This window comes from Aquila chrysaetos, chromosome 2 (genome assembly GCF_900496995.4).
Source record: "Aquila chrysaetos chrysaetos chromosome 2, bAquChr1.4, whole genome shotgun sequence".
Lineage (NCBI taxonomy): Eukaryota > Metazoa > Chordata > Aves > Accipitriformes > Accipitridae > Aquila > Aquila chrysaetos.
The window spans coordinates 22161576-22305754 of record NC_044005.1 but is presented as its reverse complement, the minus strand read 5'-3'; the positions used below and the strand labels follow the sequence as shown (position 1 = coordinate 22305754).

The window sequence follows — 144179 nt, the reverse complement described above, 5'->3', positions numbered from 1 at the left end:
TATTGTAAGGGATTGCCTGATGTGACGCCAAATAACACAAAGCCAGAAATTCTTCAGCAAGAACCAGAATACCTGTAAAATGTAACACAGCTTTTCTAGCCTGTGATGGAAAAATAGTATTTAACAATTCACAGCGTGTTATTAGTTGTTCCATAGTGCCATGGAGAAGCTGATGGGACAGACATTTCTTGATGGTGCTAAGTGGTCTACCAAAAATTATGAAACAGTATAAAAGCTTGATAACTAATGCTATGCAGGGGAAAACAAAACAAAACAAAACAAAATAAAATTTCTGAGCTGCACTCTGAATCATGTCCTTTTAAAAGCATAAAATAATTACCAAGGAAAGCAATAGGAAGTACAAAATTGGCAAGAAATGGTTGCAAAAAGCTATTTCTAATAGCACTAAAAGCTGATTACAGCAAATTGTTCATTTTATATCACATAGTCTTTGAAACTTCGTCTTTATTCCCAAACACAGCAGTCGTGTATTATTTTTCAAAATGCCAGTTGTTTCTCTTATAACTACTTCAAATTCCACTTATTGCAGTCAATATCAAAGAATTAATAGTTGTTCTTACCTGTTTTTCTAATAGCTATAACTGTACTGTAACTCATCAGCTGGTTTTTTTTTGTTTTTACCAGAAAAATCAGAAAATTGCAAATTTGTACACAAAAATTTAAATTTTAATTGAAAGTATCTATTTGAGGAAATGGAAAAAAAAAAAAAAATTGATCCTGCCATCTTGTCATTCTCAAGAGATATTATATCAGTGGGTCCACAGGGAAACTCTGACTTAACGGAAGCAGAGAACTGGGATGATCTTACAAACTTCACAAAAATATGTAATATTTAAAATAAGAAATCTGATGTTTAAGTATTTCAGAAAGGATAGGATTTTTGTTCAAATTTTTCCAGTACATTATTGCACAGGCCCACTGGCAAATATTAAAAAATATACTCTTTACTTCATAATTTTAAATGAAAATATCAGAAAAATCTCCTGGGACAGAAATCCCAGATTTCAAGTAGCTCTGTGAAATATTATGCTGAAATGCTTCCTAATATTTCCTTTCTTGCATAAAGCATTTTTGAGGGCATTCTGCTTTGTTATAGGTTACTCATGAACTCCTCAACTCTGCATACTCAGCTTCATGTTCTGAAAGATGCTCATGGCTACTGTAATATAGTCTATAGAGACTATAACAGACTGGTTACTGTGCCACTGTGTTCATAAACAGTCAGCTGTCTACAGCAGCGTGTTATTGCAGAGTCCCTCATCACTCATGAGTTATAGTTTGTATGCATACTGGCTTGCTTTTGGGGATACTTACAAGTGTGCTAGTTAGAAGCTTGGTTTGCTCCTTAGGTGATGTATCTCATAATCAATGGATTATAAGAGCTTGCATAATCATAAACAAAGAGTAAACTGCTGACTCTTTGCAGCTGCTTGATTAAAAAAAGATGTATTGAAATCTATATATTACAATTTATATATATAATCTGAAGGTGTAAATCGATTTTACAAACAGGTGAGGAGAGAAAATTGAGAAACAAACACTCCGAAACATGTTTACTGAGGTGTGTACATTTGTAATAATTAGTGATTCTTATCCAAATTCCTACACGGTCAGATGTAAAATTAAAACCATTCTGGAAACTTTTACTACAGATATCAATTGACAAGCTTTGTCACATTTCTAATTTTATCACTATCACGTACCTGAGTACACTTAGTGTTGCATCTCTGCATCAAATATGTTGACATCATAAATAAGATCCCTAACAAATTACCTTCCCAGGCACTTTTTACTTCAGGAAAAGCCTGGTATAAATCTAACTGCCTGCTATCACTTAATTTCTTTGTTCACGTTATGTCTTAACCCTTACAGTAACGTTTGCCAGCATTCAGTTGTACAGTAGTAATGCTCGGTAGCATTGAAGGTTTGTATCAAAAGATGCTGATATCAGGAGGTGGATTTCACTATGTACATTCAACATTACATGGAACAGGTAGACTACAGGCTTGGTACAAGCTTCTTCATTCAAGTGCTGGTGCAACTAATATTTTTTATTTAAGTTCAAATAATGTAGTAGTGGAAGTTACTGTTCAGAGAAAAAAAGATTGTTTTCCCAGTTGGTTAAACTACCATGGAATATGCGTGCTTTATGATTGCACTTAACAACAATAAAATAATTTCATTCACTTGTATGGAATGAATGAGGACAGCTCTTTTCCTGGACAATCCTGGTATTTTTTGGTACCTTAGTAGAAGCATTATTTTTCCATTGATGTTCAATAAGTTACACATTATTATTATGCAGAAATTTAGACTAGCAAACAAACTCACCAAGAAAGAAGCATGCTTGGAAGATTTTCTTGGCTAAAGTTCATAGAGAAGACAGATAGCTCAATGAAGAATGGGTTCTGAAAATGAGTTTGAGTTATCAGAAAATATATGAGAATTAATAAAGTAGGACATTTTCTGATAACTCAAACTCATTTTCAGAATCTATTCTTCAGTGAATTGTTTTTTCTATATATAGCTTATATTACTAAATTACTTTTCTGTTGTAAGCCACTAAACCTTCCAGGACCTTAATGTGGGATATGGCACAACATGAGGAATGTGTATCCCGGAAAAGAACAGGGAATTAAAAAAATGTATTTTTTTATGAAAAAGCTTGTTAAGACTTAAAATTAACAAAATCACAGTGTCACTGTGTAGGTCTTGAAGTTCTGCACATCTATCGTCAGATAAATCTCAGTGATAGCACCTAATAAAATACATTTTGTTAACATAAATCCTGGTAGTTTAAGGAGATGTATCTCCTCTTACTTGCACATTAGTTTGATCTGTTAAAATTTTTTGAATGTTTCCAATAGTATTTGCACATATAAAAAGATACTATGGTTTATATCTGGCAACAGTAACATATTACATTAGTTGTTTTAAAATACTTAATTTTGCTTTTAAATTTAGATTTTTCAAAGCACAGTAGCAAAATAACACTGGCTTTTTTGGCCAAAAGACCTACTACAATTTACCTCCTTGCCATACTTCCTTGAAAATTGCTCTCCTCACTCTGCTCCATTAGGTGGACCATCTAACATTTGAATATTTAGCATAAGATCTTGTCCTATTTTTGACCTCCTTCACATTTTTAGCTAACTAATGAAATTCATTGGAAGTATTCTTCCTTTATGTCATTGTATACTGGATATCCTCTTCCGTATTATCTGAAGTGTGAGCACTGAGGTCATTCCTGGTGTAAGATAGTGGAATAATGGAATTGTTTTAGCTTGGAGAATTGTTATGGAGGTCCCAAAGAACAGATCATGTTCCTTAAAAGGTATGCCACACATTACGTCTCTGCCTTGTTAGGATAGGAGTACTTTGGAATAACCTCATTAAATATAAGTAAGTGGGCTATTTAATTCCTACTAGGTCCAGTGATTATTTGAAATCCAGAAAAAGATGGAGTGACAGTCTAGTTTAACAATTAAATGAAAATCCAGTGCTTGATTTCAGGTCTTGGAATTGGTTCAAGCTTGGTTTTATGTGTATGGGCCTGTTTGAATATATTAAATCCATGCCAGAAGAAGACAGTGGGAGAGACACATAGCATTGTTTACTTTCCTGTCCACTTTTTGCCCAGTTCTAAGATCATGAATTCCTACTTATTGTCTGGTATTCTTTTCATTATTAACCTCAGAGGCAGGAATAAACATCCATTTGTTAACAACAGAGCAAAGATAGAATTTCCTCTTCCTACCTTCTTTTAAGGTAGATTTTACAAAAAAATCAAATCCTATTTAAAACCATGGGAAGATAATATCTTCTTAGCAAATATAAAAGTTAAAAGAAAAGCAACTAAAAAATGTAGGAAAAGAACAATACCGTTAGATTTAGGGGTTTCACTATGCAGTAAATTGCTGCTCTGTGAACACTTCTTGTGTGGTTGATATTCAGCTGCCAAGGTCAAGAATACTCTTTTTCCCAAAGAGCTTTAAATTTATCTCAGCAGACTGTCCAAGCAATTCAATTTTGCTAAGAACTGTTGAAAATCTATCATTTGGCAATGATGGATGGATATGGTACTTCTTTCAGCCCAATTTAAGTGCTGAGTACAGGCAGCTATGGTAATCCTTTTAGAAGTAAGGCACAGCAGTAAGATGTCTCTTTCTATTAAAGTTAATGTTGAACCACCAACTTGCAGAATGGCACATCCATCAAATAAGAAATCTTAATACATTAGCAACCTGTCCATCACTGTTTCGATATGAACAAAGGTGTTATCATCTACATCAAGTGTTATATTTATCTAGTACCTTTTATTCCTGGGATTCTAACATTATCGATATCTTGGCTTCTATTCATGATCTACATGAGCTGGTGGAGGTATAAGGAGTATGTGCATAGTGATACACTTAATTTTCAGACTCCATCTGGTAGGACAACCTAAGACTGTTTGGGGTTTTCTTCTCAAATGTATGGAAGTGTCTAAACACAACATAGGGAGAGATATTAAGGGATGTCCTAATGACAAACTTCCTTGATAGTGTTCGGATAAGAAAAAGCAACATGAAAAGCTTGTATCTTCTCCTTCTGATATTGACACTCTATCAGGAGGTACAAATATGTCTTGTCTCCACGGTGCTCAGTCATGGTTTTAGGGAGAAATGCATAACCAATGTAAAGAGTTAGCCAGCACCCCCTCTCACACCATTTGTGTTTAAGAAAGCTATGTGGTAAGAAAATCTGGAGAATATATCCACTCTTTGGTCCTGTGAAGTCTACTTGATGTATAATGTGTTGAAGAAGGTGGTAATTACCTACATTGTAGTCTTTATCACTACAACACATACTGGCTGCATTGTTAATGATCTCAGTAAAGAGGATTGACTCAATGACCTTTAGAAAACTAACTTCTTTTCATGCTCTTGGTACCTTATAGTGGTCTCAAAGTTAAAGTAGGTTTATAATGTTGGGACAACTGAGGAACGGTACAGAGGAGCATAGAAAACACTAAACACTGCTATCACCCTTATACCTAAATTTTTACCTGATCTAGATGGACAGGGGACAATTAATCTTTTTGAACTGTCAGTCTTACTACTAATGTTGGGGTTTGTTTTACTTTTAAATACATATAAAACATGCATAACTTCTCATAATAATCCAGTACCTATTAATGTTGGATTATTTCAGTGCTAGGAAGATTTTTTTAATCTGTCTACCACATTATCTCATGGAAAACATAAGATTGTGTTTAGATTTCACAGAATAATACTTGAATAGCGTCAGAGTAATTATACCACACTCATTTGACATTTCTTGGCATATGGAGAAGGCATATTTGCAATCAAGTGCTAAATTAACCAATTTCCTTAAAATGGATAAAAAGAACCCTACTGTTTTATAATTTATTTCATCTTTTTTTTTTTTAATCTAATTTAGCTGTAATTTTTCTTATCCCCTTAAAATTTTACAATGGCTATCTGGCTGGTGTGACACTGCTACATAACAGTTCTCTTTCAGCAAAATATTTGAAGTGTGTCTGTATGCTGCAAAACTAACCATATGCTCACTTGCAAGTAGTTGCTTAGGTCCCATTGCATTTGTGTTTTGAAGGATAGGGTGGGTTTATACACTTTGATGGACAGGGTTGGACAGCTGAATGGAGTTGTAAAAGAAAGGCAATCTTTCATTTTCTTACTCAGATACAATGACACTTGGTTGTTTGTCACAGTTGGATTTATCTAATAGATGTGATGCCAAAAGTGATGATAAACCATGGGAAAGCTCATCTCAATCTGTTAATCACATTAATTTGTTGCACTTCCATCAGGAAATTATTAAAACAGCCTCAGACTTTCTACATATTCTGTTGTCTTACCTTGCTTTTCCTGTGCAGGGTAGACCAGGGACACTGGGTTACTCTTCATAGGCTGTAAGTATGTCTGGGGTTAAAAGATCTCTGTATCAGCTGTGAAACTTTTTCCATTTCTCTATGACTTTTCATCAGACTATGAAATAAAAATGTGGAGATGAAACTTGTGTGATTTCAGAAACTCTTCATTTGACATTTGAACACTAAATGTTCAGTGGGCCCTTTATTTCAAAGCCAAGAAAAGGTATTGCTATTATCCCAGAAATTTGTACAATACAATATTTTCCTTTTGAATGATGTGACACTACAGTCTTGCCCTCATTCCAATTCTGTATTTTTAAACTCTCTTAGAAAGCATGTTGTAGATGACTTTGAGATTTAGGGCACAATTCATAAAGCTTTAAAGAGCAAAAAATAGGTCACCAGCATTCATTATATGCTCCTCAGATGCTGGAGTTAAAGTTAAACCTTCTTAGAAGATCTTCAGCTGAGATTTTTTTTCACATAGATTAATATTGTGCCTTCTGATTTCTGAGCAGTAGAGCGTTCTTTTTTGTAGTAGGAGGAGGAGGAGCAGGTTGAAAGTGGAAACACAATCCTTGGGTTAAAAAAAAATCCTCCTGCCAGTTTCCCCTACTGAACCACAGATTTGTCTGAACAATAACATATTGGATTAAAAGAAGCAAATAATTCTGTGTAAACCATCACTTAAATGCATAACTGGAACTAACAAGATATGCATCATGTAGCTTATCTTGGCATTATTTAAGGTATGCTAATAGTTTTTGATAGTATTGCTGTCAACTTCTGTCTCCTAGACCTTTTTCTTAAAATATAATTAATTATAAGTATGTATTGGGTCTGGCCAAGATGAAGTTAATACTCCCCATAGCAGCCCTCATAGCGCCGTGCTCTGCATCAGTAGCTAGAGAGGTGTTGATAACACACCAGTGTTTTGGCTACTGCTGAGCAGTGCTGGCACAGCATCAAGGCTGTCTCCCCAACATTTTTGCGCCCCTCAATGGCAGGCTGGGGCAGGGCAAGATCTAGGGAGGGGACATAACCAGGACAGCTGACCTAAACTAACCAAACAGATATTCCATACCATATGACTTCAGCTCAGATATAAAAGCTAAGTAAAGGGAGATGGAAGGGAAGGCATTTTTGTCTTCTGGAGCAACCACTACACATACTGAAGCCCTGCTTCCCAGGAAGTGGCTAGACATTGCCTGCTGATGGGAAGTAGAGAATAATATCATTTGTTTTTCTTTGCTTTCATGCACGACCTTTGCTTTCACTTTATTAAACTGTCCTCATCTTGACCCAGAGCCTTTTGTTATATTTTCTCCCCCCCTGTCCAGCTGAGAACAGGGAGTGATAGAGCGGCTTTAGTGGGCACCTGGCATCCAGCCAGGGTCAACCCACCACAAAGTAACAGAGTATAAAAAAGAAATATAGTCAGTTCTTGATTTCTCAGGTTTTTTTCTGCATGCTAAAACTAATCCAGGAAAGTATAAATATCATCATCAAACTTATTTATCAATAAATATAAACTATGCTATTTCACAGAAAGATTAATGGACCAGTCAACCCAATCTAAACGATCATCACCTGTACCACACACAGATACTATCACACTAAGGAAGCATAGGCCAATATTCAAAACTAAATTTTTAGTCAAAGTACAAGTCATTTGCATGGCACAGAATGTAAAGTGGGCAGAATATCATTGGTAAGAAGAATCTAGTTTTAGCCACTGAGTGACGGATAAAATCAAAAGAAACTACTATGCTCTAAAAAACTAAATTTAACTTCATAGGCAGCAATGCTAAAAAGTTCTACAGCATTTCACACTTGTCTCTCTGTGTTAGTTTTCAATTTTTCTTGTCCTTGAACAAGAATCATGGATGACAGTAAAGACTTTCATGAACAATGTATGAACAGTGCATTGCATATTGGCAAGGAGTAGAGGACAACAGCTATGAAATAATTAGAATTCTGCTATAAAAGAAAAAAAAACTTGCAGAAAAAAGAATTGAATAAATGAAACAAATCAAAATCACACACGTTTTAATAAAGTATAGAAAAAATCTTTTGTATTTTATTTTATAAGATTTGAATTATTTTTTATTTATGTAAAACTAGTAAGAGGAAAAAAAATGAAATGCTTAAATTCTGCAAGTACAATTCTACAGAAACACCAACAAAATAAAGAATTTTATTGTTACTTTCACAAGTTTGAAAAATGGAAGAGATTTCATTTATTTTAAAAAGTTAATGTAAATTTGTATCATTTGTGTGGGAATCTTTATTTTTCACACTTTGACTTTCACTCTTTTCTACTTTCCTTTCTTTCAGAGTCTCTTCTGAAAGGTTACAGCAAAAGCATAAAGAAGAAAAGGTATACCTTCCTAAACCAATATAAGGAAAAGAGGGGTGGGGGGAAAATCACGCTCTGGTGTCAACAGTTATGGATTTTATTTAATTTTTTTAGTGAAAGGTCTTGAGGAAAAACAATTTATGTATTAAAAGTTGTGACAGTTCTTGCTACAATCATATTTGCTCCTCAAAAATAGCAATGTGTACCTGTGATTTTGAAATAGTGAAGCTGTCTTATGATTGAACTAATAAGTAGAGGGCAATTCCCTCAACTTCAGTAAGAATTAGACTTTCAACACAGTTCATCTGGGATACTTAAAACTCTACCTGAGGAATATAGTTTTGACTGAGCCAGCAGGAGCCATGTTCAACTTATCTCAGCTGCCAAGTGTGCAATTTATGTCCAGAGAGGATTTTTCCTTACTGGAACCTATTGAAAGTCCATGCAGTTTAGTATCTCCTAGAGAAAAGCACAAATTACTATAATGGACCCAATCAGTTCTGCTCTACTGCACTTAGGAAGAAGGTTTACTTCATAAAGATCAGGTGACACCCTAAAATGTGATTACCTTGCATCTCACATAGTGTGTGTATCCATAAATGCTATTACTGCTCTCTTTGCAAAAAAATAAATCAGGCCCTTTTAAAAACTTAGTACTGTACATACCTGTGTCATATTTTTTAGTGATACTTCAAAAACTGACAAGGGATTAAAAAAGTGCACTATTCTTTTATTGGCTGTAATTCTATGTAGAATCATCTAGCTTCACAAAAGGATTTGAACATACAAAGTTTCAAATAGCCAGCTCCTTCAAAGACATGTTCCTATGCTGGACCCTGAACACCAGTGATTTAAAAAAAAAGTTATTCACATCTTTTAAAAATGCTGCTAACAACATATCTGTATACATGGTAACCCAGGTACATTTGTAAATCTGGTGTCATGTCCTCACCCCTTCTTTTTAAAAATATTGCCTGTTATTTTGTTCCTTACTAGAATTTCACACCAGCAAACAGGCAACAATGTAAAAGAAGAATGAAGCAGCAAGACAGGAAGTATTTTATACCCTGAGCCATATCAAAACATACAATACCTTGATGGTGTGGTATGAACAATTTACCAAATGTTCATATTCAAATCATGTGTTAATTCTATTTAGATTTAGCTTTAATTTATTTAGGGATCAAATCTATCCCTGCCTAGAGATTTTCAATGAGGGTTACATTAATCTCTTAAGAAGGGATTAACAGCTGTAGACAGAAGTACTCATCAAAGTTAATTTTAAAATACTGGCCATTATATTAGTCAACCTTAGCAAATAGAATTACTGTCATTCATATCCACCAGAAATCCTTCTCAAAGGATTCCTCTTTGTTACAAGGGTTGTTGAAAAAACAAAGTACAGAAGAAAAGTATGGGGAGGAAAGAAGAGATTGCAATCTTCATTTTAATTATTCTATATAATTATATATTGCTGTAATTGTTTACAAAGTCTGGATTTTATCAGAAGCAGGGCCTTTTTTTAAGTCCAACTCTAGTCTGGTGATAACCATCATTATTTACAATCTGAAACATGTGGAACTTGGAGTCAGCTTGATAGCTTTAGATATATACAAACTCTAGTCTCTGATAGAGAAAGAATTAAATTTCCACCTATAGTGATGCAAGGTCATGATGCTCACTCCAGTGAATTGGTGATGGGGATACTAAATGAAGCTTCTCCTGGCACTTCCAGTCTTATCAATTCCTACATCTTTGTCTCCTCTCTCCTGATGTTCTCTCTGAGTGCCTAACTTCAGACAGGCCACCTGGAAGCATGATAACAGTCTAACTTGGTAAGATCTAGACTAAGAAACAGACACTATGTGCATTCTGCAGGACATATGTGTTCTGGGATATACCAGCAATGCAAGCTCATATGGTGTGGGTAGAAACTTAGATACACATCATTCCTTCACCTGCCTTTTTAGAAAGAAAAGCGAGTTTGGGGAGATGCAAGGAGCCGTGGGACGCTCTAGAATGTCCCAAGTCGGGAAACTGGGAGGTCTTCAATATAAAGTGTGTCTGACTATAATAGAAACACAACCAGAAAAGTCCTTGTCCAGTCCTTCTGTAGCTTCTGAAGTGGATACTGAGAATCTCAGGAGTGCTATTTCACAGGGATCTGGCCATGTCATCCTATTGTTTGCCCGCAGCTGGCCCCTGAACAAGAAGAGCAAAAGACTTGGCATAGTAATAGTTTTCCTGTCAAGAGGAATAAGGCCTATGCAACTTATTTTACATATCTTGATACTCTGATAGTCACTTAGCTTCAGTTCCTACATTTCCAACTCCTGTTATACATTCACAGGTTTGTACAGACAACCTCTGCTCCTCAAATTAGATGCTCTCGTACATCCCTTCCTTGTTTGTTTATACTATGTCCTTGGATGCTATTTGGCTTTCTTGTTCTTCAGGATGGTCAGCAGAATAGTGTGTAGTGCTCAGCACTCAAATATAAAATTCAGGCTCCTAGCCTCAAGATCTCAAGACATTTTAAAATTGACATTAAATTAAAAAAATAAAAATAAAAATTAAAATTAAAATTTGACAACCTTGGAAACTTACCCACTTACTGTGGAGGATGTATATACAAAATTCCTTTTTAACAGATGGAGCTTATATGAGCAAAATTTAGTTACCTACACACAGAGTTGATTGAGTTTTCCTTATGTTAGTAAAATTGTTTGCATGCAGAACTGGAACATACACATGGCAAAGATGGTCTTTAGAACTCACAAAAAAGCCACTGTGATTCCATGGGGTTGCTGTGTTTAACCCCTTTACCACAGGCTTAATCCTCTGCCTCTCCTGTCCATGCTTCTGAAACAGTTCTTTATGATCATTCACGCTACTGTTCTTTTTCAAATTCTGCCTGCAAGAAGTGTCACTTATTCTATTTGTTTCATTACTTCAATTCCAGTTAATTACCCAGTGTACTCAATATATGCCTTAGTCTATTACCTCTAGAATGAGATTAAGGCCTTGTAAAGCACTGGCAGAGGGATTGCAAAGTAATCGCCCAATTTCACTATTACAGGAGAAAAAGAGAACAAGTTTCAGTCATGATTGTTACATACAAAAGTACCATTTCAGGAAAATCTTTTAGGAAATGTGATGCAGTAAGGACCACAATTAAAGTAATAGTGATTTTATTTTCATTTGACTGTTCTTAGTAGTGTGTATGTATCATTTTGTCACAGTTCTGCTAGCTAATATCTAAACTATTCCTCTTTATGATGGAATCTTTTTTTGTAGTATCAACTCAAAGTCACAACCACACAATTTCCAGTGCTTCTCTTTGCTCTTGAAGATTTACATCCATCCTCCCTAGCCATGACCACATGCAGGTTTTTTTATGAGAAGTGTATACCACCATTCTACATGTTTCACCTAATCCCAGCCAGTGATCAAATGTATAGAATGAAGAGAAATGTACATCTGAAATGAATTTGGCCAGATGATTCATATGCTATTGGTTAACACTGAATAGAATCAGCATTTGAAGGAAATTGCTCTGGTGGCACCAGGCCATTCAGACCACGGCTGTTGTATTTCCTAGGTCTCACCCTCTAAGGATTACTCATACCTTACAGAGCAAAACAACAGCTGCGTAACACATTTACGCTCCACTGTATCCACATATCATTGCTGTTTTCCTCTTTACTGCCTACCCACAAACCCTTTGTGCCAACAGTCCCCAAACCCAGTAACACCAGGAGAGTCAGAATGCATCTCAGATTGCAGAGAGAAAGGGAGAATGGTAAATTTAGACTGACATGGCTACACTCAGGTAGGACAGACTGTGAGCAATAATTTTAAGCCCTTCTTTCTCGAGTCTTCTACTCTTCTAGCTGGGTTTGGGTTACATTTTAGGATGGACTATCACTATATCTTAACTATGCAGTGATATAAAAAATAAACTCTAGCATAAGACTATAATTCACACAGTCTGGGGACTGATTTTTCTGTAGCTTCCACCCTTTTACTGCAGTGCAAACAAGCTCAGAATGAAATGTCAGATCAGTAGCTTTTCAGTATTACGAAACAAATTGACTTCAATGAAAATGGGTGGTCAAAGAAGTCCAAAAACTGTGCCTACTCTAACACTCACCTAAGAAAAAACAGATACCACCTTTGAAATCTGCTGTCCGGAACTGCCATGTTTATTCCAACCAAATAGTTAGAGAAAACATTATCTCTTTACTGTCACAAGTAGCTTAAAATGAACCAAAAGCATAATACAAGTCTGGGGAGGGAGAAGAAGGTGTGGGGGAAAACAGCAATGAAGAAAGACATGTTTATATGACATTTCCTAGAAGAAACTTCTTGAGCCTGAAGAAAAATGAGTACATCTCACATGTCCTGTAAGAGAATGCTCTGAGAACCATTCAGGAGATGCTCAGCTCAATCCAGCCTTTCTTGCCCTTGACTACTGTGTCAAGCTGCTTTCTGCTGCTAAAAAGTTGTCAGGCTCCACACAGGTATGGCTGTACTTCTTGGATGAAAAAACATGTTTAAGGATCCTACCCTGTTGAGCGCATGATATTCAAATAATGCAAGCCAATATCATGAATAGTAAATGTATTTTAGGGATGCGAACAGTGAGGGAAAAGAGAGAAAACAAAATATTTTGTAAAATTGAAACAAAATAATCACACTAAAAATACTTTTTCCCATTCACAAGTTATCCATTTTTGGTTTAGCAGGTGAAATTGAATAATACTAGACAAAGACAATCACAAGGTATTTTGGTTTGGGTTTTTGTTTTGGTTTTTTTTTCAAATTCTCACAGATTTCATAAAAAGTTCACTTTCTTCACAAATTTTTTATTTGTTCTCTCCTCTCCAGAAATACAACTATTAGACCGTATTGGTTCAGGTGTCCTTAATTCTCACATCCTTTTTTGTAATCAACAATTGGCCCTTTCAGTCAGCAGAAAACCCCTTTGCTATACTCATACACTAGTTCTTTTAAATAACTTCCCCCTTTTCTTCCCTTGAGATCATGTTAAACTTGTTCAGCAATCAGCCTCCTAGGTATGCACCCGTAGAGCCACAAGTCACAGGAAAATGACTGAGATGGGTACGTTCTGAGTCTGGCATCCAAACAGAAACTCATAAAAACTATCTGTATTGTAATGCCACATGAAAAGGAACCTCCCTTCTGACTAGACAACATGTTTCTGCATCTCTGCAGACAGCCAAGATTAATAAAAGTTTAACCACTAAATTTTCAACAATAAGTCTATTCATTAGAAGGAGGAGGGCAGGCATAACTTCACCACAAAAGACTGTGTTGCACTAAGGCTAATGAAACAGAGGTATCAATTTACAAGGAGCAGGCAGAGATTGGTTGAAGACAGGTACATTTTCATGCATGCCACAGGGCTGGAAACACTTTTCAAAGAAGAAAATTTGACAGTGACTGACATGTAGCATAGGTATAATTAATAAGAACAAGGAAACTTGAGCTCTATTGTTTCTTCTTAAGTATTGTCCAAAAAACCCAGATTTTATGTTTCCAATCAAATCATTAACAAAAAATTATTGTGTCCTTTCTTTGTAAGCAGTGATAGGTGTGTTTGGATTTATAGTTGAGAGGATACTAGTTTCAGGTTTGGTGAATATGGTGACTTTTTTTTTCCTCCAGTACAGAAGATGATTCTAAAATAATAAAAAAACCCCACCAGAACAACTAGAATTCACAGGTGGAGGTACAAGTTAAAATCTGAGGGTGGATTCTTTATTAAAAAAAAAAAAAAAAAAAGCCTGCTACCTGAAGTTTATATCCATCTTTTGACTTTTAGCTGTGCAAATACATTTCTGAGTTGCTGGTTCAATCTGGTTGGATGAGACCTTTTTTAGTTTCCTCTAGATAGGCTTTCTATTGTGCTTCTGATGGGATAATGTGGAGAAATTACTAACCAGTTGTCTCTTAGAGATATCATATAACCTAAGCAATTTCACAAACGCAAACTGCAGATGCTAATGGAAAACTGCACAAGCAAATCCTGGAATGAAACCCCCCCAGCACAGTTTCCATTTTCTTGAAACAATTGCTGTGTTACTCTGCCACTGCTGCAACTTCTGTGGGCAACACAAATCTGTATATGAGTCTGAAACAAAGCTACAAGGGAAAAATACATTGTCTTGGGTGCTTCAACAAGTTAAAGATTTTTAATTGAGTGTTGAAATTTTACAAGTCTGTTTTGAATGTGCAGATTTGAAAGTATATTTTGACAGAAAAAGGCAATAGTCTCTTTGCACTAGTATACTACTCCATTTTAGGAGTTGTTGTTTCCTCCCCCCCCCTATTCCTTTTTACATAGAAATATGACATGACTTGTCACTATACCTGTAATATTGCAAATATAAGCAAGAATTGTGGCATTCGCAAAAATGGGGATATACCGTATGTTTATATGGGCATATATGCATATGCTTCTGTAAGCTAGTGAGATATTTTCACATCCACTGTGCTGCCTTCTGAAAAGATCAGGAAATTAAAGAAAAAAAGGTTTAAGAAAGAAATCTGTACCTTTCTCACTACTGTTTGAAAGAGAAACCAGCAGATTTTGAACTGTGTGTTATATATCATTTTTGTACTGATCATGCTGTGCAAATCATCCTGTTTGCAATCTTGCTTAGGTTACCAGCTGCATTGGAAAAGGCATCATTCTTACTGATACTTTTTTCTATAATGGCATCTTATGGAGAAGGAATGTCCATCCTCATTCTTGAAAGTTTGTGTCAGTCTCTCTTGTGGAGAGTCCCAGCAGTCCAACTGACTACACATACGTGTAACACTCTTTCAAACACATTTGTGCACACTCCACAATATCACGAAGATGTTTGCCAACAAAGGTTTAATGTCTTGCTGTTTGTAAATACAGAGATTCTTTCCCCTCCAAAAGACAAAACGATGTTGTCACACATTTTTTATGATCTCTTTTTGTGCCCATCTCTGCCTGTCAGTTCTGAGGATAAGAACGACATCAGGAATATTGTATCCAGTTTTAAGTCCCTCATTATGAGAAAGATGTCAGTAAACTAACACAAGTTCAGCAGAGGCTGCCAAGATGATTGGAGGGGCTGGAGCACTTGCCATGTGAAAAGAGATCGAGGGTCTAGGGCATGTTCAGTCTGGAGAAGAGGCGGCTTCAGGGGGGACTTAACACTTACATGGAGGATATAGAGAAGATGGAGACTCTTCACCATGGTGTGTAATAGGAGGATGAAAGATAAGCCTAAACTGAAACAAGAAGGATAATTTTTTTCACCATGAGGACAATCAAGTATTGGAAGAGGTAGTGCAGAGAGGTTAAGTGGTCTTCATTCTTGGAAGTCCTCAAGACCAGACTAGACACAAGTGCTGATTTCATATTTACTGCTTTGAGCAGGGGCTTGGACTAGAGGAACTCTCCTGAGTTCCCTTCCAATCTGAATTACCCTAAAATCTTATGATCTCCACTCAATGTGATTTAGTTGTCAATATTTCAAATTTATATTAATAAAGAAGACAAAAGGGGTTTGATCTCTTAGTTTTACATGAACCTCTATTATTTTCAGTGCTTGAACAAACAGGATATTATGTAAAACTAAAAAAACTGAGCAGCTGAATAGTTGAGGTTTCTTGTCATAATCACTGTTAACTGTCATGAAAACAAATACATCTAGTCAAATCCTAGCATGCTTCCTTTTGCCCTTCAGCCTTTTGGGATAATATACAGCCATGCTTTTTATTCTGTGAGAGTTTTTTGGATGTAATCTTGAGAATGGCTGATTGAGGTAATGTTTATTTCAACTCTAATGTTGTTTTCTCATTTAATTAAAATGAAGTATTCAATTAAGTATTAACCCTTTTATTTAATGTCTACAGAAGTTTGTCACTCCCCACTAAATTTTCTTTTGTGTTTCCTGTAGCTCTTATTCTTTTTTTCCCAGCAGTGATAAATTTTAGATTTCAAGAGTAAAGGAACATTATTAATATAGTGTGGCTAACACCTGATCTTCAGTTTGAAAGGAAATGCTGAAATTTTAATAATGCATTTACTGTTCTGAAACAGAACAAAAGGAAGATAAAAATAATTGATAAAGTCCCCTAAAATCAAACTGTGAAGAAAAAAAAAAAAACAGATTAAAATTTCTCTTTTTGAATTTACATTTGCACCTCTTGCATTCTATGTAGAAAGATCACATGGAATAAAAAATGGAAAGACTATTTGGGGTTTAAAGACCTTTGAAAAAATGTTTGATCATTTCTAGCATGTTCATCTTGCCACAAATTCATCAAGATTAGTGATACATCTTTTGTGAGATGCCAACATTTTGAACCCTAAGCAACTTAATAAGTCAAACAAATACTTTATTTTACCTTGTACCACTCAGACTACACATACCTGGAAAAGAGGCTCTGAAATTCAGTTCTTGAACAAATGAGGGCAAGAAAATCCACAATCTCTTGTCTATTGGCAAGAAATTATCTGATGTTTACCATAGCAAAAGATTTATTGCCCTGTCTTATTCAAGTTTTTCCACTTGTTCTGAGTCCTTAGTTAACTATAATATTCCCCAAAGTGATGACACAGTGCTACACAAATTCAGACTAGGATCATGCTACACATATTTAATGAAGAATGTATTGAAACTTTGGGACATCTTTCTTAGGGATGCAGTAAATCTTTTATGCTATGAAATGAGGTGGTTTCAACACTTCAAATGAAGTTTGGGTATGTTTGGTTGCCTCTTTAAAACATTACGAACTTATGGTTTTCACTTTGGATCACTTGGTGAAATTCATTGTCCTATAGTCTGTTAGTCATTAGGTTAAGATGTAAATGCCCTTTTTGGGCCTTAAAATCTACTCACCTGAAAAGCGATATGTGCAATTTGGATACTAGAGGTGCAGATCTGTTCAGAATGACCATCTAAACTGCTCCGTTTCCTGCAATAGGCTGTTATTCAGGTCTTTTATTCAAACTACATTTGCCAATATATACCAATTATTTCCTGTCTTGCAAATAATTTGATGTTCATACTACTTCTCAAACCATTTCCAGTTCTCTATGCTGTTCTCTTCTGAATAAGGAAAGCACTATTCATAAAATATAACCTAACAAACAGTTAATAATACCAATCTGAAAAGTGACTCTTTAATAGGTCCTATTAAGGAAGCAAAAACAAAGTGATATAATCCTGCTATTCATGACCTGTTCATGAATAGCCAATGAGGGTGATTGTAAGAGAAACTGTAAGCTGATGGCTCGTGGCTGGGGCTCATCATAAGTAAATAAATATACAGTGTATGTGACTCTCACACACTTTCCCCTTCATGACTTTGGACTGTAGCACATTTTTCTCTCTTTCTTAATCCTCAGTGACTTAAAAACAACAACCATGTATGCAATGAACAGCAACTCGTTGTAATTGCAGGTGATGGGTGTGAGCCACGTTTGTATAATGTCATTGATTCTGTTATTAGGATAGCAGTAATATAAAACTTAAGAGCTTACACTACACCATCCATTTGTAAGCAGACCTGCACGCTAATGTTTCTGTCGAGTCAACAGGAATGGGAGGGAGCTTCTTAAAAATGACTGGTGCAAAATATCTTCATAGAAGAATAAACCATTTTGGAACCGATTTTGCATAGTTGTTTGAGAGTTTTACCTTTTCCTATTTCTACTTTTAAGTATTTATAATTCCCTTTATGTGACCCTCATTATAAACAAAGACTTTGCCATGACAGTTTACTAGATTTAATGCATAAAGAACACTTAAATATTTTAAGTCACATTACAAGCTGTAAAATTCATCCTTCTTTCATTATTTCCCCACTCACTGGGTCTTCATTTAATTGAGGATATGAAAATATACAGATTCTTTACTTACAGCGAAATGGTTCAGACAAATGTTTAATGCCCAAACAGCCACCAGGCATTGGAATGCATACCATCTGTTTTCTTCCATCCCCTGTGTTTGTATAGCCAGCTTTCCCAATGTAATCGACTTATTCACTAGGAAAATAAACTGTGATACCTATCTGCCAATTCTATTTGTCCATCTGTCTACCTGTCTGTCAGACTGTATTTGCAAGAAGGGCTTAAAAGGGTAAGATTTTTCTGAATAATTTTGAATACACAGAAATTTAATAGAAATATGTTTTCATGATTACAGTATTTTTTAATTTAAAAAAATAAAGTATATGTAACTTAAAATAACTGTGCTGAATTTAAAAATACTGAAGTATTCAGCAACTATTTATACACATTTTCATCAACACTTGTTGCTAATTAACATGAATAGAGAAATCTGGATTCGGTCTATTACATTCTAAAATGAATATAGCCAAGCTAAGAATTAGGATCTGAACCACATGAGTAGTTCTTTTGATTTCTTTGGAATGCTTCTTGTGTAAAATTAGGCATTTAATTTACTGCAAAGACAAAAATTAAATGCCTAGCTTTAAGTAAATTAGTTTAATCCAGAATCTATTATGGACTTTCTTATCTCTTGTCAGCAAATCTAATTGCAAAAGAATTTCAGCAAAAATTCTAAACCATGCATAGAATAATGCAAGACACTAGACTGGATGATTCACATGTAACTAGTTACTAGTGCTACCCACAAACATGCATGGATGCTGACTGTATAGTTTTGGTTTTGCTATCATTTTAATGGTAAGGAAAGATTCATAATTTTGTAAAAAAATCATGCAGTTTACTATGTAATTAATTAAAAAAAAAGAAATAAACAACAATTTACAGGAGACCCAGAAATGCTCTTTTCTTATTATTATTTGAAAATAGTAGTGGCTCCTTTCTGAACAATATTAAATCTTAAAGCACAAGACCAAAAGTGTAAAGTTATTTCAAAACTAGGTACTTGATTTTGAAACCTGTGGATCCATCCACATCATACTAATTCATATTATAGTTTATTGGGAATAGACCCTAAGCCATAGTATCAGCTTTTGCTTTTCTCTGCAATCAGCCTTGTGCAACACTTCTGAGTGTTGCTGTGGCAGTTTCCACGTGCACAAAAAATACTTTTGCCTTGATTCAGCACAGTTTCCTAATTTTAACAAACTGCAGCTCAGACCCTCTAGATTAAAATCTAAAGCAAAAATAGATTGTACGCATGATTTTAATTCATTCTTATACATTTCTTTGTATTTAGTAATTGCCTAGTAGCTAGATTTCAGTTCTTTTATGTTTATGTTAAGGTTCATTTGTTAAGTACCTGGTGGATATGAGTGCATTCCATCTGTGGGGAGTGACAATCCTCAAACAAGGATACTCTTGCAGAACCTAATGTATTATTACAGTTACTACAGCCATGTGAGATACAGAGGACATATTGCCACTAGCTTTGTGGCTTTGTGGACCCATTTGGGAAATGATGAAACATCTCCCAGTGACTAGCATTATCCAGTGCCTTACTTCAGCAAGACAGTAAGGACTGGAATCCCTGAACCTCATGGATCCCAAGTAAGACTGTAAAGCCTGGGTTTAAATCCATATGTTTAAAATAATGTGAATGATTATTTTCTCTGATATCTGATTTTCAGTCTGAGTTTTGCTACTCTCAGTGTTTCTGAAGCAGCTAGGGCTGGGTTAAAATAACAATATCTTCTAAATGAAAATTGAAATGGTTTGGTCTGTTAGGACTAGATAACTCATACGAAGGTGTGCATAGATACCACCTGCCTTCAGGACCCATCAGAGCTTATCAACACTTCATAACTAAGGTGAGATTTTCTTGAAGTTTCCTTTTTTGGGTAATTGGGCCTTTCAAAAAGCTGCTCTCAAATGTCAATAATGTGAGCTTGGAATTACCCTAGTAGCCTTCAAAAACCATCTCCTTTCTGTAGAGCCAGCAAATTCACGTCTGTAACGGCAAACGTCACTTTCTATCTGAATATGTTAATGTATATCATAAATTCTATTCCTTGTTAATAATAGCTCCAAAGGAAGTCCCTTTCCTTATTAACATATTGCTGCTCTCAGATGACACCAAAAGAAACATGAACCTAAACCCCAAAAGAAAATAAACAAGAAGTTAAGGCCAGATTGTGTGACATATGGCATGATTACATGGTAGTCACTGTAGATAGCAATATAACCTCAGTAGCACAGATACCAGCATTGGCTAAATATCTTAATATTTATTCATTTTCCCAGACAGACTTCACAACCTGACTGTGCTCTGTGCTGCCACAACTACTATCCAACCTGCTAGTTCACATGTGCCTGAAGTAGTGTTGGTGCCTTTGGGAAAGACAACCGGTAACGTACCCACAATATAAAACTAGTTTGTCACTTGGAGGTTACAGAGTTTTTGATCCAATTGTCAGCATCTGTGAAATTAGAACATTATTTGGAGGAGCCCAATGCAGGCAGTCAGGCTTATAAATGTTGGTTGTACAGATAAAGAAAAGAAAAGAAAAAAAAGCCCCAGAGAAGAGCTTCAGAAAGTTACATCATCCATTATTTCATCTCTGACATTTATAACAATGAGAAGATTCAAAGATGTAATCATCTATCTAGTACTCATGATAAACTACAGAAAGTCACACTCTGAAATTAATGCTGATTAAACAAATGATCCCTCAGATACTCAAAATGCCTTTAAGTATGTCCCACATAATTTTTTCCTTCAGATCATTTTAATGATAAAGTAAACATCATAAAAACATATATCAGATGATTAGATTAAAAAGCCTTCTCAACAATCAAGACTCATATGCTTAATGCAGTGATAGTAATGAACCTACTGAGTAATCCTAAATAATATATTACCTGACTATCAGATAACACCCTTGGTTATGTCATAGCTAATAAAAATTTGGGGCAAAACAACTGTTTGGAGTACCTTGTGCCTGGCATGGGTTAAATCTAAAACTCTTCCCCTAGCAAAACTGACTAGTTCAAATGGGACTGTTGAATAATATAAGACTCTGCAAGGGTTTTAGGAGTTAGCTCCTGTGATATGGAAAATGGAACTGAAAATAGAAACCTATACCCACCACTCTCAAATTGACTTGTAGGTCATATTAACTCAGTCTTAATTAATTTCTTCCTGTCAGACAGAAAAAAAAAAAAAAAAAAAAAAAAAAAAAAAACCAAGAGAGAAGAAAAAGAAAAAAAAGGGGCAATAGAGGTAATGGAATAAACTTTTTTTTTTCCCCAGGGAGACAAAGGAAAGGTTTTTTACTGTTTGTGTTCATCACATAAAAGCTTACTGAGTAAAAAATATTTCTAGCTAGCCTGTCAGCAGCTATTTTAATGGAAGATTATTAAAAGGCAAGGTCTAATTAGCGATGCTGATAAGCTAAGGTTATGAAATTCAAAATTTACCCTTTCCTCTCCAAGAAAAATTAATTTCAATGATTTATTCAATTTTGCACAAGTTCTCTACTTATTGCAATTATATGATTATCTAAGTAAGTCATTAGATATCAAGGTAGTTATCATGGCAGAATTACATCCTGGGAATACATGCTGTCTAATACTTAAACATTCTACTACAAAGATGCCTTTGTTGTGTGGCAGGGAGGAGGTAAATGGTCTTCTAATGAAAAAAAAAAAAAAAGAAAAAAGTCTAGAAAGTTGCAACTGAGAAAATGAAAGCTTAAAAGTGAGTTATGTGGTTAAAATCTCTCTGAATCAAACTCCGGAAAAGTACACTGAACCCTCACAAAACTCCCCTTCACTGCAAAAACTGCCAGCACTGATGACTATATATGTCTAAAATGTATCTATCAAACAGAAAGGAAAGCAGCTATGTTGAAGTCCCAGTATTACTAGTATTTATTATATTCTAATTCAAGTAACATTTTTTCATGAATTGTTCCTATTTACTTTCATTGAACTTTGATTGAAGATTAGATAGATAAAGTATTACAATTTGACATACAGGACTTTATAAAAGTGAAAGAATGAGGAAATATTTTTAAAAATGAGAAAAGCCCACTATTATTTTTTAAAATGGGCAACAATTTTTTGTCCAAATTCAGATACACTGTGAGTATGTGGGGATGTTAATCTCATGTAACTCACTGTTTTAGATGTAGGTGGTTTCATTTGAACTCTCTCCACTGAGTAGAAGCAATACTAGACAGCTGACTAACATCTACAGACATTGGTATTCTGTCAGTTGAACATACCTCCTGGGTCTACATTTCAGAAGCAGTGAGACTCCATAACTCTAGAGGAAGGCAGTACAGGGCATGTCTTACTGGAAACAGTGCAAAAGGTGTGGAAGGGAAGCTCTGTCTACATATAGACGTACATTGTCAAGTAATTTTTATGTGATATCTCTAAGTACCATTCAAATAAAATATAAAATCCAAACATGGTGCCTGACCCATAGTTTACAATCAAAAATGCCTGAAGTCTATATAATTTATTGTGTGAGATAATGCTATCTGCATGAGCAAGGGTAGAAACCCAGTCTAAGGGGTTTTATTCCATTTTTTTTCCTTTGACAAAGGTTCAATATTGAGATGAGCAAATAAGAACTGTAAGTAATAAATGCTTTTGATGGAAACCGACATTCATTTTTCAAAGCTCTGTTGCAACTTGGCAAGAAAAATTTAATGAAGAGGATTGTGGGTTTTTTAAGAAAAGAATAACACAGCAGTATGAAGGTTAGCACTATAAGGACCCTAAGAAATTTGAGAGCTATGGTCTTTCCAAAAGTTCTGTCCAAATTTGCTTAACTTGGCTAAAAAGAGTAGAAGATTAAAAGTGAGAAAACAAACTGAACTAAAGGATATCAGTATTTTCCAGTGATAAAACAGTGCAAATAACTTCCTAATGACCCAAAGAAAAGGATACAAACTCCATAGCTTATGCATTGTAGAACTGGACAGATAAAAGCATTAATCAATATATTGAGGGAAATAAGTCTATACTAATTCCAAAGAGACAGACCTCTGTTGTATAACGCAAGATAAATTTTTTCATTCTGATTACCATTAGTCCTTGTTATTGAAGAAGAACCTTTTCAGCACAAGTCAATTTTCTCCAAAACGTCATCTATCTATCTACCTATCTCTCTATCTCTCTCTATATCTCAAGTCATTACAGCAATTTAACCCTAATTCTCTTGCATATTTTTTTACGGTCACAGAAGTTGATCAGATATTTTACTCCCATCGAGACAGATTAAATAAATAGAAAACAAAACCAAACAGAAGTCCCTGACAGAATCTTAAATAAACAATTTTTATTTCCTATGACTGTTGTTGACTGTGTGCCCCTCTTCTGGTCTAGACTATGTGTCAAGGCCAGAAAGAGATCACAGACTGAGTTGGAAGGAAAGTTGATATTCATCTGAAACAAAAAGTTCTCCCCTGTGCACATATTCCATTGCCCTGCTGCCCAATTCATGCAGTACAGTTTATCCTAATTTTTGTCCTGCTCTGTGCTTATCTTCTGCATAGAAATATTACACTGAATTATAAGTCAGTGTGCCCAAAATCTTATTCAACAGCACAGGGGATGCCTTTGAATAATAATTACTGATTTATAAAATATTCCAAACTGCAAAGACCAGATGAAATCACAGTCCTTTTGCAGATATTCTGCTAGCAGAAAAACAATCCAATCAGTTCTTTTGGTGACACTTGCCCAGCTTTGTCCACTTATCTTACAGACAGTATTCATCTCATTCTTGAATAGCGTGAAAATCAGTTACAAACCAAACAGAACTCTATTCCTCACTTGTATTTAGGGAAGTGTTAGATGTGTTCAAATGCAGAAAAAGAAAAGGCACATGCAACTCTTTTTGTCAAAGTAAATGCCATTCAACAATCTAGTGTGTCAAACAAGGGTGTGCGGGGCCAGGATCAACATGCTGTGGCTATTATCACTAATACCTACCATATGCCTTCAAGGATGGAAAAACGTGATATGTGACAGATCACTGGAGATGAACAGGGAAGGATAATGGGTGTTGGAAGATGTTCTCCCCAGCTCCCTCCTGCTTTTCCTTACAGAGCAGGAGTAAGGTGGCAGATGGAGAAATAGGGTGACATAAGTAGCTACTTTTGTAGGCTGCATTTTCCTTATTGATAGTGCTGTATTTTCATTAATATTAATTGAATTAGTTGTGATCTACAGCAGAACAAATGAGTGAGTGTTAGGACCAACATCCAGCATTTCATCCTAAGCATATCTTGTAAATAAAATGGGAGAAACATTTATTTAAGAAAAACAGTATTTAAGAAAAAAATTGTCTCTTTTTAATCTTGTTTTTTAAAACGCTTTTCACAGAAGAAAAAGTTTATTCCAGGGGCCCAGGAGATAACATACAGAACAAAGATGAATGTATGATAATGGTTCACATGCTTGCAGTTTCTAAAATGCTGCGGGACTGTAGTGCTTCACAAACACAATAGGATTCCTACACACTCCACAGACAGGCAGATCTACCAAATTTTAGACAGGAAAAAAGCAGCCCTCCCCTCCCTGCCCACACCCAAAGCCACACATCTATATAATTTGGATTTTAAAATTACATTCCTCGAAGGAAGATCAGAGTCTTACCTTCAAAGATACTTCAAAGTCTTAGATTTTCAGAGCCCTCAAGCCCTGGCACGAGGTTTCATTCATTTTGAACACTGCTGCAGAAGAATTAATTCATAAGAGCTTATATATTGATAGAATCTTCCTCTTATTGTATTGATAAGATTTCCCTGTGCTTCTTCTGGACTCATTTTTTCTGTCCCAGTGCTCCTTCTCGGAAATGTAGAAATTAACCTTTACCAATCCTGTGTGGTCTCTACATACCATGGTTTCATGATTTCTCGAGAGAAGTTTGACAGTCACTGTGAGCTTACGCGTATGAAAAGGACTACATCTTCTGTCTTGAAAGCATATTCTCCCTAGGTGTCATAGGACCCCTTGCCACTATGACCTCCTTTACAACCTCTCTACCTTTTCATGACAATTAACCAATCAGCACTGTTTAAATTACTTGCAAAATGGTACCCTGAGATCTATAACAGCCCTACTTAACACTGCCATGCAGAATTTGTTTTAAAGACTAGAACAAAAGACAACATTCAACATGCAAAGAGATGATGAATGCAACCTTCCTAAGCATTAATTTTTCCTCCAGTCTCTGTATAAATATGCATTGCTTCTGAGGTTAACAATTTGCAGCAATAAACAGCATAAATATTGGAAATGTGTCAAACAAACAAACAAAAATCTGTGTTTACAGTGAATGTATTGCTTTTAAAAGAAGCACTTGCTTGTGAGGTACTCAGTGACATATTCTATTTTGCCAAATTAGTGAACATGTTGTTTCTCATTTGCAATAGAGGTTAAAAGGGTGACTGAAGGTAAGGGCTTCAGGTTATGTGACCTGTAGCAATGTAAATACCTCTGTGTAGAGGGGTCAAAAAGAACATCCCAGTCTGAAAGGAAATGCAGGTAAAAAGAAAATTGTATGTATTATTCTTAGAATCATGGATTGGTTTGGGTTGGAAGGGATCTTTAAAGATCATCTAGTTCCAACCCCACCTGCCATGGACAGGGAAAATGCAGCAGGTAACACTGAGTGATGGGAGCAAAGTGCTGTTGTTAACAAGGCAATTGATCCAAACAGGACTAGCTAAAAAATAAAGGCCATATCATCAGTGGCTCAGCAGAGCTTTCTTTCAGTATTATACATTTCTAAATTAGTAATGCAACTTCTATCAGCATTTTTCACAAACCTATTAAAAATACCAATGCATTAAATAATAACAGTAGAGATAACCCACCTAGAGAGAAAAAAACAAAACAAAACTAAAAAACCCAAAACATTAAGGGTTTGCCCAGAAAGAATTAGAGGTTGGATATAATTTGCTAAACAAAGATAAGGACAGTTACTCATGTCATAGCTATCCTATTCTTCTGAGTATTTATCTTCTCTACCACATTCTTAAAGTAACCATCACTTGCCTTGATAGTGAAGAACAGATATACCACTAGCACCACTGTCTACAGTAGTGTCATCCCAACATGAAATCAATATTCAAGGATTATATAAATAATGAGCATGAAACTTAGTCTTGTATGAATCTTCTTATTTTTATGTGCCCACAGAGTTAGATAAAGCCAGAACAAACCTAATCTTCCTATATTAAATGGGAAACCACTAATCAATAACCCTCTCTTCCAGTAGGATAAACTGAGACACAGAAAGTTCAGGTGAGCACAAGGAATGCCAAGTACTGACACACTGCATCATCCAGAAGGCTATGCTTCCTGGAAGCTACTGGACATCTTCCAGGAAAGTCTAATCTAGTAACCTCAGGAGATCCAGGTATATATCAATCTCAGGCAGTTTATCAGAGCCCAGCTGGAAAACCTGGTGGGGCAGTTCTTCAATCTTGATCCTTGTGAAATCTTACCCACCTACACACACAGAAGAGTTTTAGAGTTTTATGTGTGTTGTGCCTAGACACGAATGTCTGCCCAAGGTTCAGGGAAGTGCACCATCTTCTGAATTGTTTTAGGTTTGCTCATCACTGATTGGTACCATGCCCATGTATATTCTGCAAGATGCTCATTGGAAGTTTTTTGCATGGGTACCTTGTGTGAAAAGACTGTAGTGAAATAAGCTACTCAGCTGTCAATCAGGAAGGTCATCATTACTCTTATTTTTAATGAGAAAAACTAAAAGGTCCTATCATGGACAGAAAATCTCCCCTCTGTATTGGGTTGTACAGTTCATCCAGAGAGCTAAGAGGCAGTCTTTTCTCCAAAACTTAAAGCATTTAAGTAAAGGAAAAAGAAGACATCCATTTCTCCTCCCCAAAAGCTTGGAACATTTTAAGGATGGTGTCAAAAGAAATCCATGACTTAGAGACATCCATGAACAGAAATAAACAGAAAGAGAGGTTACCTAGAAAACATTTTTTAATTTTGTATGCTATTGACCTTTAGAAATAGGAAGACATCCTATTTCCCTAGTAATTAAACAATATTAATATCCACTATATTACGCAGATGAAGAGCTCATGAGCATAAAAACCATCTTAGTTGGTTGCCTTCAATAGCTGAATCAACAGCACTGACTCAAGAACTTACTCACAGTCATTCCTTTTCAGAAAGAAATTTTGGAACTTAAGACCCCCCATATCCGATCCAGTTTCAGAAGCAATCCTTTTGGACTGATGCTAAGATGTTTAAATTATATGTTAAATATAGGGAGAACAGTACTTCCACACTTGCAGTTATTTTCATCATCTTTTCAAACCACATAACAAGAAGATGGATCAGCGTATGCAAAACAATGCCTGAACAGTTTTATGAGGGGAGACAGGTGCAGGGCTGTGTATAAAGAAAAGTTATCAGCAGAAGAGATGAAGTCCAGTTTCAAGTTACTGAAAGCTCTCTTTTGCTGTAACATTATTATACCTTCACGCTGACAGGACTCAAAAGAGAGAATATCAGAAAACCCTTCATTAGCACTTCCTTTATGTACACTGCCACACCACGCACAGTTTGGAACAGAGTCCCAGGCAAACATACTTTTCCACTAGTTGCAAAACTGGTCACAATTTAATGACATCAAGCTGCGTAAGATTTTTCTAATCAACATTACAGAAGTTTATGCCTTCAGTCTACCACCAACCTCATAACACTTCTTATGAAGGAAGGTTTAACCATACCTTCTGAACATAGCCAAGGACCTCTCAATGAGTTCCAATCATTATGAGTTTTCTCAGTGTAGGAATTTTCTTGAATATTTAGGAAGTTCCCAAAGCATTGAGGCAGCTGCTAAATAAATTGCAGCAATAATAACAGTAGGCTCCCACTAAGTACCATTACTCAAACTATGAAATTTTTGCTTTCGTCCTATATCTGTCAGAGGAGTGTGACTATCACACAGAAAACAACTGATCTGTATCTTACCTATCTCCCATTAAAAGCCTGAGGAATTACTTGCACTTGCTTCACATCAAGTTATGGTCATCTGGACAAATCCCATAAAATCAAGACCCTTGAACTTAAATAGACAGATGTCTCAAAGGCCAAAATACTGCTCTTCTGAGAAAGTGATGAATGCCAGAAGCTGACAGAACATTGCTTACTGGCTTTTTCAATGACAGTCTTGTTGCCAGACATTAGTTTCTAAAGCAGAAGCTCCCTCTTTGTATGAGGGACCAGATCAGTCTCATGTTCCTTCTAAAATAACTTGTCTGTGATCAATGAAAATGAATTCTATGACATCTGCCTTGTATTGCAGGGGGTTGGGGGGGATATCAACAAACAATATAAATTCAGAAAGAAAATTCTACATCCAGATTTGTAGAATAAAAAAGGCTTACAGTGTTCTAGTTTAGTATCTGTTTGTTTTCTCGAGCTTATTTATTTTATTGCTTGCTTTTTAGATTTGATCGTATATCCAGATCTCCCTTCCAGCATATCAAATGCAGAACTCACAAATGAGAAATGATCTTTTATATCATGTCTGAAGAGTACATTTGCTTTGGATTCGCAAGCTCCTTTGGCTTTGGGGAGTGAATTTTAACACATGGAGAACAGTTATTCTTTGAGCAGCCCTGGAAACCCACAAATATTTCTAGACATAATTCTGCCTTCAGCTACATTCATACAGCAGTAAATCTAGAGCTACTCCAGATTTACAGGGATATAAGGAAAAATAGGATTCAAATTTTTTTTCTCATTACAGATTCTGTTGATTTGGCAGTAGAATGGGCCAGAGTATGCTAACAAATCCACAGATGAAGGAAAGAAAAAGTTCACTCTTTTCATGCATATTGTATAGAAAATATCATTCAATAGTCACATTCACAGGGGAAAGGAGAACAGAGGTAGAATAGACATGTTATATCTTTGTTGCTCTGAAAGCTATGGTGATAACAGTGCCACTTAGACATATATTTATCCCCAATGCTTATAACTGTGATTCACTCTAACTTTCCAACTGTTCAGGCATGTGGGTATTTGTTACAGTAATGCAAGCCCGTTGCCACTTAGATTTAAACCACACATTTCTTTTTTATTTCTTTTCTGGCTAACAGCCCAAATCCACGCAGCAGGTGCTGTCTTTGGAATGTCACCATCTAATAAAAGTACCATAACATAACACAGAGCCAATAAAAATTTCTTTGCATAGACTTTGTTTTTCCTGACAGAATGGATTCCTAATAAGACAATGTCTACAAAATCTAAGGAAGATGAAAATATAAGCTTTATTGTCAAGTGGATTTTTTTTTCTCCCTTGTTTAGGCAATGAACTCAGATATCAGGTGACAGAAGCTATACAAGATTTGTACAAACCTTTCTCTGTCAGCAAAAGAGCCAGGGAGATGGGGAGCCCTGCCATTGTGTGTTGTTTTCATTATTTCTTGGCCAGAACTATGATTCCATTCAAGGCTGGATAAAGGATTTAATCAAAGGAAATACAATTAAAACAAGAGGACTGGGGAAATCAACAATTGTTGGGTAAAAGATTTACAGATTAATTTTATCCAGAAGATCTGCATGGATGTAAGTCACAAACCTTGTATTTGTTAGGATGCTGGTTTTATTTGTCTATTTTGTAATGTAGAGCACTTCCAGGCAGATCTAATCTGAGATATGATTTAAACACCCAGTACTTTATAAATCCCATATACACAAAACTAATTAGCAGTTCAAGCAAAGGAAAGATTTCAGCTTTCAGCAATATTTTAGAGGCCCTGAAACTGGGGAAAAAAGTCATTAGACATCACACTGAAATGCTGAAGTGCAGACACAACAGTATTTTCAAGTTGGATGCACAGACAGTGGCAGTACATGCCTAATGACTGTTTACTTCAGCTGTAGCTGCTATTCTAATTAACTTTTTTATTTTTTTAAAGAAAGACAGACACTCAAAACAAGGTTCAGAGGTGGAATATGTTTAAGAAGTTATATACAACAGAATAGGATGCATAAGACATAAATACATCTGTTGGTTCTCTTTTCAAAACTCTATCTGTCTCGCTCAGAAGGTCTTTCAGCACTCAATCTGTTCCAGCTGTGCAAGATATCTAAAAAATGTCACAAGGTCAAAAATGTTGATTTTTGGTCCACTGAGGTAGGTATTTAGCTAACCATTTAACATGAAGTATAAGTTTCAATGTAGTAGAACAGGTCATGTTCAAGTACCTGATGTTAAATTTGGGGAATTTATAACAGAATGTGTATCCCCAAAGCAATACAAATGCTTATGCAAATCAGAAAATTCACTTTTGCAACATAAAAATAGACTAGTCAGGTTCTTTTCCCTGTAAAATTATTTAGCTTTTGAATTGTATTAAAATTGTATTTTAAACTTTGCCCCAAGATGTCAAACCACCTTAGAAACAGTAATTATATTTCAGAATGTGGTCATAGAATAAAAATAAACATAACCACTATAAAGATGGAAATACTATAATAAAGTGATTTGCTATAAGGAAGTACCCTTGTTCGAGACAGCAATCTAAACATGAATATATAACTCCTAGAAATCAGCAGGTCTTAAGCACAATTTAAACACTAAAAACATACTTAAATTTTTCCCTGAATCAGGGCCAAAACAATTAAGTAGTTTCCCAAATGTCCACAGTGACCCAAACACCCTATTAGTAGCCTTTTTTTCTAACTGTTGGGTGGTACTGCCTCTTATGACAATGATCTGGTGATCTTACGTACACTGGGCTCTGCAGGGGAAGAAAAATAATTATTGCAGGGCAAGATAACACAGACTGGTGGTCTTAAATTAAAATATTAACTGCCTTTGAAAGTTATTTACCTGCCAAAGCCTCAAGTACTAATCTTAAATATGTCAGAAAATGTTACATTGAAGATCACATCAAATATAAAGCTGCATCAGCACTTAGCAGCTGTGGTTTTTAGTTGGAAATGAAGAGCTGTTATTTTTAGTCCACAATTGCTGATCAATTCTGCTTTTCTTTGAAGTGTGTGTTTTCACTGGCATATAGCTCTGAAATTTACAGTATACTCTGACACACAGGATGCTTGATGGGGCACCCCTTTATTCATTTCGTTTCTTCTTGGCAGAAGCGAGCTGTATAAAAAGGAAACATAAGTAACTTTCCAAAGAAGAAGTGGAAATTGCTAAGACACTTCCGTTTTTCCGTCTCTTTCTTACTCACTCTTTTTTTTTTTTTTTTTCATCTTTACTTAGACAACACAGAGCTTTTTCTGTGCTACCTTTAATTAATGGCAACAGTTCAGTGAGGGAGAAAATGCCTGAAGGCAGGGGTTTACTTTCCGGTAAGGACTTTGCATTGCAAGTAGCTGACAAAGGATTTTGGTTTCCAGTGGTACCAGCAAATGAAATAAGCTTCAGTTCTAGAATCTATCTGATGAAAAGTTTTCTGTGTATGTGAAAAACAGAATCAATTGTTGTCCTAGCTTTGCATATAAGCTAAATTTCTATTATTGTAATGTTATTACTCATAGTATGATGGTGTCTAGAGACTTAAATGAGATATCAAGATCTCATTGTGTTAGTTCTGTATATTCATATAATGAAATCTAAACCTGGTAATTAATTAAAAAAAAAATCTTCTCTTTATTAAAGAATTGTTAGAAAGAATTAGATACAAGAATCAGATAACAATAGCAGAACTCTCCCCTACATAACGAAGCTTCATGATACGTAATATAATCTCCATCCATTATAATAAAACACCTTGTGCAAAGCTGGGCTTATGTAGTATTGCAGATAAATAAGTCCGCCTTATTAGTTTAATTCTGTCCTATGATTTTACAAGTATACTGACTTCAGCTCCAAAACCATGTGATCTTGTTGAGTGAAGCAGATGGGCAGAGCAATGTTCATTACTTCATAGACATGTGTGAACTTAAAGGTGAACGTAACTCTTTTAGTGAAATATTAAGGCACAAATATATTTATATGCTACTCAATATCAAACTGAGCACTTCATAATGCACACTGTGTAGCTGCATCTCTCCTGTGAGACAGGGAATTGTCATTTAACCCTTTCACAAATAAAATTAAAATGAAAAGAAGCTGGGCAATTGCTGACTGAATTAAATTCCTGTCGGACTGAACCATCTTTCCCATCTACAGTTATCGTATAGTTAGAGACATAGACAGAATTAATGAGTTAATATTCCCATGAGTTTTAGCTAATAAAGTTTTTGCTATTGATAAATGGACATGCATAGCTTTCTGAGAGTTTTCATATTCATTTTATAAGTAAACAGGAGTCAAAAAGAACCTGGAACGAATGGAAGGAAATCAGACTGGAAGAAACACAGATTGTTGATAAGTATACATATGTGCTTGTATTGGGTTTCCGTGGCAAGGTTTTGGTAGCAAAGGAGCTACAGGGGTGGCTTCTGTGAGAAGCTGCTAGAAGCTTCCCCCATGTCCGACAGAGCCAATGCCAGCTAGCTCCAAGATGGACCCGCCGCTGGCCAAGGCCGAGCCCATCAGTGATGGTGGTAGCGCCTCTGGGATAACATTTAAGAAGGGGGGAAAAAAACCCTCCACAATGGAAACTGCAGCCGGAGAGAGGAGTGAGAACATGTGAGAGAAACAACCCTGCAGACCCCAAGGTTAGTGAAGAAGGAGGGGGAGGAGGTGCTCCAGGCGCTGGAGCAGAGATTCCCCTGCAGCCCATGGTGAAGACCACGGTGAGGCAGGCTGTCCCCCTGCAGCCCAGGGAGGTCCACGGTGGAGCAGATATCCACCTGCAGCCTGGGGAGGACCCCACACCAGAGCAGGTGGGTGCCTGAAGGAGGCTGTGACCCTGTGGGAAGCCCACGCTGGAGCAGGCTCCTGGCAGGACCTGTGGACCCATGGAGAGAGGACCCCACGCTGGAGCAGGTTTTCTGGTAGGACTTGTGACCCCATGGAAGGGCCCTCCGCTGGAGCAGTACGTGAAGGACTGCAGCCCGTGGGAAGGACCCGCATTAGAGAAGTTCTTGGAGGACTGTCTCTCATAGGAAGGACCCCACACTAGAGCAAGGGAAGAGTGTGAGGAGTCCTGCCCCTGAGGAGGAAGGAGCAACAGAAACAACGTGTGATGAACTGATGGCAACCCCCAATCCCTGTCACCCTGTGTCTCTGAGGGGGGAGAAGGTAGAGAAAATCAGGAGTAAAGTTAGGCACGAGAAGAAGGGAGGGGTGGGGGGGAAGTTTTTTTAAGATTCGGGTTTATTTCTCATTATCCTAATCTGATTTGATTAGTAATAAATTGAATTAATTTGCCCAAGTCAAGTCTGTTTTGCCCGTGACGGTAATTGGCAAGTGATGTCTCCCTGTCGTTATTTCAATCCATGAGCCTTTCATAATATTTTCTCTCCCCTGTCCAGCTGACGAGGGGAGTGACAGACTGGCTTTGGTGGGCACCTGGCATCCAGCCAGGGTCAACCCACTACAGTGGTCATGCCACATTTATGAAAGAAATCACTTCCTTGTTTATCACCCACAGAACAGGCAGGTATTCAATGGAAATTCAGTAGCTAGTGTGCTAGGAATGATAGTGTTTTTAAATAAACCACTGTTTGGATATGCAAAAGGACAACACTTTTTTTTTTAAATCTGAACCATCAGAATCAAGACTGTTTGTTCTAAAGTAGTTAATTTGCTTAGATTTTTTCCCCTTAAGTGAATTTTTGTTCATTATTTTTAATATGTAATTTTTAAACATTGTATCTGTTATACATCTGTAATCCTTGGCATCTTTTAAAACATGAAAGAGCTCTTTAAAACCTTGGATGAGGAAGATTTTGCAAATGTTTATCAACCTGCTTATTAAAGAAAAGAAAGCTCTTTTAGGCAAGAAACTTAGCAATATTTGGTTTCACTAAATAGTTTTCTTACAAAATTAATTAAAGTGTGTCAAATTTATAAGGAGAGGAGATAAGAGGAGAAAAAGAAAAGGAATGAGAAAAAGGAAAAAGAAAAACAAGGGAAAGGAAGGGAAGGAAAGGGAAGGGAATGTATTTTGAATTAGCAAGAGATTAGGGAATAATTTCCAGTTTCCCAATGTTTTCTTGCAGAAATCTGGAATGTAATTGTAAAATATATGTACAGAACAGCTGTGATGATAATTTAAATTGTTAGTTAGTTTTGTTCTCTTTTCTTCATTCCCAGGCTTAGGTTTGTGTATAAACAAAGTGAATATCCTCCAGCAGTTCAGACACATACCCATCAGACTTTTTTCTCTCTCTCTTTTGGGGAGTCGGGTGTGTTTGTGGAATTTTACAAGCTGCTACTAAGAGGTGGGACTGTGGTGGTACGTGAGTAATTTTCCATCTGTTCTATTGTGATTTACCCAAATTCCATGCAGATAAAGAAGAGCTGTTACATCTGACAGACCTCCCTAGGCTGCACTATAAACAGCAGGAAAGACCACCTGCTACACAGAGACTTATGTTACATCAAAGCAGCAAGAATGGCCCAATCCCAATCAAATGGCAGCAGAACTACTAACCGCAGCATTTGCCTGGTGACTTGGAAAAATTAAAAGATAGACCTGCAGACTAGACATAAAAAACCTTTTCAAGGATTCACCAGGGAGGTGTAAATATTTTTCATAAGATAAAATGAGTTTAGAATTGGTGTCTCGTGCTGTTGATCATTTGTTTATGTATGTATTGCCCCCAGATTTCTTTCAGTTATGTATTATCGCTTCATCAACCTCCATTTACATGAACTAAAGACCAGACCCTCCCAGGCCATTGGAACATGAGGCAATTCACTGCCATAACTTACTCTACTCCTTTCAATAAAATAAATTATACTTACCAAGAAAAAGAAAATACAAAGTCTTGATGACAAACAGAAACTGGGCCTTTCTTTATGTAAAGTCTTGTGCCTTGAAATATTTTTTTCTGCCTTCAGGCAGAGAGCTAGCTAGAATAATGGTGAGGTGTAATATGGTTTATTTCTGAAAGTAGTGCTTGCTGAAGATGGTAGAGTAAAAGTGTTAGAAAATAATCCCCTTCATATTCTGCTACTGAAAGAATAAGTTTAGAACATCATCTCTATAAGTTTCCCAATATGTCTCAAAACTGGACCACTGGAAAGAAATCAGTCTATATTTTTGTTTTTACTGTTCATTGCACTATCTAATATCAGGGTAATGTTCAGAATTTTTGTGAGTTAGATACTTGGGAATGGGACTGCAACTACCTAGGCATATCCCCTGAGCTACAGAAAAGTCATTAGAGAGTAACAACTCAAGAGTTGCTGACTATTGGCCTAGGCTGTATTCACACCAACAACTTAGAGGTGAAAAACTCCATATGCTCTTACCAATCCCATGAGCAATCAAATCCCTCATATTTTACACCTGGACTGTTTAATGAATTGTTGCAATAACAGCAGGTCTGCGGGAATTGTGTTCTAATTAATATAATGCTGTGTGATATCAACCAGCTGTGTTTAAAATGAACAAAACCAAAATTGTACTTTAATTTGTTCTAACAAAGGAATCAAATTATTAAGATTTTCTAATTTTATTTTTTTTACCACCCCCCCGCGCCCCGAATTGAATCTCTAATAACTGAAGTGTAGACACTCTGAGATTGACTTTTCTTGAAACAGAACCTTTTAAAGGAAGACAAGGTAATGCTACATAGAGTGAGAATGTGTGTTGGAACACCACGTTCAAAGTTTGGCACCGCATTCAAATAAGCTTAAATAAGAAAAGCAGTAATAAAACTGTCATTGCTATAGCAGTGCATAGGTTAGTCCACCCTCTCTTACAAGCTAGAAGTATTGCATGACAGAATTGACGTGACAAACCTTACAAAGTTGATATCACTTTTAACTGAAGTGGTTGAAACATTGCTGCTAAAAATGAGGAATGCTGAGAGAAGATTGAGGATGACCCTTGAATAGTCCCAAAGAGTTCTCATGCTTTTGTTATTTTGTCACATTCACTTATCTATTTTTATATGCAGGACATACAGAAATGAGTAAACCCAATGCACTCATGTAGAGAGCCATTCTTCTGAAACTGTGTCATTCCAGAACGTAAGATCAAGTTCTCATTCAAATAAAAGGCATTTTCATCTCCTAAAATCTGTATGAAATTTATATATTTAATATGCTTTCCAGATAATCATACTGAACCACTTGAGAACTGGGAATAAATGAACCAAAGAGGACTACTATGCTTTTATTCGAATGACTGCAATCTTGTGTCTTTGATCAGGTTAGTCTAAAATTTTAGCTAGTGGAGAACAAAAAAAAGATCTGTGTCCTGATTGGCCAAGTGCAGTGTAAACAGATACTCTTTTTTTCTAAACATTTAACTTTCAATTTCATTTAAATATAAACCAATAACAACAAAACCCAAATATATTAATTGATATTTAATATTAGATCTTATTTTTAATTTAGTGAAATACAGAGTTCATCAAGCAAGAACAGAAATGAACTTTCTCTCATGAAAAATCTGGTGTTGCTGCTGTGACTTCTGCTTTCTTACACTAGTGATGTACAGGCAAATTGTTGGAGTGGAAAGAATTTACAGCAATTCTTATGAATATTTGCATTTGGAAAAATTAATAGCTTAAAGCAACTGGAAAAAGGAAAGAAAGAAGGAACTACAGGGTCTACAACATTACAAAAAAAAAAGCAGTTGGTTCTTGGGCTTTTTTTTCTTTTTCCTCTGAGGCATGACTCAAGGAATAAAATAATTCAAAATGCTAAATTCTGTCTTGAACTATGTACTGCTTTAAAGGGCATTTCACACGCTCAGAAGAAAAAAAAAAAAGCAAAACATTTGAAAATTAAAACCTTCCTCTTTAAAACTGAGTTTTACAGTATTTCAGTATTTGATGACAACCTTTTTTTTTTTTTTTTTAATTATCTGGCTGTGGAGGTTTTACCAGTAGTTTCTAATTGCAACACACTGGTCCAGGCTCTCAGCTGGGGCTGCAGAAAGAATCATTGGGGCGCTCATTGCCATCCTCTGATCCAGCTGCTGGTTTGTGTCAAATCTATCTCTCAGAAAGCAGGTAATCTCTTTTAACAAAATACAGCCTCAAACTAAACATGCAGTCTGAACACCCATGACCTACAGGAAAGTACAGATTCAAATTTTGCTGTTTGTTCAAATAGTCTTCCAGACTAAACCAAAATCCCATGTAGATTGCTGCAGTCAGAGTTCACATTTGACTCTATAGACAACAGGGTAGTCCTGTGTTTGGAACACTGAACAGAGACTCAGAGGAGAGCTGGATTCAGTATGAGGAGAGGGAGGAGAGTACAGGAGAGGAGAGGAGAGGAAGAGAAGAGAAGAGAAGAGAAGAGAAGAGAAGAGAAGAGAAGAGAAGAGAAGAGAAGAGAAGAGAAGAGAAAGGAGGAGCAAGTGAGAAGTGTAAGTGGATGAACAGCTTTTCTTATGGAAAATTCATGATTCTGATCAGTCATAATTTGAGAAGAAAAACTATGAGCTACTACTAATGTAAATCAAATTATATCCTGGAATCTGTCATACACATATCTCCCAAATCTTATTAAAATGTGCTAAGTAGTCTACTAAAAAAAAAAAAAAAAAAAAAAAAAAAAAAAAGAACCTGTCAGTCACTTTCTTCTAAAAAGATGTTTCACTTCTTCCTAAATACTCAAGCATTTCCTGGTACAAGAACAGAAACACCAGTGTCCCACATACTTGCCCTAATTGTCAGACTATCATGTGGTTTTATGTTTCTAATACAAAGTAGAAAAGCATCAAAAGAAAAGACTGAGAAATATTTCACCCTGAAGAGCAGGTGGCAGGAGGATTAGTAAATTTTTCTGAAAAGGTGAGGAATGTATTTTTTGAGACCTCAGAGCTAGATGAGGGCACTGAACTCAGCTCTCATGCACTCTCTGTGACTGCTCTGCTTCTCATGCCTCCTCTTTCTGATGGTGGAGGTGGGTTTGGCCACTAAAGATGTCCTTTTTCATTGCTGCTGTTTGTCCTTTTTTGTGTGCTGGTCATCAGGGCAGCAAATCCCATTTTTAAACACTTAGAATTTGGATTCAGAAATGTTCTGGCCAGTTGATACAAAATATTAACCAGCTATAATTACTCTGTTGGTTTAAATACAATCAAAAATTATGATGCATCCATTTTGAATGAGCAGGTTTTATGCCAAGTCATGTATCATCTGTCCTTCTACAGCTGGCATAATGCCAGCATTAAAACTCCATAACATGTTCTCTGGCTAATTTGACAGGAATGTAATTGTCTGATCTGGATCAAATATGTACTGTTGGATTATTCAGTGGATTTACAGATAATGAAACCACAGTTTAAGTTCAGATCATCATTCCCCTTGCTCTGATTTGTTTGAAATGCCCGAACAGAAAATAAAGAGGTTTTTAATTTTATAGAATGTGAAAAAATACATGGTTTTAACTTCATTCAAGATATTAATTCAATTTCAGTTTCAGGCATGGCTATTAAACTAAATCAAAAAACTTAATTAGTTTTTCAGCCTAAATCATCAACTAAACGTACATGGACTGGTTTTGGCTGAGATGCCAAAATGGTCTTTAGAGATTTAAATATCCAGCTAACACCAGTTTTCATTAGGATTCATTCCCTCGATTCTTTAGATATCCCCAGCATTAACATCTTCTACATATAAAGACCTTAAAAATGTGAAAAAAATCCCTATCTAAAACAACAAAAGATTACTCGGATTAAGTCTTCTTTTACATTTAATATGTAAAGGCAAATTAGCTACTTCATTCACAGCATTGTCAGAAGGTGTTTATGTATTTCTGTGTTTGTAGTATACTATAGCTTTCAGACTAAATTATAGTTAATATATACCGAACTACAGAGTCTTTTTAAACATCTCCAAAAAGTAATGTGCAATGTTACATGTTTGCATTGGCATTGTAGTTCCAATTAGACATGATAAAATCCATGTCACAGAGCATGGTTGGAACAAATGCAACCTGAAAGTACTTAAGGCAGTATCAAGGAGGCTCAGAATATGGGGAACAGAGAACCAGGTCTTCCCCTGTGTGATCATGATTCAAGTTACAGTAAACTTTATATCCTTGTAAATGAAATAGTCTTGGGGTCTCTGAGCTCAGACCGTATGTGAATTGCAACATTTGGCACAACTTTTACTCTGCTCTGGAAATACCTAACAAATGAGCTAGGATTTCATGAGGTTATTGCCCCTCCCAAGTAGGAAAGCAAGGAAACCCAAGACCTAATTTTCTTCTCTTTCACACATGTATAAATTAAGAGTAACATCATTTAAGTCATGCTACTGTGAAGTACCTCTGGTACCTTCTAAGATAATAGCCTATATATTTTCCATTATGGTTTCAGGGAGCTTCATGGTGTTAGAAGTACATTATTTTTGGATGACATATGAAACATATCTCAACTGCTTGCATTTTTTCAAGATCACATAATGCTTTTCAGAAGAGCTGAATGTGTTAATTTCAGTGTCCTGGCCAAATTCCACTGCATATAGTTATAATGTCTCAATCTAGTATTTCCTCTGAAACTCCACGTAGCTCTGGTTGGCTGTGCACTTCCCACCCCATGCATTTGGGCAGTACTTCTGTAACACCTATGAGTAGAACAGAGTGCTTGTGGTAGATTCAATGACATCGCTCTGTGTGTACTTTGGAAAGCACCTTGTGACGCCTCATAAATATCTGGTTAATGTACACAGAGATTTGCACCACTCTCTACAAAGCCAGTGGTCAAGGCAGGCATACCTTCCTTGCAGACTTTGTTGTACCAAGATAGCTCGGATACACTGGCCTGTTTGTGAAGGTTGTCTTACCATGCAGGCAGAAGGGTTCCTGAACCTGTATTAAGCTTTTCATCCTGAAGGCCATTGGCAAAAAAATTAACTTTAAAGTTCTATCTTATGCATATGAAGACTTCCTACGTTCTCTCATGCAGATCCCATCCCTTGTTACACTAAAGCTACTCACACTGATCTGATGTTTGACAAAAACAAAACCAAGCAACCTATAAAATGTTCAAATATGCATAACAAGTATGATCATCTACAATTTAGTATTAATCGCTGATGCAAAGTCTGTAGCCAAGAGTATACGCATGACATAACCAGGCACCTTTGCAATGACCCTGAGACATATAGCTTAAGAGACACTATGATACGTAACAAAATCCTTCTTCCGCCTCTTGAATAATAAGGTTTTACATCTGCATCTTCAGTATCCCTCAACAGTTAAACACTATGATTTTCTGTGACCTTCGCACTAGTCATATATATATTTTAGAAATATATATGAATTAGATGAAAAATAAACAATGCTACATGGCTTCGTCTTTTTTTTACATTTTTCTTATTAGAAAAATTATCAAGAACTACTTTGTTCTGAAGGATTTCCAATTCTTCATGTGTGTTTCAAGTGCTTAAAATTATGATTGATGTTAACAGATGCTACTCCATATGATCTCTAATATTACCTGATGATTAACTTCTAAACAACACAACATTACAATATGTTACTTAAAATATTTATCTGCAGATGCTATAGAAGGCCATTAAAGTTCCTGACTATTTGAGGACTGCATGAATACTGATACTAAATAGAAACACCTGCTATATAAAATATTCTTAAAGAGTCTCTCCCAGCTCACCTTGCATGTAAGGGAGGATTTTTTTATAATAGAGTTCTTGAGAGTTGAACATCAATGCTAGGAACTGTAGTCTAATCTTAAAATGAAGCTGATGACTAAATTCCTTACTGTGTTGTAGAGACTTTATTGACACAAATTTAAACAGAGCAATGTGTAACATGCATTCACCTTACTAAGCAACAAATTCTGTTCGGGAATTATTATTTTACTGAAAAAAATACTAAAAAGGCATGTTCTGAATGTGATTTTTTTTTAATAAAGATTAAAATTGTGGAACTTGAAAAATTTGTCTAAATTATGTTCTTTTCCTTGCTTACAGATGTACGCAAAGATTTTCCAGGCTCAGAAATTTGAAAATCAGTTATCCTTAAACAAATTGGATCAATATGGTCTTACCATTAGGTCTTTAAGCGGCAACAGGAAAATAGTATAGATACTTTGTATAGTTTAGGAATTACCCCAAACCTTCATCTCAGTTAGTGTTTACATTGTAAACCAAAAGACAGAGGTGATTAAAAATAAATCCTGGTCAAAACATGGGGATCATGATTAGCTGAACATCACCAAAGCTCAGATGTAGACACACACTTTCTTTTCTAAAATCACCCTCAGCTGGCTTTGGCTTCTTTATCCTGTTGCCTTACCCGTTTAACTTACAGAGAAAATAAAAGCTTCTGTTCTGAATTACTTTCTTACTGGTTTTTTCTGTAGGGTTACAGCAGTAAACCTGGCATAGTACCAAGGATGTGTTCTTTTCCCTGGGAAAACCAGGGTCTGCTTCACTTTTTCTCATTTACATGATACCTTGATGCTCATATTAGATCAAATGTAAGTCAGCTTTCATTTGGTTTTTATTTCTAAAGCAATACTCTTATAATGATAGAATTTTATTATTGTTTTTTAATAATAACTATGGTAACACATTGCTCATTACTGAATGTTTTACAAAGTCAGTTTCAGAAACACTTTCCAATTATCATCCCTTAAACTGCATAGTTAGAGGTAGTTACCCTTCATACAAAAGACAGAATATCAAACGAGAGTTTTGGAGTTAGATAATTTTAACAGTGTTATAAGGATTGAGACTCTGATGCTGAACAAAATAAGCATATGAATAATTTTACATACTTGAGTAACTTGTATTCAATCCATCAGGCACATAAAGCAAATCACAAGTTGAAAATTTTCAGGATTGTGGCATTATGTAAGAATGTTCAGAAATTTTACTGTTCTGATATCTGTTTTTCATTGGAATTAATATGTTCTGTAAGACTAGTACATAGCGCACCACTAACAGACCATTACACAGAAACACACAGATCTCACAGACACAAGGATATAATTTGGCTATTTCAGATTTTGATGACTATGTTTTATCCCAAATTAAAAAGAAAAAAAAAGGTGAAAATGAAAGTTTTAACATTTGGCAAAGTATTATTCAAAACAGCTTTCTTAACATTCTGTTGCTTGCCCTACCATTAAGTACAATATGTTCTTATGTATTTTATAACATCAAAACACACCATGTTGCATAAATATTTGAGCAAATTATGTTATCAAAACTCTAAATGCTTCAATATATCAAATTGTACATTGGCTAAATGAACTACATCTACAGGGCTAAGCAGTAAGTCACTGACAGATCCAGGAATGGAACACAGCATTAAATGTTGGGTTGTCTAGTAGTATTATTCTGTTGATTCCTTTTGAAAAAAATATTAAATGTATTTGTTGCATGACTGGTAGAAGACAGTATGGTTAAGTGCCAATGAACAAGAGCTTTTCTATTCAGTTACTTTTGCCATGTCAGAAAGAAAAATATATTTCTTCGCATCAGTGAACTGTTCAATACTGTTAACAACACCAGTGACCCATTTCCTCCAAACCCTGGGAACTGTTATAAAGGAAGATTGTTAAGAATGTCATATTCCTTTGCTTTATACCTAAAAAGAAAAATGTACCCAGTTCAGTACCATAATCACAAAGTTCACAGTCTAGTGCCCCAGCTACAAAACCAAACTGAAGTTTCTCTGTAAGAAGAAATTTAGAGAACAAGTCACAAATCGATTTTTCCTAATTAACTGAAACCTTTATTCATGTCCATAAATACCAAAGGGAATTTGATGACCAAGCAATGAATGCATGTAAGTATCTATGCAAAATAATTTGCTATGTGAATAACCTAATAAGTTATTTACCCATTAAAATGGCTAAGTGCACGGGTAACTGAGATATCTGCTAGTCTGTGGAACTGCACAACTTTGAAAATTAAGCCATATATTCTGATAATGAATCAGTTTGGAAACATGTACTGAAGTTATTCTCAAATGGTCAGTGATTCTGATCATAACACAACATCATTCCAGTTTAATTTAGGTAATGTCTTTCACATCAACAGGTTCCTAATTTACTTTAATTCATATTACAGAATGCTTCTGTGCATGATGAATAAATAGAATCAATTTTATGGACTGATATCTGCAAGGGGTGCTTTTTATACACTTTTTGTACACTATTTGTTCTGCAAAGAGATTAGTTTACATTTAGAGACATACACTAAGCCTATGCAAAATTTGGTATTAGGATCCACATGTCTTGACATAAGCATTCATAGACTGGATATGGTGTTAGAAGGTGTTAGAAAGAAAAAGAAGCTAAAACTCACAGACCTGAAAAGAAGAGAGCTTTTCAGATTATTTATGACTTAATGAGGCAAAAAATTACAGGAATGTTGTTCCAAATAGCAGGAGCAGAAGAGTAGGAAGATTTTGCCCTAAGTGTATGTCCTGGTTTCAGCTAGGATAGAGTTAATTGTCTTCCTAGTAGCTGGTATAGTGCTATGTTTTTGAGTTAGGTATGAGAAGAACGTTGATAACACACTGATGTTTTCAGTTGTTGCCAAGTAATGTTTAATCTAAAGTCAAGGATTTTTCAGCTTCTCATGCCCAGCCAGCGAGAAAGCTGGAGGGGCACAAGAAGTTGGGACCGGACACAGCCAGGACAGCTGACCCAAACTGGCCAACAGGCTATTCCATATAATGTGACATCATGTCTAGTATATAAACTGGGGGGAGTGGGGGTGGGGGGATTGCCGCTCAGGGACTAACTGGGCATCGATTGGCGGGTGGTGAGCAATTGCATTGTGCATCACTTGTATATTCTAATCCCTTTATTATTACTATTGTCATTTTATTAGTGTTATCATTATCATTATTAGTGTCCTCTTTTCTGTTCTATTAAATCGTTCTTATCTCAACCCACAAGTTTTAATTTTTTTCCCGATTTTCTCCCCCATCCCACTGGGTGGGGGGGAAGTGAGGGAGAGGCTGCATGGTGCTTAGTTGCAGACTGGGGTTAAACCATGGCAGTGTAGCAGCATCATTTGGAAAGACAAGGTATATAGGTATGAGTGAAAAGATCAGGGGGGTGGGAATAGAGAAATAAGGTCATACTCCTCTCATGCATTAATAATTAATTAAGAAAAACTAAACATGTTGTAAAGTTTCTTGGCTGATTAGGTTTTCTTAAAGAACGTATTGTAGATTTCAGTATCTTCAGACAGTAAGATATTTCTAGTAATTTTAACAGAAACATTTTAAATTAATATACTAATATTATTATAAGATAAAACATATTATAATATATTGTAAATGACAATATTTTATATGATAATCATACTTATAATTGTCATATATTCTATACTCTATAAAAATACTACATGTTGCATTATAATTATTAAATTATAATTGCTATTATCATTATAATAGTGTTCTTGCATTAAAAATTAATTTTTAAATAGCAATGTTTTAATATTATAATAGCAAAGTATTGTATTTTTTTTACTGTTTCATTTTTATCTTAATATTTTGAGTCACTTTGGTGTGCTGTTAGTTTTGGCTATGTTCAGGCGAGGGCCCAGAACCAGCCCCTGAAGTTGTACACCACAGTTTGCCACTTTTATCTTTGTCTTGTTCCTCACCGGTAACATGTTGATTCATCTCTGTTTTGATCTGCAGTGCTCCTAGCTATTGCCTTTTATAATTTTTTTGTTGTTGTTAGGAAAGGCTAATTAACAGTTATGGCCTGGGAGAATGAATAAGCTAGATCATCCCTTGAAATCCCTTGCAGGTCTGTTCTTTATCTTATTCTCTTGCCTCTCTTACCATAATGCTAATTGATTTCAGTCCTGATACAGGATACAGGAACATTCTCTATGTATTAACAAACTCTCATTAACAACGGTTTTCTAGCTTACCTCATTACTAGAATGTTGCTTTCCCCTTTGTTCTTCTACGGGTATATCGACATAGCAACTTACTAATATTGTTCTGCACGTTGTACTTTTTTGCTTAAATAATTCTTTTTTTTCTTTCTTTTTTTTTTTTTTTTTTTTTACAAATATAGAAAGGGGTCTGTCATTCTGACTTAGAGAAAGACTACAGTCTCTGAGTAAGTCACATCAGTACTGCACCTGAGGCTGAATCTAAATCTGTTTCTGTAGGTGCTGAAGTAGTGTACGAACCAATTCCACCTCTTATCTCCTCAGGTGTAAGGAAGAAAGTCTCCAGGTGCTGGTATGGAATAATCTGCAGTTCTTTGTGATTTGCTATGTAGTGTGAAAGACTTTTGAAATGGCTTCTGGAAGGGTTTTGAGAACCAGGCAATGATCTTAGGTCTGATTGTGCTCCTTTGAGGAGGTTGAAAATCCAGCTTAAAGATGAAAGAAAAATGTTGTCAGTAATCCAAAACTACCTAACCCCAGGCTTAATTCAGGTGGTATACTGGTTCCAGATGTAGAAATTTACTATATTCTTATTAAAAGAATACATTAACCTGCCCCATATATGCCCTGCTTAAGATTGGCATATAGTTGTTGCCCCACTGATACTGCTGAAGTTCTGATTGTGAAACAGTCTCACCACCTATATACTCATATCTGTACAGACCATGTATTTATATTTGATGATTTATATACATGTACTTAGTTGTATGTCTTTAAATACTTGCCTGGCATAAGTTAAAAATTTCAAATACACTCAAAACAGTCCTGTTTTCAACAGGGTCTGCTTTAACTATCTAGACTTCTGCAGTGCAAATTACAATTTTCTTTTTATTGTCAATGTATGTGACTTAGTTAAAGTTAATCATGTGTTCATTTTATGCTAGCCATTCATAACATCATCAGCAGTGGTGTGAATTACCTAACCTAGGATCATAAAACCTAGCAGAGTCCTATGCAGAAGTTACAGTCTTAGTGGTAAGTTACCACGCACCTGAGGTTTAGAATCTGAAACAGAGCAAAGTTTAGGAGAACTGCCAAATGAATAGCATATAAACTTTGGTTAGAAATAAGAAAAGTAGCGTTGTGTTGTATTGTATTAATGACAAGCCGACTGTCTGTACACAATTCCCAGTTGTTCAAAATCTTTGTGGCTAACTGGGGTTAGAGTATTGCTGTAAAAGCAGACAGTTTCATGTTTAACATGCCTGTTCTGCTCTGTGTACTATGTCTATAATCATGTTCAGTCAAAGTACTATGGATATTTCAGATCGGCTGTTATGATGTTCAGATTCTTTACACAGTATTTGGTTTAATATGTTATGTCAAATAACAAAAATATACATTATATAACAAAATCAAAGGATGAAAGATTTGTATAACATGCAGCTAATTCATCAATGGACTAAATATTTTTGGTTAATATTCTTGATTCACATGATTTTAAAGTTATGCCTTTGAAATTAGGTATTCCATTCTGACTCTGACATTAGTGTCTTCTAATAGTGCTGGGTTTTGAGTATGATTATTTAATTTTCTGAGAGCATAACTATTAAATAAAGACCCTGTCCATTTTTCTAACCTCCAAAATTACCAGGGGGACTCTAGTTGTGATGTGGGGAAGCTGCTCAGCCATACAGGCAAAACAGAACTATGTGCTATACCAGGCAGACCTTTTATTTCTCTTTTTTCCTAATTTCCACCTTGGGCATATCAGCTAAATATGAAAGCCTTACTCTCTTTCTTTATTTTTTTATAGTTTTACGTACTATGTCTTTTCTAAAGCTGGCTCTGTTTCTTCAATATGAGAGCTTCCTCATATATACATGGTATTTTCTTGTTGCAATCTTCTGACTAAAAACATTGTAGAAACATCTCGAGAACTCATGTCATATCCAGACACAGTAATTACAGGCACTGATACCCAAAAAAACTTGAAGATGATGATTTTTTTTTTTATTTTAACATGAATTTGTCATAATAAAGAGAAAAATATTAGATGTAGTTTCATCTTTTTTCAAATCAGAATGTGAATTTTGGGTTAACCACACGGATAAGATGTGGCTGCTCATTTTCTTTGAATATGAAATTGAGACAGTTTTATAAATATAAACATTCAGGGAAGCTGTATTCCACATCCAATATCCACAAAGATAATTTTTTATTTATTTATTTATTACATTGGAGCTTTCATATGCAGTTTAGCCTCTTTAGGGACTCTGTCTGGGAATGGAAACAATACAGAACCCAAAACTCTCCTGTAGGACACAACTAAGGATAAAAGAGTTTCAGTGCTGGGAGCTACTTCATTTTGTAGGAGCAACTCAGGTGCACAGAGAGGAAATAAATATTGGGGCAGAACTCGGGGTGTATCAGTTACTTGTGTACAGCTTGCACAGGATAAGAAGGAAAGGCAGCCACACTTCATAAAGCATGGGAAAAAAGCTGAAACCAGTCTCAATTAAAATGTGCATGGCTGAACTAAAAGAAATCCAATGCAATGTACATGGTAGAAGTTTGCCACTCTGAGACAGGATGAAGTCTCTGGTGGACTAAAGATAAATATGAATGAGAAAGAAGAAAATAATCTACATAATATAATAGCCTCTTACTGAGCAATAGTCCTGGAATCCTAAAATTTAAATTACCCTACAAGAAGAATGCATGAGTTTTTTGAATAGTAATTATACATTTTTAAAATAGAATTCATCTTCCAAGACAGAAAAGGCACTGAAAGTCTACTAGACTTCAAAAGCTTGAAGTGAAATAAAGCCATCACACAGGTAGAAGGTTTGGGTTGTTTACATAGCAGTTTAGAACAGGAAGCAAGAAGACATGTTGATCCTGCTTAAACTGAATGTATTATTTTCTATTTTAGATACACATGAGATAATTTTCTAAACAATTATCTAAGCCCAGATATTAGATTACATCTCTGAGGGAGAAAAAGCAGTTCTTCAAAGTGGTGAAATGCACACATTCAAACAAAAAAAACGTCTTAGCGACAGCCGGGACTAAAATAAAGCATGGAAATCAACACAATAATTTTGTGAGCAGTTACACCTGATATTTTCAAATAAGCCAAGTTCTACCTTTAACAGTAGAATCATTTCATGTGTCTTCTTTCAGAGCCAAAGAGTTTAGCTCCAGGTCTCAAAAATTCATGAGTTGTTAAACTGAGTCCTGTTCTTGACAAAGACCCTGCAAAGGCTGGATGATTACCTAGCAGTCCTGAGCACATTTTAACTTAAGCTTGGTAGGAATTCAATGCCTAAAACAGTAGATCTCAATCTTTTTCAGTTTATGGATTCTTATTTTTTTCCAGTGATGGTCCAATATAGACTCATTTACAAAGTTACACATTTGCAGATGTCCACACAGGTTATATAGCTTTGTTTTCATAGGCACAGTTAATGAAGCCTTAAGAAGAAGCCAAGGAAATCTGGGATCTATTCCATCTAAGGTCAGCTCTCAGATAAGAGCTGAATAAGGACCTAAGCCCACAGAAAGGACCTAAAGACATGACCCAGTTGGAAGGGAAAGTGCTTAGACCCTTTGGTTCTCCCTTGATATATGTAAGCAGTTTGTGCTTTGAATTCATTGTTCTCTCCAAGAAGAACCCATTTCTCATGTCAGAGATGTGAGTGTGATGATGCCTGCTTCCGATTTTGGGTGTTAAGAACCAGCTTCTTTTGTTTCCTTAATCAACATCTCCATGGGATTTCAAAACATAACCTCTTCACCTTTTCCAATAGGTAGCACAACAACAGCAGCAGAGGGTAATCATTTGCTGACATGATGTAAACAGCCTTCTGTTTGAGGAATGAGAAATGAATGGTTTGATGAATGCTTCCTTTTCTTTAACTGCACTGGAGTTGCAAGCACTGGTGACTGGTGTTACAGCTCCCATCTGTCAGCAAGATGCGGCAGAAGCGCTTAGATGCCTTGCTACCCTTCTTTACAATTTGTCTGTTTCCATTTCAAGGCTGCTAGACACATTTTCTTGTGCAACCGATTTCAGTGTCAGAAGGAAAGCTTGAGAGGTGAGTAATTTGTGCTGCCAGGAAGAATTGAATTTGCAGTCACCTTGAATGGGAAAGTACTGCATTGTTATGGATTACAACCTAAAATCTTGCTATGCCCATCAGAAAAAGAGGAATGAGAAACAGCCGCAGAACAGGCATACTGCTGTTTCCTTATTTTACTCTTTTTTAAAAATTCCATTCCTTATTACTAGTGATTTTCTTTAACAGAAGACTTGTTAAACACACTTGACCCTGAAAAAGTATAAGGATGCAACTAATGCCACTCGTGTGAGTGCTGTCTTGGCATTAGTATCCCTTAAGAGTAACAATACAGGATTGAAGATGGCAATGAGAATCATAACTGGAATACAGATGTTGAATAAATAGTTAAAAAAAACCATTAGGATGGCATCATACATTAGTAATGCAACAAATAGTAAAAAAAAGAAAAAATAAGCAGGGATGGTATGGGTGACAGAGCACTTGTTTGGGGAAAATAATGTTTTGGTAAAAGAGTTCTTGCATATACCTCGTGCTCTGCTGTAGAACTCCAGGATATGATTTCAATATGGGAGATTATGCTATACAGTATTCAATATGATATGATTATATAATTCAGAACAAAATTCTAGAGAAATAATAGGCAAAAATAAACAGGTTTTGTCCAGGCAGGTAGAATTCTATCCAACTGCATAGTGAATCATAATGGTTTGATCGACTGTCTGTTAGGTGTTTTCAAAATGATATTTTGATAATCCAATTTGGATAATCAAATTTTGATGTTTTTATATAATCAAAACTATATTTTTATAATCAATTAGATAACCAAAGTGTTTTGGTTTGGTTTTTTTTTTTTTTTTTTCGCAATATACATGCTTTATAAGTTTGGACTGTGAAAAAAGCTTCAGAAAGAAACCTAAAGTGAATAGACAATAACAAAAGGAAATAATTTTTCTTATTTTTGTATATACAGAGGAACACACACAGAGATTCACAGAAAGAGCTCAAACCCCTAACTTCCTAGATGCATATGGGTTCTGGCCCTCATTCCAAACCTCACTGAGTTTGTTGGGGTTTTTTTATTTTATTTTTACTAAAAACTCAGTATTTCTTCTCAAGCAAAAAAACTGAAAAATCAGGAACTCATATGGGATTACTGTGATTAACTTCTGATAAAAATATTTGTGGACATTTTGTTCCACATTTATAGATATGTCTATGGCATTTTGAGTTAGTTTTAATTAAAAGTAGTGTGTGGTAACATGGAATTTTGAAGTATTTCACTATGTGCATTCTATATCACTATATTAATGAGAAACTGAGAGACTTGAAGTAGACTGGACTAGATATATCAAGCAAATTCAGTGGAGTTCAAAAAGGATTAAATGCCCAAAGATATCTGCTAGCTAAAGTTCATAACTGAGCTAAAGGGTATTTCCCTTGCAGTGATCTGCGATACATATGAAGAACTTCTGTGAGCCATTTTTGTTGTTTAACATGGTTGGGAGCCCACCTGTGCTGATTTTTAGGCGCCTCATTAATAGTCCTCAGAGGCCCAGTTTCAGACACATGCTTCATTTCCCTGGAAAGTCTGAAAAGGACACCAACAAAAAAAATCAAAAAATGAAAGAGAAAAAGAGTTTCTATGAGTACCCTACAGTTCTGAGGAGAAATGCCAATACCCTGAGGGAAGACAGAAGACATGATTTCCCTGGATTTAAACTAAGGAGGAGAATGAATGGTATATTTTGGGTTTTAATTAGTTTTATTAATCAGTTCAGGTAGTTACCTGTTTTATATGCCATTACATTACTTAAATTTTCTATAAATAAAGTTTTAACAATATTTTCAGTTGAAAATACTGGGATTTTTCTTCCATAAGACACATGAGTCAAGCTGAATGGAGAATAAATGAGAAGTAATAGGAATGAAAAGCAAGAATGTATTTCAGTATAAATTTTCACCATGCTGGATCACATTTTTAATCAGTTTGTACTCCAAAAACAAACCTCAACAGTATTACTACTGTTTTTCTCTTCCCTGTATCTACATCAGGGATCCCCAGAGCTACTACAGAGCTACATGACATCTCTGCAGATGGTCTAATCTTTTGTCATTCTCCTTAAGAGAGGAAAAGAAGTATAAGTCATTTTGAGAAGTTGATCCCTGTGGTGTAAAAGCATCTAGCTCTATGGCATCCTCAGTGCTCAGTCACAAATTCCATTATCACACCTCAGCAAAAATGCAGAATAACTGTACACAGAGAAAGAATTTGTCCCAAATCCTTTAGAACGTTGGCAGGAGAACCAGAAGTGGGTGGTATTTTAAAATAATCCTGAAACTTTTTAACTAAGCTAAAAGATAGCCAAGAACTTAGATATTTTTTGCTGCTAAAGTTTTTCTCTGTCACCTCGTATTAATTGCGTTAATAAGCACTTATGCTTCCCATAGCCAGAAACCTAGTAAACCTTAAATACATGGAACTACTATTCAGTAAGTCAGCAGTTTGTTTGTATGTACATACACATGCACACACCCCCACATTATGTTTATTCTTTAGGGAACCCTCCATGTAATTTTAAATAGGTTTGTTGAGGTAAAATGCCAAACTAGGATGTATAGATTGTTGGGGCTTCTTTTCTTCTGAATCCCTTATTTTCCTCTAAATAAATGATATCTCCATTTAAGTTATTTTATATATGCAACACAGAATAATTAGCAATTATTCTAAACAATTTATTTAGGGACATACAGAAAAGTCAGTGGGGAAACTGTCACCAAATTAATTCCCTAATTGCTTCACTCTTTTTTTTTTTCCATTTAAATCCCTAGACAAAGGTGTAATAGCTATAGAAAGTAATTCTTTTGATTGTATGTAGTCCTTTTCTTGTGTTTATAAGTGAAGCTTTCAGCTTCTGAATGTTAATGCCAGGATCTTCCCTAGGAGGTGGATATTTAGTGGCAGTACTGTTCACTCCAAACAACAGTGAAAAGAGCAGTGTTCTGAGCACATGTAGACATGCCCAGTAGTATTCTTGACAATAACATTTCTCTACTCAGAAACAACATTTTACTCTATATGTGACATTTACATAACTTATCAATTTTAACTATGGTCTTTGGGTTTATTTTTGTTCCCTCATCACAAGGCTGTCGTAGAAATGAAGCCACTGAGACATGAGCTGAAAATATAATGTACAAGCAGGTGTTTTCAGGAGTTTACAATTGCTTTGGGTTTCAGATGGTGCAATTCCCCAGAAGGTAAGGAGATCTGGGGAATATGCACCTTCTTAGACTTTGGCCCTTTGCAACAGATCCTTTTCATCTAATTGCCCACATGCTGTTTGAAAGCAGAGCTTAGGCTCTTAGTGTTTGAAATAGGCTAATATTCCTCAGATTGTTCTGATCACAATACTTATTTATTTCATTATAGGTTTTTTTATGAATATATGTTTGGTTTTCTTGAACATGATTTGAAATAAATTGATATATGAATTGCAAAATCCTAAAAAACCAATGCTTTTCTCTTGAAGTAGTAGGAATGTAGATTAAGGGGTAACGTTGCTAAAGTATAGGTCAGTCCAGGCCTTCCATTTCAAGGAAAAGTTTTAAATTGGTCAGATCTAAATAATACTTATATGACCCTATGTATTGGGCCTGAATTTCATAAGATAAAATAAAAATGTAAGCTCTAAAGAAAACAGTTCAGGCAAAGAAATGCTTTTAAGACAAGCATTGCTTTCCTAAGGGAAAAAAATATGCTTTCAGATCCAAAAATACCATTCCAGAAATATGTGTGGCACACAGTCCACACAGAAACATATAAAAAATGATATGTTCCACTTTCTGAGTTTCTGATATGCTGTGATTTCTGTATCTTCACATATTGTTCTTCTGACACTAGTTTCTTTCAGCTTCATGACAGCAGTTCAGTGCTGCTCATAAGTCCTATTATGCTCTTCAGAAACCCACCTCTTCAACCACACACAGTTACATGAATATGATACAATTAATTTTATACTGAATTCCTACTTGGTCTTCCAGAATTTATTTTTTTTTCTGCCTCATAGACAATTATCAGGCATGTATAATTTACAGTTTGACTGAAGACAAATAACTTCACAGACCTAAATCTGGAAGTGTTGTTGCTAGTATAGATCAGCCACATTTCCTTTGTACATTAATATTTAAATGCACGGATATGGGGGATTAATTAAACCCCATTATTACAGTTACTTATTTTCTTTTCTTGGATTTTATGAATATCAGGTTTATTTCATTGGAAACCAAATTAGTTTCTCAATTGCATGTGCTTTTTGCAGCAGAATTATTTCTACTGTGCCATCTGCTACTATGGAAGACCGGAGTGATACCCAGCTAAAGCTGAGGATATAAGCAAATTACTGTTCAGGATAGCATTACTCTGCTGAATACCTGGATTTATTTACCCCTATAGATAAAACACTGGGACATGTTCTCACTGGGACAAATCAGTAATGTCTTCTATTACAGTCCAAGTTTTCTGTTCATTCCTTAAAACAGATGGAGTTCTAGATAATTAAATTCACTATCCATTGTCCATAGATGAGAAGCAATGGAAAAAATCAGCCAGATGAGAAGAGAAAGGATGTCAACACCACCATAAAAGCAGGTTCATCAGCATGGTACCTGCATATAACAACCCTAGAGGAGTCTAAATATCCCAGCCATTCCAAGTATAGCCTGTGTGTGCTTGTGTGTGTTTTATCCTTTAAAGAAATGAGAGACAGCATGGCAACAGCATAGAGGGAGGTGAAGAATTATGCCTTATCATTTTTTTACTTGGTGCTGTTTTCACCATAAACACAGACTTTTCTGCACAACAAAATTACTATTTCCCCAGGTATAGCATTACCTTTGATAGGGATTTCAATTGGCTTCAGTGCCAGTCTTTATATTTACAGCTCACATGTGAATAATTTTCATAGATGTGTTGGCACATATGTAAACATCATTAAAATGAGTGGGTTTATTATATTTAGCTCCGTGCACTGCAGTAATCTACTCCATGCTGCTAAAGCTTCTGCTTTTTATTTCTTAAAGAAAAATGGATTGATTTAAAATCTTGGGGTACAGAAATGAATGGCCAGCTGGCTTAAGGTGTGCAGGCAATTAAATAAAGTCTACCTATTTGATCTCAGTTAAATACTTATTGTTAGAATTTATGCTAATCAGGATACCTTGATAGAAATCAAGAGAAATGCTTTAAAATTTACACAAATCAATACAAAATTGCCTTATTCTGATATAACAAAGAATTTATCAGAGATTTATATTTCTGATCTTGGTTTCTATTATTTAATGTAAAATATAACAAAAATGATAATTTGTTACTATTTTCTGCAAAAATTTCCATTACATTTATCTTGACTGAAACCACTTAACAAACACTGAAGTAATATATTTGCTTTTTAAATACAAAACATATACTCTTTAAAATTTTAGGATTTTAGTCAAATCCTTAGAAGATAAAACAATGGGCCTGTTTTATAACATTTTGTGCAGATATATAAACGTCTAAAAGTTTTGCTTTTTAAAGTTATATTTAATAATGCATGGTCATATGACTATAAACATAAACCATCTAAATGCTTTTAAAGAACTTAAATATATATTCATTATAAGCAGAAAATGAAAGTCAAACCTCTGTAAATACAAGCTGAATTGTAAAGAACAAACAACAGAAAGAAAAACAAAAACACAGCAATGTTTCCTGACATTTAATTCTTCATAATTTTCAACTCATGGTGTCAAGTCATTATATGCTAGTATTGGCTGGTTTAATTATTTATTGCTACTATTACTGCTTTGCTATTATTTTTCCCAAATATATCAGCCATTTGAAAAAAAAAATCTCTTTTAATTCTTTCCTTTAATAACCTTGAATGCTTAGAAACAAGAAAGCAAAGGGGAAAGAAAGAAGCAAAAAAGTAAATGTATAACATTTATTTTACATTCCTTGATGTTTAATCTAATCTCATGACTTTTGGCTCCATTTTTAATAGGAATATTGAAACTGTCAGAAATAGGTTGGATTCTATTTGAAGGTGAAGAAAGATAGGTGGTGTCTTAACAGCATTTTAATACCATCTTATAAAATATGTAAAACACTAATCCTCTGATGATTTCATTATATGCAGTCATTTACAATGCTATTCAGTGAGTTTAAGTAAGTATAAAATTCTGCACATTTCAACAGAACTACCCCTTACTATATTGTTTTAAGGGAGATCAGAAAAACATATGTATTTTATAAACTTTACCTGGTCTCAGCTTTTTTGGTAGGTCAGCAGCCTGCATGATATCTTTTAAAGGAATACATTTATTGCATAAATACTGTCAGTGTAGCTTGATAACTTGTTCTGTTACATTTTTATCTATACCGTATAGACAAGATTGTACAAGAAATTGTTATGTATGAGCACAGAACTATCGACATGATGAGGAAAAACAAACAGCTCAATGTTGCTTTCAGTAGTGAAGATTTCTCTTAGATTCTGATCTACATTACATCTGTGTAAAATAATCAAACATAAAAAGATTTACCGGGCTAATGAAGGGCTGAATGAGGCCTGCATTTAACAAATTGAATTATAGAGGACATGGCAGGAAAGGATTAATGAGGTTTAAAAGGTTAGGAAAGACCAAGGGATAGTGGCAGAAATCCTCAGCTATGGCTGAATATTGTCCTGAAAGCAGGGTGGGAAGGCAGGTTTTTACTTCCCAGTACCAAGGCATCCTGTGAGATAAGGAAGTCCTCCAATGAAGTTTAGAGGACTCATCAATACATTTTAATTGAAAATTATCTACATCTAGAATTCCAGCTACAGATGAATCAAAGCTTTTCTGGTAACTTAGCACAGGGTTAGTAAAGATGAGAATCCTTCCTCTGTTTGATTTCATTACCTTTTGGAAAGTAGAAAGGCAAAATTTTTGAAACTGTCCTTTTTCATGTGTTCAGGTCACCTTTAAAATCTATAAACTATAATGAGCAACTATCATCTATCACCATCAGTCTTGGAAAACGCATGGCTCACACACAGGTTTTTCTTAGCTAGATCTTGCTACCTCCTTCTGCAAAGCAGTGTTTTATGAAATTATTACTCCATTAAAAAAGTTGATTGGTTGCCATATTCTTTTCATATCTTTAATCAGAAAGTTGATTTCAGGAGCATCAACATATAGTAATATATTCATCTGCCAGAAGTTGTCATAACATCAGCTAATAAATGATTTTATGCTGACGGTTGTTACAACCCCACCACTCAAGCACTGGAAGACAAGGGAATGAAGCACCAGGAGATAAAATTGATTTTTTACCCTTTCTGTTAGATGATAATACTGAACATCCATCTTAACTTTTAAGATCAAGGCTAGAAGCTAAGGTACAGCTGAAGGGGAAAAAAAATCCTCTAGATCAATATTATGCATTATAATCCACCTGCATGCAGTCAGTGTCAAAACTAATACCGTGGGTACAGAATGAAACTGGTAACATCAATTTAGCCCTACTTTTCTTGGAGTTAACACGAGAGCATCACATTGCAGACTGCAAAGCTATTCTTTTACTGAATGAGGGATCTTTTAGTCAAATGACACAGTCCAATAGAACATTGGCTAGGATGTCGGTTCATGTTTGCATAAAACTTGCAGTAAACAGTATGTCTTCACAAATCTATGTACCTGTTTCCAGGCAATGTCTACAACAAACACATTCTTCTCTAAAATAAGCCCTCTGCACTATCCGTTAACAGCCTCTGCCTAAACCCAGGCCCAAATCTGGATACTGCACTTATTACTTTTAAGAGGTTCTCATTTATTTTACAATAAACTAAAACACATTTATTTTACAGTAAACTTCTTTCATGGAAGCACATTGAAGCATCTTGGCACAGTACAACAGTAGATTGATAATATCACACTAAGGTGATGGCATGACAAAGGCCTTTCTCAGCAAAAGGTTTCATGTTGTCCGTTGGGTTCGTCACTCTGGTATAATGCAGAAATGGTCAGCTGTCTCCGTTTTCCACCATGTCCATATGTCAGGCTAGATATTGTGCCTTGTTAAAGAAGGTGAGAATGGTCAGCAGTCAGAAGCAACAACCTTTGAGCATCTGTGCCTACATTTGTTTAATATATTTCTCCCATCCTCATGCTTTCTGTGTTTATGTGAGGTTTAATGACAGGTAAAAGTTGCTGAAATACAAGTTGTAGCAAAGCCTCTGCATCTTCCCAGGCAAGAATCCGAGATGCTTACCCCAAGCCCTTGATCTCTGCTCAGAGAGTTTATTTGTTATTCACCATCTGTCACAAATGACTCAGGGCCAAACTGTGGCCTCAGGCCTCTTCTGAGTCAAATAGGAACCACACATATGTGCCCAAAACTACAACTAAACCCTTAGTCTTCAGCTAACAATCTCCCTCCATCACACATCCTTCATTTAAAAAAAAAACAACAACACTCAATTAATTAAAAACTGAATGGAATGCCCTTTATGATGGGACAGATATAAAGTATTTTTATACTGTTTTAATTTTTCACCTTCCTTATTTTAGCTAACTTGCCCTGTAACTCAGGACTTGGCCCTGTCTGAAGTATTCTAAAGCAGCTGCTTTGTTTATTTGCTTAGTCTTTTGACTTCAGCTGAATTTCCTGCTGTGCATGGCAGTAGCAAGAGTTGCAAAATGAAGGAGCAAAAACAAACCGAATGAGCACACAATCTGATAAGAAGACTTTGATTTTCAGATCTTATATTTTTGTCAGTCCTCTAAACAACTATAAGAAATGTAAACTAATGCTGACTGCTAACATAAATTGTTTTTATTCATTTGGCCTATAACTGTAAGCACATCAAGTTGAAAAATATCTTATATATTATTTATGTGTATCTAGGAAAAGTATATGTTATTCTCTGATGGTAATGTGCTAACTAGAAGTGATCAGAAAGGTTGTGACTAAATGCTTTTTCAATGAGAAGTGATGACCTATAAAAAGTAAAACTTTGGAGGCAGCTGCTATTTAGGAGGTAGAGAGCCGAGTCAATAATATAGGATGATTACCCTTAACAAACTTGTTTTAAACTTGAGAAAACTGAGGCACAAGAACGTCAAGTGACTTTCCCAAGCAGCTCAGACCAAGGCTTAATAGAGGCTGGAAGTTTCTTGTCCATTTGATGAGATTGTTAATTGAAAAGGTAGGGCAACATTGGTGTAACAGTTATGCAAGAAGTGACAAAAACTGGGGCTATGAAAAAGTAAAATCTAATCTCATCTCCCAGTGACAACAATAAATTAAGGAAATAGACTTTTTTTTTTTTTAAATCAAAACATAATATTACAGAGCCTTTACTTAATGACAAAGGTAATTAATTTCTATTTATTAGATCTCTTCATCTAAGTTTGCAATATATTCTTTCTTTTCATTGAATCCCAGATGGTAAGAGAGAAAAAAAAATTAAGAAATAGTCAGGATTACTTCATGTTTTATCTTTGATAGAGATGTGTATTTTTTTTTTTTTTTAGGAGAGAGAATATTTTAATCCTAATTTACATCCCAAGAATCCAAGCACAGAGATTGAAGTGACCTGCCTATAACATGACCCACAGTTGGTGAATGGCAAAGGTCAAGCTTGGGAAATCTCATTCTCAGACCAGTGTCTTATCACTGCACCACTTTGCCAAATAATGAAAAATGTTACCTGCCATTTAGCATGAATTGGCAGGATGTTTAGTCTTCATTTCTTTCCTTAAACACTCATATCTCTCAACTTTCTAATTATTCTATGTGCAGCCCTTCATTTTCCAGTATCTGACATTTGGCCCTTCCATTACCTAGCCGATTTCACAAAGTTTGTTGGAGAAGTGGTAATGAATCTCCTGCCCAGTCGGACCAGGTTCTTGGCTTAGGAGTTTTTCCATGTGCCACTCAAGTTATGTGCATCCTTGCCTCACTGAAGAGATGTTTATGTAGCTGAAGGGTTGGGGAGTTGCACCCATTGGGGGATCTCCCAAGTATAAATTTGCTATTTTTCTTTTAATTTTTGTTTCCTGAATTCGTTCATCTTTTGCGATGTTAAGATCTCTTCAATCTCCTGATCTTTTAACTACAGCTTAGCAAGAGCAGGAGAGAACAAATTAGAAGAATTTCCCAGTGTTTGTTTGGGAAGACAAGCAATGGTGTCACCTCAATGCAAAGGTCCACTATTGTCCTTTAGAAACTGTGCTCTTCTCACCTTCTGCAGCTTCTTTTCCTCCAGTGCCGAGGGTGACTCACATGCCACTGCAAAGACATCAGAAAGATTAGACTCATAAGGAAACAATTACCTACTCCTACAACAGTGCAAAAAACATTTTCCTACTAAAAATTAGGGCATTAACAACTGCCTGGGGAAAAAAAAAAAAAAAGAAACACAACACATTGAGAACAGAAGTTCATTAATCTTTGCTTGGTATATAATTCCCATGCAAGATCCTTGCAGACTGTTGCAAGTGGCTTAAGTACAGTACTATAATCGGTTTCAATTACTCCATTATTATTTCCACCAGAGCAGCTACAAATCCTCTCTTATGTAGTAGCACCTAATGTGGTTGAGGGGATGTCTAAATTAATGTGTGTTCTCACAAATGATATCCTATTTAAAAAAAAAAAAAAAAAAGACTGAGTACGTGGCAAGCAGACAACTGACTGCATATAATTTTTCAGAACAAGGTAGCAAAAGGGAGAACAGATTTCTGTGGCAAGATCACAAGTGGAGACAATATTCTTGTGACCACTTTAGTCTGTTAAGTCAGTTGCATTACATTTTCTACTAATTGGAAACAAATTAGTACTGTCTGGAGAAAACAGTGAGAACATTGAACTCTAATCTCCTACTAGAACATGTCATGCATATTAGCTAGGAGGTTTTTAACATTTTTGCGTACAGCTATTATTTTTTTCTTAGCCTCTGATTATTTCCTTTTGCCTCTGGGGTTCCACTTTCAGTCAGACATTAGTCCTATTTGCAAATCTTGAACTGCTTTGAATAAATTAAGTACGTTAATTACTGTACAGGTAATGTCACTTTTGATAACTGCAGTGCTGTGTTTTGGAAACTTATTAGAATTTTTTTATCACTTCTTGTTGTCTCTGTTGGATGTCTAGTTTAAGAGAAGTGTTTGATCTGCATATATCTCATGAGCTTGATATTTTGTAAATAGCCTGTCTGGATCTCTACCCATTTTAATTCAAATTTTTGTGTAGGTGGGTAGAAGACGTTTGCATAAAACTCTACAATTCTATTGTGTAAATGCCTATTCAATATGAGATTGAGAAATAATTTCCAAAAAAAATCCTGTAACATTCTTATGCAATGTGATAATGTAGGTGTAACCGTGTGTGTCATGGCATAGGCATTATCATGAAGGTGTTTGAAGCATAAAGTCAAATGTCTACAAAACCCTTAAATATAGTCAACTCTTAACTCTTTCATCCTTAGAGTACTATATTTTAAGCAGAAGTGGTATAAGAGGTGCTGGATAGGTGAACTGGAAGGAAAATATATTTTAATTCATACAGTGGTAGAACCCTTGTGCTGTAAGTATCTTCATTATAGTTTTGCCCATTCTAGAAATTTTCTGTCTCTGTAGCCACTCACTACAGAGGTACACATTTTCACCAGAGTTGAGCTCTCTGACTGGAGTAGGATGTATCAAAGCAAGGACAGTGTCATTGGCATATCCATATCAAAATCAGGGGGTTTGCAAGTTTAGCTATGTATGGAAGGATTGACTGGGGTTTTTTTCAGGGCTTTGTGCCTGTACCCATGTGTGCACATACACCAATGTTCACATGTTTGTGTGATCTTATTTGCTGAATGGTCATAGTTATTTTCAGAAAATGTATTTGCTGATGTATTGGCAAAGGTCCTCTGTTGGATTAGGACTTCACTTTAGGTTGTTCTTAGCCATTTTAGGCAGAGAATCTTGCTGGTGTCAGTTGAGGCTGACAGTGAAGATGCAATAAGTATTAACTACCCTTCTGTTACTTTTTCATTTTCTTTTGCCTTATTTAATTTTTAAGGTTGGAGACAATATCCCTTTAAGAACAGAACTGAAGTTGGTAATTTTTTGTTCTGATAGTCTATTGTTAAGGTTTGGAGAAACAGAACATAAAGTCATTTTCTTAAACTTGGCAAAGAAATGTACCAGGTTGTTCACTATGGCAAGGGAAACTGCTAAAAATAAAACAATTATTTCCTTATTTTTTGATATCTAACTTCAGTCAATTTAAGTAGAAAGTTATCCAAGACATGTAACTTGAAAAATCAGAAACACTATTTGTAAAATTGTTCTCAATGTGCATTCAGTTGAAATTCACAGTGTTACTTTGTTGTTATGCAATAAGCATAATTTCCAAAACAAACTCTTAAAGGTAAACCAGATAATTGCACACTTAACAATGAATGCCAGAAGATGCATTAGTGTTTTACACCTGTGTGATCATTAGACATATCTTCAGACAAAATGTCTGCATGCTGGAAAGCTTATTCAAAAAGCTGAAAACTACTTGTCATTTACTATGAAACTGAGTAAAATGGCAAGTTAGACAACTACATTGATGTTAATATATCAGTACTTTACAGGGAGAATTAATACAATAAAACTAAAGTGAAAAGGCCTTCTCTCCATATCTAGGGCCAAGTTCACAAGTGGATACAATTCCATTGCCATGAATAAGAAGTTTCATTAGTTAAAGCCAGGAAATTCCAGCTTTTAGACATATTACTTGAGACCTTAACTATGTTAAAGCTCTGACTTCAGCCATTAGATTTTATGCATGAAGGGTTACTGCTGTCAGAGATTTTACCTTTACAGCATAAGGCTTACCTTCCTCAGCAAACTGATGAAATTCCATATTAAAATCTTGTTAGAAAGTCATTGGGTTTTTAAGGACAGTAGGAAACCCTTTAGTAAAGAAACAAAATTTGTGGATTCTGTCTAAACATTCTGCTCAAAAAATGACTGAAGAATTTGATTGGTATTGTATACCTTAAATCTTCATCTGCACTTCCTTTTGTTTATTATGTATGGGATTTTTCCAAAGAAATAGTACTAAGTCTTAGTTCAGAAAACAGTGGATTCCTTACTAAGATTTTCTAGAAAATTTGAAAAGAATGCCTGTTTTAAAACCAGAATATTAAATAGTCACAATTGCTGGGCTTCTTAATGGATAAAGACTATGCCACCGTAATAAAAATACCTTACAGAAATAATTATATGATAAATTTTAAAGGGCTAGCACTATAATACAATTGCATAGTTGGCCCAAAATCTTTCCTGTAGCTTTTTTTTTTTCTTTTTTTTTTTTTTTTGTTAGAAAGAAGATGACTCCTAGGAAGTGAAGGATCACAATAATCGCTTTGAATTTACTTGTCTTTTTCCTATAGTCATGATTTCTTCTAGCACGGTGTGGGGCTCTAATCTTCTCACTTCCTAACCCCAGTACCCCACACCTCTGGTGGAATGGGTGGATCTCACACTGATGTCTGCCAGGTTTTCAAACAGTTTTTGTTTTCTTTCCCACGAGTTTTGTGACTGCTGTTGTGTTTACTCATATGCTGCCCAGACACCAAGGGAGCTCTTTTGACAGGGACTCTCTCTTCTTTCTCCCCAACGGTGCAGGGGTGGATTCCCCCCCACCTCAATTTTTATATCCCCTTTAGTGTCTTCCTCTGAGCTAATCAGGTCTGTCAGAGAAAGTAAGCTGTTAGAAGTTCACATCAACAGAAATAACACAGTGAAAAAAGGTTTTACTTCCTTTTTCTTCCTCCTTTTTTGCATCATCTAGTTTCTTATTACTGTCAAACTTTGACAAACATATGTTTGCCACAAACACTTTTTGAGAAAGGTTTCCTTTAAAATTCATTATATGAATCAAGGCTATTTACTTTTAATTTAGAAAGTGGGTTTTTCTAGTAACCTAAAATGGGTTACTTTCTGCTCTTTTATATGCATGTTATTATTGGCATTGGTCAAATCTATAGGTAGTAAAATATTAAATATTAATATTAAATATTAATTGTTAAACAGCAATAATAAAATATCAAATATAACAATGGTCATTTTATGTGGAGTAATCTTGCTTCTAAATGATACTGTTAATTTACAAGAAGGATTACTGTGTGGAAAACAAAAAAAAGATTTCTTACAGCAAATTATTCTATGAAGACTTGAAATGTAATTAATATCTCAGAAGGCTGAAATTTCTTGCAAAAGAGAATTAAACTGTACTGATCCAACATACATCATACCAGTATAACTATTTCCACATCAGATGTAATGTAGCCAATATTATTGTAACCTTAAAAGTCTCAGTACTAATCATAATAGGTTGTTGGTTTGTTTGGGTTTTTTTCTGGTACTATCCTGCTAAAAAAAAATGGCTACTGTGTTGGTTTTTATTTCATTTGAAAGACATATATTGTCCATGTGAGTTAAGAGCAAGTCTTAAAATGACTTGCTCTAGACTTCTGAAAATATCCTGAAGAGTGGCCATCAGGAACCAAAAAGAGCCAAATGCTGGCAAATGTTACACTAGATAAATAATTCTTTTCACTTTTTCAACGAGAGCTGTTATAACCGAACCACACCAACCAGTTGCCAGCTTCCCAAGAACACCAAAAATTTTGCCCAAAACCCAAAGTGAAATTAATTAATTAAGAATGATGGAAAAAAAGAAAGAAATCAAAAACTATTCTAAGAATTAAAAGGGAACTATCTAAGAAGATTTTTATTTCCATTCCCATACATAGAAATCTAAACCCATTCTGTGATTTTAATAGTTCCTTTTCCATACCCCACAGGACTACAAAAAAATGAAATACAGAATCCAAAGGCAGGGACTCGGAGAACGAAGTACTGCCCACTGTAGGAGAAGATCAAGTTTGAGACCATCTAAGGAACCTGAAAGCACACAAGTACATGGGACCTGATGAGGTGCACCTGAGGGTCCTGAGGGAACCTGTGGACAAAGTGGCTAAGTGACTATCCATCATATTTGAGAAGTCGTGGCAGTCCAGGGAAGTTCCCACTAACTGGAAAAGGGGAAACATAACCCCTATTTTTAAAAAGGGGGAAAAAGGAAGGCCCAGGGAACTACAGGCCAGTCAGTCTCACCTCTGTGCCTCGCAAGATCATGGAGCAGATCCTCTGGAAACTGTGCTAAAGCACATGGAAAATAAGGAGGTGATTGGTGACAGCCAACATGGCTTCCCTAAGGGCAAATCGTGCCTGACAAATTTGGTGGCCTTCTACGATGAGGTTACAGCTTTGGTGGATAAGGGAAGAGTGCCTGACGTCTTCTACCTGGACTTGTGCAAAGCATTTGACACTGTCCTGCATGACATCCTTGCCTCTAAATTGGAGAGACATGGATTTGATGGAGGGACCACTCAATGGATAAGGAATTGGCTGGATGGTTGCACTCAAAGCGTGGCTGTCAACGGCTCCATGTCCAAGTGGAGAGCAGTGACGAGTGGTGTTCCTCAGGGATTGGTACTGGGACTAGTGCTGTTTAACATCTTTGTCAGGGACACGGACAGTGGGATTGAGTGCAACCTCAGCAAGTTTGCCGACGACACCAAGCTGTGTCGACCAAGCAGTCGACACACTGGAGGGAAGGGATGCCACCCAGAGGGACCTTGACAGGCTTGAGAGGTGGGCCCATGCAAACCTCATGAAGTTCAACAAGGCCAAGTGCAAGGTCCTGCACATGAGTCTGGGCAATCCCAAGCACAAATACAGGCTGGGCAGAGAATGGATTGAGAGCAGCCCTGAGGAGAAGGACTTGGGGGTGTTGGTTGACGAGAAGCTCAACGTGACCCAGCAATGTGTGCTTGCAGCCCAGAAAGCCAATTGCATCCTGGGCTGCATCAAAAGAAGCGTGGCCAGCAGGTGGAGGGAGGTCATTCTCCCCCTCCACTCCACTCTGGTGAGACCCCACCTGGAGTGGTGCAGTAATTCAGTTATATCAGTAAGAATTTAAATATAAAGAAAAAAAAAAATTGCTCATTGCAGTACATCATTCATCCTTGGCAGCGACTGAGGCAGTACGGGATCACAAAATCCAAATCTTTACAGAATGGGTGTGCCGAAGCAGGTGGAATTAAAACTGCATTTTCTTATTTTTGATTCCTTGAGTTTGCAACACTTTTTCAATCACCTTTCAAAGCAGTGTGAATGTGGAAATATGCTCGTGTGTGCCCCTGTATTATAGCCATACCTCTGTCAATATGAGTAATGAAAGCTGTTAAAGGTTATACCCAAACATTGCTGAAAATGGGTTATTGGAGAAAGTAATTACAGGCACGTTCCATTAAGGAGTATGCAACAAAGGATGAGTTTGTTCTGTTTAGTGCAAAGCATTTCAGCTTCTCTAAACATTGTTAAAGTGTTATGTTTTCCTGTTTTGTGAGAAAGGCCAACATCACACAATTTGTGCAAAGAGCTCTCAGTTTGCAACTACACACTTACATTATAATTACAGAAGTGCAGTTTCTCTTTGTCCCATCATTCCTTTGTCTGCCATTCTTTACCTCCTTCATAAATAAGAAAACTTACATCTTAACTTGTTCCAAGTCTTAAAAGCACTCCAACTGTGGGATTTAGCTTTAGCTCATATACTCTGATTCCCAGTTTTAAAGCAAAAGAGCTAGCCCTGCAGGAAGGAAATAAAAAAAAGAAAAAAGAAAAAAAAAATTTTTTAAAAAAGCTGATAGTTTTATTGCTTTGATTCCCTGAGTGGAGAAGGTGAGAGGTGGAAACCTCTAGTGTCTAGATGATATATACAAACGTACATTTGTAAAATTGATATCCGAATGCACTAATGATAAATGAGATCCCTAGCATGATGAGTATTTAAAATACCTTCAGTGACTCTGAAAGCAGAAGTTCTCTTTGTTATGTCTTCAACAAAAATATAGGCTTTTCAGATGGGCTGAGGCAACATTCCAGAGCAGATTAGCACATTTGGTCTGCAGTGCTTCATGATCTTGACTTATCGCGAACTCTGTGAACTCAAATTCTGTTAACACTGTCACAGAATCACAATGAAGACAACACAGCTCGACTACCAGAAGCTTAAATACTATGGTTTTAAATAATGTTCACTTTAACCAAAAGATTCACTAGTGGGATATTCTGTGTATTTTATTCATGGTGAACCAAATGAGCTGGCAGGGTTGCCATTGTGGTTAGGCAGTAAGGAATTATTTTATTTAAAAAACACTGTGATTAGTTTTGTGTGTACATGGGTGGGTGGAAGGGTGGGTGTGAGCAGCCGTAGATGAGTGCATGCATATGTAGACACAACAATGTGGTAGCCAAAGCCAAGAAAATTAAATGACACTTTTTCCTATCCTTAGGAGTTTTTTTAACTGTGGAGGCAAAAAATATTGCCCAAACTGAAAGAAAAAAACATAAACCCACATCTACATTAGATATAGTTAGCTATTATATATAGCAGATTCCTCAGGGTAGGTATTATGCATACTTTTCTATTGCAGAGTGCCTGAAGGAAGCTGTTGCTGTTTCTGGAAGCAATGATAAAATATATAAAAGGTGTAATCATCCTGATAATATTTAGCTGATGCATTAGTGGTGTGATCTTAGAATCAAAGAAAAAGCCTCTACTCTGCCACAGAAGTGGGGGGGGGGTCCCTGATGGAGCACACTGGCAAGGCAGTGTGCTAGAAGCTGAAGACTGTTCTATGCCTGTCTTCCTCAACACGGCCAATCCACTGACTTGTATTAGTATACAAGTCACAAAATATGTAAAGACTTTACACTCTCTTTTACATGGTTTTATGGGGTTTGGTAAAAATTAAGATTTGTCTCCACTTTCACATTTGTATAATGTTACAGAATTAGCCTAGACTTTCTTCAGACATATTTAATCCCTATTGTTAATAATAACAATAATAATAATAATTATCAACATGGGACATAATTATCAGAAATATAAATAAATATGAAATATTTATTAACTTTAATGTTAGTAACATTAAAGTAGTAACTTTAATGTTAATGCATTAACAGCTGATATGTTTTAGTGTGTTCATATCTTACAAACAGTTCAAACACTTCCCACAAATCAGGAATCCAAAGGTGATTTCATTTTAAGATGTTTTGAATTTGTAGCTAGTAATCGTAAGATTAAAAAAACAAAACAAACCCCTTTGACATAACATTTATGGTCATGGGACTTTTAAAGGGAAAAATAAGGTCTTCTGAAGCTAAGCCAAATATAGCTAGGAGAAACTAAAGAAAACAGGCAACTGTTCCCTATACCCTGAGGCTCTTTGGAAAACCCTAGCTTAAGACACCTCTGAGGGGATTTAGCATCATAACATCTCAAAGATATCAAAATGCCGTGTATGAAATACACTGGCACTTTCTGCTGAACCCTGACATATTTGGAAGTTTAGGGGTTTTTGTTGGATATGTATTCATTACTCAGATATCTGGATTGGGAACTGAACTGGAAATATAATGTGATAAAAACTCTCCTGTGAGATATGTTGCATCAGTTTTTTCTTCTAAAATGTAATAGTCGTAAGCACATGAAAACCAAAACCAATGACAACCAGCCAACTGAAAAAACCTGAAACCCAGAGATATATTTCAGTTTGAATAATTTATTTTATTATAAGGGAAAAATATAAATGGAAATAAGAACAAAGATAATGTCTCTGTTAGAGAATACAGTGTATACTTATTTGTAACATGCTGAATCAAGTCTGGCTCACAAACCGCCTACAGACAGTAACATAAAAAAAGAGTACATAGAAAGGAAAATGTAGCCTTGCCACCTCATCAGCTATTTCATAGCTATATGCATCTCAAGAAAGTTATATTAAAATCCAGACATGTTTAATTTAGTTAGTGGGTTTTTCTTCATTGACTTCACTGGTGCCAGGGTCTTGTGAGAACTGTCTTCATCACAATATTTTCTAATACTTACCATTCTAGTTAAAAACATATGTCTTTTTCACTTTAAGATGGAATCCTGATTTGCCCCCTTGGAAACGTTTGAGTGATCCAGACTTGTTATATCCTCTTGATCGTGTAATTTTTTTCTACTACAAAAGTGTCAAGCCAGTCTAGCAATCATCCACAGACAATAGCTACAATGGATAGAAATCCAGAAATATTGTTTGTTATATTGAAACTGTGAAATAAAAGCAAACCAGGAAGTATTAAAGGCTTTTAAAGATGGTCTGTTGTTCAAGGACTGGCTCACCATGAGCTCTAACCAAAGTCCTTGAAAGGTAAAAGATTTTTTTAGGCAATTTATCATATTTTCACTTAGCAAAATATTCTTTAGTACCTCCTCATTCCAAAAGGTGAAGGTCTTGAACATTTAGTTTACTGCTGGCACTGTAAAAATAAGAACAAATGCATCACTGAAGTTAAATCTTTCAAATAGCTGTGACTAATTCAGCAGATGATTCTGATGAACAAAAATTATTTTGACTAACATAATTGTAGTCTAACATTATTCTTATGAAACATTTCCAAAATGCAAACCAAAAATGTTTATTTCTGTAGTTTTCAAATTTATTTGGTGGAAGACATTTCAGTCCATACTAGGCATTTTTTATGTATTTTCCATCAAAATCACAGTATCTGTTATAGCTATTTTGCTATTTGAGCTATATGTTTAGCAACTTTTTTTTCTGCTCTCTGTATAACTTTCTAGGAAGTCATAGAGACTAGCTCAGACATCCATGTGAGTAACTATTTGCAGTTCTTTCTCTGTCTTCGTTTTAGTTGGAAACAAAATCTAATGCCCATGAACATCCATTAAGGGACAATTGATGTCAACAGTAAGTTTTCCTCAGCTCATAGAGATAGCACAGGTCTCAGCACGGGGCGAGAGAAACCCTGAATAAGACCTTGAGAACTTACTGAAAGGAGAAAAAAATCCATACTTAGCTGCTGGTATTTCCTCATGGCTTATGAAGTAGGTTCAAGCTACTTTTCTTCACATTGATCTCTTTGGTCTTACTAAGGTGAAAGAGATCATCTTCCTCATGAAATGTTGAAAGAAAAGAAAATCTAGTGTGCCTTTTCAAAGCTAGTAGGGACTCTCTGGAACAAACTTATACAATTTTTAAACACAAGGATTTCTATTTTTCTGCCTTTGCATAACTTCCTCTCCTCCCCACTAGTAAACAGTTATATAGGAAGTTGGTTGGTTTTCAGCAGAGCTCTTAACACTTTATAGGACTCTTTAGGATCTTCTCAGATGAAAGCCATTAGAGAAAAGGCAAGACACTACTAGTACATTCCAAAACAGTTTAATATAGTGGATGTAGGGTTATATGTCTGTACATGTGTGTGCATATAGTTGCCTGCCTCTCCCAAATGTCCATAGCTATCTGGAAAAAACATCTATTCTGAATTTTTCTTTCCACAATGATTTTTTTCTGACCATGAACAAAGACAAATTTCCAGACAGAAAACGTGATGAAGCATAGTAATGCTTGAAAACTGTTTCTTAATCCAACTTTTTGCTTGAGTCACTGTGAGGCTTTGAGCAAATCTGAATCTCTCAGTTTCAGGTTCCTCAACTTTATACCATAGATAATAACTTTTATCTGTCTTCCAACGGTGGGGTGAAGATTGGCTTGTCTCTCTGGAGCACATAGAGAACATAAATACACCATGAGTAGTCATAACATGGGAAAAGCCTGGCAGCTGTCTGAATGACTCTCCCACTTTGGATGCCCTATGCATCCCTCTTGAATTAAATGCCACTAATACTGGTCTTTCAGATCCAAAGTCACTTTGTCCGGTGAATTTCCAAATGGATTTTCCAACATCTACAGACCTTTCTGTTGAGAAAATGTCACACTCAGAACTTCCAATTTATTATACAGAATTTAAAGGGGAATGTTTGTTTACAATACAAAGCCCGAGGCTCAAAGCATGGGAGTGTATTATGTGGCCAATCTCCACAGTGCTAAAATGCAGTAAGCAGCAGAAAAAAATGCTGCAGTGAGGGCTGCAATCATGTCCAACACTTGAATTATAATCTCAGTAAGCTGGATAAAAAAAGGGACTTCCTCTGGAAGTACATTTGATTTTGTGTTAATGAGGGATCTCACTTAACTCTACCCACCTGCTTCTGTGTGAACTTGCAAAACTGTCTTTTCTCAATCTTCTCTCTCTTCATTTGAATCAGAGGATTCAGTACATCCTCACTCTCACAGAAAGGTCATGCTTGTGAAGAAAGGCGACCGAAAAATCATCTAAGCCTAAATGAGAATAAAAATATGTTTGTGTGTGGACTTGTGGTGGTGGATGTTTTCTTGTACTTGGAGAATCCAATTCCTTCTTCGTCCTAATTACCCAAGCCCTAGAATAAGAACTGCTATTTTCATATGAAAACACTTGAACTTAAAAATGCACCTGTGGGCAAAGCTTTTCTGGTCCTCAGACCTTGACATCCTTGATCTTTACTGCACATGTGATTTTGATAACTGTGTCTTTTAGTCACCAGCTGGTAATGAAAATGTGAATTTTTGAGTGCAAATGTGGATTTCACTTCAGCTTGTGTGGGAGACTTGATAGAAATTTAGACCATAAGGCATCCATGTGTCTAATATTAATGAACTGTTAATCCTGAAGTTACAAGACTGATAACAAAAAATACCATTGGGATAGAAACACATTCTTCTTCAAATCTTTCATCCACTCCTCCCTCCATCTATGAAAAGGCAAAAGATGCAAAATGGATTTCCCCAACTAGTTCAGTCTTTGTGATTTAGTACATACCTGTTTGGCCATCACTTCACAGGTAATGCTTTCTTTACCAAGGATTTCCAGCTCTTATCGGAGTAGGCTGATGCATACTAACACAATACAGAGTGGGGAAGTTCATTGTTTGATTGATTAGTCAGAGTTCCAGACCCAATAGTAATTAATTTCATTATGTTGCCTAGTGTCTGTGCTCTTCAAAAAAACCTATGATACAGTTTGTTGGTTTTTTTTCAGTGGATTACCCCACTTGGATTTCTCTTGTTAGTCCCACAGAGACAAAATGTTGGATCCTTACAGAAAATGTTTCCTCTTAACAAATGAAAATGCTTGTTTTCTGCTTTTACCTGTCTTTTTTACATAAATAGTGAACTTCAGCCTGCAAGTTCAGCACCTTTTCATCAGCTGATAAGTTTATTAAAAAAAAAACAAACAAAAAACCCCCAAAACACCATGAGATGTGAATAAATAATTATAATGAAAATAGCTCATAGTCAATCTTTCCACTGTAATGACCATAACAGATCAATAACACTTTAATTGGATTGCTGAATTATCTTTTCCATTAAGGACAGTAACTTTTGCTTCATAAATGGAAAACTAAACTGTTACATATGGGATTTCTTTTTTAATCTCTCACTTTATTTCTTTGAAAATATGGCATGTGAGTTTAAAACACAAATAACAAGGGCAGGAACTATAAATGTACTTTACAACATAACAGTGAAAAAATTATTAGGCCTCTTTTCACTAAAGGTTGCAGATGTTATTATTTCACACTTGTAAAATTGCAGGTGGGAGGTACATATTCTTAGTACAAAACCAAAGGTTCATTCCAAAAAATTATGGGAGACTGGGACAGGAAGGTAACAGGGAACCAAAGAAAGCCAGATTCAACAATGGGATTTTTGTGTTATTGTTCGAAGTGCTTACCCAGCTTGATAAGGTCTGTATCATGCTCATCATCTTTGATACATGTATTTTCTGAGCAGCTATCAGAGCCTACTGACCTCATGTGGCTGGCCCAGGTCCTGCCTTGCCAAGCAGCCCCTCTGACACCCACCTGTACCTGCATGACCCACGCAGGTGGTAGCAGCTTCCCTGAGAGGAAAGTAATGGAGGCACGAGACCTGGAGGAAACCTGGATTTTATTCTCAGATTTAGCATTCATGGGGAGGGAGAGGAAGGAAGGAATTCTCTAGCTCTGTTTCCACCTCTATTTATGAAGTACGTAAGCTCTTAAAACAAGGAGAAACTCCTTTTACTGATTGAAGGAGCACACAGTATCCATTGCTGAACTCGTTCACAACTTTTTTGCTACAACTAACAAGAATCTATTGCAAATCCCAGTGTATAAAATAGACTCAATTAGAAAATCTGAATTTCTGAATTGTTCAGATACATGTCCATGTCTGTGCAACCATTTCTTAAGGTACCACAAAATAACGATCAGCATAATTGTTTTTAACTTCTTTTTTTTTAATTTTCATTTCTTACTTTATTAGCTGTAGGTGTAATTGTTGGCAATGCCATGGTCATAATCGGAGAGAAGGATATTCAGTAACAAAAATATCCTTCAGTATAGGAGTGTATATATATATATACTACATATATATATTATATATATATAAAATATAAATATAATATCAAATACAGCAATCACATACAGTAAGTCTGGAGGTTTATTACATCAGCAGACTATGCGTCTAGGCCCATGTAAGCATGAGCAAGTTGCCTCCGTCTCCTATTCCATAATGTTTCTTGAGAAAGCCCAGATAGGATCAGAACATGGAGAAGCGCGGGCTGAATAAAATGAATTTTTCAGGTTAACAATATTGAAATAAAATTAAATCAGAGGCCAGACCAATAAAATGATCAGCTTTTCATACGAACTTAGATCTGACTATGTTTTTGTATGAGTAAAATGGATAGATTTTCAATATTGTACCTTGAAAAATGTGTCACCAAGTGACATGGCCTTCACCTTTAAATCTGAGGTGAAAATAAGAACATCTGTCTTTCATTAATCTTGCAAATATATTTTGGAAATTTTGCTATGTTTTGGCTGGCTGAAGTTTCCTAAATTCCAGGAGGAAAGCTCCCTTTCCTGTCTTCTGCCATAAATAACATCTTTTTCTTAATGTATTTCACTATTCAGAACAGTTTCTAAGCCTGTTCAACAAAGTTGTCAGGGCAAATGAATTGCTCTCCCCTGATGTTTGTTATTAACAGATTGTATACTGATAGGATAATAACCTCTTTCTTCATACATGAAAGGCATTCTTGTGAGCTGGATTACAACTTGAGATATAAAAGACGTGCTCAGTGGATAACTTCCAGGCTACTTTGCACCACATTGCTCTCCCATAATTTTGTGTTTGTTATCTTGAACAAGTGACAGTAACCACCGATCAGAAACTGAAATTTATGTGAAATGAGTACCACATGTATGATGTTTACTTCAGTCTCCACAAAGCAGGGATAGATCATTATAGCCACAGAGCTGTGTGTTTTAGACTGTGTGCAATTTAATATCAAGTGCCATAACTTGAATATACAATAGCAAGAAAGAGACTGGTATGAAAAATAAACCACTTGTCATATCATGTGTTAGTTTCCAGCAAGGCTTTGGGGTGGTTTTGTCAAACAAGTACTTATTTGTTTGTTTTGATATGTTGAAATGATAATTTTTCTTCTATGGTGGATAACTGTACATGTTTTTAATGTATGTAAGCTATTGCTACTCATTTAAAGATTTGAAGGAGAGTGGCAAAGGTTTTGCTAATAAAAAAATAAACTCCCTAAGATCATTAGAAAGTGAAGATGTGAATGACAAATAAGTTCAGCCAAAAGCAAGATATTTCGGTATCAAAAGACCTTTCATACAAGCTGGAAAAGTCCAGAGTTCAGAGTTCATTTGTGCTTCTGCCATATCACTGAAATATAAAGTACAAGACAACATGTACCCCTTCATTCTTGTAAATTGGTAGCATTTTGTTAAGATTTATGAAACCTTGCTTTGAGTACCTAAAAGAGACACTTAAATTAGGAACTTACTAAGCCTAAATTCCTCTTGTAGTCAGTCTAATATAATAGACAATTCACCCTGAAGCTGAATTACAAGTTTAGAGTGTCCATCTCTCTAAATTAAAGGTAGTGGAAACATAAGGAATTTGCACTCAGTTAAGTGGCTGAAATTACATGTCAGTCCAATTATGAGCTACACAGGTGTCACTTTAGTCAGTTAAAGAACCTGAAATCAAAATTTCAGGCAGCATCTGGGGGAAAAAAAAAAAAGAAAAAAAAAAAAAAGGGCTGGCTGGTGATTCTTTTTCTGTCAGATCATTTCTTGCAGGGAATACTGATGACTAATTGAAAGTGTGCTTCAAGTATCTGGGATTTATGGATTTATTTTATTTTATGGATTAAAATCTTAATTATTTTTTGTGTTTGTTCTATGAATGTTCCCACTCTGGAATACTTCAGTTTAAAGTAGAAATATTTAGAAATATGCGGTCCCAGGGCACAGTGAGAATTGTAATATAATTGTTTGTGTCTCCATTGCACTCTATATGAGCTTTGAATAAAATATTTTCTGTGATGTATTTCTTGTTCTTTCCAATATAATTTAAAATGCACTTAAAGCAAAGACATTTTTCCATCACATATATTTTTGACTCTCTGTAAGAAAGCCATATATCTTGCTATTTAGAGGATGGTGTAGATAGACATATAGAGGATATAAACAGAGATTTTTTTTTTTTTTAAAGGCAAACTCCTATTAATCCTAAGAGGAGTTTCTATTACATGTTTTCAGGATAAGTTCTGAACCTGTTGGAAGCTCGTCATGGACAGTATCAGATATTTTATTTCTTTTTAGCATCCTGATGTCATGTTTATGTTAATTATGGTATGTGGATGTAAACCTGAGAGATTTCTGCTTTGTGCTGAGTGAGAACACCACCATATGACATGTCCTGCTAGTTATTCTAGATTGGTCTTCTCTGAACTTCAGCTTTTGCTGACAAAATATTTAAATTCCAAATTCAGCAATTTAGAAGAACAATAAAGATTAACTTTTGCTTATATGTTGTTTTGCAGCTGTGAATTTGGACACTGGATGTACATTCTGATGGGTTCCAGTTCAGTACCTTTTTTACATTAACCTTGATGTAAATTGAATCTGTGATTGTCTTCTTGAATGCAGCAATATTCCTGAAAGTTTGCCTTAATGATTTATACAGACTAGATTCTCCACTGATATGTCAAAATACAACTCCTTTAACATCAATGACAGTTTTCAGACACTGAGAAATTTTCTCCTAGGTTTATTTTTAAATTATGTTGTCATTTCAGATATATATATGCAGATAGATACACTATATATATATAAAATATATATATATTTGTGTGTGTCTGTGTATTCATATAAACATAAAATACAAGAATTTAACTGAAATATTGAAAAATAATGCATAATTTCAGAGATATTTCTCTTTCATTTATCTCTCAGATTATGATGTGGTTTTATATGAGCCACAAACTCAGAATTCATCACCTATTTGTTTTGACCTGTTTAGCAATAATATTTAGTATACTTGCTTATAGTCTTTGTTCAGTGACCTTAATATTTCTATGAGCAATTTCAAAACTGAATAGGTATTAAAAAGTTCCTACATTAAAACAAACAAACAAACCCCTTTCTATTTCACTTTATTTTTAAGATGTTCTTCATTCAGTATACTAAATTTTCAACACCACACACCCAAGAACATGCTCTGAAGTTCCAATCTAACTCTTTCTACATTTTCTGCCAGAAAGCTAGAAGCTAATGTACAAATTATTTTGCTTTCTTCTGAGGTTTCAAGAATTATGACCAAATTCTTCATCCAAAACTGTCTGCACACAGCTCTTTACTGCTTTAATGGGACACTATCAGTTTGGAAAACCATTTTACTGTCTATTTGTAGGTAACAGCTGCCATTCTCATAATTAATTTTCCCACAAGTTTTTAAAAACTTTATTCTGAGAAAGATTTTGGTGGGTAGCCAGCTTCAGTTTCTCTGTTATATAGACCATCAACATCTTCCTTACTGAAGATTTTATAAATATGAGCTAAGAATAAGATATGTATTTTGTTGCTTTGTTGTCTGCTAATCAAATTTGTAACATCATCACTTTAAAGGGATAGATTGATGGATGAATGGATCTGAAAGGACAATTTGGGTTTTGCTTTTCAAATCATATATATAAATTGCATGCGATTATAAAGTTGGCAAGGTATGTTAGAACAAGAAAGGCAGAGAACTAGAAAGAAGAGGCTCCATTCCCTTTAACAAAGACTGAATCTCTCTTTTCCTCTCTGCATACTTAGAGGTACAGCAGAGAGATGATGATGAATTTAATATGTATCAGCATAGGTCTTCTGCTTTAACTCAAGTGTGATACTCACACAAAGAGCCTGATGAGGAACTAGGTGGGAGTCTTAGCATTAGAAAAAGGAGTTTGAGTGCTTATAAGGCTGTGAAGAATGTTAATACTATCTGAGGCATCTACTATATCTGTGACTTGACCAAGGTCATCATAAATTAAGAAAATTATTACTATGCTAACAACATTCACATGGATATCTAGTCTTTAATTTAAGAGAGTGAATCAATACGGCAGTACACACAATGTGAGGAAACTTTATGCAAATTGATAAACTATGTCTTGCTAAATATATTCCAGATCTCCAGAGCCTCCTGTGCTTCCCTAAATAATGACTGCCTGTTATAGAAGGACAACATTTGCATTCTCAGAGGAGGAGGAGCTGCTCTGTCACACCAGCAATTGCAGTGACTAATAAATCAGACAATTCTGACAAGTCTTCCAGCATGGGGTGTGGACAGAGTTGAACAATGCAGAGATAGGGCAGCTCTATGCAGAATTTATTCTGGATTACCTTGGATTACTTGCCCTGAAGGTCTCACTAGACAAAACCCACTGCTTTCAGCAACAATTAAAATTTTTATTAAATCTGAACCATGCACATAATGACTCATAAAGGCTGGACAATAGCATTTGCATGTAGAAGCCAAACAGTTGGTGTCACACCCTATTTTCCTGTTCCCACCGCTCTTCCAGGCAAAGATGATGCAGTGTCTGCGTACAATCTCAGTTGCTCCAAAGACAAGGTTTATTTGAGTTAAATCATTCTCACAAGTGTCATGACCGTTTATGTGTTGCTAGGGGACAAGTGCACATGTAATTGCACGGCTTACGTCCATCCACAACAGTGATAGCTGCACACCGACTTCCAAGTGCAGCTCTGAGCACTTAGTCTTAAAAGACAACATTATATACAAGGATTTGGGACAGTGAACCAACTACCTAAAGATTTATAGATTTACAAACAGAAAGGAATTTTAGCCAATCAAGTCTGTCTTCCTGGATAACACTGGTTTCACAATTAAGTTCATCTACCCCTGCAACAAGAGCAATTTTTTCTTCATAAATGGACTATTTTCTATTGGGAATGGAAGCAGTAGATAAAAGGATTTATGATTTACCAACAAAAAGGAGCCAAATGTAAGTTGAACAAAAGTTGAAGTCGTATTGCTCAAAGGGTTAGTTATCTGAGGTGAAAAAAAATTATACAGTACTTTTGAGTGTTTTCCTTATTTCTAACTTTTTTGTTCTCAGTAAAAAAAAATTGACTTTGTCATAGCTGCCTAAAGAAACACAGTTAGCACTGTATTTCATATTAACAAATTATGATTTTTAAATAGATGTGCATTTATTATTTCAACCCTATCTCTCTTCAGACCAGGAAAAGCTGTCTCCTCATTACAAAGTAGTTGTTTAAAATCAGCCTGGTTTTGAGCTGTGGGTTCACACAGAAAGGTGAAATTTTTTTCAGAACATAAAACATCTTTTCTTTTACCTGATAGTTCCACGCCAGATACATGGATTTTCTTTAAACTTTACAAAGAAAAACAAAAGAAAGAAAAAAAAATCTCAAACTTGGCTGATGAAAATGCAGTCAAAATGTCAAATAATAATTGATTTCCACTCTGTAAGTCTGAAGAAAAAAGAGGAAATAATGAGTCTGAATTACAATATCATTTGTACCACTATAAATATGTAATACTCCAGTTACCATCAGTGGAGTTCTGCTATGTGCAGAAATTAGGAGTCCAGCCCAGCACACCTCCATGTGAACCCTCTTATAGGTTGGAAGAATTGTCCCCTGAATCATTTTTCATTTTTCTGAAATTAAGCTTCAGTGAAGGTTTTATACTTTGAGTTTCTGTAACCCTTGGCCACAGGTTGCTAACCTCTCCCTCAGGCTAGCCCATTCTTCCCCTTGTCTGACCCCATGTGTTCATGCCTTTCTGGCAGAGATCCCAGGTACAGGGAAACACTCTGCCAAACCCAAGTTCAGGATGAGGACACGTCTCAGTTCCAAAAGAAGAACATTTCTAAAGAGGAGAGAATCTTACGTGAGGAACCTCATCCCCACAAAAGCAAAGATGCTTGCATATGTGTAGTGCACCCAGTCACAGTAATGAGTCTTTCCAATTTAAACCACCTGCTCTTGAGGATTCATGTAAATAATTTCTAAATGCCAACACCCCTTCAAGTATTCATAGAAAAAGCAAAATAGAATAAAATCGTGTTCCTGTTATTGCTGTGACTCCACAGTGAAGAAATTGTACGACAACATCTAGTGAAGTAAGACACTGTGATTTTAGGGACAAATGTTTTAATACTGTAAAATCTGAAACATAAGCAGCACCCAAATCAGTATTAAAAGTTCCCCATGCCCACACTTTGATTTAGCCAGCTAGATTTGTCAGACATATGTCACTTTGACATTATAGTAGTAATGTTTGGTGTGGTACATTTTCTTCAGTCAAGTCATCTTTTCCCTCATGTTTCTTTATAAGGCTTAGTTGCCCTTGTTCAAACAAATGCTAAATTATACAGACATGGTGTAATGAACTTTTATTGCAGTAAATATCACTATTATTTAGCTAGAGAAACTATTCCTTCATGCCTTAACAGAAACCAATTAATAAAAATAGTGCAAAGCAACATTCATGTTTTATGTTCTTGCCAATACCGACAGCTTATGCAGATAATACATTTGTGGCTAGTTGCAGGCTGCACTTAAATCTGTGCTGGCCTGCTTAATCCTCTTCTGCCTAAAATGTCCCACTGCTGAGAGGCTAAAGATAGAGTCTTGCCGAGCTGCGAAATGTGATGTTCTGGAGCAGGTGGAAGCCAGGATTAGAAGGCTTTCAGCAAGCCTGGGAAAGGCCCAGCTCCAAGGCATGTCCAGGCAATAGCTGCAAAAGAGGACTTTATTTCCCTTCACTTCAGAGAACCCACGGAAAATCCCTGCTGCTGCTGCTGGATTTACCAGGGTCACTATGGAATTTTTAAAGTATGAATCAGCATGTTGTGGCATCCACTTGCTTGGTTTCCTCTGCTTCTGTTTAGCTTTCCTCTATTGACAGTCTAAATATTGATCCTAGCACAAGCAAACCATCTCCTGAGAGGCTCAGAAAGAACTGATATTAGAGAATCTAGAGATCCTGAGCATTGCTCACACTCTGGCCTTACCCCAAACTCTAGAATTCCCTTTCCCTTGTGTTCTTGCTGCTGGTCTGGTTTGGAATACATACGATCTTTTTGCCTTGTGGAAAATAATATGACGTGAATAAATAGGTATTGCTGATAGGTATTTCTGAAAAAATGCTCTGCCTTGCACTAGCCTGAACTGGATTTTTTCTCTATCCATTTAAGTCATTGCAAACAGTTACAGCCCAGTTATTTTAAGTTTAGTATTGAGTAAGCTCCCTCCCTGGTATTTAGACCTTATTGAAGGAAAGGCAGCTACATGATGCAGAAGTTCATTTGGATTTCTTAAATGCATTGCCTTATTTGGTAACATTGTTATGAGCTGTTGTTTAGACTGGATACAAGATCAGAAAGAGGGAAGGAGGGGGGAGAGAGAGAGTTAAGAAGTGCCACACCTAGTGCTTCTGAAGGAGTGAGTACTTATCTGTCTGCATCCTTCTGAAGAGATAAACACTGAATTCTCCCTGTGTCATTTCCCTGTTGAGTCATCCCCCTATTGCTGAAACAGTTTCTTTTGCCTTTTGAGCTGCCTAGCCCATATTTCTTCTTGATAGATGTGGTGTGCAAAGTGCAGGGGAAAGAGGAAATGTGCCACCACAATGTCTTTGTATGCACAAGGTAAGAAGGCACATGCTGATCAATGCACTATTCATCTGCTAGAGAAGGGTGACAGCCATTTGAGGGTTAGATGAGGGCATACTTCTCTATCTCCCAATCATTATTCATTGCTGCTCTTAGGTCAGCAGTAGTAAAAGAAAAGGTACTCTGGAGTTCTGAACCAAGAGTCGAGACTCTGAGCCCTGATGTGGCAGTCAAACTTCCGAGCTCCAAGACATCCGAGGAAAGAATGCTCCAAGGAGTACTGATAGCCTGAGAAATCCAGATGGATTCTTCAGAGGGATGCAAGGATTCTGTTTCAGTGTTGAGAGGGATCTGCTTTCTCTTTACTCCTTCAAGAACAGCTTTAGGATTGGGTTTTTTACCTTAAAAATCTGAATAGAGTCTTTTCCCTATCTTTTTTGAGGAAAGAAATGTTCAGATATTTAGCTTTTGAGAGATTTTCAGGTACAAAGATGAACACAGAGGGGAGAAAAGTGCAGAAGATGACTGCATACATCATACAGCTCCACAGGGTAGATACTAAGGCTGTCATCAGAAAATGCCATTTCCTTCAGCATGCTAGAAATGGAATCAGTAATTTTCAAAAGAAACATTTTCTGCATCAAAAATCATAATTTGTAGGCATTCTATTGAATGTTTCAATTCTAGTGAAGCATTATAGTTCTAAAAACCTGTTGTCAAACCATGACAACATATGCCCATTTTCTTTTGCAGTGGCTAGGGCTCCCAGCTGCTGTGGCTTGGTACACTCTCATGTAAATTGCACTGCAGCGGAAACCTCAAGGTTGACAGGAATAGGAGTTCAAACTAAAGGATATTCATAGAGTTTCAGGTTTCAGTTTTGCCAAAATGAGCCTGGAAATCATGGGAGTACCAGTTCAAGCTAAGACTTACAACACCCTTCGTGGCTTTATACAGCTCTGATATTTAAAAATACCTGAACTATTCCTGACTTTTACTTCTTTGCCTTCTCCTTCCATATCTTTCTTACTTCTAAATAGATATAGAACCAGGCTAAAAAATCTTATTTTAGAAATCCAGATTCTAAGCAGAATCCCCACAGTGGCCTTTTTTTGTTGTTGCAGAAGAGACCCCCAAGCAGGAAATACATCATTAATGGTAGAACAATAGATATGCATTCCAGAAATCTATTGACTTTACCGACTTCCAACTGCTTCAAAGCTGACCTTGAGTTAGCTCCATGTGAGTATTTATCACGCTCTGTCTTAATACGGGAACCATATCTTCCATGAGATAGGTAAGAATAACTGAGGAGGAAACTGCAGTGCAGGGCAGGATATACATGACTTGTCTGAACAGGGAGAAGGTGATAGTCACAGAGCAAGATCTGAACCTATATGTCCACTTTCCAGGCAGTACCTTCTAGACTGTCTTTCAGAGACAAAAATGAGGAAGAATATTTTATAACAAGACCATTGTTAAGGTGGATATAGGAAAACAGCAAGGCTTTCTCCCTTCCAGATATCTAGAAGAACAGATACTTGGTTTTCAAAGCAGTTTTTTCGTAATTTTTGTTTAGTCTATGAGTATGTATCATTTAATTCCAGTCTGAGGGCAGTGATTCACATACAGTGGGATTTTCCAACCAGACTTCCAGAGAAATACAAAAGCTTCTGTCAGACTTGCAATCTAAACACATTAAAACTTTCCTGAATACCCCTGAGTCAAATGATTGTATTTTATTAGTATCTGATCTTTATTATCAGTGTCTGTGATGAACCTAATCTTCATCATTTCCAGGTTAAAATTATTATAACTAGATATACCCTTTTGTTTCTGGTATAATGAATTTGCAAGTTTAATTTTTAAAAATTAATTCCTGCAATTCTATTTTAGGCTGTGCATTATGGACAATTTGTAATCGGTTGCGAAAGATTAGACCTGATGCACACTTAATGGGGATGCTTTAATAGTGCAGATGGCAAAACAGCCTGTGAAAGCAGGTCTGGTGGACCTTCTGCAAAAGCTAATTCAGTCAAAATTTATCCAGGATGACATAACGTACAATTGCTACAGTGGGAAACTTTATTAAAATTTCACACATTTAAATCTCTCCCCTCTCTTTTAATTAGAATTTTCCAAGAGAGTGTAGAAGACATGTGTACCTCCCTGAACCCAACAGGAAAGGTCAAGGATAAACAGCATGAAGCATGAAGTTCCTTTGTGCTCAACATGTTCAGGTTAGGAGGAATGTGTTAAAATGATTGTGTGGAAAAGACATGTCTGGGAATGAATTTTCATTGTGAACCAGCAGTGGCACTGGGATGTTCTGCCTGCACATGCACACCCACCCACGCCGCCTGTTACATTATTCAGTGTGTGTGCAGCTCTCCTAGGCACTGCAAGGAAAGTGAATTCCTCTTTTTCTCAGGACTAAGTTTTCATTTTCCAAAAGACTTCAAAGTTTTTACCTCATTCGCCATTGAATTTTCCAGGAACTGCAACTGAGATTCCTAAGAGAGAGCATGGAGAAGGTGACTCTGGATTCTCATTCTGATGCCCAGTGATGTTTATGGATGTTACTGTACTGAAAAATGCAGAAGCAATGCCCTTTTATTCTAATATAGAGTCAAGATAATTTTTTTCCTTTATTTATTCATTCATTCATTCATTCTTCTGGCCCTATGACTCCTGTATTCCTTGCCATGCAGTGAACTAGCTTGGATAAGAGAAGTGGAAAGTGTCTTCAGAAAACTCTTTTGAAAAGCACTCTGGAAGAAAACATAGTGACTGAAGTGGAAGATATAGGTTTGAGCTTTTTAAATGTAAGAAGGGAACCCAAGTTTAGTACTTCCCACATAACTTCTCCAGTCATGAGTGTATTATCAAAAATATCTTGGCCATCTCCTTCTACTCTTATTTATGGACAGTGATTTTTGAATAAACATTCTGTATGTGTAAATACTTACTGGATCAGGCTGTACAGGGATGCTAAATTTATGAACAAAGATATCTATGCATCTCAAGACTCCTTAACAATTAAACAAGATTTATAATTCACTATTGGAGCTGAGCACTTAAACTGTAAATAAGTGATGCTTGCTGCCTATATTTCTTAGAGAAAAGTAGGGTTTGAGGTCCATGCATATGATATCTACTGAAACTACTGTATTCCATGGCCCAAGGATTCTTAGATTGCTGGTAAGAGAGCACAAGATCTTTAAGATAGGATTCATTTCTTCATTCCTGTCTATAAAAGATGTAACACACTTTAGGAACTCTATGTAAGTGAAATTATCTGAGTTAATAATCCACCCCAAAGGCTAGAGCAGGGTGAAGAACATACTGTGACAGTTCTTTGAGGAATAGAGGGGTTTTTGGTTGGTTTGTTTCTTTGTTTGTTTTTCTAGAAGGTACCTAGCACACCATAGCATACAAAAAAATAAAGGCAAAATATCTTCTGATTTAATGTTCAGTATCAAATCTTACTGGGATGGCTTCAGAAGAGTACAAATAAAAATCCAAAAGGTCAAATACTTTTTGCTGCTTCTTTGCTTAAAACCTTCATTGCGCTATGCAGCTGAAACACAGTGCACATGTGTCTACAAATCTAGCTTCTGCTACCCAAATACAAGCACTATAAAATTTCCGTTTACAGTAATCCACTTGATAGGCATTACTTAATCAAAGGGTACCAGCTGTGGTGTTTTAAAAGGAGCAGCTACATATTCAAGTAAGAACGACGGACTTACTTATTTTCTGTCTTTTTGAAGACTATGGTCCATTTATTGTAAATGTTTTACAGTCACTAAGCTGTTAAACTGCCAGTACAGAAGATAGCTTTAGATAAAGGAAAGTTCTTCATGCTAAAAATTAAAAGGAACTATTTGTAAATTCATCAGGTTAAACTTCACTGAGATCAGTATTACTGTAATAATATCTAAAACTATAAATATAGTTATATAAATAAAATATATAAAATAAATATATCTAAAACTACAGAAATATTATATATATTATAATATATAAAATATATCTAAAAAAATATATAAAAATATATCTAAAACTACAGAAATATTATTACTCTTACATGAAGAAGCAGGGAGACATCAGTGCCAAAACATGTTATTTCAGAAAAATATTATGCCCCTGTCACTGAAATTTCACAGCATATTTTGTCACACTAATTTAACCATTGGAAGTTTGCTCTGGATTGCAATAAAAAAACACAACATTTCCTATGATTGTTCATTTGTTTATTACGAAGAAGCATGTTGCTTGACCAGAAAAAAAAAACCAAAACCAAAACAGCTGACTCTGAACTTTTACGCACATCTCTCATAAAACTGAAGCCAAAGAGTACATAATATGTGTTTCAGTTGATAACTCCACTATTAACTGAGAATGTAATTTCCATTTCTTTCTTCAGCCAGTTGCTCCTGTTGGGTCATATCCTTTAATTTTGTGCTTGCAGGAAAATCAGCGATCATTCTGCTGGCTAACGTTCATTGCTTTGCATGTACTTGTAGAATCTCAGTCAAAGCCATAGAATGTGTAACACACAAAGGATGTGGGGAATATCCTGTTTTTATGGGCATGTTCTACCCATCAATCTGTCAGTCTGAATCATTTCTACAGCTGTGTGAATAATTCACAGTGAATCATTCTGCAATGATCTAATTTTTCTGCTCATGAGAGACTTCTGACCATTACTAATATTTTTATTAGATATGTATTTTAAATTATCCAATTAATTATTATTCCTTAATTTTTATAGTTTGGTCATGAAAATCTCTTGTCTGTAGAAAATACGGATTAGCCCTCAGTCAGTACTCACACTTACCCTGAATAGCAGCTTTCTGTGGGAGCTGAAGTGTAGCAAACAAAAGGACTATTCAAACATGTCAAACTCTGTCCCACATTATATTTGCTATTTAAACTGTTAGATGTGATTGGTTAATTAATTTCCACAAAATTGCTACCAATCTCTGATTGGCTGTCTGTGTTAACACTGCCCGTAGTGAATGCTCATTTTGTATAAATGTTAAATGCAGGTTTCACAAACAGTCTAGCCAGCTAAACCTATTCACACAAAGTGCTTCAGAGAATGAGTACTTAGAGAAAATAAAGGGGGGCATAAGCTTGATTCATATGAAATGATTTTAAAATAGGAAAGAATATCTGAAGTGATACTGTTGTACCTCTATTTCTCACTGTGAAATTGTTACAGTTGTAAAGTTGTAATGCTCATTTACTGCTATGTCTTAAAAATTAAATTGAAAAAATTAAAATAAATTAATTACTTAAACCCATAGCATCCCTGATAATGTAGTACATCGTTCCTATATATAGGCAAAATTAAGCATAAAAAATTTTGGAAGTGATTTGTATTGTTCAAGGTCATATAAAGTCAGTGAAAAATTAAGAAAGAAAATCCTTGAAAAAGAACACAAGACAGTTTTCTTACAAATCTGAAGGTTGGACCTCTTTTCTCAATATGCTCCAGAAGTATCAAAACCTCATCCAAGTTTTACATGCCAGAGAAGGATTCAGATGAAAACTGGCAGAATTTTGCTCTGAATCTTTCCAGTTCAGTCAAGCTTGAAGTTCAAAACATTTTTGATGAAGGAACAACTTATTTTTTATGATGATAATGAAAGTTAAAACTGTTCCAATTATTTTTATTTTAAAAAATCAATATGTTCTTTACAGATCCACCTAATTAAAGTTACCCTTAAGCACACTATTAACCTTAAGAAATTAATACCACTTTATACTGTTTTCTTTGTTCTTCTTGTTGGCACTTAAGAAACTTTCATGGAGGAAGGTTAGCAAAAGCAGGTGTAAAAACAATTCAGTGAAATATCTAGAAAGTTTAGAACACCACAATAGAAATAAAAATGAAATCTCTCTGATCAGATCTAAACTCCTTGGATTGGCCAGTCTGAACAAGGATCTCATAGAATGAAATCCTCTTTCCTTATTAATGCATTCATTTCTATTAATTAACATCCCTCAAGGGTCCACTGGTTTCAGAATAAGCTTTCTAACAAAGTGCCTGTATCAAAATAATACATTAAAGTGTTCTAAAGTTGTCAGAGTACTGCTGGGCAAACACACACACACACTTGCCAAGTTCCAAAACTAAAACATCACAGATACACGTTCACTGGCATTTTCCTTCTTAAACAGGTTTCAATGTACCAAAGTCCACTAGAAAATAGCATCTGGTTATGAGCAGCTGTCATTTAAACACTGGCTTGTCTTATGGGCTGCAATGCACTAAGAGGAAAGGAGGAAAGTAGGTGGCTACTCAGTGATTTGGTAGGTCCAGTTTCTACCAAATAGAGAATGCTTTATCTGCTACCATTTATTTCAATCATGCAACTTTTTGCGTTTAGTGTTATATTGTATTTATGTAAGACATAAAATATTGTCCTGTCATTGGACTCTGTAGGGCTTTTGTTTTGTTTGTTCTTCTTGTTCTTTTCTGATGGTTTTACTACAACAGTCTAAAGTATAACTGTACATTATTAATACACTGAAATTTGGTACAGATACTGGTATAGAAAAGGTGATTGCTAAATTCTCTAAAGGTTAGCTGTAACCTGGTCATGCATGAATACAGAGGTCTGCAAGACCAGGTTCTAGCAAGCCAAAACACATTTTTAAAAAAGGTGCAAAAGGGATCAAAGCATTTTGAGAGTTTCAAAACAGCCTCAGTCAAAAACCCTAAGACCACAGGTCTGTAATTCTAATCTTAGAAGAACACCTTTCAAAATGGAGCATCAGTTGCTATATACAGCTTTAGATAAGGCTGTGTTTGTCTAGAGGACCCAGGAGTGCTCACAAGCTCCAGAGTTTCGGTCCATTCCTAGATCATGTACCAGCCTGATCCTGGGATGAGATCAGCTCTGAGATCACCTCTGTTCCTACACTGTTTTCCATGGAAAGGAAATCTGGGCTTTTAAACTGGCTGAACTTTCTGCAGATTAATGATACGACTGAAGGAAGAACAAGCAGCTGATAAATGTATGCCATAAAGTAAACCCACAAGCTGACCTGTTACCTTTCTTCTAATAGGGGAGCGTCTACAGACATCATAGTCCGTGTTTGTTTAGGTTAACAGCAAGAAAAGTCTCACAAAATTTGCTGTTACCTGACAAGATCAGTGCATCACCTCTTGTTCAAGTAGGGGTGATCCTTAAAGAAAGGTAAAATAGACCATGATGAGATGGTTTATGAAATCCATCACAATAGTAGTGGTTTCTTTTCTACTTATCATGGGTGTGTTTGGCTTATCACCAGAGTAATTAAAAAATAGCCTTTGTAGCCGTCTTCTGAGCTAAAAAAACTTCAGGTGTTATTCCTACCTTCTTTTACATTCTTACTAATGTGAATCTAACCTTTATCTGAACCTTACTGGGCCACCTTTCTGCAGATTTTCCCATGGCAAGAAAGTCAACATGATTCATGTAATTTTGTCTTTTAGTTTTAAAAAATGGTATTCCCACAAATCCCTTATGTCCCATTAGAGAAAGGTATTAAGAAAAGACCTCAACTGGTCACTCCTGTGCTTTGTAAAATATCTGTCTTCTCCTTGTCTCTCCTAAATACATTCATGATAATTCTCTGTTCCTTATTTCATGAACTTTTCCTGACCCTCGTATGGCACAGTAACATCATTATTGAACACAGAGCAACTTAATTTAAATTGATTAATTATATTCCAGAACAATTAACAGGAGTGTGTAAGAACTATGAATACTCAATGATAGTGAAATGAAAACATCTTTAATAATCACTTGTTATTAAAGTTATGTTCAATAGTCAACCTAATAAATTTACCATTTATATTTAGTAGAATAAGGCTTGCATGTAATATATTTGCCATCCAATTATTAAAGGCATATTTCCTCAGGGGAAAAAAAGAGTTTGATTTGGTTTTGTTATATTAATTTCATAAAACTTTGAATGAAGATAAACTTCTGCTTTGTATGTCAGAGGCTACAGGTTATTTCAGATCCCAGATGCTCACCAGAGAAGGGATTCTCCATAAATAACAGGGATAAGTCCAACTGCACTGAAGTCCACTGTTATTCCTTCAAAGAGAGCCAAAATTCTCTTCAGACATGTAAAAACTCTTCCTTTCAACTAGATGAAGTTGGTTTTTTTCCTCCTATTTTATTACTGCTTTTATTCAGTCCTAGGGTGCAGGGGAATCTCAAAATTAAGGATAGATTCCATCTGCCTTTATCTGCACAATCCCAGGGAAAACAATAGAGAGGATAGGCTGAGGGTGTCCATTGAGTCCAGGGGTGCTGGATGGAGGGTGACTGCCCAAGGAGGCTGATGGAGACGTGTCAGGGAGCACAACCCTGGGCACAGGCTACAACGATCACCTCTCATGCTGCAGCAGCCCAGGCCCCAGGGTCGCTCCCGAGGTCTTGGGCTCCAGGGGGTGGCTGAGCCCCTCTCCAAGGTCAGGGCTGGGGACTGTGGCCTCGCCTTTGGGAGACAAGCTCTGGTAGAGACACAGACATAACAGATGAAAGAGCTGCCAGGAGGGAGAGCCGAAGGTTATGCTTGAGCGAGGGGCAGACAGGAGCAGAGATGGTGGAGGTTGGAGGACTATAGTTTCCTTTCATTTACAAATGGTCACTTGGAGAACCTGCAGAGGCACCTGGCAAAAGGAAAACAGGGAAGGTGTGCTCAGAGGCTTCTGGTTAAGCCATGCCTGACTGGGGGTGGATTCAGTGCCACAAAGAGGAAAAGACAAGTAAGAGCGCTCAGAGATGCCCTGCATAAGGTAGCGCATTACTAGAAGACTAAATGGAGTATTCCTCTCTCTGAGGCACTTCTGGGGTCATGTTTTCTTTGCTCAGTTTTGGGTTCCTCAATACATAATACATATTGAACAACTGGAGCAAGCCCAACAGGGTTATGGAGTGTATGGTCCATGAGGAGAGTGTGAGGGAGTGAAAGTTGCCCGATTAAGGGGGATCTAATTGCAGTCTTCAACTACCTAGAGGGGAATTGTAGGGAAGGCTGAGACAGACTTTTCTGGCTGCAAGCTGTGTGTTGAAACAAGGGAAATTCTGATCAGGTGAAAGGTGAAAAAAATCACAATAAGCATGGATATGCAGTGGAAAATATTGCCCAGAAATGTTGTTGACTCTCCAACCCTGAATATTTTCAAAACCCAGTAAGGTCCAGAACAGTCGGATCTAACTTTGAAGTTAGCCCTACTCCCCTCAGCAGGGTTTGTACTAGAGACCTCCAGAGGTCCCTACCAGCCTAAATTATTCTGTGATTCTGCATTCCTCTGATAGTAGTTTGACTAGGATTTTCATTACACCACCTCTCTGAAAGCAGACTGGAAAATTACCAAAAAAACCTTGTTAGAACCTACTAGCTTGTAAAGATTCTTTAGTATTATATGCATAAGAAAAAAGCCAAGTCTGCACAATAACTGTAGTTTTACTTGCTAAAACAGAAAGATCATTAGCTGTGTTTGTTGTTTGACAGCTGAATGTAAACAGACAGTTACTTTTAAAATAATCAAATTTATTTTTTCCAACAAGTATATTAAACACATATTCTGAAATTGCTATTTGGAAAACCGATGATCCTTGAAGATTCCTTCTCAGAATACTGCCAGGGATTTAACTTATGAATGGTTGCTGTCTGGTCTCCAATTTGCCAGGTCTGATGCTCTATAAGACACCTTCTTTCCTATACCCATTTAAAAGCTCTTATGGGATTCATAGAGAAGCTGAAAGAAAGAGGATGGTATATTATATGTAACAATAAGTTTGGAGCTTTGAACCACGACCAGCAGTGAAGAGCCAAGTCATTCAGATACAGTCATCCATTAGAACATTCACCTAAAGTGCATGGGAAAGTAAAAATATGGATTAAATTGTATATTATGTATACTATGGAGTACTAGAATCTTAAATCTCTGTTCAATACAGTATACAATTTTGTGACAAATATTTTCAACAAACTTGATGATTAGGGATCCTTTAAATATTGGGGTATCCATCTGGCAATCTGGTTCTGCAGGCAAACTCCTCAGCTGCTTTTGGAAACTTTGGTCAATTTAAAAAATTGGTAATATTTTCCCTTTGAAAACAATCCATTTTTCATTTTAAAATAAAAAAAAACAAAACAAAACAAACAAACAAACAAAAAACCACAACCAAACAAATGCTACCACTTCCTGTCAGAATTAAAGTTTTAGTTTTCTATTACATCTTTTTCCAAGGAGAAACAAACCCACATAATTCTATTTTCTCTGATCTTTTCAGATGACAAAATATTGATAGGATGCCAGTGAAAAGTTAGTCTATTTTATGGGCTGTCAACTCTGTCCATTTCATAGGCACAGAGAGTCAAGGAAGAACACAGTTTTAACTTCAAGGTTGAGCAAATAAAATAAATTTTCAATCAAGCAATTTAAACTTCACTTGTCCTAATAAAGCAGTTAGCAGAAAGAATGGGAATCAGTTATAAAGTTAAAAATTTCTTCCTGCCACTCTCCCTTGCTCAGAAGTTCTGGTGTGTGAAGCCAAGATTTAGCTATTGGCTGTGTTCATTGAATTGGCTAATGGATGAAGCATTCAAAAAAGAGGTTTGACATGATTTTGACTAGTGTGTGAGACCTCTGCTTTCAAGCTGTCATTTATTTGGCAATTGTTGGCATTTATTCCAACCATGAACATCACAAATAATTACTATGAATGATTATGAATTAAGGATCTCAAATGTATTTTAGAAATTTACGTGTAGCATTATTCCATTGAACAGCAATGACCTTTATAGATCTGTTTTAGAAAGATATTTTTCAAAGACAAAAATATCTAATAATAGCTAATCACCACATAATGGAAATTAAAGTGTGCAGCATAACTGCTATTTAAATCTTCGAGATCATTGCTTCAAAAATATCACTTTAGAATACCTGTAAAACTTTCATCTGTGGAGGCAGAGTCTTAAATTTCCATTTACTGTAATTCTATCATCTGTTTCACTCCAAGCAGTATTTTTATACATATTACACCCCTCAAAAGTATATCAATATTATTATTACCTATATTACAGCACTACCTAGAGCATGAACCAAGATTTGGGCCTCAGTCCATTAGATTCTGCACAAGTACCAGTAAACAGACAGTTTCTTTACTAGAAACTTACACTGATAAGAGAAATAAATGTTGAAGAGAAAGGCACTATTATCATCTTTGGGGAAGAAAAATTCAGGCATAGATAGATTAAAGGATTTCTTCAAGATCACACTAGGTGTACAAAATACAAATCTTCATAGTCTTCAGAGAGCATGCAAGCTCTTCCAGTCATTCCAGAGGAATATTTTATTACCTCTGAATTTAAAGCTGACTACATGGTAGGATCTTTAGCTCTTTCTTGTTATCCTCAAGCCAAGGGGAACACGCTTGTGTGTTCATATAGATAACTGTGTGATTACTCACGGAAAGTAGGGATAGGGCATTCACATTAGATGTTCTTGGCAGCTTGTCATGTTCAGTCTAAAATATCAGTGGCCACTCTTCACCAAACCCTCTGCTTCCTCTCTGTTATATGTCCATGTGACTTTTGAACCTGGATGAGCCACAAACCTCCATTCTTCTGGCCTCGCATGGGTGAATAGCAAGTGCATATGTAGAATGCATATACCTAAACCAAAACACACAGGACCTCTGCTTGACTGTGCCTCACAAGCCTAATCCTGAAGACAGCCTCCAAGCCACTGGCAGAAGACAGACCTAGTGGTGTACTGCTGATAGAAACTTTTACCCAATATGTACACAAGTAGGTGCATCTCTACTACATAGGAAATGGCTGAGTTTCCCCCACCTTTTAGCCATGGGTCATGCTGCAAGGGATCAGGTTGTCCCTCCAAGTCACCCAGGCAGCATTGCCCCTGGGGACCATCTCCAGCACTGTCCCACCTCCCCTCTAGCACGAGCTGCTGGAAGCACCACCACTGCTTCTGCAAGACAGAAGTAAGGAGATAAATCTTTTCCCAGGGGCTGTTGCCACCTCTGTCCCCACTCCCACACCAGTATCCTGCAATATGACATTTTATCACCACCTTTCTTCACATTACTTCCAGTAACCACATAACTGAGGTTATGAATGTTGAATTCATAACTGAGGTAAGTTGAATGAGTCTTTCAACAATTAAAATTATTTTACTTACATAGCACTCCAAATTACAAATTAGTTTTCTAAGCAACTATTTCAGGCATGGCAAAAAAGGCTCACTAGTAGCAACATGGCTCTCTGATAGCAAGCTGAGTTTCATCACATGCTGGCTACTCCTTCACTGAACTCCAAAAACAATTAAAAGAAAGTATAAAATTTGAGGAGGAGTGATTTCTTCCACTTATCTTCTACTCCTTCCAAGTTCCCCCTATGATATAATCATAGTTCCCTGTGTCAAGGTAGATCATAACCCCTCAGACACAAACCATGTTTAAAAACTGCAGAGCTGACCATTCATAAAGGGAGCACACTATGAAGGAATGATTAAAAAACCAGAAGTTACAATAAGTAACTGTTTCTTGCTGTACACTACACACCTGAGACAGCTTCTATATATGGTTCCTCCATGGAGGAGATGGGCCCATGCACCCTACAACTGCAAGAAACTGTATCTGTAGTCAAACCAGCGAAACAGAGCTGGGATACGGGTAGAGGGTTTCAACAATACTTATTATTAGAGATAACAGCAGATTGTACATTATTAAATTTCAGCTCTTTCAAAGTTCAAGACAAAAGTTTTTGGAACTTTTCTTAGTGCCTATATATATGCGCAGGACTTCTTGGGAACAAACTTCACCAGTTGAAATAATATTAGTCAGGATATGTCTACCAATGCTATAGCCGAAGACCTGGAGAAATGAACCTATCTTATAAAAGGAAAAGCACAAAAAGTGTTTTTCTTCTAAAAAAGAAAAAAAAAGTTTAAAGTATTTTTTTCCTTCTGAGAATTTTTTTAAGCCTTCTGGGAGATTGACACCATGAGCACTTGTAGCCCATGCGGATTTTTTTTTCCTTTATTTCACTTTGCCTGTGTTATGAACTACTGGTTTTATTACAGAAATCTTGGCAGTCACCTACTTCTAGCAGCATTTGCTGCTCTGTAATGGGGAATTTTCCCTTAGGAATCTATATACCACTTTCAGCTGGTTAATATTTTCTCAACAGAGCTGTTTAGCTAGGGAGACTAGAAAGGTACTTGTTCCTAAATGCTGTAAAAATCAGTCTGAGAGCAAACCAAAGTGTCTCAAAACCCATTCAGCAGGCTTCATACACTGCTCACATGATTTGTTTCTTTTTGTCTCTAATCAAAAGGCAGGGAAGGGGAGCTATTATTTCAGCTGATAATTACTACATTACCTTAATGTGCCCAAGAAGTGGGTACATATTAAAATAACTTCTGTAGTACTGGTTCCAAAGTCTTGTTATTTTTATACAAGAAGGTGATAAAAAAAGGAGTTCAGGGTATCCTCTTCAGGGAAAAAAAATTTACGTGCTATCCTTTCACACGAATGGGATGTCACTTCAGGAAGAAGGCTGACATTACGTTACATCAGCTGCTGTGGGATAATGGAGTCAACATATTCAAGGTCAACCCAGGACAAGAAATTTAATTATAGAATGTCAGACAACCTCAAATTCACATGGTACAGTAGGATTTCAAAGGGATCAGGAATAGGGCAGAGCATGGTAATATATCACTCTCTTCATTCTTTCGTGTAAAACAGATCATTTACATTTCCATAAGCACAATACAAGATAGAGTATTAAAATGTCAGTATTCATTTCCTAAATCTCCATTCACTTCTTTTCCTCTGCCAGTGCATCTTGGTGGATGAATCTGATTCCAAAGTCTCCAACCAGAATCTGCGCCACCAGCAAAACAGTAGAGTCACATCTCTTTTGTTTGACTTCACACTTTTCTTTGCTGCCCACTGTTCTTATGAACTCCAGACAGCTATTTGAGACAGTTTGTATGAGACGGGGATTGTCCCACTTCCAGGTTATTTAACTCTTGGTGATATAAAATGAGGAGCTTTTCATCCTTCCCCAGCCAAAGTACAGAGGGTCATTTCTATTTCATCCTTTCTACTGCTCAACAGGGACTTTGATAACATGTCTCAACCAGTATATGCCATTATAAATATGAAACCACGTATTTTCCAAGGCCATATAGGACAAATTACTGCATACAATTCTTCTTTGTTTTTCTCTGTTCCTAGACAACATGCAGCAGACACAACATGTTCAGGGATTCACATGTATCTCTTTCATTCATACATGATGTAAGCCACTTACTGTCCACTTTGTTATTTCTAAGATATTAAAACAGTAGTAACAGATTACAGCATTCACCTGCATATATCCACAAATAGGGAATTCAGTTTGCTCTCTTGGGTAGCACTGCCTTTTTTTTTATATCCCTTTAATTAAAATTGTCATTGCTGGGATTCTTTTTTAATCTGCAGGGGTTTGTGTAAGGTAAATATTCATGTTTTTAAAAAGGAAGGGGAGGGAGAGAAAGGCCCATCACTTGCATTTAATCACACTAAACAAGCTCTTTAGACAATTTGTTCTGAAATTCCTCTAATTAGAGCTTGCCCTCCAGGTAATGCTCTGATCTGATTTACCAGTGAGTATAAATTAGGGACATTATGTAATTAGCCCTAAGACCACAAATGAAAGGAACAGCTGTGTGGCTTGGAGGGGAAGCAAATAAACAGTTCCCATGAGATTTCTTAATAAAAAATTATAACAAAAGTCCCTTCTTCTAGATACAGTCTTTAGTGACTGCTATTCTAGCCTACTGTAAGAAAGGTTCCTATATTTGAATTTGCTTTGAGAGATGGCACTTGGCATTCTGCATTAGCCTGGCACCTCTTCAGACATTGACACTCTGTGAAGGGTAGCTGTGGATTCATATCACATAGGAAACATCTTATTCAGGAGATATTAATATTTTAAGTAACTGGCAAAAATATCTTTACTGATTAGCAACGATGATGTCATCCATTCCCCATGAGTAATACATAAAGGCACTTCCTGACTCTTCTGCAATTTCTGCCTCCATTTTGGCTCCTGCCTATCTCTAACCTGAAGTGTTATCACCTCACCTGGAACAAGACTTAAACAACCAAATTCCATTTAACATACAATAAAATATCAAGGGTTGAAATACTGGCTTAAAAATATTTCAATGTCTTAACAGTTTCCCAACAGTAACAACAGTAACCCACACAAATTCCACTTATGGCCTGCCTGAATTTTGTTTTTCCCGAGGAAAGAGACATCATCTCTAAAATTTTCCTAAAATAATCAAAGCTCAAAAATATTTTACCATTTCTTAATACACTTAAATACATGTACAGATATATTTTTCAACTTTCAAATATTGCCTGCTTCACTGCAATGTATGTAGTAGAGTATAGTCTTAATATATGAATCACAGTTCCCAAAAGTGCTTATGAACCCATCTAGAGTGTAACTGTTCCCTCCTCCTTTTTTTACCAAATAAAAAAGGGGGTTGAACAAAAAGGGGAGTAAAACTTGATCTGAAAAAGGTTAGAGTCACCATTTGGGTAAACTGGCTGATATGCCTCAGCATATTTTTTCTGGCTTTGTTTCTTACTGTTTGTCATTTGATCTTAGATAGATAATGACCACAAAGCCAGAACTGCACCCATGTACTACTCAGCTATGAATGGCTCTAGATGAGCCCTGTTGTAGTTCCCAAGTGGAGTGGCTTCCTCACACAGTAATCCCTCCAGGGTTATTACCCTTGTGGATGGAAGATATTATGTCAAAATATGGCTTTCTTGCACCTTCTCTTCTGCAGATAGTGATGGTCAGAATGAGACATCACTCAGAGGGGGAATTCTGAAACTGTATTATTGTATACTATATTTAGTAATCTATAAGCTTTTTATATATTTGTTATAGTATAACATACTTCAGGGGAAAAAATAATCAATAAATCATGCCACCAAAATGCTCCTGCAATGTCTTTCGCAACTGGCCATATAGCTATAACTACTCCTTGTGCCCCTCTAATCCACAGACACTTCAACCAAGGTGCCTAGATAAAAGGCATAGCACCTAAACTCTCTACCTGGCCAAGTGGTGATTTAATCCTTAGGCAACATCTCACTCACCAGCTTAAAATCAGGTGCAAAGATCTACCCACTGGCTAAGCAAATACAATGTTGCAACAGATACAATGAAATATGGGAAGAAAGGTGTTTGGTGAACTAACTGATGTGAGAGGAAAGATTCATTGCCTTTATCTATCAGCAAATATTCCTGAATACTAAATTAGATTGCAAGCCCCTGAAAGACGTTAATTATTCCCCTCCTTGTCACTGTATATTTCTCTCCCTAAGAAAACAGGCAAGATATATGTGAGGAGGAAATAGGGAGAACTCCTCTCTCATACATTATGTGGTGCCGCTGACTCAGGTCAGGAAATGTAATTTGCCATTACTATTGCACTGTATCCTAAGTCCCAGAAATTCCTTTTGCTACCCATAAGCTGCTTTAGTTTATGCATGACTTGTTCTCAAGCTTCCAGTCCCCGGAGAAATTTTCCATCACAGTAGTTCCGTATAAGACAGAATATTTCTTCTAAATTTTACCATACCATTATTTCACTAGGTATGCTATTTAACTACTTAATTTTTACTGATATTATCAGCATTTTAAACGAATTTCTTTGTAATAACATTGTCCCTAGTAGGAACCTACCAAGTCAGTCATGAATTTCAGGAGTACCTCATATTACACTTCATCATAACACTGATGCCACATATCATGCTCTGAATATTTGACTCTGCAGCAGATGTCAATGATAGCACACTTTCTGTGTATATTTATTACACTAAAACTTTATATCCAATAACTGAAAAAAATGGTACTGTGTTTATATGTATAAATATATACATACACGCATATGTGTGTGTCTATATATCCAAAGCTCTTACTAACTTCTCAAACTGTTCTAGGATTTGAAAGAGATTAAGGTTCATCAGAAAATCAGGGAGATACACGCCTTTCAAAAACAATCTTTTGTTGGAGCACAAGTTGCAACGCTACCTACCCTGCTCAGTTTTAATTTTGATCTTTGTTAAAATGGCTCTTAGCCAAGAAAGCTTTCATTCAAGCCATGAAACAAGGACCTTAAGTTTCTACTTCATTTGAATCAGTCCTTGTACTTTTTCCCCTCTACCCTTGTTTGTATACTTTAAAAGCATAATCATTTCATATTCAATATACTTCCTAAACACAAGTGAATAAATGACTCATTTCTCTATTCTTTGAAGTGCAAAGACTCTTCCTCATCAGTACAGAATAAAAATAAAACAACACCATTCTGGTCAAAAAAAAAAAAAAAAAAAGGAAATAATCTATACAGAAGACAACAAAGACAAACAGGGGCTAGTTTTTCCACAGAAAACATATATTTTTGAGGCATCAAAGTCAACTTCCTTCTGTGCCCCAGAAGTCATAAGTATTGGCTAGTACTATTTTATAAGATGGCAAACTCCCATATTATTCCTTCGCTGTACCATTGTTTTCTGATTCATTGTTTGGCTCTTATTTATTAGACTGTTAACACAAACTATATGCAGAAAGACCATTTTGCTATTTTTTCTTTTAATTGAACTCAGGGTTGTTAAAAAATATTCAGATATGGATAAAACTTATACAGATAAAAGCTTGAAGTTTCAAGAGAGCACAAGTGACTTTTGCCTTTAATGTGAGTGTTTGCCTAATTTCTTTAAGCACTAGTCAGGATATATGTGTTCTGACTTTAACTCCATTTGGTTATTTACCATAGGTTTCAAAAAGAAGAAAATCAATTAAAATTAAGATACTTGCACATTATTTCAAAGAACCTTTGTCAAAAATTCAGATAAGTTTGAATTGAGACATCATTTCTGTGTTTAATCTAACACAAATTTTGAATTCTTTCCAATGCTGGAAAGCCTCAATGGAAACTATTGAAATGTTCATTACAGACCACCTATGTTTCAGACAGCCCTGCTGCACATCTGATGTTTTGAAAAACCCAGTGTCCTTCCAATGAATAGATTGAGACCTGAGCTGGCCTCAGAGTGCTCTTAGGAAAGACCAGTCTGAAATAAAACAAACTTAAAGGCATTTCCTTTCTGGGACAAGCAGAATCATATTCAAGCCTGAGAGAATTTTGGTTAAAAGCAATGATTTTTGTCAGGAGAAGTTTCCATTCTAATGACATTTGCCTACAACTAAATGTACTGCCTTTCATAATCTTTTTTATATTTCTATCCTAGGAATATCTCTCAGGGTATCATTTAAAAAAGAAAAGATGATAGGAGACTCCAAAAAGTGAAAGATAAGTAAATACGGCATATATATGAATAATTTTACTTATAATCACGTCAGTCTCCACAATGTATGCCATACATTTAAAAAAATTGTACTGCACAGTCATTTGGAGTTCAATAAAAATAGGTAGGTCTACACATGTGTCTTTCATTAATTATTGTAAATAGTGGCAAAATAGCTTTCTGGGAGCTGGTAATCATCCTAGAACATCAACCATGTACTTTAGTATATTATGAAGAGGAAAGTCACACCAGTGACTGATCAGTGTTGATTATAGCTCTATACAACAAGAATTCAATTGACAACACTCAAGGATGAGTACCTGAAAAAGAAAAATTTAACTTTAATGAATATCTTGCATTCACCAAATGCTGATGAAGAAATAGCTACAGCACCATTTAAATAGTGAAATCTTTACATGCACTTCTTATAGAGAGGACTACAAAAAATGTTAACTTGTTATTCTGGATCTGCAGCCAATTGTAGTAGTTCTTTTTAGGGAGATCTCACCTACAGAGAAGTAGTGTCCATTTTGTAAACTCGAGCTTCAGTGAGAAGAAGAAAAAAACCAGGAAATATCCTGTTTTGATTAACTGAATTAAGAACCTACAAATTTTCCAAAGTTACTCTTTTCATTCTGTCTCTATGTGATAAATGGTAAGTAACAGCACAATCATAAAGAACACTCCATTGGGCTTTTTTTTTAACTAAGCAAATATATACCTATATACTCACATTACATAGACTTACAATAAGGGACTACATGATATCACACACTACTACTGTGATGTTACAGTAAAGAATAAGCAATATATCTGCAGATATTTGGGATATGTGAATTTCTTAATAGTAGCAAATGAATTATGGCCATACATTCATCAAACCACAAATAACCATCAGGTATTCTGTACAAGGACCTATTCTATAAAAATCTATTAAAAAAAAAAAATCATTGGAGAGTTTTGAAAATGTTTTTACAGTTTTTCTTCAGCTGTAAAGTTACAGTACAAATGTCACATGAAGAGTCTTTGTGAGATGGGGTAGGAAAAAAGGACAGAAAAAATGAGACAAAAAATATTTTAGAAACCTTAGAACTGACTTGTAGTATCTTAGTGTTGCTCTTTTAAGAAAGGTTCTTCTAGTATTAAAGGAGTAATCGTTCTGCTTCTAGGAAAAATATTTTACCATCAGTACTTAAAATGGGAGATTTGCTCCGATATGAAACTAAGGTTAGCTGGGGAGGAAAATAAACAGTTTGGTTGAGGCACAAATGCAGAAAACAAACAGTTTCTGATTAATAAAATAACTCTTATTGTACTGAAAAAAAAAGCCTTTCAGCTGATGAAATCTCTTTTTTGGTAGGAGATGAATACTACCTGTGAAACATTCCAATTAAATAATGCTTGAAAATACAGAGATAAAAGATACCATTGGATAAAAGAAACCATTCACAAGTGAAAAAAGTATATGAAAGTTCATCTAAACTTGATTCAGCAAGTATTCTGAATAGGACTCCAGATCTTACTAAAAAACATCCCAAAATCTGGAAATGTATGCTTTGAAGCAAATTTTATAGTTTGAATACCAAACCCTGTAGGAAAAAGAAGGTCAAGGGCTGTGTTGGGTTTTCTGTTTGTTTGTTTCCATCTCCCCCCTGATCGCTGTGAACAGTGACCTACTCTAGTTCATGTCTGCAGACAATCATTTTGTGGTCCGGGTCAGTGTAGAGAATGATCAATTATGATAGTGTGTTTGGTATTTCTAGCTCTGAATAAAGATGGCATTTGAAAACTAAACTGATAATAGGTAAGCATAAAATCAAACAAGTAGTCCTTAAACAAATAGCTTTGAATTTATAGAACAAAATAAATTCCACCTGTGCAGTTAACTTAGTAGCCACCCTGGTTAAAACTAATTTCCATTATCAACATGAAAATAATGCACAGTTTAGTTTAATAACCTGCGTTTATGTGAAAATTGGCATTTCTTCAGCAAGCTGGATAGAGGTTTTCTGGAGGTGCCTCCTTCAGAAAATATATTTAAAGAATTATCCTTTTTGCCTCTGTAGAAACTTCAAAGTTTTCATTTCTACTTCTAGAAGAAATTAAGAGATTCAGCCAAAAGATTCCTACAGGCACATTGCTGAAATTGATTATCCTAAAACAACCAGAGGAAACATGACTGTTAAAAATAGGAGATTTTTGGTTTTGGTTTTTTTTTTAGATTTATTGAAAAAAGTCTTGGAACAGCTCAGAAATCTAGTTGTCACTGTTTTCATCTGTCCTTCTAATAAAACTCTCAGGCCCTGTCTATGTAAAGAAATGGCAATACATCACATATGACAGGAACCATATAAATACAGCTACCACAGTGTGAACTTAGGGCTCAAAGCAGAGCAGCTTGCTAACATGCTGAATATAGAGACGAGAATTTTAATCTTCTTGATGCAATCAGCTCCCCAAATAATTAAAAAAAAAAAAAAAACAACTCCTTATAGTGGGTTTTAATGTTGCATTTCAAATAATGATGAACTATCTAGTAGTTCTATCTAGGTATGAACTATCTAACTAGGTATGAACTATCATTTGACTAATATTTTTTTATTTGATCCATGCACATGTTCTCATTATGTTACTGATCCAAATATTTACAATTATAAACAAAACACCTATATATTTTCCATCAAGTCCCTTAAAAATGCTGTCTTAATGGATATATCTTCCCACATAGTCTCTCACAATAATATATATACCAAAACCAACATAAAAATAGAGAGAAATGGCAGTAATGCAGAACAGTGCTTGACTCATGCCTCATTTTCTGTCTGCAATACTTAGAGAGCTAAATTATGAAGAAATTCTACAAAGAAATTTGGTCTCCATTCCTGGAATTGTATCCTTGAATTTGACCCTCTCTATGAACTTTTTCATAAACACTCTGTACACAAAATGTGCTGTATAAACTAGAGGATTTATTTTACTGCTGAGAAGTCAGTGTTCTCCACTTAACCACTGAAGATGTTAGAAAAACCACGTAAGGTCATTAGATTTGTAAGGTAAGTATCAAAGTGTTAACAAAACCCCTGCCATTCATAAATGAATAAAATAAATGTTCAGCTGAATACCAGAGAAATCTTTTAGAAGGCACAAACAAGGAAAAAAAAAAAAAACAACAAAAACCACACAAACAAACAAAAAAAACACACAAAAAAACCACAACACAAACACCACTGCAGGAATCAAATGTCTTGTTCTTAGTTATAAGAACTTTAGAATAGCATGTAGCTCCATTTTGAAATCCGATATCTAATAAAACAAGTTGTAGATTAAAAAAAAAAAAAACACAAAAAAGGTAAGCAGTTATTACAAATAGTCTTATATCACGTATGTTCTGCATGAATCTTCAAAAGAAGTAGTGAAAGACTATTTAGGGAATAGGTGTCATCTATATTTTGTGTCTTAGAATGACTGTGGCACCTGTCTTGATCTGATAGTTGTGAAGGAACGGGGTGACACTTGTCTAAATCTACAGCACATCATGTACTCTGACTGAACAGTAACTCTGTTCATTGTCCCTTACCATTGTCTTTCCCAAGATACTCATCTATTAGCATGTAACAATAAACCCTTAGTTAATCTAAGCAAGCTTCCTTTTGGTTCACCAACACTCTAGTCAAGACAAAGCTAAAATTTATCATGTTTTCACCTTTGAATTTTAATCTCTACAATAACAGAGCTGCACTGGCATAAAAAAGAAATTAGCTTTGGTTTTGAGGACTGGCACAGGCCTGTTGTGATTGCACAAACTCCATGGTGAAATGAGTCTCAGGCCATTCCACGTGAATAGCAGGGTTCAGTCAATCCCTCTTGCTTTGAAAGGACAATTCATTGAAAAGCACAGTTTGGCTAAACTTGGTTTTACTTATATATGTTGTCAGAACATAAATTTAGAAAGTCCCCTTATGATATAAAAAGATGTCATGTATCCCCAACAAGATGAATGATGGCCCTTGTTAGCTTCATAACAATAAAAATAATAATTTAAAAATTGCAAACAAGAGCATTACATTAGGGAAAAAAAAAAAAAGTAGTAAGAAATTAATTGCAAATGCTTCGGAGATTTAGTTATAAGTAGTTTAGCTTTTCATTTAAACTTTAGTTGACCTAGCCAAAGCTCCTGAACACAATAAGAAAGGTAAGACATATCTCTCCCGAGCTGTTTCCTCTGAAGTAATTTAGAGATAAAATGAAAAAACTGTATGGAATTCTATTACCCAAAGCAAAATATATATAGGAAACATGTTCAAGACATACGAAGAAAAAAAGCATCCATAATATGTGTTTAGATATTATGGTGGTAATTCCTGAGAATGACACCAAAAAGGAATTATCCATGTAAATACAGTAGATACAGACAACTCTCTTTTGATGCTGTTTAATATATATCAACCCTTCCAATCCACCTGCCATTTCCGAGAAAGGCACACTACTGTATCAGGAATGTGACTGTTACTTAACACGAATAAGATCCCTTTTATTCTTTTGATTCCTATTCCAAATAAGCTCATACTATGAGCCATACATACCTCTATCCTTACAGAAGTGCTGTTGCAGGGTCCTCCAAAATTATCCTGTAGTTCTGCCAGAGAAATCGAAGTAAGACAGTGGCTAACTTTATGTGTTCACTGTGAAGGTTTAAATTCCATAGGCTTCATAAGACTTTTCTCCAGGGATGTTTTGGAAAGAACTTTTCTCTGTTGATACCAAAACTTTTGATGTCTTCTATCATCAGCTTTCTGATAGCATTACCAATGATATTACTTTGTTAGTGAGATGGAATCTAGCCAAGAAGAGATTGAAAAAATACTTTGTTTACACACACAATTAAAGGACCCATTCTTAGCCAGGGACATTTATTTTCTTTTTACCTGTCAGTGAGCGAATTTTGGCAATGCTTCTGTGCACAAAATGGTGGCAGGCTTTCATTTAAAGTTTATTGATTTGTGAAAGCTTGTATAAACTTGTACCTTACAGAGGTGTGAAAAGTCTTTAACTGATGTAATGGTTATAGCTTGATGTTTTCTTCAGTTTTTGCTTGTAAAAGAAGCAGTGCTGACTAAAGAAATGTTCTGAACAGATGTTTGTAACGCAAGAGACATTGGTATTACTACAGTTTAAAATACAGTACATCTTTGAACCTTTTTAAGAAAGTATATTATTCAGGAGCCAGTATTTATAGACAATATTTATGTCCAACTTACAATGAGGGCATTTATAGTACTGCATGTTTCAGTATAGCTCAGTAAGTTCATAGTTCAGTAAGGCATGGATAAGCCTTCTGAATTGAATGAATTCTCTGTTTGCCTTCTAATAATTTCTTCCTTGTTAAATAAGCTGAACAAACTGTGTGAGTGAATAACAAAAAAGATAAGACTGTGTCTTTAGAAAAGGAGCTGTTACTTGCCCTAAACCAAAGACAATTTTCAGAATGAATTTTCTGGGTTTTGTTTTTGTGGTGTTTGGGGGAGGTTTGTTGTTTGTTTGTTTGTTTTTCATTATTGTGGACATTCATACAGATCTGCAAATAAACCATTTAGTTCTTCAAGGCATTATCAGAAATAAACTTTGGAGATGATTGTAGCAGCTATTTCCATTTCCACTGTCTAAACAAAAAGTGCAGTCCAGATGCACCTGAGGCACAGGTCCTTTGCTAAAAATCTATTGTGGAACAGAAGAGGAAATATGATCTAATGGGTATATAAAAGACACACTGGTTCAGAGCCATGCTCTTTTACAACCTTTCTCTGGTGTTGCAAGGTGACTTCATCCCAGGCTGAGGAAGAGTTTAGTGTGGATATTCCTAACTCTCAGCTGCCAAACTGTTTGAATTTACAAAGCTTATTTACGTATCTACAAACAGTAGATCACATCTTTATGTGTTTACCTAAATAAAGATGGTATTTTGGAGCATTAAAGTGAATTTAACAGTAGTCACCTTATTGAGCAGGGTAGGAAGCAGTGAGAAATGCTGAGAAGAGACTATTTGAAATCTGGTCTTTTTCCTTGCTTTGGGTACCTAATGATTGACAAAATTAAATGCCTCTGGATTCACAGCTGGGATCTAGGTGCTGTGCTATGTGTAACATGCATGTGCCAAAACCAGCCAAACCTGTCAGAAGAAGCCTGAGACCTTCTCTGAGACTGCCTTAGCACAGTGACATCCAGCTCTGACAGGATGACTGCATTCTTCACTTACAAAGTAGTAGCACACATAAACCCAAATTCATCCCTGTACAACCTCAGGAGCCTAGCCAGGAGCCTAGCCACCCTAGGCTTGCTCTGTGAACAAACAGCAGTAGTCAGTCACTTCTAAAAAGCAATTCAGATCTTCAGCAAGCTGACTGACTCTTTGGGAGAGCTCATCTCCACTTTAATAGGATATTAAGAAACTAAAATCCATACTTATTCTTTAATGCCTGAAATTAGGTAGGATAAGTCCTCCAGGTGTCAAAAGACTTTCCTAACAAATGCTTTGGTGCAGATCTCATAAGTCACTTCCTCAGATTTAGGCTGAGTTTATTTACACAAGGGCTTTTCTGCTATCCCCTAGGCTGGCGCCCACTAAAATTTCTGTTCCCTAATCTGATACAATCTGGCAGAGGTAAGTAAAATCTGCATTGAAAATGATGCAGAGTAAGTCAGCCTCAAAACTGAAGACTGGGAATCAAAACCACTCCAAATACAGAGAAATCCAAATGAAAGAAAAAACTCCCCATATTTCTTTATTACTCAGAAATGAGAAAAGTGGAAAAAAATTTTTTGCTCTGTATGTCTTCAGTTTAGAAGGGCATCGTTCTTGTTCCTAATAAACTCACTTCTGTAGGAACTTCCTTCTCAGGATTCACAACATAATAGAGAACTTAGATTGAATAAAATATTTATAGAACTCTGCTAAAATAAGTAGCACTGTTTTGCTCAGAAATCTCAGGTACCTTTCCATTCTGTTTCAGTTCTGGTAAAGTTATTATAGAGGAGTAGCAGAGATGTACTGCCAGAAGAGTATCAGCTCATTCCAGGGATGTGGTGGGAGCCTGTGGGAGCAGAGCTGGTGATGGGGAGCTGGACGCCTCCCAGGGCAGCCTCCTGCCTCTGAGCCAGAGAAGGGGCTCTGGGGAGGTAGGAGATGATCCAGCGGACAGTGGGTGGCGTGGGCCCTGTATCAGGACACAACACGGCTGAGGATGGATTTTCCCACAATCTCTTCCCCTGGACTCTGCTGAAGTAGTACATACTGAAAAGAGAAATGACAGGCCAATAGTGATCATCTTCACTATTCTAAAGGGGTAAGCCCACTTGTTTGCTTTTTTTTTCAGCATGTTTTTTACACAGATTCAGTGCAAGCAATGCATATAGTATCATTTTTCAGAAATTACCATAGAGGGAGGAAAACAGACAACAGGTATGTTATATGATACATATGGTTGATATGAAATAGAAATAGGTTTGAATATGTAAGTCAAAAGTCTGAAGCTGATTGAAGACTTGACATTAGTAATTTCTAATTTTATTTTAGCAGCATTAGGTTAACATCTTCCCATTTTAAGGTGGGTTAAGTCCTATAAACAAATTGATAAGAGATGTGTTTATTATCTTTAAAATAAAGTGAATAACATGACAGATAAAATTACTTCCTCAGTTTCTTTGAGGCTTGATACAGTCCATAATACAGTGATATGGACAGTCCATAATAATAAATTCCAGGTAGTCCATTATAATAAAATTTGAGCTGTCGCTATGACAAAACACTGTGAGGGCAGAGTAGGGCAACCCCTTGTGTATGTCCCTGCAACCAAGACTAGAGGCTATACAGTTGAGGATATATCAGCACACATTTCCAAGACAGAAGTAGAACTTGGAAGCCAACAAAGTGAATTACAGCTTCATTAAGATTTTTTGAAACAGTGTATATTACATTTCCCAAACCTTCAGTACCTTGAGGCCTAATCCAAAATCCACTGAACTCAATGTAGAAAATGAAATTTATTTTGCAAGGTTTTTGGATCAGAGTCCAGGCTCCATCTATTCTTAACTCTTCATTTTAATGAATGTCTATCCACAGCTTCATAAAAGGTACCAATTGGACCTCAGGTCCTAGGAGAAGCTGAAAAACTGGATGAGAAATGAAACCTTGTCATTCTTCCATGTATGTAATTTTCTAAATAGACAATGAGAAAAGTGCAATTATCTGCAGTGCATCAATCCAACAACTGCTTCTTCCACTTTCCCTAAATCAATTTGCCCATGCCTAATATCTCAATTCATAAACCTTCAAACACACACCACAGAGAAGAAACTGGTTCCTCTAATAAATATCTCCTGTAAGCCAATGGGATCAGCACATCTCAAATGAAACCAAATCCTAAAGCATTTATGATCAACTGTTTGAGAGAAAATGTTTAGAAAAAACATTTGATCTTTTTCAAACAGATCACTCATCACTAATGTATTTCCGGACATAGAAAGATAAAATGTGCAACTATGTAATTATCTCTATAATCAGAGTAGTTACTTTAATCAGAGTAGTTACAAAAGAAGAGTGAAATATTCACACAGGTGGAAATGGTAATCCCTCTTCCTTCAATATACTGCAATTTTATATGGTTGATATTAAATTGACATCTAGCTGTTCCCAACTCCCCAGTGTTCTATTACAGGTTCACCTATAACCCTTGCTGTGTATAATTTGGGGTTACTGAGATGTCGTATTGTAGAGTATTTATTACTTCAACTGAACTTTTTCTTCCCAGGCAGTGATATAGAAACATAGAACCATAGAACGGTTTGGGTTGGAAAGGACCTTAAAGACCATCTAGTTCTAACCCCCCTGCCATGGGCAGGGGCACCTTCCACTAGACCAGGTTGCTCAAAACCCCATCCAACCTGGCCTTGAACACTGCCAGGGATCGGGCATCCACAGCCTCTCTGGGCAACCTCTTCCAGTGCCTCACCACACTCACAGTGAAGAATTTCCTTACATCTAATCTAAATCTACCCTCTATCAGTTTAAAGCTATTACGCCTCATCCTATCACTACACTCCCTATTAAAGAGTCCCTCCCCATCTTTCCTGAAAGCCCTCTTTAAGTACTGGAGGGCTGCTATCTGGTCTCCCTGGAGCCTTCTCTTCTCAAGGGTGAACAACACCAACTCTTTCAGACTGTCTTCATAGCAGAGGTGCTCCAGCCCTCTGATCATCTTCGTGGCCCTTCTCTGGACCTGCTCCAGCAGGTCCATGTCCTTCTTATGTTGGGGCCCCAGAGCTGAATGCAGTACTCCAGGTGGGGTCTCACCAGAGTGGAGTGGAGGGGGAGAATGACCTCCCTCCACCTGCTGGCCACGCTTCTTTTGATGCAGCCCAGGATGCAATTGGCTTTCTGGGCTGCAAGCACACATTGCTGGGTCACGTTGAGCTTCTCGTCAACCAACACCCCCAAGTCCTTCTCCTCAGGGCTGCTCTCAATCCATTCTCTGCCCAGCCTGTATTTGTGCTTGGGATTGCCCAGACTCATGTGCAGGACCTTGCACTTGGCCTTGTTGAACTTCATGAGGTTTGCATGGGCCCACCTCTCAAGCCTGTCAAGGTCCCTCTGGGTGGCATCCCTTCCCTCCAGTGTGTCGACTGCTTGGTCGACACAGCTTGGTGTCGTCGGCAAACTTGCTGAGGTTGCACTCAATCCCACTGTCCGTGTCCCTGACAAAGATGTTAAACAGCACTAGTCCCAGTACCAATCCCTGAGGAACACCACTCGTCACTGCTCTCCACTTGGACATGGAGCCGTTGACAGCCACGCTTTGAGTGCAACCATCCAGCCAATTCCTGATCCATTGAGTGGTCCCTCCATCAAATCCATGTCTCTCCAATTTAGAGGCAAGGATGTCATGCAGGACAGTGTCAAATGCTTTGCACAAGTCCAGGTAGAAGACGTCAGGCACTCTTCCCTTATCCACCAAAGCTGTAACCTCATCGTAGAAGGCCACCAAATTTGTCAGGCACGATTTGCCCTTAGGGAAGCCATGTTGGCTGTCACCAATCACCTCCTTATTTTCCATGTGCCTTAGCACAGTTTCCAGAGGATCTGCTCCATGATCTTGCGAGGCACAGAGGTGAGACTGACTGGCCTGTAGTTCCCTGGGCCTTCCTTTTTCCCCCTTTTTAAAAATAGGGGTTATGTTTCCCCTTTTCCAGTTAGTGGGAACTTCCCTGGACTGCCACGACTTCTCAAATATGATGGATAGTCACTTAGCCACTTTGTCCACAGGTTCCCTCAGGACCCTCAGGTGCACCTCATCAGGTCCCATGTACTTGTGTGCTTTCAGGTTCCTTAGATGGTCTCAAACTTGATCTTCTCCTACGGTGGGTGGTTTTCATTCTCCCAGTCCCTGCCTTTGCCTTCTGCAACCTCGGCAGTGTGACTGGAGCACTTGCCAGTGAAGACTGAGGCAAAAAAGTCCTTGAGTACCTCAGTCTTCTTCATGTCCTGGGTAACAAGGTCTCCCTTCCATGTGTGCCAGTGAGGGAGTTTTTGGCTATTTGGCCATGGGCTGTGGGTCCACTATGGACTGCACTTGGAACCAGCTATCTAACTCCTTCTCAGCCTTTCTGATGCTATGCAGCCTTCTCACCACCTCCTGCAGCTCAGCCACCTGCTGCAGGAGGTCCTCCACCTGGGCACACCTTTCACAGGCAGGTCTGCTGCCTGTCCCTGACCCAGGAGCAAGGTCTAGGCACTTTCTGCAGTCTGAGGTCTGCACTGCAGCCTCTGCCTTCAGCAGCATATAAATAAGACCATCATTGCTCTTTCCAGTAAGTTACATTATGTTCTCACATTTCTTTTATATATCTAGGCCATATTAAAAACTTGAATAACATAAGAGGCAAGCAAGTAAGTTTATACCATAACAGCCTACAAAGACTCAAATCAGAAAATTAACAACAAAAACAAAATTATGAATTGTAATGTTGGGATAGAAGGCTGCAGAACAGCTTTTACCTGACAAATTAGTCCTTGGTCCAAGCTCAGATCTGATGTGTAAATAAGTTTAAAGGAGAATAAAGTGATGTAAATTACATCTTCTCTTGCTCTCTCAGCCCATAAATATGCCAGCCTACCCTCTCACAACCTAACAACTAGTATGGAAATATTATCTATACCATCCCCTTTTGGTTCCTTGCCTATCACATTTATTTTGAAACACTGTAAATATAGTGAGAAAAAATGACATGGAAGCAAAATTATGCATAATTCTAGTCTAACTCTACCCTTTCTCTTGAAACTCAGCTTAATTATTTTCTTTCTTTGAAACTATTACACAGTGTAAAACTTAAGTATTAACAACTGTAAAGTTTACATAATTCTCACAGTTCCCAGTCAGTGTGCAAAGAACTGGTACATTGTCATTTCAGAGTCAGGAAAATATTTCACTGTCCATGAAGAATGCGATAAATATTATAAAGAAAGCAAATACTATTATAATATCTATGAATTACCTCTAAGTAAAACTAAGTCAATAATTCCTTCCTCCCCTCCCCATAAACTCTTTGACTTTGTTACTCATCAAAAAAATATAAATACTAACTTCCAATGCAACATTCACAGCTCTGCACTTTAGTGTGTGCACACAAACATTCCCTCTTATCATTTTCTTTTCTGGGTGATTTATCAGATGTCTATACTACAAGCATTTTGCCAGTATAGACAAGTAGAACTTTATCTGACACCACCGAAAACTTTTTTAAGAGCTGCATGTTATGACCCACCCTAAGTTTCCCCCACTCCTCAGTGAAACTCCCTGTGTTGACAAAACAGCTTTTATCTGCATAGCTAAGTTAATTAGTGATTACAATTGTTCATAACCCCCAGCAAAATATACTTGAAGTCTGTATTACAGGCAAGTTTCAGGGGGGTTTATCACAGCTGTAAGATTTCTTTTGTGTCCCCATGGCTCTTCAGAACTAGAAAAGAACAGCAGTCTTTCCCCACCCCGCCCCAAACACAGCAAAATCTTGTCAGCAATCAATCTGGAGCCTGTGTAACTAGCAGCAGGTTAATAGGTGACTGGTCCTTAGCTGATGCTCAAACAGTAATTTGTAGCATGTGTCAAAAGTTACACAGGTATCAGCATATAAAATACCAGTTACTCTTATCTTACACAGTCTAACTTTAGAGACCATTATCTTTCCCATGTAAACCCAGTGAAGGCAGGGAAGAATTAATAAACCTTCACCTCAGTGACTTGTGCTGTTGCTTTTCTGTTAGCAAAGGCATAGCTGCAGCTCAGATCTAATAGCTAATCTGAGTTTTGCAGCCTCTAGAGCCTTGAGACTTAAAGATTGCTCCTCTCCTGGCTTGTCTCCTTTAAATATGCAAGTGCATAAAATATGTCCATAAAATAGCTCCATAAAATATGCAAGTGCAGACCAAGCTTTAGATAATAAAGGACTGCCCTCAAGTAAACCTGAAATAGCAACTATCCATATCTAAGTAGCACACAATGGATTCTAGCCCCCTCCCCTAACACCTCATTTGATCATGCTTTGATCACAACCAAAGTTCACAGGAATGTTTCCAACTCCTACAAGTACAGTTGGAACAGTTGCAATAACTGCCTTTGCTCTGGGGGTAGTTCTAGAAGACTGGAAAAAAGGTTTTGTTCAGTGGTGAAACCAAAACATTACTTCAGTTTGGAGTGTTTATAACAGTCCAAATAACTGTTACGAGTTTACAAGATACAGTTATAGGTATTTTTTCTGTTTTTCTTTTAAAGCCTAGAAAGCAAAATATTTCATTAGAAAGTGTTAAAATGAAATATTCAAAATTTCCCAGATTCCCCTAAACACATAATGTGGTGAAACTGACTGAAGTTCACAACATGTTTCAGAGTCACTGATTGCATTTTCTGCCAAAAAAAAAAAAAAAAAAAAAAAGGCATCAATGTTTTGGCCAAAATATTTCACTTCAGTTTATTTACAATCTTCTTCGACTCTGATGAGCTCAGCTATCAGATGATATACGTGTGGAAAACATCTTTTCCATGATGCAAGCCTCCTACACAGGTCTAGAAACTTGTTCTTAGAAATCTTATAAGTGCTATCTTTAATGCTTGAGTGCTTCTGTGACCTTCTACCTCAATCGCTAGATCAGGAATTGTTTATTTGCAAAAGTGCAGGGTATTCCAGCTAAAATTCATCCTAGTGATGCCTGCCTTTTCCTAGCTGGTTTCTAACATCCTAGTCAGTCTTGCTGTGATGTGTTCTTTATCCAGCCAGTAAATCCATGACTCATTATAGTAATAATACTGTTGTTGGGTTTTTTTTTAAGAATAAAAAACTAATATTAAGCTGTTGTTCAATTATATTTAGTGTAATTATTTTCTGAAACCTCAAACCCACACATTTCACATGCAGAATCATTATGCATCATTTAAATAAGAAAATAATTAATCCAATTTTAAACATTTGTGCCTTGAGATATGAAGTAACACAACTGACCTTTCCTTGGCTCCTTATTGACCCGACATTTAGGGACTTTTTTACCCATTTTAATTCTTGCTCACTGTCTTGGGTTTATGTGTCAAGGTTTTGGTAGCAGGGGGGCTGCAGGGGTGGTTTCCGTGAGAAGATGCCAGAAACTGCCACACATGTCCGACAGAGCCGGTTCTAGCCAGCTCCAAGAGGGACCCACCACTGGCCAAAGCTGAGCCCATCAGCTACAGTGGTGTCACCTCTGTGACAACATGTTTAAGAAGGCATAAAAAACACTGTGCAAAGCAGCTGGGGGAGAGGAGTGAGAATGTGTGAGCAAAACAACCCTGTAGACCCCAAGGTCAGTGAAGAAGTAGGGTCAGGAGATGCTCCAGGCGCCAGAGCAGAGATTCCCCTGCAGCCCCTGGTGAAGACCATGGTGAGGCAGGCTGTCCCCCTGCAGCCCAGGGAGGTCCACAGTGGAGCAGATATCCACCTGCAGCTCGGGGAGGACCCCACACCGGGGCAGGTGGCTATACCCTGAAGGAAGCTGTGACCCCATGGGAGAAACCATGTTAGAGCAGGCTCCTGACAGGACCTGTGCCCCATGAGAGAGGAACCCACTCTGGAGCAGGCTTCTGGCAGGACTTGTGGCCCTATGGGGAACCCACACAGGAGCAGTCCATTCCTGGAGGACTGCACCCCATGGAAAGGACCAATGTTGGAGCAGTTCATGAAGAACTGCAGCCCATGGGAAGCACCTATATTAGAGAAGTTCGTGAAGTACTGTCTCCTGGGGGTGGCGCCCCACTCTGGATCAGGGGAAAAGAGTGAGGAAGAAGGAGCGGCAGAGACAACATGTGAGGAACTGACCACAACCCCTATTCCCCATCCCCCTGTGCCACTTGAGGGAAGGAGGAAGAGACATCAGGAGTGAAGTTGAGCCTAGGAAGAAGGAAGGTGTTTTTAGATTTGTTCTTATTTCTCATTATCCTACTCTGATTTTGATTGGCAGTAAATTAAATTAATTTCCACAAGTTAAGTCTGTTTTGCCTGTGATGGTAATTGGTAAGTGATCTCCCTATCCTTATCTCAACCTATGACCTTTTAATTGTATTTTTCTCTCCCTGTGTTGCTGATGGAGGGGGAGCAATAAAGTGGCTTGAGTGGGCACCTGGCAACCAGCCAAGGTCAATCTACCACAATCACTCTCTGCCTCTCTAATCTATGAATTTGGTATTCCTTCCTACCTGGTGCTAATGCATCAAGATGAGGGAAGAGTACAGCCTTCTTTTGGTTAGCATAGGCCACTGCTTGAGGAATTCTTTGATTCTAGTATAAATCCCAACATACTGAGGAAAGCCAAAAATTAATTACTGAATTATTTCTACTTCCTCGGTATCAGCAGTAACTACCAGGCTGCAGGAAAAAAAAAAAAAAATACTGAAAGCAGCATAAACCTATGATTTTTTAATTTTTATTTGAATGATCCTGGCTATTTTGCTCAGTCATAAGTGGGGGGCAAGAGGTAGTTTAAAGTATATGTTTATCAGATATCAGAGTCTTGCTGGCACCTCAGAGGATTTATGAGGCATGTTAGCATCTTGATGTCAGTGGAGCTGAGGCAGACACTTTGGCATTCAGGGAATTAAACAGCTTGGCTCAAAGTTTAAATTTTAATATGTAGAGCATTTGCAGTTATTAGGACTGGGTGCGTCAGGTTGATAGTTCTGAACACAAAGTGCCTAAATTGAGTAATATCCTCTTCAGGTATGTAACGCTTCAACTACATTAGCCCTGAGATGACCTGTACTGAAAGCAACTTGAAGCTTCGTGTGCTCACAATGCCCAGGTCCACTTTACCCACACTGACCAGTACCAACCACAGACACCCACTGGTGCCATTCACCTTTGTGGCTGCCATCAAAGCCTTCTTCAGAACAATCAAGATTGTCTCATTGTCCTGATATTAGCATCTATGCAAAACTCTTATATTATCAATGTAAGAAAGTTTGAAAGACCCCTTCATGTCACAGAAAAACAAGCATGTTTTGCCTTGGTATTCTCACTACTTCAGCCTGAACCCAGGTCATGGAAGAACCTTGAGACCAGTAGATTTTACACTAGATATTCATTAAAGTATGGTTCAGGAATAGCATAAGATATTTCTTTACGTCTCTCACCATCAGTTTAACTCCAGGGTTTACGAGTAGAGAACATAATCTAAAGCACAGAAAATCTTAACTCAAGCACAGCTGAGCTTTTCCTCTATGAAGATTGAGTAAAAGACTTTTAGCGTTTCAAGGAGAAAAAGCCAACACAGAAAGTAAGACTTGCCATAATAAATCAGATCACCCATCTTTTTGCTCTGTTATCTAGTTCTCTGACTGTAAAATTGTCCAGATACATTAGAAGTTTGAAAGTGAAAAAAAAAATCCAAGCCCATTGTGCATGAATGAAAACTACTTATACTTCCTTATTTCTGTAGGCAGTTCTTGGATCCTAAAACATGAGTACAATTAATTTTTTTTTTTTTTTTTAAAATCACCCATTTTAGTGGTACTCCAAAAGTATTGGAAAACAGGCAGAAAAATATGTAAGACAGATACAAGAATAGATAGAAAGTAATTTTGATTCTATGCAATTTTTACTTTCTTTATTCTATAAACCCTTTCCTGAGATGAGAAGATGATCCTGCTTGGTTAACCATGTCTGAAGTCAGTTAGCTGTTTGGTTATACAGCAGCATTATAGGATTAGAATTAGGATTAGCATATAATTGTTCAAAAAGCATGAAATCCTTTCCATAGCTGTGGTTTAAAAAAGCCTTGTATGCCCTGTTATTGTCTGTGTTCTTTTGTGCTTTTTCCTAAAGTGGGATTTGGAATTCAGGAAGCTTAAGAAGCCTGCTTTTTTTTTTTTTTTTTTTTTTTTTTTTAATGTATTTTTTTTTTTTTTATTAAGAAGCTTGCTTTTCTGCATTGTTTTTCCTCAATAGAAACACCACTTTGAGCAACAAATGACAAAGCACTTCAGAAGAGGGAATAAGTGATCTTCTAGAGCATGAACAAACAATTCAAAGTGAAGAAACATCTGGGAGGAGAGGAAACAGAAGATATTGGTTCCTTAGATATCTTTGGCATTAGCTACACTCAACATATTCCATTCTGAAACCAAAGGAATCTATTGCATTTGCTAGGTTGTCCTAAAGAGTTAGGAAAAAGGCTTACAAAATCGATGATGTAACAACTGTAAATCTCAATTGCTTTATTCTTCATCCTATAGTCCCCAGTCCTAACCCTGACTCAAGGACATAGTGGAATGGTGATGGGTTTTCCTCCTATGGGAATAGGCTAATTAGGCCTAGTGAGAAAAACTGACATGGGTAGGTGACATTGGTTTTGTGAGTTTTAATGCCATAGAAGGAGGCGGCAATTAGCATTATAGCACTTTAAGTCATTTGTTAACTTTGTAGAATTCGTTTAGGCCATTATCCAACACCTGGACACTGGAATGGTTAGGAAAGTTAATGCAAAGCCACTACAGCCTAAATCAATGTGCATAAGTTAAAATGTGTAATAGTCCTTGCATTTGTTATCATTCAGGATCAAAGTGTTGTTTAGTCCTGCAGAGATCTTTTAATTTCTGAATGCAAGTATAAGGTACTTATGTAGATTAACTTTGGACTTTAAAGTTTTTTCTGACTGTCTTCATGTAGACAAACCCATAGTTGCCTTGTGTGCATGGCTACTCCTCCTTTAATACAGTAGGATTCAAATTGAAGTAACATTTCAAAATTTAGCCAAATAAAAAAATACCATTTATTAATTAAATCAACTGTTTATAAAGTGAAAAACAGGAGGTTACTGTTTTTCTTTCTAGTGCTTTCTGTAAAAACCTTTGTATTCTCATTCTTTGTTTCAGCTTCCATTGTTTTTAGATTTTGGAGAATTTTCTCCTTTCAGCCAAAAAATTAATTTCACCAATGCAGCATCAGCAAGCCATTAGATACCTGTCAGTATTAAATGACTGTGGATGTTTATAAGCAAGAATGCAGAAGTTTTAATTTAGTTAATAATTAAAGTGTCCTTAACATTTCTTGACTTTTTAACTCTTTATTATCATTCACAAACACATCACCTCTCATACATCTTTAAACATTTAGGAGATTATGATGCCTGCATTATATCTCACTCAAGAAACTGCAGTGGACAGTCACTGAGTTCAGCAGAAATCTATTTTTCAGGGTATACACATGCCACTTCAATTAATCTCCAGTGGAAACATACAAAACAATATTCAGGTCCTGATTTTGGTTACCAGAAATTTTGCCATTGTTTTAGGTATTGTTATCCAGGGTTTTTTTACTTGCATACACTACTCATTTCATGTTTTTTCTTCTCCCTTTCTCCAGTGTTTTAAGTACTTTGAGACGGAGAACTATTTCTGCTCAGTAATGCTAGCACAGACGCCCGCAGCCTTGATTTAAGGAGCAAACGGAACACAGCGAAGGTGTCTGCCCTACAGTTAGCCATGCAAAGTGACACCCTGAGCCAGCAGCACCAGGTTACACAGGACATGCAGAGCTGGGAAAGCAGCCCCGAGTGTATTTTGAGGACTAGTGCCTGGCAGTACAGCTGCAACACTGTTACAAAAGCAGTGCTGTTCTGCCACAAAAGCCTATGTACCATATAGGGTTGGTTAGCATGATGATCAGCTGTAAATAGAGCTGAGAAGCTGGAAAGGAACCGTGATATCAAGCTCACTTAATCCCTTTGAGAAATTTTTACAGTGCCTAGCCTAGTTTGGGTCCAAAATAAGAGATCCAAGGAAATGCAATGGAAGCAAAGTAACATTAAAATACCCATTAATGGTACTACAAAATACCTCTAGTATTTTCCACCCTCTAAAAACCCTGTTGTTCTACCTAAAAATATATAGCATAAAAATAACATTAGCTTCTCTCCCTTCTCAACAATGTAGTTGCTTGTTATGTTCAGTTTTGTCTGAAAGTGCTGAATAGTCTTCTCAGAGTCCTCCAAATCTCAACTGTATTCTGTCTGATTCCCTAAAACTTCATTTCAGTTCTTTCTGCATCAACTTCAGTTTTCTTCTAGATCAGAAGAGAAACTGCAGTAGCATGCAGCCCAAAATACAACAGGGGTTACAACTTTTGGGAAATCTTCCTCTATTTGAAAAAAACAGGAGAAAAATATTTAGTCACTAGAAGACCTCTTTAGATTTTATAATCCATTTTTCCCTTGCCTGAACCAGAGTGTGAATGAGGTACATGAGGAGAAAGTACAACCTAGGAGCAGATTTAGTTGTGGTGACTATACCAGTGCAGTAAACTCCTTTTCCTTCCCTCAGTTTCCCCACCCCATCACACACTTTCACTGTCAGCAGTCTTTTGCAAAGATTTTGATGACAAAGACTGTCTGCTCTGATGCAGCTGGTGATGTTGAGAGGAGGATGCTGAGATTTCTTTGTTCTTCTGATAAATTCCTATAGCTAAGGCAGTTCTTTAGAATGTTGTCATCTGCAACTGACTCCCTATTCTCCTTCCAAATCTGTTTTTTCTTATTCTTTTGCTATTCTGTGACCAATAAAGATTTGAACCATAGAAGTAGCATGTAGCTTACTCAGGTGTTACCCCTGTAGGCAAAGTACCAGGTGTCTACAAAGGGCCGTGTCCCATTCTCTGATACATAAGATATTCCAAGCCTTTCATCTGAAACATGCAATGAGAGCACTTGGTCCTTGGATGTTGCTTTGCTGTCTACATTAATAATGAAGTCCTGGTTTATTATGCTTAGTTTGTGGATTGCCATAGTTCAAGGTCTACCTCTGTGTATTAACTTTCAGTATATGAAAAAGGATCCATTGGGTTCACTTAGAAAACAAAACTCAAGTATATTGACTTAACCTTGCACACCCATGGTGACAGATGTATGTAAGAAAAATAAATTTACTATTAATTCAAAGAAATACATTCTTAGCTAAGGAAAGATCATATTGGGACTCAATAAATTTATAATTTTATTAAGCTACCTCAAAAGCTTAGTGTTTTGATATTCTGCATAAGTACATAATTTCACACATACAGAGTGGCACATATAGCCCTGCACATGTCATTCTAGCCAAGAATTTTATTAGTCTTCCAATTGTGAAATTACCTAGATCAGTTTAACCATTTAAACCTGTTTTACTATAGATGGTATATGTCACATAAGAAAAAAGGTATGTGCACTTTCTTTTTCAGTAACTTACTAGGACTGCTTTATATGTTTAGTGATGCAACTGTATTGTAATGTATTTAGTCAATAGTCAAAAATGGATACCATCACAACTATACAAATCAATGTTCTAGGTCAAGTTTTTAGCAGTTTGACAAAAATTCTAGATAGCATCCTTCTCCTCAGTCATTATGATTGACCTTCATATGAAAATAATCAGAACATAAGTATTACTTTCTTCTTTTAACAGAGGATAAAGACCTTGATCACATGACTGACAGCATCTTCCATAGTGTCTGCTATGTCACAGAAGTGTAGAACCTCTTTTCTTCAGACAGGCTAAAGAAGTCTATATAGGCAGAGCACACTGTACTTACACAGAGGTAAAGGATACAAGCAACACAGCAGACCACTTGCATCCTATGTGAGATAACCAATCTATTTACCTGTATTCCTTTCAAGTATACACACACAGAGTATAGCACAGCCACCTCTAAACTTTTTGAAAACTTTATCTAGTGGGGAAAACAAACATGCAAAACACTGCATCCAGTTCCACCCCTTTCCTCATTCTCTAGGGTAAACTCTGCCATCTCATTTCTCCTTGCTCCCACCCCAGCCACCTCCTTTGCCACTCCAGAGATCCAGATGCTCTGGCTGACCTAGTTCTGGACTGGACCTGACCTCTCTAGCCTCCCCTCTGGTCCTTGCTCAGGCAGTACTTATCTGTTCAACAGTGCCTTACCAAGGCATGCATTCTCCCCTTGAGAACCATTGCTATTCTGTGTTAGTTTACAGTGGTAGAATGTCAATCAGACCGGGGGTGGAACAGCTTCTAGTATGTATGTTCACCCAGCCTTGTGTAACAATGTAGACCTTTGAGTGCCTCTTAATTTTGGAGTTAAATAAGTTGTTCCATGATATACAGCTAGTAGGTAGAGGAGCCATAATTAGAAAGTAGGTAGCATGATTTCTGGCTAACTGTTGCATGTTTTTACCACACAACCTGGAACTCTTCTTCCCATCAGATAAGATGTCTCCTCATGGCTCTAGTGTACAAGCTGTGATGTCTCATGTCCCCTAGACATACAGCAGAGACAACAGCATGTTGTTATTAACCAGTGCATACAGCATAGATAAAATAGACTTAAAACTGGGAAAAATAACCTGCCATTTCTGTATTGATCTGAAAAATCCAGAGTATTAATTTTTTGAAAGATTAATCTTACCTAGGCACTTCCTATATTTCTAGAAGGCACAGATTCCATAAAATATGGATGGTTCAAGTAACATCAATGTTCCACAATCTGATCTCAAATCCAGATATAAGAGCCTTCCTGGCGATTATTAGAACAATATTTTGATTGAAAGATGAGATTAACCAAAATTTTAGAGAATCAAAAATTTTCTGACAAAGGTATTTTTTCTTCCTAGGAATTTTGATTTTTTTTTTTTCTATACAGCTTAATTCATCGCTATTGTTATAACAACTTATCAAACAAATGCTCAAATCCACACTCTTATTTAGATCCCTAGTACTTATTCATTTTACTATGGTATTGTCTTTAAGTCCTTTTATTAAATAGGAGGATTTCCAGCTAATGTATAAGCACATCTAGTTTGTTATTTTCCCAAGTGTCTGGAAGCTTAGATTCAGTCTGATCTTCAGATCTGAAGTTTGAACTGATTTTCAGTATCATGAGGTTAACTGAATGCACTATTTAGCTCTTGCAGAAATTTGGAAATGTCCAGTAGAACTGTTACTGATTTGTCATTAATTTGTTATTAGTTAGAATTAATCATATTTAGTTTTAATATTTTAGCAAAATCATATGTATGTTGTATTTTATATATTTAACCACCAACCAGTGTCTGCTGTAAAATCCCCTGTATAGCCCCGTATCAAGGCCGGAGAAATTGGCTAAAATCATCTAGTAAGAACATTTAGAACTTAAATAACAAGATAAAGAAATACCTGACAACGGGGTGGTGTAAGAGTTGTCAGTACGTTACCTGACAACAGCCTGTTTGGAACGCAGCGGCTGATCCCCAAAGATAGAATGTGCAGTACAAAGCTCCTGGAAGGTCCCTGGCTAGAGCCGTTAGAGATAACTGCATAGCTACTGTCAAAAAGGATGGATTGCACCTGTGGCCATAACATCGATGAAGAAATCATAAACTCTAGACGAACTTTGCTTCATTATAATACCAAAACACACCTCCTGGTCAAAAGCTACCCGCCTCCAAGACTTACCACGCCTCGGAGAGACCTTCACTACGCCTGCGTAAAAGATATTCACATATGCTAATGATTTCCCAAAAATCTAATGAATATGTATAACTTTTCTTGGAAATCTAATGAATATGTATCGATAAGTCTTAATATAAGGTGTATTGTTTTGAAGACAGGTGTGCGTGGTTCGTGAGAGGACTCGCCCGCGCACCCGGCCGTCAATAAAGAAGTGTCTGCTTATCTACACTAAATTGGTGTTGATAAGTTCTTCATTCCGAGCTTTTCGGTAACAGAACTACTTTTTCTGAAAATTAGTCACCTTTTTTTCTGATGTGGCTTTCAGAGCACAAATAGATCTTCTGCTAAAGCTATTGACTTGTGATACTGACTGTTTTTCATAAACTATGATAAAAGAAGTAGTCATACCAAATGCAAATGTTTGCAACATTTCCAAGGCTTAGCATAACTAAAGAGGCTCTGCATAGAACAAGCTGCTTAATTTCTCAAAAACAATTGGTATCTTTAAGAAGACATAATCTACCTGATGGAGATATAATTTATTAATATTGATGAGACTGAAATTTGTGGGACATATTACACAATTTAAGTGAGTCACAAAAAAAGATGTATTCACTGGTAATGGGTATGTTTGGTATTTCATTTTACGACTGTCAATATTTAACTATTTGCTATCATAACTTTACTATTTAACTATTTACTATATCTTTCTGCCAAATTCCTGCCTTTTCTGTTCAACTTGCAAATAGACATAGAACAAAGCAAGGTACATGAAGAACTTGTAGGAGATTATACAGCAGAACATGCTGGAACTAAAGATGGATATGTTCAGCTACCAATATTTTCTAACAGTGCTTGAGTTTGGGCAAAGTTATCATTCACACCTCTAACAGGCAGCAATAAAATTACAAACTCTGGCACTAGCCAAAGATTTCTAATATCCCTGCTTCCTAATGACTTCACCTGGATTGCTTAATGCATACAGAGGATAAGATACAGACGATAAATTAAAAAGAGATGAAGATGACATGCAACCCTGAGATTTTTGGGGAGAAGGAAATTTCTCCCAGGATAAAAGGTTTTGTTCATCCTGTTAGCTTGACAATTTGTACAGGTTTTCAAGATATAAATGTTAAATATAACAACTATGTTATTTCTTAAGTTACAAGATTAATGCTACTGACTTCAGCAGAAGTTTTGTTCAAGCAAAGACTGCAAGACTGAACCCTACATAAAGATTATTAAACACTAAGCTGGATCTCTCCCAGGGGGGAGCTATACTCAGAACAGATAACCTTCTTCCCTAGTTACCTGTAAGAGTTGTAGTTCAGACACCAGTGGAGATTGATGCATCTCATTTAATAAGGACTATTGAATATGAATAGAGAGCAGTGGCAATCTGATATGCTTGGGCCCTGACACTAAAGTTTGTAATCTGTTAAAACTCTCTCAGAAAGAAGTGTTGGCTACCCTGCAGTAGGTCTGAGCACTCTGCTTTTTTAAATTAAATTAGAAAGGAGACCTAAATGAGATATAACTATCACATTTTACTTTTTAATAACCTGCTTCTTAAGGTAGTGTTAAACATTTGTTAATGTTGAAGAACAAATATTAAGCTGTTTCCTGGAGAGTCTCTTTGAGCACAGGCCCTTTAAAAAAAATCAGACACTCTCAGCAAAAGGCATATTTGCATTCTACATTGCAAGGTTGGTATCATACCATAATAGTCATTCTCATGATGAGACTTGGTGGCTAACCTGCCAGAAAATAGTTGATTTTTTTTGGCTTTCTTCCTCCATTTTTCACCCGCCCCCCTCTGCTCTTTATAATATATTTAAATAGAGAACAAATCACACATTTTTGACAAGCAGGAACTGGGGTCAGAACCAACCCCCATCTCCTTCCCAGCTTTCATCTGCCTGAAGCAACATGGCTTGTTTCATCTCATACTTAGGAAACAAGCCAAATGGAACATGCCCTTGGTAAGATCTGCCTCTCATCTGAAGATCCTGTCTTTTCTGAAGGACAGGATCCTCCTTCCTTTCTCCTTAACTCAAAATTACTTTTTATGAAGTTCTCAAAGAAAATAGAAAAATTGTAAGACTCTACTAAATATAAAATTTAGGACATAAGTTTGGACTCCTGAGGACTGAAGGGTGGGGAAAAAAAAAAAAGCCTTTCTTTCCTCTGGAACAGGAATAGGTCGTACCTGCATTGCTAATATGAAATGGGCAATTGCATGGTAAGTATGCCAGTGCTACAAACTGAAGAACACTAAGCCTCAAAAAAGACAACTGATTCATAAAGAAGTCAAAATGGCAAGTCCAATTTAGCTTTGGGAGAGAGGTGTGGGTGGGGTTTGTTTTGTTTTGGGGGTTTTGGGTTTCGTTTTTTTGGGTTTGTTTTTTTTTAGCCTGAAATCTTTTTGCTGCCTTCATAAAAGTGCAAAAGAAAACAAATAAGTGGCACCTTGTGCATACATTTCAGCAGTGTATATATAGCAGTTGTCAATTACCTATTGCACTGACTGCATCATTTCAGAAATGTAGCAAATTTGAGGATCTCCCCAGTCTACCAAGGGTCTCAGGACTGCTCACAGAGAAACTAAATGATAGGTAGAAAAGGGTGAAGTGGACTATTTAAACCTCGCTTTATACTACTAACAGTGTGAAAACTACCTTGTTGCCTTTAGGCAAAAAAGAGCTCTGTAAATGAAGACATGTGAGCAACACGTTCTTGTGACCACAGGGTAGAGCTTCCTGTCTGATCATTTTTTAGTTGTTTTCAAACCAGGCACAAATTAGGTCTGAGGATTTTGACTGCTGTAAATACACCTTAGAATGTGTGTGCAAAACATTCAGGGAAAAAAAAAGATATCTTCCATATATTCCAAATATTCATACTTTTTTCTGGAGAGATTCTTCTATCGCATCCTATATGCTACCTTTCACGCCAAGGGATAGAATCATAGAATCATTTAGGTTGGAAAAGACCTTTAAGATCATCGAGTCCAACCATCAACCATGCTTACTAAACCATGTCCTGAAGTGCCACATCTATATCTACATGCTTTTTGCATACCTCCAGGGATGGTGACTCCACCACTTCCCTGGGCAGCCTGTTCCAATGCCTGACAAGCCTTTCAGTAAAGAAATTTTTCCTACTATCCAATCTAAACCTCCCCTGGTGCAACTTGAGGCCATTTCCTCTTGTCCTATCACTAGTTACTTGATAGAAGAGACCGACACCCACCTCACTACAACCTCCTTTCAGGTAGTTGTAGAGAGCGATAAGGTCTCCCCTCAGCCTCCTTTTCTCCAGGCTAAACAGCCCCAGCTCCCTCAGCCGCTCCTCATCAGACTTGTGCTCCAGGCCTCTCACCAACTTGGTTGCCCTTCTCTGGACACGCTCCAGCAACTCAATGTCTTCCCTGTAGTGAGGGGCCCAAAACTGAACACAGTACTCCAGGTGCGGCCTCACCAGTGCTGAGTACAGGGGGACCATCACTTCCCTGCTCCTGCTGGCCACACTATTTCTGATGCAGGTCAGGATGCCGTTGGCCGCCTTGGCCGCCTGGGCGTACTGCTGGCTTGTATTCAGCTGGCTGTCGATCAAAACCCCCAGGTCCTTTTCTGCCAGGCAGCTTTCCAGCCACTCTTCCCCAAGCCTGTAGCACTGCAAGGGGTTGCTGTGACCGAAGTGCAGGACCCAACATTCAGCCTTGTTGAATCTCATACAGTTGGCCTCAGCCCATCAATTCAGCCTGTCCAGATCCCTCTGGAGAGCCTTCCTACCCTCAAGCAGATAATAGTTATGTTTCTAGGTATGTGGGGTTCACAGCAGCCACAAACAGTGACACAGGAATTTCTCATGTGCAGTGTGGCCCTGGAGTTTTAGTCAGGAGGGAAACTGTTGTTGAATTAGTGGTCTAAGATTAGAGCCAATTAATTTTATATACACCCAAAGTTGTCAGATGCTTCCAATTCTAGTAATTGGTATAACAAGAGACATCATCTTATGAGACAGAGTTGCAAGGAAAAAGTTACACTCACTTAACATCATTTTAAATATGTGACAACAGTAGTAATAAACACCTCTTAAAGTGTGATCTATTAAATACTGTACTAACAAGAATCTTTCACAGGGAATATCCACACATATAGCTTGGCTAAGGGATGACATAAGAAAATTGAAATACAACATTCTACACAACTTCCATATACCTATAGAATATTAGGCTAAAGGTCTAGATCCTGCAAGAACAACTATTACAGCTGTTAAGCCTATGTATAAGAATTTACAGTCTACCCTACTTACCACTTTAAGGTCTGGAAAACTAATATTAATGGGACAAAACTGAGAGCAAAAAAGCAGGTGAAAGTTGCTTCTACTAGAATATGCAATAGTTTATGAAGAAAAGTTACCAAATCTCTATCCACTGAGACTTTTAAAAGTAGACTGGAAGAAAAAAAACCAAAACAACACTTTAAATATTCTGCAGAATAAAAATCTTACTCTAGCAGGAAGATGTTTATATTTTCTTTGATTCCAGAACAGCTTGGTGAACAATGAAAAATAAAGCGTTCTGAATAATACATTTGGGGGGAGGAAAATCACACCATTCATTAACATTTGTCATCTTCATTACAGCTCAAATTAGCAAAGACATCCTTATTTAGGAAAACATTTTACATTTACATTTAAACACGTGCTGAGACAGAGGAATAACAAACTCTGTGTTTTTGCTTACTTTCCTGCATTCAGATGTAATTCTAACATATTACTGCCTAAAGACCTTGGTGCACTATGTTTCCAAAGTGAGCAAAATTCTGTCCTCCCAATTCATGTAACTAGCATCAAAATGTAACTAGAGCATCAATGCTGATGGAGTGATGAATCAAATTCATTCCTGTACCAGATGATCATGAACCCAATAACCATTCATGGTGAAGCATGGAGAGTCAGGTGATACACTGGTCTTGGGCTGGCACTTTCTAGTGCCATCAGAATTTAAATCTAGACCTGTTTAGATTGCTTGAGGGTTTTTGCCAGGCTAAGTGATGGTCTTTTGGCATTATCCCTAAGCTATGTGTCTGTATGAGATAAGCTAGTGTCACAAGCACCCCAAAGAGTGAAAATGACTTTCCCATTACTTCTAGTACCATTGATTCAGGTAAATATTACCACCTATGTGATATCTATTCCTTAAAGAAAATTATTTCAGTTTCCAAGACTTCAGTAAACACTGAAGTTTCTAATCAATACTAAAACGCACACACAGACATATTGAAAGCACACATCCCCCACATGTGCACGAAACCCAGCTTTTGCTTCTAAGATCATCCAAGCACCTGTTATCACAGAAATACAGTAACACTGTTGAGATACTTCAAAAACCTAATTTCTTGAATACTAATAGTAAAAAAAGAAATCCCTCTTCAACAGCGTCTTCCCACTGTTCTGCATGGTGTAATATAATTAGAGGTACCTGACACCACAAAAGCATTATTTAAAATTATCCCCAATCTATAGCAACAATTCAAGATGGAATCAAGAAAATAAATGCAGCTTTTCCACAGCTGTAAGAATACGGGAGACAGGTTTACACTATGCATTTATTTTTCATTGTTCTTTCCATTTTTTCTATTACAAGCTGAACTGTCAAGCTATTTCTTGAGCTTTCTTATTTTCCCAAATGCTTTTTTTTCCTTTCCACCCGTACCGGCTCAAATTCATCAGTCACATTGGGGCTCTAATGAACTCTCCCTGAGAAGCAAGAAAGTAACATCATTTTCAAAGAGGGTGGGGGTAAGGGTGGGCTCAACACTAATCTCCACAAGAAAGAAATCAGCACAAATGAACAGGCTATCAGAGAAAAAGAGGAAGAAGGGGCAGAAGAGCACTGGCAATGAAGATATAGTCCTCATTCTATTTTGATGTTGCATATAGCAGTCTTGGGTTTTGACATGTTTGTCCTCTACAGTTGTGCAGAACTACACTCTGAAGTCCTGTATAACAGTAATTTCGGGGAAGAAAAAAACCAAAAAACCCAAACAAATAACAAACAAACAACCCCCCCCCTCCAAAAAAAAAAAACCAAACTATCTCCTTATCAACTCTGAAAATGTGGTTTGGAAAACTTATTGCTGGTTTTGACACATGTTTGGTATTAATGATTTGGTAAATAGTGTGTTCATGAGATTGCAAAGGTACTCTTCGAGCCACACTGAAATGACAAAGAAGTCAAAGGAATGAAAAATACATGGAAACTACTGTAAAGAGAGTAGAAAACATGATTTCCTGCAGTCATGTCAAAACCAGCTTTAACACCTGTATAATTAATATGTAAGGAAAGAACCAGCTTAGTCTTCAGAGAACATTGGGCGAGCCTGCTTTGTGGGCAGAAGATGCATCTAGATGCAATCTAAATGTAAAAGAAAGGTCTTATTTGATTCCTTTAATTTAAGCCTTTTCCTGGAAATTTTAAGTGTAAATAAGAACCAGGAACACAATTTCTAAAATGTCCAGTTCAGATATAATGTGTAAGTAGAAGCAGGTGGTCCTCAGGAGGTCCAGATCTTTGAAGTACACAGATGCCCAAAGCTATCTGTTCCCCCCCACTCCAAGGCTAATACAGAATACTGAATCTGAAAATTTGAATTATAAGCCTCAGAAAACCTCTCCTTCAGAACTTCTGACTCTATTAAAATCAGAAATGCCTGTCTTGCTCTTACTTGCTTCTTAAGCAACATACCGTGTGTATGAATGAAAATACTGCTTTTTAAATAAAAGCAGTATAATTTTTTACAAAAGATATTTTATTGGTATTGTGGAAAAAGGCCTGGCCATATCACTTGTTTGAACTGTTTCTCTTTAACACCATGACTTTAAGTTTTATAGTAATGGACAACACTTCAAAAATAAAAAAGCCTGTAAAATGAACATATTTTCTGTTTTTTTCAGCATCTAATAAAACTCATTAAAATTATCTCAAACACATAATTCTTGCACAATAACACTAACATATAATCAATTATTTTCAGACACAGCAAGAGAAATGGGGACTATGTATAAAAAGTTAAGTATCAGTGATTTGCTATTATGTATTTAAGCATACATAACCCAGTTTCCTCAGACAACAGGTTCTTCTAAACTTGCTAGATAATTTCAAAGCATTAAGGAAATGTTCAGCATTTAAAAGTCAGTATTATTGTTCAGTTCTAATTCAAGCACAGCATATTCTTCATTAATGGATCACTAACATTTGCAATTGTTCAATTAACCTACCTATGATACATAGTAACTTTCACACGAAGGCAACACTTGGTAATAAAGACCTATCCAAACCCTTAGGAAAAGACAATCATAACTAATGACTGCAAGCTGAAGTCAGACAAATTCCAATTAGAAATAAAGCACACAATTCTTAGAGAGAAAAAGTGAAAAAGCACTGGAAAAAAATAGATTTGGAGATAGGCAGCTAAAGGAAGCAACATGATTCTTCAGATTCAGACTGACCTGCATTTGTGTTATCCAGCTTCAAGCATTTTAATAATGTGCTCAAAATAAAAAGCCTTCACTCTTCTAGTAACCAACTGAGAGAAGAAAGCATCTTACAAGGTGATTCTGGCTCTAAATGTCTTTCTGGCTGTCACTTATACAAGATACCAGGGTCAGTTCAGGGAAAACTTGGTAAATTTAAGTTTCTTATAGTGAGTATCAGACTAGACAGTTCAGTTGTCTCAGCTGGTTTTAAACTTCTTAGTTCTACCTTTTCCATATTACACTACACGCATCTTATTTCTGCTTTGAAAGAGCTACTTCTAGGGCTGAGAGAGCATTTATATCCTCCTCACCCATCCAGGTCTTAGTTTCTACTGCAGTAATGAGCAGCTATGCCAAATAAGGCCTGCCGTGGCAGTTATTTTAAATGATCCATTGACTAAAACAAATACAGAATAACAATTAGTTCAGAGACCACATAAGCTAGCGATGATTTGCAACAATAAAGTTCAATATATACAAACTGTTGACCTAGAAATGATTGTATAAGCCATTACTAATTTTCTGAGTCACCTAGTCAGCTCTCCATTGAGTCTTAGATAATATCTTGTAGCTGAACTCAGAACTGCTAACACAAAGTTATAGCAACTTCTCACCTAACAATTACTCATCCCCACTCTGTTGGGTGTAAATTTGATACGAAACATTCCTTGGTAGTTTCTGCCCCCACACAGCCTACAGAACTTCTGTTCTGAGTGAACACTTAACTTCTTGAACATTTCTGTAGCCTTGAGGGAATAAACTTATTCAGAGGAGCAGGACAAAAAGGCTTGTGCATGTCCCAGTTCTTACTTGCCTTGAATCCTAAGTAGTCATCCATACAAATGATGATTGTGATATGGATGTAAAATGAACCAATGTTTCAGTGTGCTGCTTTTTGCAAGTGTAAATGACTACACAATGTGAGTGCTGAAAGAGGCCCAGTCAGCACAGAGTATAAAATTCTCTATAAAGAGCAATCTGATATTGAGGTACAAAGTTCATATTAGACTTCAGATAAGGGAATTATTTTCAGATATATCAAGCACTTGACCAGTCAGTGAGAGGTTATTTATGAAATCTAAATTGAATCTTTTATTTTCAACAGAGTAGCCGTAAAGATCTAAAGGAAAAATCTGAGCCTTAACTCCCTGTCTACTATGGTGATTAGCAAGCTGTATGTTTTTCTTTCCCTACCAAAAATTTATCAGTTGTTTTTTTTTTTTTCTCTGTAGGACTTTGAACATCCACAGATTTTCTTTGCCTTTTTGGCCTTAAGCACATGTTCAGCTGATTGGTTACAAGGATTTCCTTTACAGTCTCTGGCTAGGTGCCACTTTCCAGCTTGCTTTTCCACATTCTTGAAATGATCAGTCTATTCCCCCTGTTTTGGTGGGATGAAACCTCATGGTTCAATCACCTTCCATCTGAGTTTCTGGGAACACAGACAGCTTCCTTTTACCTGCCAAGATACTGTTGCACATACACATGCCTAATACCTTTCTTAAATATACTTTGGGGTTTTTGTTCCTTAACTAAAATGCAATACTATTTTTGGATGGTAGTTTCTTTTGTTTCTGCTACTCTATGCAATGAGTGTGTGTATATATATATAGTTATATATTTAAAATCAGTCCTGTAATATTTTTTTTTCTTCATACATTAGCATTATTTTAGTATTAAATAGGGTTGACTGAGTTTTGGTATCTTCTGCTCTCTTAATGACCAAGTAATAGCAAGCTCACTGTAGATCCTGTCTTAGTCCATGACAGCATGCAGGAGTCTGGAACTTCCATTTTCAGTCCTCTAGTCGGATCTTAACAAATCACTGATATCTGATCTATTCCATCAACTTTGGCAAAAAGGTCTCCATCAGGAAGGTGAAGAGTAAGAAATATCCACTCATATTTATTATCTAGACCATCTTTGAGGAGATGAAGATTCAAGGGCACCCTTTTACCGTTCTTGTCAGGTTTTTCTAATAACTTCTTTTGATTTATCTCCAGGCATTCACGGTTGATATCACACAGATGCCCTGTAAGCTATAGGACATTATACTGCAATGTAAGTATTTTCCATTCTACACAGACTTGAACTTTTTTATTTCCCATAAAAGATCCCTCCATTCTGAAATATAATCTAATTATTTTGTTCCTATAAGGACCCTACATTTGGCAACCGTGTGTTTTTCTGTATCCAGGTCACCAGGAGATCAAGCCTGTATCACTGACCTATTCCCTTTATTAAAACCACTACATTATTTATCACTACGTAAGTTTTGGCGTTCTTGTCACCAACTAGGATTAAAGTTTATTTTCTAATTCAGTGAGAAAAACATGAAATAGCTTAGGGCTAGCATCTTAATCATATTCAGCAAAGGAAATCAAGGCAGCAATCAACATAGCATTATTATCCCTATGTATATTTACATCTAAAATCCATTGTTAACTATTTTATTACATGGCAAGGCTGGCTCTGTGTTCTTCTGGTTCATCAGTCAAAATGTACTGCAAAAACCAGTCAAATAACTTACAACATGATTCTTAAAAATGTACTGTAGACTGAAGGGCACATCTACATGCAAAGCGTATTACCCAAGACGTAATTTAAAGCCATAAAATGACAAGAAGGAGCTTATAGTTGAGAATGTAAGAAGTGAAAGACAACTACATATACAATGTATATATGCATATAAATCCACTTACATGGTTATATATATGCTTCACTATATATAATGATGCTTGCATTCTTTCTAGTTAAATACATTGGTTATGGTATTGAAATAGCCTTATGGATAAGTTTATAACGAAGCCAACCACAGGATTACATGTACGGAAAAGATCACCAATCACTAACTTCAGCTATTAAATTTCTGTCATAGACATTGTCAATTATGCATATACTCTCAATATTCAGTAGTAGGTATATATGTTTGCTAAATAAGGATCAGAATAACACACAAAAGGACTGGATGACCTTGAAAATTGCAGTAAAACCTAATTTGATGTATTACAACAGAATGAAATGCAAGGTTATGCAGTAAGTCTTACTTCAAGATGGGATCAAGACTGTCCACAATAAAACTGAAAGGTCTTAGAAGTCTAACCACAGCAGATAAGAACCTTAAGAAAAGCAGAGTGAATTAGAGACTGACTGCAAGCCATGTGTTGATACACCTTAAAAAAAGAATAATTTTAGTGAGTATCAGGCAATATTTCCCATAAAGAAACAGAAGGCACTAAGACCTCATCTAGAACGATATGTATTGTTATCACCAGTTTTCAGAAAGATTAACTAAAGTCTGAGATGATTGAAAGAATGAAAAAATACAGATTAAAAGAATTTTACTTTCATAGTCTACCAAAAAAAAGAGTTTTGAGGAAAATATTTTTGCCATGTATAAAGAGAGCAAATGAGTTAAGCACTATGGAGGATTAAGAGTTATTCAAGTAAAAGATTAAGCTGGTAGAGAAATCAGTGGTTTACACACAGAACACATTTATTATGTGACTAGAAGATTTCTAATGGTCAAAAAGCATCTGCATTATGTTCTCACTATCCAACTTTTTTTCTGTAACAGCATGAGTTGAGCACAAAAAAGTAGATTTAATATGAAATTTGATTGGTTTACAAAATAACTATTAAGATACGGACAGTCTAGAGAACTACGGGACTGGATTTAATGAGCCAGGAGGTCCCATTCATTCTTAGTTTCCTAAGTTGCAGGGTCTAAAAAAACTCACCAGCTGTGACCCTTGTCCACTCACTGGGAATGTATTTAATTGAAAGGCAGCAATTAATTTCCTACACAGTAGGCACTTCACCACCACTGCATGATATGACAGCCAGTCATAAAGGACATAGACTGAATTTCATCAGACAATTTGCAAGCAAAATATCCCACATCCTATTAAGAATCCTATAGGCTATTTCATGGCCCATTATCAGTTTTAGTTCCCATTGGGAACTCCTAAAGTTTCCTGAGAGTTGCACATCATCATGTAAGTGGAGTGATTAGCAACTCAGCATTGTGTTTTCCTGGTTAAATTATGTTTGACTCCTTTTTAAAGTCAGAGCTTTAGATACCTTCAAAGTAGTTGTGGGTCAACATTGGTTACATGTGTTGTAATTCCAGTTTTCTAATATTTGTTTCACAATTGGCACTGCTATGGGGATTTACTTGCTCTTCCCAGCCTTTTCAGTACTTAAATTCAACCAAGCATATGCTAACTAGGGCTGTGGATGTGTCAGCCAAAATCTTTTATGACATTGATTCTATTTCATATTTTGAGAGCCAAGGCTCATTTGGTTGTTTTGATCTCTCATACACACAACAAAATAAAATGAAGTTCAGGAAAGCCCATCTGGGAAGAAAATTATAGTTGTTTTGTTTCATCCTCAAGAAAAATTCTATCACTATCTATGGCACAGACCTTTTTTCCATAAGTTTGAACAACTTATAACAACATTGAGCATGCCCACCAAGATCATGACAAGGCCTAACTCAGACCTGATTTAAAGAGAGTTCAGTAGACTCAACCTTTTGTAGAATCACATACCTGATACTTTTGTGCTTCAGTTACCCAATCCGTAAAATTAATTTTAATCTCATGACTCCAACTTGTAAGATGATACCAAGGTTTCACTCATTTTGAATTTTGTAGCTAGGGTTTAAATATTGATTTAAAATAAGATTATTCTTGAATTACATATAAAATCCTCTATTGCTTGTCAGAAATACATTATGTCTTATACCTCTATGGAGCTACTCATGCGTGGGAGTCCATAAAACTCAGAGAACTTCTGTGACATCTTTCAGATATGTTCTGGGACACACAACCCCTTGTTAGGGCCTGAAGATCTCTGTATACAACACATATGATCACAGAAAAAGGGTTGCTAATGGTGTAAAAAGTAGACTCAAATATTCTAGTAAAGCATATTACTTTTTGAAACATTACTGTGCTAGAAAGCCAAGGTAAAATTTTTCATGACAGTTTCACCAGGAAATACAGTTTTCGCCTAGACGACTTTGGTGCCAAATCTCACAGAATTTGTTCAGAGGAAGGGAGGAAAGTCAAATAAGATGCTTAATTTTAACTGAGGTAGGAGCTCCATGTACAAAAACCCCACCATCTTTTTGGATTATTTCACATTATATTTTTAAAGATCATCATGATATTATAAACTCTTCAACTTTGACACTTCAGTGAAAAGAACATATTTATTTTGAAAAATCTCTACAAGATATAGTTTACCTCTAAATCTTGCTGTGCAGGGGAGTTGATAGCACTAATGAAAATAGACAGTGGAATAATAGTCTAGAGTTATGATTACTACATGTAGGATTTTGTGACTAAGTTACACCTACTGGTTAGTCAGTCTGTTTCTTTTCATGTCTTTGAAGGAAAGAGACAGACACCTGAATCTTAAACACTTTTGCATGCCTCCCAAAATACTTTTAACTCCAGGGAAATGTCTGTAATGCAGTTTGTGCTTTTCAACTGCTTAATAGTAATGAGCAGATTTTTTTTTTTTTTGTAATTTCTCCCTCATGTCAAAAAAAGACTAGTAAAAAAACCAAAACTAAGAAAAGTGAGTCATAACTTCAATACATAGTACCTGACTGGGTTTGGAAACAAAGCCAAAATGGCTGTTTAGAGAAATAAAGCCTGAGAAATAATGATTTATTTTTTTTTCACCTATTAAAAAGATCTTTAAGAAATACAGAAAGGGCTTATCAAGTGGAATAATACCAGACAAAAACATGTTACTTTTTTGCAAGCATGCAGACCTGGGAGCCAGGTAAGACTGGCTAAGCATTATTTACATTAGAGCAACATTCATAAGCACAGTCAATTTCTGGGTCCCAATCCACTGAAGCACTGTACATGACTGAATTCCTTATGGCATGATTCTTCTGCTTTCCACCCAGCTGTCTAGACAGGTAAAGGATGTGGACACACTTCTCAAAATCACCATATTGCCACAGGAAGAAGATGTAATGAAATCCTAGAAAATGTGAGTAGAGGAGTGGCAAGACTGAAGATTCCCCCCCCCCCCGCCCCCGGCCCAGGAATTGGCAAGATTGATATTAAACTACAACAAGATCTACTATTCATACAGGACTTTGAGGAAAACACACAGATGGGGGGGGGGGGGGGGGGCGGAATGTAGTGAGGGGATGCATAGAGAAGTCCATCTCTTTTGCTTATCAAAAAGAAGGTGTCTTATTACAGTGTTTAATGATGTTAAGAAAAAAAATACTAAATGACTAATCAAAGCAAAGCAAGAGAGTTACTGAAAGCTGAAAATACACACTGAAAATAGAAATAACATATAGCTTTATTTATTACTTCTTTCAGCAGTAAGCTAACTTTATTTAAGGTAAGTTCTAATTAAATATAACTTACTATGATCACCGTCGATCATATTTACATGACTAACAGGTAGCTATTAGCTTTAAACACCTATGAATCTATTCTAATGCTTCACAATATCAGCCATAGGAGTGAATTTCTTATAGCAATTGAAGTAAAAATTTCAACAAGAGCAGCAGATAATAAATCAGTCTTTCAAAGGGACTGAAAGAAAAGATGCTCTTATACTTAGGAGATTTTGGGGAAGAAAAATCTGGAAAGGATGATAATATTAGAGAGTAATGAATGGAGTTTCCACTGAACAGTTATCAAGATAACCACAGCTTCACAATTCAGGGCCTGAATTACCTAGTTTTGTCATACAGTGGATGGAGAGTAGTATAGCCCTTTGCTAGCACTTGATTTGAAGCCATATAATAAGGCCAGAAAGGATAGAGCCAGTGAATAATCTAGTTTTGCAATCCATGGGGAAGATGTGATCAGACCTCAACACACTGAAATTACCTTGTTTCTGATATAAGGAAGATTTTTTGATTGCTGGCAAAACATGAGTCAGGCACTCCCAATTCTTCCTACTACACACACAGGGCACACACAAAACAAAAATTGCTTGTATGATTTGCACCCTTGTTGCGTCAACAGTGGCAAGTGACTCTTACCCATCCGCATATGTCTGGGCAACAACATGGCGCTCACTGAGAGTGGAGAGAGGGAGACCCCATTTATCTGCCCGAGGTGAGAGCAGCTTATTTGGCAAGTCCACAAAGACTGCAGGGGAATTTCCTGAGCACTGAAACAGGAGTCCAGTCAAGCTATTCCTCCAGGAGGCATGAAAATGTAAAGTCTAAACTTACACAGTTAAATACAACCACATACTCTCAGAATAAGTTCCAGATCACTTGGTCACCAGCAGGGACTAGGCTTGCTCTACAGTTAAATTTGTCAGTGGACATCAGGAGTGACATCTGATGACAAAGTCCTACCAGTTGGTAGGAATTAACAAGCTGGAAGAACTCCCTTGCCAGACAAGCTCAGCTACAGTGTCAGAGTGATATGAGGCCAGCAGAGCTTTTCTGGATAAGAACCTTGCAAGACTATTTTTAAATGAGATACAACATCTGGAGAAAATAATCTAAATTATAAGATTTCCCACTTAATGATGAGAGATCCATTTCTCCATCCAATATTTATGAAGACAGATCTGTCTTCCTCTAAGCTTCATAACCTTTCTTCAGTACTCAGTCTTGTAACAGGATCTTACAGTGATTGTCCAAGCCTTAAGAGAAAACTCATCTCAGTATCTTTTGAGAAGCAGAATATATTGAAACCCGAGACAAGGAGTTGAGGCTGGTGCTGCATTTGTTTGTAATTGCTTATGGTCTCTTCTACTTTATTTTTTTCCTCATTGGTGCTGTACCACAAAATCTGTTTGCTTCACGAAGCCACTTGTGACCAAATTTAAGACAGTAGAACTATAAATAAGTCTCAACCACAGACATCATCATGAGTATAATATCTAATTAAACTGTGGAATTCACTGTTGCAAAATATTACTAGGGTGCATTCTTGAAAGGGATTATACATTTACTAACATAAAAATCAACTTTTACAGATACCTACAGGTACAAAACTACAAGGTTTGTCAATAAGTGTGTTCCAGAGCATGAAAAGGGATCAGAAGGAAATATCTTACCATGACGAAGTATTGGAATTGGGTGGATTGTGAGAGTAGGAGTGGGAGGGAACACATTAAACTTCCCATTTCCACCATTATCCATAGCAGGAGACATAGCTCTAGGGTTGATAGTTCCACTAAGACAGATCTTATATCCCTAAAAAAAAAAAATTTATAGAACTCATTCTGACAACTCTGGCAAAGAGACAGGTCATGATATTTCCTAGTGTGTGTTAGGAAAAAAAAATGCAATGTGATGTAAATGGTTATAAAAAGTCTTAATAACAATAATTCAGTATTATCAGACCTTTTGCAGACTTACTAGTTTAGCACTAATTTTATACAAAAAGAAGTTAATACTACGTGAAAAGGTAAGTTAGTGTCATAACCAAAATCACTTTATACTCATCATAAAAAGGATGTTATAATTCTAAACATGCGTGACATGCTCTTACTGACAAATGGTGTATTCTACAGAGTGATAACTTAGCCATTTGTGATTTTCTCACACACAGCACCTCAGTCAATATCCTGTAGGTCATCATTCTGCTCTTAATTAGGAATTCCAAATAGGAAACACCTTGCTGTCAATATTATTTATATCTTAAGGATTTAACAGTGGGGTTTTTTGGTTGGACATGCTCCTTTTTTTGTTAATGTTTATTTGCCCTGTGAAATGAACTGTATATTAATACTCATTTCAACTGGAAATAACACCATCAGACTTCTCCCTAACTTTAATTTCACAGATTCCCTTATCTCTTTAAGAACTTCCCAAATAATGTTGATAGCCCTGTCTGTGTCTAAGACTGCCAGTGACCAGGCATTTATCTGCTGAGGGTCATAGCTTTTACATTGAATAAAGTTCATTTGTTTACAAACACAGGCTTTCTATTCCATTGTTCTACTGAACGAAGCACTTATCAGAGAGATGAAATCAAGAGTCAGTGGTACAATGCTCTCCAGGAAGCTATGCTACTATGGCTTTTTTGTGCTAAAAAGTGATCAAACAATGCCCTGAAGCATGAGATTTGATTACTCACATTTATGAGCACATAGGTAAATGTTATTCTCAAACACAGAAGTAACCTGATATAACACATCTAATATGATTTATACAGTAAACTACGTGACTTATGCTATGATTTATATATAATCCTGAAATAGAAAGAGAACGGAAGACCAAAAAACTTTAATTTAGGATCAGTCTGATCACTGGCACTTTGCAAAAATAAAGATTCAGGATTTGAACTTTGGGGACATTTGAAATGTTAACTGCAATGTGGATCAGACCTATCCTGGAAGACAAGTTAAGCACGTTTGTCAGATTTTTAGTTATTATATAGTTTATTAATTTTTGCCTCATTTGAAAGAAACATCCTTCTGTCCAAGTATCTTGGTGACCCAAAATTCATATCAACTGCTGCAAGCCCATGACGTTTATGTGTAGTAAGGGTCTCTAAAAAGGCCTTGATCCAGATATTATTCCCACACATTCACTTGATATAACAAAATACTGAGTACACTCAGTAGTTCTGTGCCATACCTAGTTAATTATGGTATGTCAATAAAAACATAACAAATAAAACACACACCCAGAAGTGCTTTTCACTAGAAAATTTCTTCCAGTACCAAGTCAGGACTAAAATAATTTCTAAATATTTTAATAATCAAGTTATACTCTTTATTGACCAGAGTAATTATAAATAAAGTATATCTTGCACATTTTTTATATTTTATAAAAGTAAGAAGGATCATATCAAAAGAACTAGGCTTTTATTGTTAATTTCTAATCTTAAATGAAGGAAGAATTTTTCCTATGAGAACATAACAAAGCAAATCAACAGTAGCCTCATCACTTCTCCAAGTTTCTGAGCTGGATCTCAACTCAGAAGTCTTCACTCTCTTCCTGTGAGTTCATCTCTGGACAGTCCTGATTTTTTGTTTCTCTGAATCTGTTTGAGTGCCCTGATTTCTCCCACAAATATATTCACCTCCCTACTCAAAACACCACCTTTCAAAGCTCACAGACCGCATAGTTTCAACTCCCCGGGAGATTTTCATGTTGCTGTTTTAGTGGTGGTGTGCTATGCTGGGAGGCGGGTGGGGGGTGGTGGTGGTGGTGTTTTGGTTTTTTTAATCAGCTTCCTTCATTTCTCACATTTATCTGAAAGAAGACTCCATTTGCAACTGCATTTAATGTAGCTTAGAATATTTATAGTAATATATAATCATAGGCAAAAGGGGCTAAAACAGACCTCAGGAGGAATTTCTTTGTGCAGTTTAAACCCATTACTTCTTGCTCCACCCACTACATAAACAAATAACAGATTACACCCTCCTTCTCAGCAACCTTTTATGCTTTTAAAAGCTGTTGGCATATTTCTCTTTATCTTCTGTGATGTAAAACACTGCTGTTTCATTCCAGATTTGTAGGTTATCTCCTAAACTGTTTTCTTAGCTCTCTTCAGTTGGGCTAGCATCACTCAAGCAATGAGCTCAAAAAGTACTCATGTTTGAAAGCCTAATCCTTACAGTTTACCCTTGTGACTTCCAAACTACAGCTTTGTTCACATGCCCAATTTGATGTTCGCTTTTTAGCAACAGCATGCATGTTTTTTACTCAGTTTGTGATCTATATTATCTACTTTTCCCGCAGTTCTTGCACATGCCCAAAGGTTTTCAGATCCTGTATTTATCAGCTGATTGTTTCCACCTAGACTCTTGCTGTAAAAACAGTTAAGATAATGTTTCAGACATTCTCGGAGAAAGCTCTACTCAGTGAAAAACAGTATTGTCTAGTGGAAACTGGAAATTGCTGTTTTTCTGACAAGTCCTAAAATTAAATCCATCACTTCTCCCAAGACTGGCAAGTAAGAATTACTTGACTTATTGATGAAGGAAAGAATAAGAAGGTATTAAGGAACAATGAGAGACATGGCTTGTCCAACAGGACTGAACAAAGACAATGCTAATCTGAGTCCCATTTTCTTAATCAGGACCCAGTCTTGGTCACCATGGGAGATGGATATCATATTAGACACCCAAAGTGTCCACTCATTGGCCAGTGTAAGTATCACGGTGACAGTGATATCCACGAATCTTTATGCCAAGCCACTTCCAGGAGTAATAAACAGTGTTGTTACAGAATTGTTTATTGCCCAGCCAGTTATTCTCTGCCTCCCCTGGCATAAAAGCACAATTTGGATAAAACACCCCTTGGGCCTGTTCTGGCCCAGAGACTGCCTTTAGGACTATGCTGTGATGATGAACTAGATTTTAATCTTAATTGTAGCCTTCAAACTCAAAACAACCCCATGAGATTTCAGGGATGTCAGCAGATTCACAACAGCAGCAACAACATAGAAACCAAACCAATCCTGCCCTCCCCCAGGAGCAATCTGGCTATGGTGCTCTCAGTACTATTATCACTTCTGTTCTTGCCAAAAAAATGCCAAAAAGTCTTTTAGAAAAATCACAGACATTAGTTCTCAGATACTTCCAGATGGAGTTTTGGCTCAGCATCGGAAATATTTATTAATTCACCAACAATATTCTCCTGCAAGACAAACATTTTTATTTTTCAATTGTAAAATCAGGTACTGAAGTAGTTTTGGATTAATGCTATATGCTGTCACCGGTTAATGGAGCAGACAAGGTTTAAAGTCAATCATCCTTAGTGTGAAAATATATTCATTAGTACAGCTAAAGAAAACACATCATCTTTAATTTCTTATCCAAGCAGTCAACTTAAAATTAAATTTGCGTATTAGTTAAATAAAATATTTCAAGCCTTAGAAGACACTGTGCTTGGTGGTAGGTGTAGTAAAGAACGTTTTTTTTATAGCAGTGTAACATTCCCTAGCACTTCTAGGTTTGGAACATCAGAAAAGTAGAAACGATCCAATCAGCTTTGACAGGGTGCTTGCCACACATGCACAGACTCCACTTTCTTAATGCTGTCCTTCAGGCTGATCTAATCTCAGCAGCCGTGGGAGCTGTATTCCAGGTTTGTGCAGCCACACAGACACTCCTTCATTCCCAGCTGGCTGAATCAGCATGGTGACACCAGCTTCCAGACATTCATACACCAGACTGGTTGAGGATGCAAGATCTGGTGTCTCTAAAGTCAAGGATGCTCTGCAATATACCTGCCAGGCAGGTTGAAAACCAGTTAGAAGGTAACTCTGTTGACTTCTTTCTCAGAAGACAGATTACTGCCTGCTGATAACTCTGGAGATATCCTATTCTATTACCAAACAAGTTCAACCTTGCTTATAATAAATGAAATTACAGCAAGCAAAGACACAGAAAGCATCAATGCCAAACTGTAGTAACAGTCTGATAGTTCAGGATCCCAAAGAGTCCACAATAACCTTTATTCGTTTTATATTTTAATGCTGAAAGGTCAGGGTCAACTTAGCAGCTACCATACAGAAAGGTGATGTGTAAGGACAGTAACTGTTCAGCAAAAACTGTGAGATACAATGCTCAGATGGTCCTGCCTGCTCACTCTGAATCATGATTGCATCCCTTCTCCTCCTTTTCAGCTCAGAGGAATGCAACCAGAAGGGAGGATCCTTAATTGCTACAAACTATTAAACTATATAAACTATAAGATTCTGACAAGCAGTTTTGGTGAATCAGCGTTCCATCCACTTCTCAGGTGCAAACTCATCTGAAGAGGAAATCTAGGGGAAATCTAGTACCTGTGTTTTTATCAACCCACAGGTTAATCTGTATGACATTCTAGCACATTCTCAATAATTCCTCAAAAAACTGATCCTTCTTATCCCTGGTTAACCACATTTCTCTAAAAGTAGCTAAGGTAAGGGTAAATGCTTGGTTTCCTGTTGGCCTTGAGGGATCACAGGAATTCACAATGGATTTCTTTGGGCTTTGAAAACACTGGTAAAAATGCAAACCTCATTCAAGAAACAGTTTTAAGAATATTAAGCCAAGAAATTACACTTTAGTCCTTTGAAAGACAGTGAATAACCCTATTAATGGAGGAAAAAAAATTAGTTTTAATTACATAGACAGGACATGACAAACTTGACTAGGAATGAAACCATCCTTAAGTGAAGCCTCTTTCTGAAGGAACTCCAGTGGTGGTTTTTTTTTTTAAAGAACAAGCAGTACTCAACATTTCTTAAATAGATGCCAGAAAAATCAGTCTTCTGGAAAAGGAAGTTTAAATCCTACAAGTGATCCTGTAGTGACATTAGATTATCCTTCCATTTATACTTAATAATCAGTAAAACAGTGGATAATTTACACCACTGAAACCACGGCCTGCCATAAATTCATTTGTAGTCCTTAGTGAGCCAATTACACAAAGTCTTGCTTTTTTTTTTTTTCCTTTAACTGACTGCCTTTAATGCATATTGATCTGATGGTATACAGTACATAAATCTGTCCCTCATCTGCAGAGAGGGAATGAAACAATGTTTACAACTGACAAGACAAACTTGATTAGTTCAACCTAATCTATCTAATCAAATGTCACTCACACTTTCTGTCAAACTGTTGAAGAATCTCCTGCATTTAACACATGAACAGTACTAATAGTCATCCAAAAACCTCTGAAGATAAAAGGTAGGTCTCAGGTTCAAACTCTGAAGATCCGAAGGAGATGCAACAAAATAAATGCAAGTGTATAATCAAAGAAAAACTTTTACCCTATTTCATAGGCACATATGAAAAAAAATTTAGGTAATAAAAATTAAATTAAAATGAACAAGTACTATACTGTTTGTGCACGACATAGGAAGATATGATGAACACAATCAATGCATCTTTCCTGATCCAAGCTGACTGAGACTAAAGATCATTATTGTCTTGTGAATGGTTGACAACTTGCAGGAAAACACTCAGTGGGAAAATACTGTACTTTGCATAGATTTCACCCTATCCATCTACCTACACAAGGCTCCACTTTACTGTCAATCTCAGAGCTGTGATCAAGGAATGAATGGGCAGGGAAAGTAATTTCCGTTTTATCACAATATAAAATTTGGGATAAAAAAATTATGCAGATACTTGTGCTACCCAATATGTCTGTCCTGTCATTACTAAAACATTTCTTGGAAACTGACACTTTTCATCTGCATTTAGAAAAGCCTGTTTGAAAGGAAATGTTCTGTACATTTGCTTTCAAACTATGCCTCTACTAGGATGGATCACATGTAGAAAGGGTGTATTCAATAAGTGTTTGTGTCAGTTGTGAACTAAATTACTCACAAATAATTCTTGACACTATTCAAGTAGTGCTAAGTCTCTATCTTACTGAGTAATGACAAAGACCAGAAAGGACCTTGTTTTTAACTGTCATGATCCATTACTACAGCATTTATCTTTCCAAGATGTTTAAGATTATGAGCATCTCTTCTACTGCAGCTGCAATGGGCTTGGTTTGAGCCATTAGATATTTCCTGGAATGCATATTCAGCAGTTAACACAGCCAAGAACTATTTCAGGCTCTTTCCATAAAGCTCTAAGAAATAATCTGAACACATATGAGCTGTTTGAACAAAACAAGGGCTTGGATTAGCTTTCAAGGAAGTCAACAGCCTCAAACCAAACGCTAACTAAAATGCCTTTAAGAAGCACCTCCACGTACAGCGAAACAGTAAATAATTTAAGATTCATTAAGTTAATTTGAAGACTACACTTTCTCCAGAATGCTTGGAGTTTCAGAAGAAATTCCCAACACACAAGAGTTTTTATAATGAGCTTTATCTGGACGCATCCCAGAACTTCTGGTCTCATCTTACTGGTGTTTAGTTACTCATGTTCTCAGAGACAAACTTCATGCTACTGCCTAGATATAGCTTATACATTCACCTCAGTGCCTTAATTTTCCCAGTCTCCACCACTAGGAGATAAAATATCAGCTTATTAAAAAGGCTTGTACCTCCATAAACCTGGGCCATGATGTCCTGCAGCTTCAATTGGTACTACTTCACTTTCTTATAGGGGTCAGGTCATCCCATCAGAGAAGAAAGGCCAAATTACAGGACCCAGTTCTGACTTCAAATTTGCAATCTGTCACTGAAATCAGCTTCAAGCATTTTGCTAAAAGGAATTCAAAGCATTGTACACCTTGTAATCATTACAGAATGGCTCTACCAAATCATAAAATTACAAATCTCAAAATCAACAACTGAAACATCATAAGGACTAATATCAGCTCAGCTGCAGATATTTTTCTGCCCCATCCGGTGCCAGAGGAAGCAGGTTTCCTCTTCATGCTGAGTACACAGAGTTTTGACTCATATTACCAGGAAGGCTAGAAGGAGAGGCCTCCCCCAAGCTTCTGAACTCATCTGGTATCTGCTCACACAAAGACATCAATGTTCTGAGATAAATTAGCCATTGGAATGTTTTTGTTTTTAGAACTGTGTTCTGAAAAGGCAATGTTTGCCACACATCTGGAAAAAGTGTGCATAGGTTAAGGATGGAAATGGGAAAGCCTTGAGAAAATAAAACATGAAAAGGAGCAGACTGGGTGGGAAAACTGCTGCAGACTAAGTGAGGGGGTGAAAGCGGACTATCCTATCAAGATGATGTCTTGCAGAGAAGCTTACAAAGATAGCATTTTCTTCTGGGGCTTGGAGATGCTTCGCTTGACACACATCACTCCCCAGCAGAGTGGGTGGACAGCTAGCTTGAGGTTTTATATGAAAGTGAAATCTTTAAAATATAAATACATAGAGAGGATCACAGAAATTCTACACTTTCTTTTTTGCCTTTTTTTTTTTTTTTTTTTTTTTTTAAGACATCCTTTTTTACTAGACAAATGGCATACTACATTCTGGCTGCAAAACATAATGGGTGGGAGAAAAGAAAGA

At 36.5% G+C, this 144179-nt stretch overlaps 2 long non-coding RNA genes across 2 annotated transcripts; both read right to left on the bottom strand.

Moving 5' to 3' along the window:
* Positions 1–56404: 56404 nt before the first annotated feature.
* On the bottom strand, positions 56405–66312 carry LOC115350240. The gene is made up of 4 exons (XR_003926361.1): positions 66189–66312; positions 65796–65979; positions 59516–59562; positions 56405–57343 (listed from the first exon to the last, which is right to left on the bottom strand). It is a non-coding gene; the product is annotated as an uncharacterized LOC115350240 (long non-coding RNA).
* Positions 66313–67941: 1629 nt separating this feature from the next.
* Positions 67942–136477, bottom strand: LOC115350229. Its single transcript, XR_003926357.1, has 4 exons — positions 136345–136477; positions 70447–70582; positions 68650–68699; positions 67942–68446 (listed from the first exon to the last, which is right to left on the bottom strand). It is a non-coding gene; the product is annotated as an uncharacterized LOC115350229 (long non-coding RNA).
* Between the last annotated feature and the right edge of the window lie 7702 nt (positions 136478–144179).